This window comes from Peromyscus maniculatus, chromosome 7, assembly GCF_049852395.1.
Source record: "Peromyscus maniculatus bairdii isolate BWxNUB_F1_BW_parent chromosome 7, HU_Pman_BW_mat_3.1, whole genome shotgun sequence".
NCBI lineage: Eukaryota > Metazoa > Chordata > Mammalia > Rodentia > Cricetidae > Peromyscus > Peromyscus maniculatus.
In genome coordinates this window covers 92,932,479-93,076,657 of record NC_134858.1, presented here as the reverse complement: position 1 = coordinate 93,076,657, position 144,179 = coordinate 92,932,479, and the positions used below count along the sequence as shown (strand labels likewise).

Sequence of the window (144,179 nt, the reverse complement as noted above, 5' to 3'; positions counted from 1 at the left end):
TTAACGTAAGTGATCTCCAGCTGTATTATCTTCCTACAGATAGGGTGATTTCACTTTTCTTTAGGACTGAATACAATTCTGTTCTGTATATATATTCTATGTTCTTTATCCATTCATTTGTATGTAAGATTAATGTTCTTTAAAATGTCCTTTCTAGATAACTTGGTGTACCTACAACATTAATTCAGTTTGGGCGTGATAATGTATGCCTATAATCTCAGATACTCTGAAACCGAAGCAGGAGGATGCACACTCCTGCCCAATAACAGGGGTTATATAGAAAATTGAGGGCCAGCCTGGGCTACTTAGTGATACCCTGTCTTAGACTAAAAAGTGTTGGGCCAGGGGGGCTACAAAATGTCTCTCAGTGGCAGAGGGCGGACCTCACTACAAGTTTAATTCCAGGAACTGAAAAAAACAAAAACAAAAACAAAGCAAAAAAACCTCCCACAAACAGCAACAAAAAAACTAATACAGTTAGAAATTTAGAAATTAGACACAGAATTTTCTCTTGACTAAAATATACCTCTTCCAACACAAAGAAAATAAGGTATTAAATTATTTCATAATGATTTTATAATTTATCTCTGTTAAATTCTAATTGTGAGTTAATGAGTCAATTAAAATTCTTTATTTCGCAAGGTTTTAATGATTACCTGTGGTCATGTTTGAGGCTTTATTTCTTGCAGTGGTATCTTTTATTACTTGACTATAAATACACCATACTTCCTAACAGTCTACTCCTGAAAATTCTATCTCATACATTTATGGAAACAATTTGGTGACGTGGGTATACAGTATTTACTTTTGTGTTATTCAGAGTTATCTGTGTCCCTCCCACCCCAGGGGAGTGGGGACACTAATGACAGAATGTAGGAGGAAATAAATGTCGCCAACCATGGCCTCTGGGTGGCATTTCAGGAGCCTCAGTCTCCCTGTCACTAGAAACTTAAAAAGGTCATTTACCTTCTCCACAGCTGCTAACTCATCTGAGAAATGGGCTTCACCAGAGAGGGCTCCTGGGCATTGTAACCTGCCTTTGGGGAAAGGCTGGCCCGGTAACTAAGGTGTTGGATCAACAGACACTAAACATTTATTTACAAGGAAGGCGCATAGCTGTGATTACTGTGCACTGTTTCCTCACGGCCGTGTCCAGCTGCCTGGCGCTCCCTTCTCAGGGAGAGGATACATTTCAACATAATTAAAAGTCGAGAGCTGTTTCCAGGACTCTGAGTATATCCAGTTACCACATTGCTTTGTTTCAGCAAATCCAGTGGTTATCAGAAATTTATAGGAAAAAAAAAAAAAAGACGATTAGCAACAGAGGATTTTAATGTGGCATGTATGAAGTATCATGCATGTTAATTGCTCATAGAATTTTCTCATAAATAAAATTTGAGAAATGATAATAAATGGAAGAAAGAAAGATGCCTGTCTCAAAGAAAGCACAGTAAAGTCTACATAATTTTCATCTCATAAGAGACGTGAGAGCATAATCAATTTTACTGATTTACAGCAGAGCCCACAGCCTTGTCATGTAAATTTAATAGGTAGCTTGGACATTAAAATTTAAACTCAGAATCATCATCAATCTTTTATTTAAATCTGATAAGCTTCTGGGGTTACTCCATGGGTGGAATCCTACTATGTTTCTCCGCCATGGCTCACCTTCTGGGTATAATGTGCTCCTGTACAAGCTTAGAAATGCATGTATTACTTCTTATAAGGGTAACAGCAAATAACTCACGCTTTTCACAGCACTGGGATAAGGGTGTGTGACTGCCTAACGATGTATGTTCCCTTCACCGCATCTTTACTAACTCCAGCTAAGACGTTAACTTTCATAAATAGAACCGAAATTGTTGTTCTTTTAATTTTTTTCAAGTTGAATTCTGGGTCATGTAAAGATTAAGTGAAGTGACTCAAAACCCAAATCCTATAATTACAGAACGGTTGTTCAGATGAAATAAGTCTTCCTCTCCCCTCTGCTAGGTTGGAAGGCGACTTCCTGAACTGCAAATTAGGAAAGCCTGGCTGCTTGTCTGCGCTAAAACCAGCTCGTGAAGACACCGAGGTCGTGAAGACATCGGCTACTTAGCTGCCATGTGCTTTGTTTAATCTGAGATTAGGCCTCGGTTTATAAGGGAAACCTAAATGTGGAGCTGACAGGATTGTTTAAGGTGGCATTACTGACTGCAATTTCGTCCGGTAGTTCTTCTGAGTGGTCTGTGACTCGGGAAAGGAGTAGCCATTTTAAACTCAGGGGGGAAAAAAGATTAAAGCTGTGAAAGAAACAGAAATATCTACAAGCTGGCCAGTTGATTTACTGGATTTCCAAATGCAGCGTGTACCCCTCCGCCCCCATCCTCAGGGGGGGGGGCGGGGGGCGCTGTTTTCAAAGTGCTTGTGACAAGGAAGATCCACTAGCTGTTTTTGCCCCTGCCCATCACCTAAGGGGAGGTCACGTGACTCATTACTCTAATGGCCTGGGAAAAGAAACCCCCAGGGAGGGAGGGCTGAGAACAGCAACCACTTGCCTAATTGGACTGCGGTGAAAGATGCTGAACTGCCGGGACTGGACGCTGTCTGGAGCAGCCAGGACAGCAAAACTGTGTCCACACAGGAAGAGACGGCGTTGGCAGCTAATCTGGGGGCTTAATTCTGCAAAGTCTCAGAGCCACCGAATGGTGGACGGCTCCTAGATTCAAAATTAGAAACGCCGTTTTAAGAAAGTGGGCTCCTGCCTTAGAGACTATTGTTGATCTGTGAAGGGTCTTAGTTCAGTTTTACTTTGTAGCTCTGGTAAGCTTTCTTTTGGTGGCCCTTGAGAGCAGGAGAGCATAGTTATGATGCTGTGCTTCTCGGGTGGCTATTTTTCTGCTAGGGGAGCACTCCTGGAGCTGCATGGTGAGTTGGAAAGACAGACACAGACAGACAGACAGGCTTGCATTCACACCTTAGCATCTGCACGTTGAAATTCTGTAGCTCACCATCTCCCAGTTGCTGGCTGTGAATATGGAGCTTACATAATCTCCACAATTAAATGGATTCAGTGATTACTTTGAAGGAAAGTGGAGATAACCAAATAACGCGTGCAAAGTGCCTGACCCAGAGCAGCTGCTCGGAACACCACTTGCCACCCTGCTTCCCATCTGCCTTCTACATCGCTCGCTCGCTCGGTGTATGCTTCCCTTAGCCCCCAGCTCCTAAGTCTCTTCTACTGTGGAGGTGAGAGAGTTGGGGCTGGAGGTGTAGTTCAGTGACAGAGTACTTCCCTGGAGTGCCCTGGGTTTGAGCTCTAGCATCACAAGAAGGTATGAACAGGAAAAGGAGGGAAGGGAGGAGGGAGGGAGAAAGGAAGGAAAGTGGGAATGCTGGACTCTAACTGGGGTGTTCCCAGGTGATCTAGGAACATAGGAACTATGCTCATCCAAAGGACAGATCAGATCCCTGCCAAACAGCCAGCAGTGACAGCAGACTATGTGAACCTTCACAAAGGACCAGGCCCTGGAGTCGTGAAGGGCTGCCATTGATTTTGGCCAGTCCAAATATGAGCTCTGCTAAGTCAGCTGCAGAACAAAGCTTCCGCTTTTATCTTTGACCTCCTAACCCAGCCGTGGCCCCGCTGGCTGATCTTCCTACTTGGCTTGTCCCTTGGTCCAACTCTCCACCTGCTGTCTGCCCTATGGAGAAACTGCCCGGTCAGCAGTCACGCTCTCCAGCTGCCACGTTGCCTGCCTCTGTCAACTTTCCACCTTGAGCTTTTCAGAGGCCCCGGGCCTTCACCGTGGCCCTTGCCGCTCTGCAAACAATCTTGTCATATTTCTGTAAAGAGTGACAGCTAAGTCAATATTTTTAATCTGTCTGGTTGCCCAAATTCGATGACCTGTCACAATTCTTGCCCCATACAGCCAGTCATTCATGTTGCCATGTTTTTAATGTTGCTTATAGACCTGTTCTGACTGGTTTACTAACCCACCCTCAGAGTGCAACTTTGATATGTAGCCTTAGCAACACTTCATTATATTTTCCCTAGTTCGGAGAAATACTATTTTATGGTTAGTGGTGAATCTAATTGCATATGTCTTTTGCAACCGTTCTCCAAGATTTTCCCTATAATTCCACTTTGGAGGATTTTTACTTATGCCAATCCTGAATTAGTTTACTAACCTTCGTGGCTTCCAGTCTACGGACTAGACATGACTCAGTCCACCTGGTGCTCAATACACTGCTACAGTTCCATTAAGTCTTCGATGTTTGTACCTAAACTTAATGCTCATAAACTAAATTTCTCACTTCTGTACTAGGCAGTATTTGTAAGTTGTGTTAAATAATTCTTCTGTCAGGCTTTTTTACTATTGTTAAATAAAGCAATCCTTTCGAAACATTTTTTTCTGTTGTGTCTACGTTATGATTTGATTTTATGGGTCAGAGGCTCACAAACCTTTTCTGTAAAAGGCCAGATAGTAAGTATTTCAACCTTTACACGTCATACCATCTCCATTGCGGCTATTCAATCCTGCCACTGTGGCCCTACACCAACCACAGAAAAGACATACGTGAATGTGTGGAGCCCACACGACTTTATTTATGGACACCAAAATGTAAACTTCACGTGCCATAAAGTAGTAGTCTTCTTTTGATTTTTTCAACCATTTAAATATGTCAAAGCTATTCTTAGATTGTGGGCCATACAACAGCAGGCAGAAAGCTGGATTTACCCTGTGGCTATACTTTTCTAAGTTTAGTACAGTTTCTGGTTAGAGGCAGGTTTAAGTTTTATGGAAACTGAATCCTTTATAATTAGGGAACTTAAAAACATATACAAGGCTGAGAATCTTGTTCAGTGGCATAGTATTTGGCTAGCATATGTGAGGCCCTAGGTTTGAACCCCAGTACTTCCAAAGAAGATGGAGACAGGAGGAGGAAGAACAGGAGGGGGAGGAGGAGGGGGAGGAGAAGGAGAAGGAGAAGGAGAAGGAAGAAGGAAGAAGGAAGAAGGAAGAAGGAAGAAGGAAGAAGGAAGAAGGAAGAAGGAAGAAGGAAGAAGGAAGAAGGAAGAAGGAAGAAGGAAGAAGGAAGAAGGAAGAAGGAAGAAGGAAGAAGGAAGAAGAAGAAGAAGAAGAAGAAGAAGAAGAAGAAGAAGAAGAAGAAGAAGAAGAAGAAGAAAATCATAATTTCAAAATTAGTTACAGTGATTTGTAAGCAAGACATGCAAATAAGAAGCCCTGGACACTGAGCTTCTTTGGAATTTGGGTGACTCTGAACTCTGGTAACTAGGAAGACACTGGAAGAGTCTTCTTCAGAGGTTCCCAGACCTGGCTGGTGAGTGAAGTCACCAAGGGGACTTTTTAAACTTCAGGTTCCAAAGCTCTGAGAGATGGGGTGAGTTAGACTCTCTGAGGGCCAAGCCTGGGAACCAGTAGCCCCCAGGGGTCCCTGGGTCATGCTACGGTGCAACCAAGGCTGGAAACTTCTATCCTACTTATTTGTTTTGTTTTGTTTTTGAGACAGTTGTCCTGGAACTCGCTCTGTAGACCAGTCTGGCTTTGAACTCACAGAGATCGACCTGCTTCTGCCTCTGGAGTGCTGGGATCAAAGGCGTGTGCCACCATGCCCACCCCTCTATTCATATTTTACAGCTGAGTGAATCCATCAGAACTGGTGCCCCAAATATTCATTGCCTTAATCATGTTGCTTGCCCAGGTTTAATAATATTGTGACTGACTCATAGACCAAATATTTAACTTTATCGAGAGTGTAGTATTATTAAATGGTCTCAACTGAATACACACATACCATATTCCCACACACTTAACTCATCTGCTCTCACACTCTCTCTTTTTTCTTTAGCTAGCAGGGACTCACTCTAGCCCAGGCTGATCTGTGCCTTGCTCTGTAGCCCAGACTACAAACTCAGACTCACAGTGATTCTCCTACCACAGTCATCCAAGTGCTGGGATTATAGGCGTGAGGCACTGTGCCAGCCTGTTTTCTCTTGTCAGTGAGTTAACCCATGTGTAGTACATTGAGTCTTCTTGGACTCTGTCCAATTCAGCATTGATTACTGTTAAACGTCATATCCAACACTAAGCATTTTAAATATTTTTTCTGTTCCTTTTGTTTGTTTTTGAGACGGGCTTGTGCTTCCCAGGCTGGCCATAAACAGACTATTTAGCTGAGGATGACCTTGAACTTCTGATGCACATTTCTTCACTTCCCAAATGCTAGGTTTATAGACTTGTGCCACCATGCCAGACTCTTAAAAGAAATCTTTGAGTTGGCACAAGTTCCAGACAATCTATACAGCAAATAAATGGTTCTTAGGGAACATCTCGCAGCTCTGTCATCACGGCTGGGAGAGTTAAGCTAATAAGCCTTGGCATGAGGTTAGGAGCTGAGTCATTCGTTATTGCCTAGGATTAATCATCAAATTTATGGAAGCCTGTCTTTGGGTCCCTGTGAGCACTGGATTCCTTGGGGTTGTTCAATTATAGTATTATTCCATGATGCTAAGATGCCTTCTTGATTGGTATTGGGCTGTTTTATGTGCAGAACAAGTAGACATGCTGTTGAGCTTGTCTATTTTGGGCCATCTGGGAACTTACCTTGCTTTCAGTAAACAATACCGCATCACTGCCAGTAATTCAGCTTTTGTGTCAACCAGAAGCTTCATTTGAGGGTCTGTGAAGACCTGGCTTTGCTCTTTTACATTACCCTTCTCAGGAAACATGCAAACTCAAATGCCTCTAATTTTGTTCACTTCCAGAAAATGACTTACTTCGTTCATTTGGAAGCATGTAGAGAAAGCGGTGATTTTGGATGTTTCTGGGGCAGTAGGCTTTCCCCTGGTTAGAGGGTTTTGTTCTTGGAAGCTAAGACTCTATCATGTCAAACTGTTTCTTCCAACGAGGACTACCAAGTTAACCATTCGCTCATCTGTTCATATGATATATATCATATAACCATCACAACAAGGCACCAGGGACTGTGATGTGTGTTAAAGGCCCATATCACAGTCTCAGAGTTTAGGTTCCAATGGGAGAGCATTGGTTAGACCTTTTTTTGTCAACTTGACACAAGCCAGGGTCATCTGGGAAGAAAGAACTTCAACTGAGAAAATGCTTCATCAAACTGGCCTGTAGGCAAGTCTATGAGGGCATTTTTTTTGGTTAATGATCAATGTGGGAGGGTCCAGCCCACTATGGGTAGGGCCATCCTGGCAGGTGGGCCTGGGTTGTGTAACAAAGCAAGCTGAGCAATCTGGTAAGCAGCACTTCTCCATGGCCTTGGCTTCAGTTCCTGCCTCCAGGTTCCTGCTCTGAGTTTCCTGCATGATGGACTATAAGCTGGACACCGAAATAAGCCCTCTCCTCCTCACGTTGCCTTTGGTCATGGTGTTCATCACAGCAACTGAAAGCAAGCTAGAGCAGAGAAAGAAACAAGAAAGAATTTCACTGAGTGACAAACGGTGTGTAGGAAAGAAAAGGGTGACTGCCCAACGAAGGGGAGTGTGGGTAGAGGAGGAAGTAATGGTGACATTTGAGCATATATTCACACCATGGAAAGGACTCTGTCTATACAGACGCCAGAGAACAGCTACCATGAGCTTCCAGCACATAGGCACACTTTGAAATGGTAATACTTTGGTTATACGGGGTCAAATACAGCATATACTAACATTAACCCACTTGACTTTGTACCTTTAACATGCCTACTAGAATTGCAGATGTGTTTCCTATTGTATTTCAGCTTAACATCACTTATTGTCCTAGTTAGGTTTCTATTACTGTGATAAAATACCATGACCAAAGCAACTTGGGGGGGGGGTATTTGGATTAGAGTTTTTTTTATAATCTGTCATGAACGGAAGTCAGGGCGGGAGCCGATGCAGAGATCATGGAGGAGAGCTGCTTATTGGCTTGCTCCCATGGCTCTCTCAGTGTGCTATTTTTATACAACACAGGACCATCTGCCCAGAGGTGGTTCACCCACGGGGGCCCTGACCACATCAATCATTCATCAAGATAACGTCTCAAGGACAAGCCTACAGGCCAGTCTGGAGGAGGCATTTTCTCAGTTAACTTTCCTCTTCCCAGATGGTTCTAGTTTGTGTAGAGTTGACAAAAAACAACCAGCACACCAAAGTCTTACTTTGTTCTAGAATGTACAGAACCTTTGCCCTCCCCCACCCCCCGCAAGGATTGGGTGAGATAAGTATTCTTATTTTTAAATTTTCATTTATTTATTTGTTTATCTATCTATCTATCTATCTATCTATCTATCTATCTATCTATCTATCTATCTACCTACTTATTTATTTATTTATTTATTTATTTATTTATTTATTTATTTATTTATTTATTTATTATAGACGGGGATCTGTCTGTCCTGGAACTCGCTCTGTAGACCAGGCTGGCCTCAAACTCACAGAGATCCACCTGCCTCTGCCTCCCAAGTCCTAGGATTAAAAGGGTGCACCACCACCGCCCTGCTGTGATAAGCGCTCTTAAGAGTCTGAAGTAATATAATGTGTGTTTGCTAAAATGAACTGAAGAGCAGTGACGTGCTGACGTGCTGAACAAAACTCACTGAAGGAATTCACTGGCTCCTCACACTGCTCTGAAGTAAAATAGATTCCTCGCCCATTCTAGAGCTGAGGAGTGGAGGGCCAACCAGCCAAGGCAGCTCGTTTTCGGGAACAAGACAATGAAATAATAGCGCAAGAAGTTTTCATTGCAAAAGATGAAAACCTTGGAGCATAGCCCCAACTCCAGTCAGAAGCTGGCTACCACAGGTCCAAAGAAGACTGGAGCAGAGAAGGCTAGACCCTGCTCTAGAGGCTGCCTCCTAAGCAAGCAGGAGTCCCACTCCTGGCCACTGGGAAAACACCCCACAGGCTGCTGGCCGCTCACAGTGTATTCCCAGGCCATCCGGAGGGCCTGCAGGAATCCAGAGGGTCTAGAGCCTTCTCCTCCCCACCTGTGCCCCCTTCCCTGTCCTACCTGGTTCTGAAAGAGATCTTTCTAGAAACCTTATCATAAGCATGGTAACCCTGTGTCTCTGAGAGTGGTGTGGGGGGATGACAGGGGGGTAATGGAGCTTAAGAATGCCCCTACTCCCTATTTAGGGTACAGTTTTCCTCTCTCGTTGTAAAGAACTTCGCTCTGCCCCTACACAAGATTGTGGACAATTACAATACGGTGCCCCATACAGTGTACCCAACACAAGGATGAGTCAAGACCCTAACATGACCCAAACAACTAGGCAGTTACTCTATTATTTGACCCTTTCTCCAGAAGCCAAGATTGACCAAAATAAAATACCAAAATGAAGATTTAAAAAAAAAAACTTAAAGAATAGAATCAAAATAGTACTAACAATAAAAAGAAACTTGAATGAGTCTAGTCTTCCTATAGCTGATTTATTGTACCTCTGCAGAAACATCTGCTCTGTACATTTTTATTAATTTTAGTGTGTGTGGGGGGGGCACCCGTGTGCATGCCATGGTTTATGTGTGCAGATCAGAGGACAACTTGAAGGAGTCATTTCTCTCCTTCTGCTATGTGGGTCCCAGGGATTGGACTCAGGTCGTCAGGCCTGGCATCAAGAGTCTTTACCCACTGGGCCATCATAACCAGTCTCCTCTTGTACTTTATGTTTCTGTGAACTAAAATCAGAACCTGAAGAAACTTGAGGCTCACATGTATCGACTGCCATCAGAGCAGACCTGTAGCGAGGTGAAGACCCTCTAATACAGCCACCACCGAATTAAGAGGGGTTGGAGTAGAAACCCTCTCGGGGTTTTACTATCCCGAGCTGGCATAAACTCATAGCAATCCTCCTGCCTTAGCCCAAGCACTGTGATTATAGGTGTGAGCCGCTGTGTCTGGCAATAATGTGGAAGCGATAATTACATCTTGAAGAGAATTACATTTTATACTGATAAACATCCACATGATTCCCACCCTTCTGGACATTTCCTACAGGTGTTTCTATGTTGTGGAGGATCTGGGTGGGAGAGGAGGAGATTACGTGAGCAGGCGGGTGTGCGTTCTTTCTTGCTAGTACTACAGCTTTAAACATTACAATCTCATTACATTAAACATATTTTTAAAGGAATTATTTTACCTTGCAAGAAAAAAAATTGGAGAACAGAAACTGAGAGTGGATTTCTGAGACAGAAAGGAGAGAAAATCATTTGCAAGTGATGAAAAAATAATGAAAGTTCTGTGGGAACGATTTCCTTCCCCTGCAGGCTGCAGATGTCAAGCGCATGATGAATCCAGTGTTCTTTCTTAGCTCTTCTGTTATCCCCGCTGTACATGACATGCTACAAACGGTCCACAGCTTCAGATATTTTCTAGCATTTTCTTCTCAGTTCACTGTTTTCTCTGTGTGTTTGTGTTCGAATCTTTTTGCTCTAGGAATAAAGCTGGGATCTTTCCCCATGCTAGGAAAAGTGCTGTGCCCCTAAACTACATCCCTAACCATTAGCTTTTTTGAGCCAAATAATTTAGTCCTTAATAATAACCTTAAATGCTTATTGAGGGCAGGTATGCCACACCACACCTATCTTTGAATGTTTAATTCCCCGCTCTGTGTAGTTACTTACCTTTCTGGTATATTGATGGTTTCCATCATTGGAATCCTGTTTTGAGTCTACTGATATCAACATTCTTACCAAATCTGAACCTCATTCTGATGCATGCCTTGCATCTTCAAACTGTAGGTATCCCCCTCTTTTCAGTAAGCCTCATGGTTCTTTTGGTCGAAAAATAGACATGTCTTCCGGGTGGGGTGAATGAAAAACGAAGACAACCCAAACACTCTGTCCTACTTCCTGCTCTGTGGTTCTCTGTGTTCCCACGTCCATCTCCGATTCTAGGCAGCAGTTGCTCTGTGGCCTCGTTTGTCTGGTAGATCTGAGAAGTGCGGCTTTTCACTTCAGCTTCTTTGCTAGCTCTTTCCTCGCTACTTGGAGTCACAACCTCCAAGTTCCTTACTTGCCACTCAGGAAGCCAGAAGTTCTCAGCCTGTATTTTTTACTCAAAGGGGATACAAGCCACCAATGAAATATGGAAAAGAACAACAAAAAGAGAAAGACTGTTGGAAGGCTGTGTGTGGAACTGCATGAAGGTGTATGTGGAGGAGGAAGGGGCAAGCTCAGGTCATATGAACCCCTGGTGACACCGTCCCACCGAGGATCAGTGGGTTCAGTGGGAGGACCCTTTTTCAAGGAGGTTCAGGGAGCTGTTAGTAGAAACAGCAGATGCAGTACAGACATCCTAAACAAGAAGAAAGCAAGCGGCTCCTAAAAGCCCAGCTCACTTCTGGCTCCTCCCCCCCTTCCCTTCCAGAAAGGCTGGCAGGCCATGGTTAACTTTTCAGATCAAAGACTCAGAATTCTCACCCAGTGTTAGGACTGTACATGCTTCCTCTATGTCCTCGCTAGGTCTCTACTGCTGCGATAAAACACTATGGTCAAAAGCAACTCAAGGGAGGAAATTATTTTTGCTTACACTTCCATTCTGTAACCCGTCACTGAGAGAAGTGAGGGCAGGAACTTAAGGCAGGAACCTGGAAGCAGGAACTGAAGCAGAGGCCATGGAAGAGTGCCCATGGTGAGTGGGCCTTCCCACATCAACCATCAATCAAGAAAAGGCCCCACAGTCTTGCCTAGAGGTGATCTGACGGAGGCATTTTCTCAGTTGAGCTTCCCTCGTCCCAAATGAGTAGAGCTTGTCCCTAGTCAACAAAACCAACCAGGATATAACATGACTGACCTTTTGGTTCCTGAAGCATGAAATTGATGTGAACAGTGTATAAATTATCATTTTTATGAAAACACTACTTGTCATTTATGGAATTTATTTCAGATTTCTTTCATTTGGTACATACTGTGTTAAAAATTATGTGTGTGTGTGCACATACACATGGCACTGTGCACATGAACAGCTCAGAGGATAACTTGCAGGAGTCTGGTCTCTCCTTCCATAATGTGGGGCCAGGGATGGAGCACAGATCATCAGGCTTGGCAGCAGGCACCTCTACCCACGGAGCCATCTCATCAGCCCCTCATCTGATGAACATTCTAGGTATCCATGCTGCACCTCCTTTACTCATTTAAAATCCCCTTTAAAGGGGGGGGGCAGATTTCTAGGTGATTAACTTCCTAATGTTTATTATTTTGATTTTGTTTTGCTTTGAACAAAACTCCCCAAAGAGGCTGCCTGCTTCATCTTGCCAAGAAAATTAAAGATTTAAAAAAAAAATCAGAAGCCCAACAGTATACTTGGCCGTGGTCTGGAGAACACGGAGCTATGCCTCCCTGTTTCTAGAATCCCCTCCCACCCCATTTGTGACAGGGTCTCATGAAGCCCACACTGGCCTGAAACTCATCATATAGCCCAGGCAAGAATGGAATTCTCTATGTAGCTGAGAATTGCCTTGACTTCCCAGTCCTCCTGTCTCTATCTCCCTCATTTACCCTCCTGGCCAGCTTGTCCACAGTTTCTGATCATCTCTTTCTCTGCTTACCCGGGATATCAGTTTGGACTCAGCTGCAGACCACAGAACCCACTCAGGCAACTGAGGTGAAGGGGGGGCGGGCGGTGATTATCCCGAAATGGCTGCCTTACAGACTCACTGGATAGGAGTCTAGAGCCAAGGTCAAGTTTCCTGAGCAAGAACAGCAGTGCCCTGGTGGGGCAGAAATGCTGATGCCTAGCAGCTGAATCAGAAAGCTGCTGACAAGACCTCAAAATACAGTGAGGTCGATGGTTTCTGTTCAAACTTTGAACCTTTCTTCATGAAGGCATGGAGAAGATAAGCCAGCACAGGCGGTCATGTGAGAGTCACAGACGGTTACAGAGGTCACAGAGAGAGTCTTAGGGGAAAGTAATGGGAAAGAGGATCTCAGAAGTGGCTGGCTGGTTGGGGAGGTAGCTCATGGGCAAAATGCTTGCCGCACAAGCATGGGGACCTGAATTTGGATTCTTAGCACCCAAGTGAAAGCCCGGCATAGTGGCATGCATCTGTAACTACAGTACTGGAGGGCATGGCGGCATGCATCTGTAACCGCAGCACGGGAGGGCATGGCGGCATGCATCTGTAACCGCAGCACGGGAGGGCATGGCAGCATGCACAGATCCTAGTGCTCACTGATCAGCCAGTCTGAAACAGCAAGCTCCAGGTTCAGAGAGAGAGCCTGTCTTGAAAACTCAGGTGGAGAATAATAGATGAAGACACTGACCTGTGACTTCCATACATCTGTGCAGGGTCTAGTACACCCAGACATCCATTCATATGCCTCCCTTCCCTATGTATAGCGCGCGCGCGCGCACACACACACACACACACACACACACACACACACACACACACACACAAATAAATAAATACATAATTCTTTGTTAGTCAGCGAGGAAGTGGTTAATGATTGTAGGAACATTAATGGACCCAGAGCACCGTGGGTGGAGGAGTGGGAGGTAAAAAGGTGAGGACGACACCCACCACCTTTCCAGAAGCCTGCTGTAAAGCGGGTGGGGTGGAAGATGATCAGTGGATGGCATGGAGGCGGGCTTGGCGGACTTGAGCAAGGCAATGTTCTCAACTGGGAAATGGAAGCCACTAGCAGCCCATGTGTTAATGCCCTCATGACTAATTCAGTTGGGAGGAAATGGCTGGAAACCCACTGGCGAGCAATGCCTGATGGATACAGTGTGGTTTCTGAACAGGTGGGAAGTGGTGGGAGCTGAAATTTGAGGAGAGGTGGAGAGCAATGGGGTTAGAGACTTGAAATACCTGCGCGGGGGACAGGGTGGAGAAAGGAAATACTGCGGGGTGTCACAAGAGGATCACCGACTGAGTCCAGAGGCAGAACATCTGCACTTACAAATGAAGTATTCTAGGGCCGACAAAACGGTTTAGTGGGGATGCTGGGTGGGGTCTTGCCAGCCTGATACAAACCTAGACCTATCTGGGAAGAGGGACTCTCAACTGAGAAAACGCTTCCATCGTACTGGCCTGTAGGCAAGTCTGTGGGGCATTTTCGTGATTGATGTGGGAGGACCCAGTTCAGGGTGGGTGGGGTCACCCCCGGGCAGGTGGTCCTGGGCTGTTTAAGAAAGCAGGCTGAGCACGTCAGTAAGCAGAGCTCCTTCACGGCCTCTGCTTCCGCTCCTGCCTTCTGCCTGCAGGTCCCGTCCTGACTTCCCTCAGTGACGGTGTGACCCGAGAGCTGTAAGCCGACATAAACCCTCTCCTTCCCAAGTCGCTTTTGGCCCTGGTGTTGTCTCACAGCCATAGGAACCCTAAGATGGCAGGTAAATGTGCTTGCCACCATGTACGTGGGCCTGAGTTCAATGCCACTGTGTTGAGTGATAAAACTTTTCTTGGGGAGATAAAACACACACATCTACTCACCCCTGATAGGGAACCCATAACAAACCAAAGTACAGATAGCACCAAAGTCCAACTTTGTGGACCAATGAGTGTTACTGGGGTTAGTTACACTAATATGGACGAGGGGCTACTTACAGGTAAAGGAATGACTCAAAGACAGTGGCATCACCAAAGCCCATGCCAGCACGGGTGACAGCTTTGCTAGTCTGAAGTCTATTGCAGCTTGGCTTCCCTAGGGGAGAACGCTCAGCTCTTACTGCTTACTCTGTCTGTGAGGGGCGGAGTGACTCTGGTCAGTTTCAGGGACTTCCTGAAGCTGTTCTGAGTTGTTTACCTTCCTGTTGTTTAAGGAGCTTCCCTGCGGGATGGGATGTTTCTGTCTCAGAAACCCACACAACCATGCGCTGGAAGTAAAGAACGAGCTCCTTCGAGTTGCCCTCTGATCTCCACTCGTGTGCTCTGGCACAACTCCCACCCAATAAAGTCATTTTAAAGGTTTTACAAAGATTTAGTATGCAGATTCTAAAAAGTTGGCCTAGCTGAGCTTGGGGGTGGGCTGGGGTTGTGTGATCAGTGACTCACCTGGCAGACATGAAGATATTCCCCAGAAACACTTGCATCTATCTCTTCATATCTCAGACTATTGAGACAATGGACCCCAAGAGAGGGGAACGTCTCTAGGAATCCCATGCCGGCAGAAAAGGTCCCATTGGGGGTGGGGCCATCCAACTCGTCTCTAGAAGAGAGATTTCACAGTTCTAAAAGCTTGCCGGGTCACCTTGTATGGTGAGACTGAAGCCCAGACAATGATGGGTCATCGGAAGGTGAACTTGGTGGTGGCGGTGGGGGGGGGGACACACTGGTTTTCTTTGTCCCCCTTCCAAGGTGGCTGCAACGAATAAATCAATAAATCTCCTTGCCTTTTTTTTTCTTCTGTTTTAATTGGCATGACTGAGGCGAACAAATCTTACAGAGATATTGAGACACTTAGGATTCAGCAGTAAGTCCAACCTAAACTGAACCCTGGAATGAAGGGAGTTTATTGGCTCGTAAGAGAAAGTCCAAAGGTGCGGAGGCTTCAGGCACAGACTAAACAGTCTTCTTGTGACCGCTCTACTTGACCCCCTGCTAGAGTTGTTCTTATCTTGCCTTCTTCTCTCAGGGCTAGACAATGGCTGATAACAGCAACCAGGGTAGAGGTCTCAAGAAAACAAAACAAAACAGAAACACCCCCCCCCAAAAAAAAAAACCTAGAAGGCTGGGAAAGGGGAAAAACCCTCTGCCCCATTCCTGCAAACCCTGTTTTCTACCATTTCATCCCATTGGCAGGACCTTAAAAAAAAGGTCTCAGGAAGCCTAGAAGCAGCTCCCCCTGTGCAAGAATGGGTGAAGGGTAAGTGGTAAGTGAGTCAGAAAGCACCAGGAAAGGGTCTGGTGGGTCAGGAAACCATGGGCAACCAGATGGAGTAGCCCTCTTAGGAGTGGCCTGAGACCAAGTTGGGAGGTGGCCAAATGTCTTACCCAGTGCATGATTCTTAACCTGAATGAAGGTGGTTCTGAGGGCTGAAGTGCCGAATGAGGAGAATCAGGATTTGGTGTTGTCTTTGGGAAGGGGCTATAAGAGTTGGAGCATCCATGTAGTAGTTGTGTGTACTGCAAAGAATTCTTGTGTGGAAGGGAGGGTATGTGCTAGCCAGGGGAGGCTGGGCTATGGCTGCTATTATTTTGGTATGTTAGTCTTCCTTCTTTCCTTTCTCCCTCCCTCCCTCCTTCCTTTCTCCTTCCTTCCTTCCTTCCTTCCTTCCTTCCTTCCTTCCTTCCTTCCTTCCTTCCTTCCTTCCTTCCTTCCTTCCTTCCTTTCTCCCTCCCTCCCTCCCTCCCTCCCTCCCTCCCTCCTTTCTTCCTCCCTTCAATGGGAACCCCAAGGTAGTAGCACACTGGCTTACCTGGCACCCACAGACACACACTCTCACCTTCCCGTAAGGCAGCCATGACTTCATACTCCACAATGATGGGCATTTGTGGTTTGCCTCTACCATATAGCACAGAGGGGGGATGAGATGGCTAGCAGTTAGTTTGTCTGCCTATCAGCCTTCCTGTGGGAAACTGTCTCTACCTCTCTGGTCATTCTAAAAAAGGCTCAAATGACAGACACCCATACTTTGTCTTTTAAAAAGACCATGTGACCTAAGGGAGGCCGATCAGCTACCTTACCAGGAATGTGCCTTGGGGATAGACATAACCAGGCTGGACAGCAGCTGAGGTTGGCTGGTCTGGCAGCAGTGCCCTAGGGAGCAACTCTGGACGAAAGCAGGTGTTCTCAGCTGGAATCGCCAGTACTGTCTGCCTCACCAATCCGCTCTCGTAGTCTGTGAACTGCCCCTGCTCCTTCTATAAACCTTCTTCCTTTCACTGAAAGGAAAAAGTTTGTCCCTAATAACCAAAAGTCTCCAACGGAGTCAGTGAGGTTTAAAGGCTTAGTGCTAAAATGCTTCGAGCTAAAAGACTTAAGTTGGGTCTTTCTTCTTAGTAGATAAAAAATACTGTAAATTCCCAACATCATCAGAGTTCAAGGACAGTGTTCACTGCCCGGTACCCATGGACCATGCACACCCCTTAAAATCAATGAGCTTGTATCACAGGCGATATGACCTCAAAGCACCTTAGGCATTTTCCTTTTTCGTTTAACAAACGTAAAAATAATCTACTAAGTATTTTTCAGGGCAACAATATTCTTCTGTCTGATTGTCGTATTTCCTTGTATTTATCAGTATTTTACATACTTTGCTGCTTTTTATTTTATTTTATTTTTTTGAGACAGTGACTTGCTAGGTATCTTGGGCTGGTCTGGAACTCACTATGTAGCCCAGGTTAGCTTCAGCCTCCTGATTACCGAGAGTTTTTCCATCTATCTTACTGTTAGTTTGGGAATACTTAGCTGAAGAATATGGTCTGAACATTAGCAGACACACACAAACATTTTACTGTGCTTACAAATCATTTATTCTTATTTCGTACATTTGTTTTCAGCAAAAATGCATAGTTATATCATTTTCACAGATTTTTTTTCCATATTCAAGACAGGAGGAAACACATGTCTCAGAAACTAAAATCATATCAGACCATACAACAGAAATGAAAGGCAGTTTGTTACATGCACAGAACCAACGAGAACAATGTCTGTTTTCTATAGATGAGGTTGCTTCACTTTTCTGGAAATTTGCAATTATGATGCAGTAAAGCTCTTCTGTCAGAATGGACTTGAATGGACCATGGACTTGAAACCATCTTAGAGTCCAGGCTGGAAGCGCTTCCGTCCTGAGGATGCCTCTCTAGCCAGCTAAGTCAGCTCTTTGGGTGAGGACTGGAGTCAGGGTGGCCTAAGAAGAATTAATTTAGCAAGCAGTGGAAAAAAGTTCTTTATGCCTACATTATTCTTTACCCTCCATTGTCACCATTAAATGAGATTTAAAAACAACATATGAAACCTTTCTATTTGGTCTGTTAAATCCCCTCTCTGCCTCTGCCCTCAAGAACATGAAGACAGACAGCCCTTCAGGCAATGCTCTCATAAGGCAGATGGTTGAATGCCTAAGTACACAGGGAATCCTTTTAAGAATCTGCTGTCTTCAAGGCTGGATTTGTGGAAAGTAAAGGCTTCAAAGGTGGTTGGAATGGGTTGGGGAAGGCTGAAATGAAGATTCAAGTTCAGAGCTGGCATGCGCCTAAGCAAAAGGAAAAGCCACCACAGAATCCTCCCCACAGCCCCCCAGATGGAAAGCTTTCCTGTCGATGCAGCAATAAACACATGGGGCTTATGTTTCATATAGAAGAAACAAGGGCCCAGGCTGAGCATTCTGCTGCTCTATGATTCGCTATGGTGACACTCCATCCACGTGAAATGTACCTCACGTCCTTATCGCCTGGGTGCTCAGTTGCTGGGTTAAGGTAATTTCCCTCATGACCCCAGAAAAGTAAACCAACGTGGCAGAGACAGGCCTTTGTAACTGAATCTTCTCAAGAGAGGGAGTTTAGTGAAGTTTCTAACCAGAATTTTAGGAAAGACTTTTAAGTTTAGCCTTGTTACACACCTAGAATCTATCTGATGCATTTTTTCTTTAAAAAATGCTTATCTTTTTCTAAACTACACAATATTTACAGTTTGAAAGACCCAAGAGGCCTTGATCATTTGGGTAGGAGCTCAGAATGATTAAATGCCCAGACACAGATGAGGCTTTTGAAAAAGCCCTGGTTCTTATCCATGTGCTAAGGCCTGATTTTTTTTTTTATAAACAAAATCGCTATTACAAACCTTTGGAATATAAAATTAAAACACATCTTTAAAAAATTTTCCCGCTAATTCTTTTTTTTTTCATCCAGCAAGTTAAAAAAGACTATCTTTTCTAAACAGACACAGAACCGAAAGAAGTGAGAGAAGCCGGTCTTCAGAAAGGGTTTATTTACACGGTGTCCTATCGGTGTGGTGGTAAGCCATGAGAAGCAGGGTCTTCATGACATGGCAGAAGAGCCAGCTGAAGACTGCTCCCAACTCTGCCTGAGTGCAAGTGTTTGTTGCGTATTTTGGGTGGAGCTGTAAGGCGTGGGGAAGGTGGCCTGCCACGTTTCCACATTCAAGAATAAATCTGCACACTCCAGACACTTCCTTGAGAGATGTCATGTTCAGAACAAAAAGCATTAACGCTTCCGAGTTACATTCAGAAGCATGGCACAGGGTGGGAGCAGGTCTTTCCGAAAGGTCAAAGAACTTGCTATCATTCTGCACCAAGTAGGTACTGGGTATTGTTGCGCACAGGTGTGTGTTTGGAGCTTTCAAAAGTCACACCCTGCCACCATTAGTAGCTAGCTAAATGGGCATTTTGGGCCCTGACCTATAACTAAACTATCCAGTTCTGCAGCTTGCTCAGATTGTGTAAGATGCTAAAATAAAACAAGGCAAATTTAAAAAAAAAAAAAGCCTACAAATTAGTGATAAATTCACAAACCAGAAAAGCAACACATTTGTTCTTTGGGGAATGACAACAGAAATTTATGTTAGGTTTTCTTAATTATTAAAGACTGGTAATCGTTTTGTAATTAAGAAAAAACTATTGGCAGTATCAGAGACCCCAACACTTCCGTAGGAAGGCTCGTGGCCCCTCATAAAGGAATATCCTGTATGTCAGGTCTCAGCCATTCAATGCTTCCTTTCTCAGGGTGTCTGAGCTCGTCTGCTTTTGTCTGGCAATGCATTCAACAAATACTGGCAATCCTTCAAGAAAATGACTCAAAAATGTGGCTCACAATTAGGCCTGATATGCCTTTCTGACCTATGCCCTAATTTTATGGAAACAAATTAAGCCATGGGATAAACGTACTACTCAAAATATCCCATGGCATTCAGTGCTGTAGTCAAAAGCTACAGGATGTTGTTAATATGCCAAATGGGATCCCTTGCCACCTGTTTGAGCCCTGACACCCTCGGCGTCCACATCCTTTTCTAGGGACAACATTTAAAACCAGGTAACACTCTCCACAGTTGAGCAGCTGCGCCATACTGGCTGCCTGAATTCTATCCTGCTCGATCTTCCCTATACCTTCTGCCAACCGTGTGTGCGTGAGTGTGTGCATGTGCGTGTGTGTGTGTGTGTGTGTGTGTGTGTGTGTGTGTGTGTATGTGTGTGCATGTATTTGATCATATATATGTATGTATATATGCTCCTCTCTTTTGACAAATGATTTCTTTTTTTTTTAAGATACTCTCTGAAAGTTACAACTACAGGATCGTAGACGAGGAAGGAAAAGGCTAGGGACTTCTTGGAGGTTGAAGCATTTAAACTCACACCCAGGAGGGGTCTCACTTTGACTTTACCACCTTATCTACGGAAGTCACTCCGTTACACCTCATTTTAGGCACTTTGAATGGACCCCTCTTCAGAACGGCATGGATGCTATAAACCTTCTCCAGCTCTTCATTAGCTCTGTCATTACTGTGATAATAAACTCCAAATTCTGTTTGTACACACACTCTTCTTATACCTGTACCGTAAATTCAAGTTTCAAGTTTTTTTTTTTTAAACTTTAGGCTAAGGAACAGAGAAAAAAAAGTGAAAAGATGCAGATAAATCACTGTGTTAATTAAAATAAGATTCTAGAATACTGATCTTATACCACTGGGAGAAAAAACCCAAATTTCTAACTCTGGTAATGTCTGTAATAGCATGGATGGATGCATGGATCCTTGCTTAAAGTCTTACATACAGTAGATAGATGTTCAATAATCACTAGAGAGATTACACCAAGACTAGATGGACATCAGTCACAGGACCCTAACAGAGTCAGCAATGGCAAAGCTAACAGATGAAGAACAAGATGATGAAAACCATTCCAGTGGCTGGTAACATTTTAAGGTTTTATAATCTAATTTTAAAGGTAGCCATCTCTTCTTTTGTTCTATTTCAAAATTAAATATTCAATTAGTGGGCTATATTTATCCAAGATTATACATACTATATCCAATTAGCATCTGTATGTTTGACCATGTAACATAGTCCTGCTGACTACCAGACACAACTGAGTGCAAGACTATCCCTGCCTTCTAATATCAGTGTGAAGACTGAATTCTGTCACTGTCAGCCAATGACAAAATCCTTAGAAAGTAACTTCTACCATACCTGTCTACCATAGCTTCATGCAGGTTAATTAGCTGGGGGATTTGGAGATTAAAAACAAAACAAACAAACAAACAAAAACCCCTGGCTTATTGGTGTTAGCCCTCAGATTCATCACCAAATCAGAAACATTTACTGATTTGACATTCTTAGTAATGGTTCCCATGCACTTCCAGGCGGGTTTATGAATGGAAGCGGATACAGTCCACTCTGGACAGTTAGGCAGCCCCACACTTTCTCCCTGGGTTATTTAGGGAACGTGTATGGCCAGTGGAAAAAGATCATGTTTATTTTTACAAGCCAGTCATGACATGAAGGAGCTGCACTTCCCTCTCTCTGGGAAGGTCACCTTCTTCACCTGAGTGGCCAGGGGGGTGGGAAGAAAGGCTCTCCCCCTAACCAACTAAACCTTAGCCAGTCAGCCCTGGGACCAACCCACAGAGCAGCGGGCACAGAGTCAGATAATCATTTCCCAGGCAGGACTCCGAGGGACTGCTGCTGGAGATGCCACCTAGATTATGACTAACACATGACAAGAAAATGGATTTCATAATGTGCTTCAAAATTTTACCGCCAGATAGATGATTATATGAAGATAGCGGAGTGGATTCTCATTCATAATTTGTCATATATTTCGAACTGTTAAATGCAATACAACAAAACTGAATGTAATGGGTGCAGCCAAAATGGAGATCGTGGAAAATTATTTTTTGAAGAGTTTCATTCTGATGGCTTACCTTACTCCTGTAATGTGTAACAAGCCTGGTTAGCTCCATGCACATGGAGCCTGAATAAATATTTGCTCTAAAATGCATTATCTACCTTAACAGAAATAGTATAATTCAGCCGGCAGCATGTAGTTAAGCCTCCCTGGTCTTCATTGGTGTGTGTGGTTCCTATTCGCAAACAGGAAGGGAAGCTGACACCCTGTTTTCAACTAGAATGTCCCATTGCCAATGCTAGTGGCACATGAAGAGGGGGAAAGGAAGCCGGAGAAAGGAAAAGCCAGGAGGTGAATCCTCCTTCTCCCTGGAGTATAAGGGGTGAGGAGGCCTTCCCTGGGAAAGCAGGTCATCTCACTGGCTTATGCATCATAATCACTTGAAAATGATACGGGTATGATTTTATCCTCAAGTGGCCTCTGCTTAAAGACAAAGACACCTAGCAAGAGGGGACCCTGAAGATCTCCAACCACAGCCTAAAGTGACAGATTTGGGTTTTAGTGCCTGTCCTTACAGTCACAGTTTCTTTCAGATGTCTCTCTCTTGAGAGTTCTTTAAAAGTGTGAGTTTGGGAGGAGGAGTCCCATTCAACAAAAACCACAACAAACCACATTCTACAAAACATTCCTAACCTGTTTCTCTAGTTTATGAATGAACATTCTTTGAGACTCTACAAGAGGCAACAGTGACATGTAAGTAAGTGTGTGTGGCTGTAGCCTGGTCTCCACAGTTACCCTTGAACACAGGTGCTGAATTAAGTCTCGCTGAGGATCGGTATGCGTGTTAAGCACGCATCAAAGGATGAGACGTTGACATTCATCAGGGGTTGTGCAAAGTGTATTTTAAATCCCATTAAGAAGCCTTAAATTCAACACACACACACAGGAATTTAACTTCGGTGTGCAAGTGAACACACACAGGGCATTGGTTCCTCCAGGGAATTGTGCCAAGATTCTCTATTTACAAATACAGTAGCAATTAAGAACAAAAACAAAACAGCTATCTTTCCAGGAGCACCATCCTACCAGTACTGAGGTAACTGTCCACGTACCCTATGAGCTTGCCTTAAATTACACCATGAAACCAAGACTCTCCCTTTCACCAACGTGGCTGGCTCTTAGCCAGAAGGACTTACCAAGAAAGTGTGAGGTATATTTAAATACACTACCTTGGTGGTTTGTGATGAAGAGTTGCCGTTTTTAATGACAGGTTGACATTTATAAGAGACATCTAACAACTGGCCAATAGGGTCACTGAAAGAGTCTGGGAGCATGCTCCTAATCTTTCGAGGTGACTGCCAATTGTTTCCATAGTCTGGACTCAAATGAGACTTTGGTGTTAACAACTGTAGTCTTAACTCAGAAATGCCAGCAATAAGTAACATGCTCCTAATTTTCATAATAGAACCGCCTCACGTAATCCTGGTTGCCTTTTAAGTTTTCAGCAAGGATACATGCATCACCATCCTCTCCTCCCACCCCTTGAGGCTGCACTAGGAACCTCAGCCACGTCAGAGGGCTGACTCGGGCAGAAGCCATGTGCTCTGTACACCTCTAAACTATTTCTGCTCCCACTATCAACCTAAAACCAAGTCCATCTTCCTTCTGTCCAACCAGGATTTGCAGAAAAGCAGAGAAAGAAGACGCTCTTCTCCCAGTACAAGAGGCGGTGTCTGAGGACCAGTCATTTGGGCATTTGCTTCAAAAGGCACATTTATTTCAGTGGCAACTTAAACAAGTAGAGAGGAAAGAATCAGATTAAAAAGAAAACAAACAGCCGGGCGGTGGTGGCGCACGCCTTTAATCCCAGCACTTGGGAGGCAGAGGCAGGCGGATCTCTGTGAGTTCAAGGCCAGCCTGGGCTACCAAGTGAGTTCCAGGAAAGGCACAAAGCTACACAGAGAAACCCTGTCTCGAAAAACCAAAAAAAAAAAAAAAGAAAACAAACAAAAACCCAGGGTGGGTTTTGTGGAATACATGAAAGTAAGTAGGAATTGGAGACCTCTACGAACCACTGGAGTCTCACCAATAGTCTAATCAGGGTCCCTAAGTAGTCATTCAGTTTTATCATGACACTCACAGGCCTTCAGAAAACACTGTTTAAAAATGTAGTCGAGAACTCTCAAGCAGCTTGTCCTAACGTCCAGTTCACGAGCGCAATGCAGAAGGCAGCAAAATCAGAACTATGTGATAAAGAAGACTCAAGTGCATCTCCCGGGCTTTGATAAATTATGAAAAAAAAATCATTGTATATATATATGTATATATTATCATTTAAATAACATCTGATAAACATTTTGAAATAATTAACTTGTGTTCACATTCCATGCATTGTCTAGCGGGTTAAGCCCTGGGTTTGTGTCTTTGTGCCCATTTCCCAACAAAGAAAGGTCCATTCTTTTGACAAATCCAAGCATTTCTGGACCGCAGAGGCAGCAGCCAGGGATCTGTGTTTATCCTCTTTACTGCATACCTGCCTTCACTAAGGGACACAGAAGACTGTTAAAAAAAAAAAAAAAAAAGCCAACTGCTTGGGGTTCTATCTGTGATTTTTCTTCATTGTCCTTGCAAAATCCCTGGATATCATAGACAATACCTAATTTTTCTTTCCAGAGGCCCTCTCTTCCTTCGACTTCATCCCTATTTCCCTCTTCCAAAGGCCAGTGGACTGGGATCCCCAACTAGCAGCGGACCTTTTTTTCCTCGTGGTCTGCAGCACCCTCCTCTAGCCAAGAAGGAAACAACGAGACTTGAAAACAAACCCAACAGCGAACAACAGAAACTCCACGCGAACAGGTGGGCAAACCACGGCCTCCTCCTGGGGCGGAGGCTCACTTTTTACTGCAGAATTCGGAGTTGTTCAGGAACTTCCGGATGACCAGGCCCAGGCAAACCACCAGCAGCAGCATGTAGCCGACGGTGCCGGAGAAGGTGGGCGCTGCCGGGGACGCCTGCAGGAACTGGCGCAGGCCCTCTTCCACGTAGTACACCTGGTCGTAGATGCTGAGGAAGGTGAAGATGTGGAAGAGCTGGTGGCTGTGGCCGATGATGTCGAAGAGCCCCGGCTGGATGCGCTCGGGGATCTTGCTCACGTTGAAGAAGGCCGCCACCACCAGCCAGAAGTAGCGGCGGTAGAAGTGCACGAAGAGCGTGGGGTTCTCGCCGCGCAGGTCGAAGAGCCAGCTCTCCAGCATAATGGGGCAGGCCATGCTGAGCGGCATGACGAAGACGAAGGTGCGCAGGGCGAACGGGTAGGAGCACCAGTCAGTGCGGCTCTTGCAGCAGGCCACGGTGCAGGCCACGGCCAGCACGAAGGCCACGGGCAGCACGAGCGCGCGGTAGACCGCGATGAGGCGGGTGCAGTCCACGTGCCAGCCCAGGCGCTGCTGCACGTACGGCGTCATGACCCTGGCGTCCAGCAGGCTCAGGCTGGGCAGCAGGTAGTAGTAGTAGGCCACGGTGCTGCCAAAGCCATAGTAGCTGATGGAAGCGTAGTCCAGGTAGAAGAAGGCGGCGCGCAGGCGCAGCGACAGGCAGCTGAACACGTGCGCCGTGCAGCTCATGGCGAAGGTCAGCAGCACTCCCGACGCATAGCACCACAGCGGCAGCAGCCAGGGGTGGTGGAAGGGCACGTCGCTGCCGCCCAGGAAGAACAGGCGGCAGAACTTGCTGAGGAACAGCAGCAGCGGGATGAAGTGCGTCCAGAAGTTGAGCGTCTCGTTGGTGGGCTTCAGCACCGAGGCCAGGCACTCCTGCGCGGTGCACGGCAGCCGCCGGTAGCCGGACAGGATGAAGCACTCCACGAAGTCGTCGGGCACCTCGTCCCAGCGCAGCAGCGGCTTGGCGGCGCTGGCCGGCGGGCTCCGGGGCGCGGAGGCGGGGGGCGAGCGCCGGGAGGTCGGGGCCGGCGGCCCCTTGGCGCCCGCGCCCCGCTGCTGCAGGCGCCGCGGCATGGTGCCCCGGGGCTGTGCTAGGGCGCGCGCAAGGCCACCGCCGCGGGTGCCGGCCGCCGTCGGAGCCTTTGTGCGCGCGCGCGCGCGCGGGACCGCGGTCGCAGGTTGGCGACGCGACCTCGGCTAGGGGAGCCGGCTGCACCGGGAGCTCCGCGCACCGGGAGGCAGCTGCGCGCGGCTTCCCGGCGGCGCCCTCGCCGCGCTCGCGTCTGTCAGCGCGCGGCCGGCCGCGCTGCGGTGGCGGCGGTGGCGCGGCTGACTGCGGCGGCGGCGGCGCGGCGGTGACTGGGCATCGTGCGCGCGGGGCGGGCGGCGGGAGGCGGGATGAGCGCGAGGCGCTGGCGGGGGAGGGCGGCGCCGCGCAGGGCGGGGGCCCCCGGGGTTAGGGTGTCTGCGCCGCGGCGGGGGATGGAGGTGTCCCCTGTCTCGCGTCGCCTACCATCCCCACCCCCCACCCCCCTTGGGCGGCAGCCGCTCGGGCCGCCGCGTTAATGATTGATGCGGGGACCGGAGGCTGGCCAGAGACGCGGCCGCCGGCGCCCCAAGGCGAGAGTGGACCAGGGGGTTCGAAAGCGCGACAGCCACGCCGGCGTTCTAGAGGACACTGGGGACCCGAGTTCGCGGGGGGTGGGGAGCCGGGCGGGGCGGGAGGGATGCGCTAACTGTAACCTGCCGAGGGGGTAGGGAGGGCCCTGCGATACCCGCTCCGAGACGGCGTCCGGATCCGAGCCATGCGGTTGTCAGGCATCTTGTGCTGCCTCTCTGCCCTGCTCTCACCCGTGTGAGTGTGCGTGTATGCGTGTGTGTGTGTGTGTGTGTGTGTATGTGTGTGTATGCGTGTGTGTGTGTGTGTTCGCGCGCGTGCGCGAGTGTTGCCCTCCCACTCAATCCACGGCAAGCTTTAGTTTTATCTCCTTTGCTCTGGCGGACCTATTCAGGTGCGTCACTATCCTCCTGTCGCTCTGTCTTTGTGGTGTCCAAAGGGACAGTCCCCAAACTGGTCTCCAGTTCAGCTCACCAACGTGGGAGCCCCAGCTCGCCCTTTTGTGTCTTTAACTAGGAATCAGATGAGGAGCTCAGGGGCGCTGCTCGACAACCGATTTTGAAGAACAATTTAAGACGATGATATGGGACGTTCGTTCAGCAAGCCTCTAAGGAGCAGAGGAATTTATTAAAAAGGGATTCCCAGGCGGAGCTGTTCAGGAGTCTCGGGAGGGCGTGGATGAGGAAAGACTATAGGTGCCTTCTAGAGGGAACTTGAAAAGGGAGTTGAGCCCTTTCCTAGAGACAAAGAGGCTATGGCTTGGATAAACCTATGCATAATTAACCAGGAGTACCTGGCAGGCTAGTTTGGGTTTCTTCAGGCAAGGGACCTGAAGAAAAGGAAACTTGAAGAGTTCAAAGGTTTGTGATGGGCTTCTAAGATGGGGTTTCCCGGTGGCGTTTAAATGTTCACCACGTCCCATCTCCCTGGGACATGCCTTCTAGGCACTAGGCGCTTTATAGCTTTAAAATATCTTAGATACTCACTACCCCATTTTGCAGGTAAGGAAATGAAGGCACCGTGACCACGTGAGCATGCCTAGATGATGAATCCGAACCCAGACAGGCTAACGTTTAGATGTCATGTATGAAACTAGAACACCCAGGAACCTCCTTCAGTCAGGAAGCGGGCCGATAGGAAGGACCATCCCGCTTAGGAAAAGGCTTTCAGTTTTCCTTTTAAAATGCATTTCATATTCATTGTAACAATGAAAGGCCACCTTCATCATTAAAGCAAATCCTGTAAGGAGGTTAAAGAAGATTTTCGTAGAGTCACAACACCAGTCTAAGTCATTATAACTAAACTGTCATTTCCTATTGTAAATGCTCAGAATTATTCAAGTCTTTTTTTGAAGTTTCAATCTTCTCTCTGAAATAGTTGCCACTGATTGATTTAACAACGCTTGCACAACTCGGTCAAAGGCACACGTTGGTCGTGTTTCTTTCTGACCTATCACACATTTCTGGTGAGTGGGGACTGCAAGGAATTAGGTTTGGCTGAAGTTATTTAGCGGGTATTTTTCTTTATTTCCTTTTCCCTTTTAGTACTTTTTCTTTTCTTTTTTAATGAGCTCTGTTTTCCTTTAACACATGGAAAGAGACCTGTTGTGGGATATTCGTACACTGTGTGAAGATGTGTTTGCCGTGATTGGTGTGATAAAAAGCTGAATGGACGTTATCTAGGCAGGAGGTTCCCAGGGAGAGAAAAGAAGAGGAGACGAACTAGATTCAGGGAGATGCCAACCAGACTCAGAACAAGTCAGACACACAGAATGGGAAAGAAAGGTAAAGAGCCATGAGGCAAAACGTAGATGAATGTAAATGGGTTAATTTAAGTTATAAGAGCTAGTGGGACAAGCCTAAACTAAGGTCGAGCTTTCACAATAAGAAGTCTCCTTGTCGTTATTTGGGAGCTGATTGGTGGGATAGAGAAAGACTGGTTACAAACTGCATTTGGCCTCGTGGTTTTTTACCTTTCTTTCCCATTCTTTATATCCAACTCGTTCTGAGTCCCGTTGGCCTCTCCCTGCACCTCGATTATCCCCTCCTCTTCCTTTCTCTCCCTGGGAAATCCCAACTATACCTCCTGCCTAGCTATTGGCCGTTCAGCTTTTTATTACACCGATCACAACAAATACATCTTCACACAGTGTACAAATTATTTCACAACAGAGACCCATGCTAGTTTGTAAAACCGATTAAGAGTCAGGCATTCAGTTCAGGTGGAAGAATGCTAAATCCGAACCCCAGGCAAATCAGAAAAACAAATTATTCATATTTTTCTTTGTTTCCCCACGAACAACCTAAGCTGTGGCCTGGAAAAAGGTGTTTATCATATTATAATTCCCACATTTGCAACCCTTTGGTTGCATAAGAAGCTCACTTACACTATTGGAAGAAATATCACATTTATTTCACAGATTTTTCTTTCACATGCACAACATTTGAGTTTTTGTTGTTGGTTTTGTTTTTTGTTTTTTTTTTTTTGAGACAGGCTCTCACTATGTAGCTCTGTCTGGCCTTGAACTAGCTATGTAGACCAGACTGGCCTTGAAATCATAGAGATTGACCATCTCTGCCTCTGAGTGCTGAGATTAAAGAGGAGGGCTACCACACTTCGTCAGAACTAGATTTTTTATAGAAATAAATGCAATGCCATCAGAGCAGGTGGACTGGCTGGGAGAAGAAGCGGGGTGGCGGTGGGGGAGGAAGAGAGGAAGGCACTACCAAAAAGAGGAAATGGGGTGAACATGAGCTAAGCACAGTGGTACACATTTATGAAAAGGTCACAATGGAACATTATTCTGCACGTTAAAAAATGCTTTAAGCAAAATAATTAGATGACTATAAATGATTGAGCAAAATCTCTACGTAGGTTAATTGTATATATCTTTCTGATTAAGGCTGATAGAATTGGCCTGGCATGATGGCACATGCCTTTAATCCCAGCACTTCGAACCCAGAGGCAGGTGCATCTCTGAGTTCGAGGCCAGCTTGGTCTACAAAGCAAGTTCCAGGATAGCCAGGGCTACACAGAGAAAAACGCTGTCTCAACTCTCCCTCCCCCCCCCAAAAAAAAAGAAAATGATATAATTGACTCTAATGAAATATAGTCTTTTACAAAGTTAGTGTTTTGTAAAGTCAAACAATGTTTTGTGACTTTCTTTCAGAAAGTCTTGTGACCACTGCCCTCCTTCCTTTCTTTCCTGTTCCTAACCCCACAGGAGGCACAAAAACCAACTGATGTAATGAGCAGGGTGACTATGAGCAAGGAACGTGATACACACGTATGAAAATGTATACAAATCCCAAGAAGTGCCTTTAAAACTATCAAAACAAGAAGCAGCGGGGTGTGCTGCAGGAGGGAAGTGGCATTCGCGAACGTTCTCTGGTTCAGAGTCCAGACAGCTGTCCTTGCTGCCTGACGGAGCTGTATAGAGAGGAACTAACGGAATAGCAAAGCTTATAATAGATGGTTTCATCATCAAACAGCAGCCATGCAAGTTTTCCTCAACTACTAACAATCAGTAGAGGTTCTCTAATTCTTTTTTGGTTTGTGTGCTTGCGTTTTCAAAACAGAGTTTCTCTGTGTAGCCCTGGCTGTCCTGGAACTTGCTTTGTAGACCAGGCTGGCCTTGAACTCATAGAGATCCACCTCTCTGCCTCCCTAGTGCTGGGATTAAAGGCATGTGCCACCAAATTTCTTAAATTTGAAATATGAAACCATTTTCCCAAGTCCTGCACTAGCTGGGTTTGGTGTTTGGCCTCTGGTAATCTAACTGCTGCTTGTCAGTGAGAAGCATGCTCCTATCACTAGGCTTGGCAATGCAGATATAAGCAGCAGGCCAGCCACCCCGTTCCAAGGGGTGCACCATAGATTAGGGAACCAGGCTCTTTGCAATGTTCTTGATGGCCAGTAACCATCAGGAATGACACTGGAAAAACAATGCTGGCATTCAAAGACAGAAACCAACAAGGTCTCCCAAGACTGGAAAATCGGCTTTAGTTGGTGAAAATACAGAAACTGTAAATCGGGTTGCTCTAAGTCTTGGGAATGAAACTGTCTATAACAGCTGTAACAAACTAGATGAATTCCTCTCCCAATATGATTTTCTTTGGTCATGTGTCTTTCTGTTGAAATAAAATGAAACAACAAAAAATATTCTTCAACAATTTCAACCTGCAGAAAAGCAAGCCCTTTTGTGATATACCTGTTTTCAGAGAGATCTTTCTTCTGTTCTGGGGTTTAAACCTAGGGACCTGCACATGCTAGGCAAGTGCTCTATCACAGAACTACGTTTCCAGCCCTTTTAAAACTTTTTATGTTGAGACACAGTCTTAATTAACCAGCCTGTCTTTGATCTCACTCTGTAAGCTCAGGTATGCCTTGAACTATCTATCCTCCTTCAGCTTCTGGAATAGCTGTAATTTCAGGACTACACCACCAGGACTGGGAGAACCAATTTTGTTGTTTAGTGTCATTGTAGTCCCAAACCAACCCACTAAGCAAAAAGCCACAGTGGACATGCTACTTTCCTGCCCTCGAGTCTGTGTGGGAATCCTCTCCAACATTCAGGCTAAGCAGAGATGTCCCATTCTCTCCAAAATACAAATAGCTTTGGTGTGTTTTCAGCCACTCTCTTCCAGGCCAGAGTCACAATAGAATAAGTGTCTGAGCTCCCCAATGGTGTGGAGAGTACCTGTGACAGCCTTTGGAGACAGCTCGGTGGGGAAGGCTGGATGGGCTGCAATCTAGAGGATTCATTAGTGGGCTAGAGCTGTTGCTTCTAAGTTGGCAAGAGGGTTATCTCTTGGGGGAAAGAAAGAAAGAAAGAAAAGCTGAGGAAGACTTATCGAGAATATGCTCCCCTTTCAGGGTCAATGCCATTCTTCAAGTTCCTTCCCCCTTTCCCTACGGGTGGTCTCCAAAGCAGGTGCACACAACAACTAATTAAGATGAAGAGTGTCCTAACGTTTGCAGAAATGGATCTCTTTATTTTCAGAGTACTGTGAGGATCTCATGATACACTTAGTATGCCATGAATGTGTAAATATGGTAGGGCATGGGGGAGGGCCACAGTCTGGGGTGTTTCTCCCAATCCTGCCCTTTGTGTTGTCTGCCCAGAGCCTGTGTTATCTTTCTACAAAGCCCTCATATGTATTTGTCACATTGAACCCAGTTCCCAGTTCCCCTCTGGGGAGAAGCCTACCATCGCCTGCTTTTTTTTTTTTTTTTTTTTTTTTTGCTTTTGGTACAGCCTGTTGGGTGGTTGCCATTTACTTAACTTGAGAAGCAGTCAAGTGTGGACCATAGATTACCAAGTTCCTCACTATTTATCTACAGGTCTTCTTAAAACATACTGCCTTGCGTACGGTAAGCACCCCAGCACATCACAACTGGGGGATGTTTTCCATGTTGTGTAGGCACGAGTTTAAGGTTAAGACTTAGAATCTCAGAGTAGGGACACTATTTAATAGTTACAGCCATGGTGGCTGGCTTCCCATCCATGGCAATTGTTTGGTTTCCTGATCTACTATATTCAGCTGCTGTGATGGGAGCTTCTTTACCTCCAGCTCTGATTCTCAGAACACCCTCTGCAAGTTGAATTCATCATCCCCTTCTTGAGATAGAAAACGAGAGGCTCAGAGAGCTTCAGCCACGGGCAGCAGAGCTGGAGTGAATCCTTATTCACCCCCTGCTCCTCATTCATGCCTCTGCAAGGCAGTGCCTCCTGAGAAATTGCTGCATGGTTAGCCTTGAACATTTTTGGTGGAGTGGCTTAATCACGTCCATTTAAATTTTTTCATCATTGTTATTAGAAAGCCTCTTTAATAATTAAATGAGCGCAGCTGATGATGGTGCATCTGGGTCTGAAGGTCAGCCATAAAGGTTGTTGACTATGGGTACCCATTGGATTTGGCTAGAGAACCCCCAAAAGAATGGTGCCCAACAAGGCATGTGTGCGTATGTGATGTGAAGGCTGAATACTGACCTGGCACATTTAATATAAAGAACGTCCTCCAGATGAATGAACTGTTGATCTCAGGGGATGGCCAGACCCAGTACAGCTGAGAGAGACAAGCAAAAGATTGTGATTTCACAGACGATCATTACATTTAGCACAATATAATTGACTGTAGCAATTGGTGGATATAGGAAGCAAAATTCCTATTCAGCTGAAATACCGTTGTGTACCTAACATCAAAGGGGAGGCACCTCAGTTATCGGGCTGTTTGGCCTTGGAATTCACTATCAGTTCCATTCAGTTTTAAAAATGCAACAGTAATCATTGTTACGGCTTCAGGATCTGTTGGAAATGTTTACGGTTATAATTGCCTCGGTGCCATTCACTAAAGAAAAGGGTATCACACTCTATATGTATCGATTTTTTGATCATGTACCAATAATCTCACATTCAATTTGGGCCCCATGTACAAACCACAAACATTTGGGGTCACGCTTGAGGCTCCTCTGCACACTTGGCATTTTTACACAGGGAACAAGAAACATCTTTTTTCTTTCTTTCTAGTAACCTTTTTTTTTTTTCCCCATGATCACTCACTGGTCTATGTCCTTGGAGCCATGTGCTGTCTCTCTGGAAAGTCTATGATCAAATAAATGCTAGAGGGTTTTAGTGTGTGTATGTGTGCATGTTCATGTGTGTGTGTGTATGCGTGTGTGTGTGTGTGTGTGTGTGTGTGTGTGTGTGTGTATGTGTGCATGTGTGTTGCTGATTTCATCTTTCTTCCTACCTCTACCTCCCAACTGCTAGGATTACACGTGGGTACCCTTGCAACAACATATATATTTTGTTTTGTTATAGTCTTTTTTTTTTTAAGGCAGGATTTTATGTAGCCCAGGCGGATTTCTTTTTTTTTTTTTTTTTTTTTTGAGACTGTGTTTCTCTGTGTCACAGCCCTGGCTGTCCTGGAACTTGATAGATCAGGCTGGCCTCAAACTCACAGAGATCCACCAGCCTGTGCCTCCCAAGTGTTGGGATCACAGGTATGTGCCACCACAGCACAGGCATGTGCCACCACACCCAACTATTTCGTTGCATCCTCAGCCCCTGCCTCGTCCTTCCAGCATCTTCCCGTCCCTCCTTCCTACTTCTCATTCTCCCTCCACCAAGTCTCAAGGCTGACTGTCCCAATCTCAGGCACACTTAGTTCCCTGTCCAGAGACGCTTCTGAATGCTGAGATGGGGTTATTTGCTGGATCCATATTGAGCATTTTTAGCATCCCTTGGCACTAATAAGCATCACTGTGCCCAAAGCCGGTGGTAGGAAGTCAGGGTGTGGAAGAGCAGAGGAATGATATGCAGCGCAGAATCCATCTTGTTTTCAGCGGTAGGGGAAGGGCCCCACCATGTTTAACACAACCGTTCTCAGATGACTTTCCTCGGTCCGCTATTTTAAAGTCAGGAAAATTTCAGTACCAACCTAAGTACCATTAAGCTTTGGATGCTTTTCTAAATGATGCGCTGATGGGGCTGGAGAGACGGTTTAATGGGTACAGGCACTTTCTGACAAGCCTGATGGCCTGAGTCCAGTCCCTGAAACCCACAGGACAGAAGGAGAGAACTGGCTCCTGCGGTTGTCCTGGGACCTCCACATGTGGGTCCGCCACACAACCAAGCGCCAAAATAAATAAATCTGAAAAATAAATAAATAAATAAAAGCCTTCACTCACCTCTGACCCTAACCTTAAGGCTGGGGCGAGGGTCTGCACCATGTAAACCTCAGACACCTGAATTGTCCACACTCACTCAAGAGAACTGTCGGTTCTGGAGAATTGGCGTCCTTTTCCTAGTGTCTGTCCACCTGTGCTGGACACACAAGCACCAGGCTCACTCACGTGTAATTAACAAGTGGATCTGGAAGCTGGCGAGCGGGCCTGCCTGTCTTTCCTACTTGACCTAGCATGAATGGCCATCTGTGCATTTTTCAGACTTCCTGATCGCACTAACCTTGTTTACAGAGGATGCTTGGGAGGGAAGAGGAGCAGGAATAGAATGGTTCCATGGGTTCCTAGTCTATCCTGGATTCCCAGCTCTAAAGAGTACTGGGAACCTTGAACATTTCAGAAAAGATACTCGGCAATGAACACATTTTATAGCCACTTAGGGGGAGACACCGGGCTGCCGGGCTGGTGGATGTAAACAGCACAATGCATTATGTTCTCAAATTACTTTTCAGTTTTGGCTACCAAAAATTTAATGTGGAGATACCGAAGCTGCATATTAAGGTTTTTTTTTCTTTTAGATTTGTTTTACTTTATGTGTATGAGTATTTTGCTTGCATGTATGCCTGTGTACCACATGTGTGCCTGGTGCCGTAGGGGGTCAGAGAGGTCATCGGAATCCCTGGAACTGGAGTTATGGATGGCTGTGGGCTGCCATATAGGTGATGGGAACCAAACCCATGTTCTCCGTAAGAACAAGTGCTCTCAGCTGCTGAGTTCTCCCTCCAGTCCCATTTTAAGGTATTTGAAACAAATCAGAAATAAAGTCTCACACAAAGAAAGGAAATCTCATGAGAAAAGAGAGTGAGAAATATCTGGTTTACTTGTTTTTTGTAATTAAAAACGTTAAATATACTATTATTTTACACTTATCGTGACCCCGTGACCCATGTTGACTCTGCTGTGGGGAAGACGGGTATTGAGTCCAGATACTGACAAGGGAGGGCTAAGTCAGGGAGGAGGGCGTTTCTCTGTGTGAACCGGATATGGAAACGGCCAGCCACAGCTTCCATACCGGGTGTCACTGTCATCAATGCTGACAGGATTCTCAAATCCTGCTGCCGCCTCTTTGCTGATGGTGTCCTGTGAATGGTTCATGGAGAGGGGACTGGGGCTTGGGGGACTTTGAATTCTGTCCCGTGTAGTTGGTAGTGCTTGGATTGAGAGGGGGAAAAAGGGATTTTGAAAGACTGGGATGGCCAATTTCCACTCTCCCTCCTCCTCATCTTTCTGGCTGTATCAGCCTTCCTGTGGTTCCTCTAGGTCACCAATGTGTGTCACTAGGAAGGGCTCCCTGTGGCTGTGCCCAAGCTGTCCCCTGCCCAGTGGCGGTGATGGGGGGGGGCTCTGATCTACAGAGTCAGCCATGCCCTGCCCAGTGGCGGTGATGGCGGGGGTGGGGTGGGGGGTGGGGTGGGGGGTGGGGTGGGAGGGGAGCTCTGATCTACAGAGTCAGCCATGCCCTGCCCAGTGGCGGCGGCAGGGGTCTGATCTACAGAGTCAGCCATGCTCTGCCACTAGGTCCTGAGCCAGGCATGTGCTCTCTGCTCTGGAGAGGAGGGGCTTCTCCTTAGTCCTCTGGTAGACTGTGAGCTGCCTCAGGGCCCTTGCACTGGTCACCCTCTACCTCTCTGCCTCACAGGCTCTTCTTCCAGTTTCTCCCCATTCAGTCTCTGCTGGGCGTCACCCATGCTTTCGCTATGGGGTGTGATACGTTTTTACCCACTTTCTTTCTGGTCTGATGAAATATAAGATCTATAAAGGCAGGAGCTTTGCACAGTGCTCTTTCTCCAGTACCTGGTGCACAGCGGGCAACCGATGAGCATCCATGAGCCGGTGAGGTTGCTCCGGAGGTCAAGGTACTTGTCATCAAGCTTAACCAGCTGAGTTTGATTCCCAAATGCTCAAGTGCGAGCATGCACACACACACACACACACCCCACACTGAAATACAGTTATTTAAGGCTCTTCCAAATGCTTCCTAAACCCAGAGCCTAGGCTCAGCTCGGAGTATTTGTATCGACAGTGGTCTGGCATAGTCTCCACAACCCAGACCTGCTAACCCAAAAATAGAAAACACAAAAGCTGTTGGCTGTGAACCTCAGAGACTAGGGCAGTGGTTTCTGCTCTTCATCCATCACTTGGGGACCTAGGGGGGGGGGAGGAAAACCAGAAAGCAATGCATGCCACATCCTCCACCCCCACTCAGCTGAGCTTCTAGAACAAGGCGTGTGGATGTGCTAGACTGGTGATTTATCTGGAAAGAAGCGACATAGAACATAGAACATGTTGGTAGAAAGAGTCGCAGGGTTTTAATTTGAATTTTAAAGGTCAGTTCGAACAAAGTAGTTTGTATCAAAGGGAATTCTTGAAATCTCTTCTATTAATAGCATCATTTAGCATCCCCACTGTTCAGCCGAGTCTCACTGTGTTCTCACCTTTCCAGAAATACAATAAATGTGAGTGCAGATACAGTGTCATATGAAAAATCTACACTCTTTGCCTTTGGTCTGAGCTTTTAGCATCAGCATCCTCCTCAAGAAAAGCTGGCTTTAAACACTAGGAGTTTCAAATGTGGAATGGGCCTCTAAGATCACGGTGCAATGATGTTGGGCCCTGGTAAAGCACAGCCAAGCATGCAGACACAGAGGGAAACTTGGGCTTACGTGGAAGCCATGTGCGCCTCTTGCACTGACAGTTGGCGTGGCCTGCTGCGGGTATGCACACTTGGCCCAGTGGCAAAACCCTGTTTGGGAAAGGGTTCGAGGGAGCAGCCAGACCTCAGTTGCAAGCAGGTTTGCGGAGTGTGTTCTTCTCTGATGCTGATAGACATAGTGCTTTCTTCGGGGGCCAGGTGACCTGACAGCCTCCCCAGGAGCACCGATGCTGAAAGTGAGTCCCCAAGTTCCGTGCTGGAGCCCAGACGAGCTCAGGAAGAAAACAGGCTCTGAGAAATGAAACTCTGAAAGGTGGTGCGCGGAAGATCTGAGCTCTGCACCGACCACAGACAAGTAAGGGAGGATTAGGCTTCGTTGAGGCTGGATTCCCTCTCTCCTGGTGTGGCAGCAATAAATGTAGATAGTCTTGTATTTGTAAGAGCTTGCATCTGTGCGTTTTAGTGTGGTGACATGGAGAGGTCGCCGCTGGTGACAGCTCCTGGGCAAAGAACAGTTTATGCCTCGTGGCCTGACCTTTTCAGAAGCCTTGTTCCTAAGGTCATGGGTCCTCTCTGTGTTCTGCATGTTTACTGTTGTGGCAGAGCCCATGATGATAATATTTAGTCTTGATTGCAGAATGTATTCTCTCCTTTCATCTGTAAGTTCAACCTCCCAATGTAGGCGAGTCTAACTTCCTGTGGACCAGTCCTGCAGCTCGGTCATAAACATTTCACAGTACTTTCCCCAGCCCAGAGCTGCCTGGTGAACAGGTATGGCAGAGGAGAGAGGAGTCCTGTGCTTGCTTCTGCATGTGATGGCTGGGGAACCACACTTAATCCTTTCTTCTCTTCATAAATGACTGACAGCCTGCATGTGTGTCGAGCAGGGAACCAAGACAGCATGGCAGTGGTCCCTGGGTGCAGCTGAGGTAGCCTGCCTCCTCAGCCTCTTCCATTCCTTTCTGCTGGGCAGCTCCCTCACACAGTCTGGAGGTCTGAAGGGTGAACTCAAGCTGCACTTCTGGCCATCATCCTGGTTCTTGGAGACTTCCCTGGGTGCACAGGGAGTTGGGTTCAAAGAACCTTAGCTTTCAAGTCAGACTGGCCTGGGCTTGAAGCCTGGCTTTGTCGTGGACTAGACATAGAACATCGTGAAAGTCCTCTAACCTCTTTCACCTCGTGGCTTTTCTGTAGGGCTTCTCATGAAGACTGACATGTGAGGTATGCCAGCCACAGAAAGGTGCCAGTGAGAGGAAGACAGTTCTATTACTTCAGTGCCCCCCTTAAGCAACAAGAAGCCTGGGTACCGTATTGTGAAATAGGAGCTTGAGACGGTGCCCTTCCCAGGACATTCATCTTTTAATAGGTGTGCCTGAATGGGAAAAGTCATTGAGACGGAAAGGGATGAACCCCTGGAAGTGGACGGACATTGGTCAACCAGTTCACTGCAGGGGGAGAAATTAAGTGTTGGGGAAGCTCAACGGGAAGTTTCCGGGAGGAAGCCACTCCGGAGGAGAACTCAGAAAGGAGACGTCCTGCCTGGGTACCAACAGTCAACCTCCTCAGGAGAAACCCTGGCAGCATCTGTGGAAGAAAGACGGAGACAGCACCTGGAATGTGGGACAAGGAATCAGGGTTGATTTGAACAGCTCCCCTCAGTGAGATATGTGGAGGGTGTGTCTTAGTTAAGGTCACTATTGCTGTGATGAAACACCAGGACCAAAGAAACGGAGAGGAGAGGGTTTATTCGGCTTATACTTCCACTGCACTGTTCATACCTGAAGGAAGTCAAAACAGGAACTCAAACAGGGCAGGAACCTGGAGGCAGGAGCTGGTGCAGAAGCCACGGAGGGATGCTGCTTACTGGCCTGCTCCCATGCTTTGCTCCGCCTGCTTTCTTATAGAACCCAGGACCACCAGCCCGGGGTGGTACCACTGTCTCAGGGTTTCTATTGCTGTGAAGAGACACTGTGACCATGGCAACTCTTACAAAGGAGAAACATTTAATTGGGGTACTCTTTCAGAGGTTTAGTCCATTATTGTGGTGGTGAGACATGGTGGCGTGCAGGCAGACATGGTGCTGGAGAAGGAGCTGAGAGTTCTACATCTTGACTGATAGGCAACAGGAAGTGGTCTGAGACACTGGGTGTGGCTTGAACATACATGAGACCTCAGAGCCCACCCCCACAGTGACACACTTCCTCCAACAAGGCCATATCTACTCCAACAAAGCCACACCTCCTAATAGTGCCACTCCCCATGAGCTTATGGGGGCCAATACATTCAAACCACCGCAACCACCCACCATGTGCTGGGCCCTCCCCCATCAATCGCTAATTAAGAAAACGCCTTACAGCCGGGCCTTATGGAGTCATTTTCTCAACTGAGATTTCCTCCTTTTAGATGACTCTAGTTTGTGTCAAGTTGACACAGAACTGGCCGGGACAAGGTGGCAGGCCACAGAACCTGGAAAAACTGGAGCTAGGCACAGACTGACAACTCCATCATGAAGGAGTGGCTTCTGTTCTTCCGTTCATGTCTGGCAAGAAGAGCTCACCAAGATGTCAGTCATCGCTTGTTCTAGTTCACATAAAAGGGTGTCGGTTTTGTTCAAGGAAAGAATTTCGGGGGAAAGATGGCTAATTGCTTCCTAAACCATTGGCATTATTCAAAATTCTCTTTAAGTCGTTTTTAATCAAGCTAAAGCTGTTTCGTGCGTTTACTGGCCGTGTGTGAATTCCACCCCATGTTCTGTTTCTAATAGCACCATTGCCTCAAAGGAGCGGCACATGTTCTGCTCACTGTAGGTGTCTCTGCGACATGCCATCCCCACAATGGCTCACCCACTGGGAGTGCTTGATGGGCAAAGAATGTGGTGGGCCGTTTAAAATGTTTCATTGGTTTACTTCCTGTAAATCCCCAAGACTAGAATTAGAAAGTGAAGTATGTGGACAGTGGGTGGGTGGCTCCTGGTTTAACAGATTTCTTTTTAAGAAAATTAAAACCAAAACCAAACCCCTAGATGTTTCCCTTCACTCCTCTATCAATGTAAAGGTGGTGCCAGGCTTCCCCTGCTTATCCCAACAGGGATCCCCAGATGTGTGGGTGGGGACCTCTGCCCGGGACCCTGGGTTCACACCAGTGTGTGCATGCAGTCTGGGTCAGGGCCCACCTTAAAGGCAGCTAATGCGTGCTGGCCTCAGCCCTAGAGAAAGGGCAGAGAGGAAATACAGCTTCTCCCTGCTTAAGAAAAGAAAAACATGCAGGAAAGGTATCAGTGGGAACAGAGTTGGGCTGCATTAGTAGATATGGACTCTAACATAATAAAAATCTATGACTGACAAACAAAAACAAGACCAATTTCTGCAGTCAAGCGTTGAGATGGTTCTTCAGTTACCAACTGTACTTTGTGGCCGCAAAGGACTGTGGTGAGTTACTCACAATCTGTGCAGTACCATCCTTATGCAATTAGTCCCCAAGCTCCTGAGGGCGGGCTCCAGCCTAGCATACTGCCACTCTGGTCCTGTCACTGGTACCTCACATCACGGGAGCCCAATATTGGTCAAACTCATAAATGAATGAACGTGTTCCTAGAAACAAGAAAATTTCCACAAATGAGACAGCTCAGTTCTGCACTTCTACAAGGATTGCCAAGCAATATGTATAGCTTTAAAAAAATAAATTTTACAGCGACAATACAGAAGACTTTTGGGGTGACATCAGTCATGCCCCTTGATGCCAAGGCAAGAACCAAAGAAAATGAATCCTTAATTACAGGAATTCTTAAGAAACAAAGCTTGATCAGTAATTTCCTGAGAGCCCCAGGACTGTTTTGAATTCCACCGGTGCCCTTCTCTGGCTGAAGGGGAGAGGCGTAGTGAGTCAGCATGCATCCTGCTCTATCATGAATGGTTTACACGCATTAATCATCAGACAGCATGCAGGGCTCCACCCATTCTTTCTCTCCATTCTCAACACGGCATGTTACAAGTTCTCAAAGACTTCAGGAAAATGTTTTCAAAAACATGAATAGGATTTTCCCACTCCCAGTCCTAACTGGCTGTTGTTAGCATGTAGCTTCTGGTTTTCTTGAGATTTCATTTGTGTAGCTAGCCTTTTTCCCTTCTAAGTCTTTTAGTGCATGTTTTTTGGTTTACTTGTTCTGGCTTGGAGTTATGTCATTTGCTGCCGGTTTTTTAACACCACTGGATTGCATTCCCTTGTTTTATTTAGAATCATTTACATGTGTTTTCTCAACAGACAACATTCTGTAGTTTTTGTGCTGTGTATTTTGTAGTAGATTTTTGTGGCTTTAAGAACACGGTAGAATCACACAGTGTACTGAAAACAGGCTGTCAGAATGGCCGAGGTGCAGAGATGACCACACGGCGCATGCTCCACAACGGTGCACTCCACAGCATTGGAGATACAACAGTGTCCACAAGATTGTTACAAACGTAAAGGCAGAAGTTATGTGATTGTGACACTAGATTAAAATCAACAACAACTAATAACCGGCTGGGTGTGGTGGCACAGGCCTAGAACCCCAGCACTAGAAAGGCAAAGACAGGAGGATTGCAAGTTTGAGGCCAGCCTAGTCCACATAACATGTTCCAGACCAGCCAGACCTACACAGTGAGGCATTGTCTTAAAAGAACCCAAACCAGATAAAAACAAACAAACAAAGAACAACCAATAAGTAGTCACCCCTCTCCCCATTCGGGACATTGAACCTAGGGCATTCCGAACGCTAGGCTAGTGCTCTGTCATTGAGCTGCAAACCAAACCCATCAATAATAATAAATTCTAAGTACAATAGGAGCACCGGGACACTATCTGAAGCCACCAGTGACTGGTTTCCAGCCAGCCAGGTTGTTCTATGGAGTGAAAACTTAAGGCTGCTGTCAAGATGAACAGGGACACGGAGGGGAGCACTCTGTGCTGTTGGGCAGTTGTTTCAGGCGGCTTTTAAAGGAAGTGATGGCGTTCTCTGTCCAAAAATCTAACAGCTGAAGAGGGAGCAAGCCTTTGCAGTATGCTTTAAACAAGCAAGACTCCATTAAACATGTAGAAGCCAGTTCTGGTGGCACAGGCCTATGTCCCAGGGCTCAGGAGCTGAGACAGGAGAACTGTGATTTTTGAGGTCAACTTGGGCTATGCAGTGAGTTCCAGGCCAACCTGGGCTACACAGTGAAACCCTGTTTCCAAAACAAAAACAAAAACAGAGGTTAGGCTCATGGCAAGACACATGCACACAAATCATCAGCTTTCCTTCCGTGATTCTGTAACACATATGTGAACATATTCTATGCACAAAAATGATAACTTAGAAAATTCATATAAGAGTATGAAGAATTAGAGAAATGTCTAACATTTTATCAAAGAATCTAAATAAGTGGACATTGTACCATAAGACTGAAGAGAGAGATTGATAGATAAATGTCAATTCTTAACAAATTTAGGCATACTTAATGCAATCCAAATCAAAATGCACAGGCTTGTTTTCTTTGGAACTGGACCAATGATTTGAATGTTTGCATAGAATAAATATCCAAAATTTATTAATTTATTAGATGGTTTTGCCATGGCCTGCCTTATCAAAGAGGAAACAAAGCTTACCATGAAACGATAGAATGAAAACAGCATTGCCGTGGCCCAAACACAGTGGAATCCAGAGACAAAGTGACCACATTTGGGTGCTTGAAATTTGGTGGCTGGAAATTGTAGCTCCACACTTGTAGCATGTATGACACCCTATGATATCTCTCTCTCTCTCTCTCTCTCTCTCTCTCTCTCTCTCTCTCTCTCTCTCTCTCTCTCTCACACACACACACACACACACACACACACACACGATGGAATGAGTTAGTTAGCTCTTCATCTGAATATTGGAGGAGATAAAGCACAGAGTAAGATTGCTTGCTTAAGTCTCAATTTCTAGTCTTAGAAGATACATGAGCTTGAATGATCCCTTAAATTCTACAATACTCAATTTTCTTATCTATGTGAACTCTATACAGAATTTTTTCCACATGTAGAAATTTATCAGTAAATGTTAGCCATCATCATTCCATGTATTATTTCATACTCTAATAAAAAACAAATTCCAGGTAGATTATAAATATAAATAATAAAATAACAAAAAAAATTAGAAGAGTATGCTGTGGATATTGCTCTATATAAATAAAACACTGATGGCCAGTGACCAGACAGGAAGTATAGGCAAAACAAGGAGAGAGGAGAATTGGGGAAACAGGAAGAAGGAGGGAGAGACACTGCAGCCACTGCCAGGACAAGCAGCATGTAAAGATGCCGGTAAGCCACCAGCCACGTGGCAAGGTATAGATTTATAGAAATGGGTTAATTTAAGATATAAGAACAGTTAGCAAGAAGCCTGTCACGGCCATACAGTTTATAAGTAATATAAGCGTCTGAGTGATTATTTTATACGTGGATTGTGGGACTGTGGGGCTTGGTGGAACCTGGAGAGAAGCCCTCCAGCAACAAGAGTATTTGTAAAAAATCTCAGCATGGAGCCAGGTGGTGGTGGCACACGCCTTTAATCCCAGCACTTGGGAGGCAGGCGGATCTCTGTGAGTTCGAGGCCAGCCTGGGCTACAGAGTGAGTTCCAGGAAAGGCGCCAAAGCTACACAAAGAAACCCTGTCTTAAAAGAAAAGAAAAGAAAAGAAAAAAACTGGAACACTTGAAAGCCAGGAAGACAAGAAACCATCAGCCATAACAGAGAAGTACAATACAACAACATAAACATTGAGTGGAAAATGGAATATGAGTGATCCTCAGTATTGGTATGGGTGATCCTCAGTATTGGTATGGGTGAGCCTCAGTATTGGTATGGGTGATCTTCAGTATTGGTATGGGTGAGCCTCAGTATTGGTATGGGTGAGCCTCAGTACTGCTACTGTAGCTCCTGGAAATGCTACACCAGCTGGCAGGCAAATTAAAATGAAATTTATAACAGGCATTTTGACTCAGAAGTTTTACTTTTGAAAATGTAACTTATAAAAATAAAAATGTCAATATAGATGCCATAGATATATAAGAAATTTGTTGTGCCTTTTTTTTGGGGGGGGGCGGGGAATTATATCCTTGGAGGAAGGAACCCAAATGAAAATAATCTGAAAGCTTTTTAAACAAGAATGGGTGAACAAGTTATGGAATATTGTGTAGTTCTACAAAAGAATAAGTTACGTGTGTGTAATTTTAATGTGAAATAATAAAGCAGGGGTGATGATATGGTAGCTAACATGTGAGCTACTGTCTTGCGCTGTGGCTCAGAGAACATCTTGTGCTGAGCATCTTGTGCTGTGGTTTGGTCTCCAAACCAAAAAGACCCAGGGATGTGTCTTATGAATTGGAGGTTTAGCATTCGGTGTGGTAGAACTGAGAGGAAGTGGGCCTTTAAAAGAGGGGGGCTCATGGGAGGTGATTGGGCAATGGGGGGCATTGCCCTTAGAAGAGACTAAGGTAGTTCTGTGGGACCCCATTAGTTCCCATCCAAGCGAGTTGTCATGGCAGAGTGCTCCTGAGCCCCGAATTCTCTCTGGCTTCCTATCTTATAGTATGATTTCTCCTGTTTGCATACCATCCAGCCATGATCCTACCTGCTACGTGATGCTCACAGTCAAGGAAGGAAGCCCTTGCTGACCTGATGACACCTCCCAATTCCAGACCTTTAGCTTCCAAAATGTAAGCTAAATACTCTTTTCTCTATAAAACAGTCAGGTATTTATTGTGATAACAAAGCAGAGAGCTGCACTGTGTGAGTCTCTCTGGGTGTGAGGTCCTTGTCAACGCTGTTGCCAGGCAGCTCGTGGCCTTATCTGCCTTCTCTTCCCTATGTTCTGGGTTTTTGCTTTCTCCGCTCTGCTTATCTGTCTTCCAGCTTTATATTGTTCATTGCTGACTTCCTCTCCTATCCTCTTTGATGATTTAATTTTATCCCTCTCCTTTAAAAATAACAACACAGTGACAGTCTCTGGGACAGGAGTAGGCAAATGTGCATGCTTAGCTAGCTTCCTTGAGAGAGAAGCTTTTAATTTTATGTTGTCAACAAGGGATGGGGGTGGGGAGGATAGCCCTGCATACATACGCATTGATCTGTATAGATTTCTCTGGGGGCAGAAGACATTCAAGGTGTACATAGGAGTTAACATTTGACTTGGCACTTATTTGCCAAACATTGATTTGTCCTTGACTAGAAAGCCCCAATGATAGTTGCGAATAAAACTATCTCACCTTACACCTGTGGGATGACCTGAATCAACAAAGCAGGCTTTCATCATCATGTGGCTTCGTCCACTTGGAACTGCTGATCCCTAAAGAAGGCAAGACCCCCAAGCCGACTCAGCGAATGATTGTAATTAAGGTCTCCGAGCCCAGCACAGCCTCGCAACCACAGACAGCAAGGAGCATTGCTTTAGGATTTCCAAAGTCTGCTGCACTGTTGGTCACCTGCCCTGGCACCATCTCACAGACTTGGGTGGCTTCTCCTGAAATGCTATTTTCTCCACTCTTGATGTCTGAAGTTTCAGATCAAGGTCCAGTAGGGTCAGTTCCTAGCAAGAGCTTTTCCTGGCTTACAGACAGCTGCCTTCTCATATGGCAGGGGCAGAGAGAGAGGGGGGGAGGGGGAGGGGGAGGAAGAGAGGGAGAGAGAGGGAGAGAGAGGGAGAGAGAGAGGGAGGGAGGGAGAGAGAGAGGGAGGAAGGGAAAGACAGAGACAGAGACAGAGAGCGCCCCGCTCTGGCAGTGTTTCTTTATAGAAGGCCACCAGCTCAGGTGCATTAAGGACTCACCTTTATTATTTTTTTAAAAACCGCCATCACCTCCCTTAGGCCTCATATCCACACACAACCACATTGAGGATTAAGACTTCATTCTGGGAATATGGGGAGGGACACCATTCAGTCTTTAGCAACCATTTTTCAGGTTTCTCTGTTAAATTTTTAAAAGGCTGATGGAGAGCCTGTAAGAAAAGAAAACGATATTCAAGTGTACTTTTGTGCCATCATCTGAGAGCGTAAGGAGATTTGAAAACTATCTTAGTCCTCCTGCTGTATACACGTTTGTAAAATCATTTTCTTTGCTTTTCTGCTAGCCAGCAGGGAAGGCTCATTAAGAGTCAGTGGAACAGCATGTTCCATTATCAACACACTAAACCACAGGATTAACGAATATTCTAGCAAAAGCAATCACATTTATTAATGTCCCTACAGAAATGTGGTCTAGAACAATAAACTTAACCATAATAATTTGATATCCATTAATCAAATAAATGGATGCCTCCATCTACTCTCCCTAGTATATTAAGAATTCCCTGATAATCAAAGGATGGAGGAAATAAATGCTTTATCTTTTAAAGGGGTAACTTTTGAAAGAGGATAAATTAAAAATATGCAAGCAATTAATTTGCACTTCCTCCAAGCTTATGATTCAGGCAAACCACTGCACAGATTGAATGAGCCCAGTTTTCTCCATTGTTAATGACATTACAGAGCTGAAGAAGAACCCATGTGATTGGCAGGAAAAGTTGGCAGGGATTCCAGAAGACAAATGGGAAAGAGGTCTTTTCCCACCCATTCACCAAATGTAAGTCAATACTCCCTTTTAAAATCCAGTTGTGATGATTATGTTATCAACTAAACAGAATCACCTGGGAGATGGACCTCTGGTCCTGCTTGTGTGTAGAGGGTGTTATCTTGACGTATTAAACTGAAAAGACCACCATGATTGGTACCGTTCCCTGGGAACCTGGGCTGTGTAAGCGAAGAAAGAGAACTGAGTAGCAGCATGCATTCACTGCTATCTGCTTCTCAACTGTAGATCCAGTGTGACCGTCTCCCTAAATTTCTGTCTCGTCACTTCCCTGCCGTGGTGGATTGTAATCTGGAACCATGAGCCAAAGAAACTCTCACTGAGCTTGTTTTCGCTGGGGGTAGAAAAGGAACTAGGGGCCGGGGCCAAAGTTTTCCCTGGGGTAGAAAAGGAACTAGGGGCCAGGGCCAGAGTTTTTCAAAGTGATCTCATTGTAGCTCCTTGCTAACCTTTCCCAAAGAAGAAATTAGAGAGAGGACAAGGGTCAGAGGGAAAGGGAGGTTGGAGGGCCAAAGAGAAAAGAAAACACTTGACCCAGGTAACAAGGTAGTGTTTCGAGTGCAAAGCCTCCAGTCTTTACGACGCTACACAGGCTGCAATGACCCGTACCTGCACTTATTTGCTAAATCCCTGAAGGCAGAAGCTGCACCAGGCGCAATGATCCTTGTATCCCTCATCTCATGCTCCAGAGTGCCCCCTGGTGGCCACTGTAGGAAGCAGGGCATTTCCTGTTCTATTTACTTTCCCCTGCTTATAACCAGCTAAGAATTTGTTCTCCAGCTAGGCCTCCTTCTGATGCCAGGCGTCCCAGGTTTTTGCCTGATCTCTTGCTTCCCACAGCTCCCTCCCAACCACTTTCCAGGTGGCTACCTTTGAGAAGTAAATCATAAAATCTTGGTCTGGAATAAAACCTCAAACCTTGCTGTGGCTCTAAGTCCTATGACAATCCCTGCTCCACTGTCTTTTCTTAGGCACTAATTTCCCCCCCCCACCCCTACCTCCACCCCCCACCCCTCACCCTCCACCCCCCACCCCCCACCTCCACCCCCTACCCTCCCACTCCCACCTCCACCCCCATCCCCTCACCCCCACCCACCTCTTCCTACTTTTCACCCTCTCTCTTCACTCTGTCAGTGATTGTGGAAAAACACACACACACACACACACACACAAAGGATCTTATAAATCAATGCTTATGGTATCATTGCTTGTATACAACGATTTAGGGTAACCTCGTGTCCTGCCCCCGTAGGAGCGGTGTGTTAGTGTCTTAGTTATTTTTCTATTGCTGTGAAGAGACACCATAACGAAAGCAATTTCTAGAAGAAAAATTTTATTGGGGCTCACGGTTTCAGGGGGTGAGTCTGTGACCATCACAGCGGGAAGCATGGCAGCGGGCAGGCAGGCATGGCACTGGAGCAGCAGCTGAGAGCTTACATCCTGATCTGCAAGCACAAGGCTTCGAAACCTAAAAGCCCACCCCCAGTGACATACCTCCTACAATAAGGCCACGCTTCCTCACCCTTCCCAAACAGTCCCACCACATATCCCAAATATCGAGCCGATGGGGGCCCTTCTTATTTAAACCATCACAATTAGTTACCTGCTTCACTACTGTGATAAAACAAACAAAACCCCCAAGCCCTGATGAAAGCAACTTAAGGTAGAGAGCACTTATTTCAGTCCACAGTTCCAAGGTCTAGTCCATCATGGCTAGGAAGTCAGGCAGCAGGAGTTGAGGCAGCTGCTCACACTACATGTAGTCAGGAAACAAGGCTGTGTGTGCTTGTGATCAGCTGGTTTTCTTCTTGGTGTCTAGTCTGGGATTCCAGCCCAGGGAATGGCGCCATCCACAGTAGACAAGTATTTCCACCTCAACTAACTTCATCTAGATAATGCTTCCCAGGCATGCCAGAGCCTCCTCTCATAGGGGGTTCTAGATCTCATCTAGCTGACAATTTGACAAGTTGACAGTCAAGACTGACCATCGTAAGAGGCCCATCCACTATAGCATCGACCTTCTGAACTTCAGAATATCATACAACAATAAAAACCCCTAAAATGTAAGTTAATTGATAATGCCTAGTAATGTCTATCAAAATTAGCTGTTCATTTATACTTTTTGCAGGTTTCCTTTGAGAGATTTATCCTGAAGACATGCTTGCACACTTGCAAGTGGTTAAGTACAAGGTTTGTAGTCTTGCACTGGTTGTAACAGTGCACACTAAAGACAACTCAAGACTTAATTGACAAGGATCCGATTAAACTATGGGCTAGCAACACAGAATACCCTGCTTCCATGACGTCTTAGTTAGGGTTACTATTGTTATGGTGAAACACCACAACCAAAAGCAAGTTGGGGAAGAAAGGCTTTGTTTGGCTTACATTTCCACTTTATAATCTCTCACTGAAGGAAGTCAGAACAGGAACTCAAGCAGGAACCTGGAAGAGGCAGGAACTAAGCCAGAGGCCATGGAGGGTGCTGCTTACTGGCTTGTTCCCTGTGACTTGCTCAGCTTGCTTTTTTATAGATCCCAGGACCACCAGCCCAGGCATGGGCACCCTCCACAATGGGCTGGGCCCTCCCCCATCAATCTCTAATTAGGAAAAAATGCCCTACAGCTGGATCTTAGGGAGACATTTTCTTAATTGAGGGTCCCTCCTTTCCAGTGACTCTTGCTTGTGTCAAGTTGACATAAAACTAGCCAGCACACATGTGAACAAAGGTGCTCTAAGAGATGTTCAGACTGAAATGAAAAACACTTCAAGATGAAGATGAGGCAGTAAATGCATTTGATACAGTTTTAAACGAGAGGAAAAGGAATCTGGATTCTACTCACATTTGGTTCAAATGCACGTGGACACTCAGTTGTCATAGGAAATAATAGAGCTTACCTATAAACTGGTGTGGGATCTGTGGAGATGAGGGACAAGAATAAGAAGGATGTTTGGCTGAATATTCAGTATGTGGAACTACAGAATGGGTGCTTACAAGCAGGATCTGTTCCTGCTGGGTGAGACATGCATTATATATCAACTTTCTCATGGGAAGAGAGAAGAGATTTTTTGTGATCTTAACTTTTTTTATACAAGCTAGACAAGCTTCTTGTCATGGGACATTATACATAGACACACCTCTTTTTTATTCTGTCTTATGGGGGCAGGTAATATGTTCATGTGACTAAAATCCAAGAAGTATTAAAATACGGACAAAGAAGTTTTTCCCCACTCTTGTCTGTAGCCTACTATCTTAGTTAGAGTTCCTATTGCTGTGAAGAGAATCCATGACTATGGCAACTTTTTTTTTTAAAGATTTATTTATTTACTTACTTATTATGTATACAGTATTCTGCCTGCATGTGTCCCTACAGGCCAGAAGAGGGCACCAGATCTTGTGACAAGTGGTTGTGAGCCACCAGGTAGTTGCTGGGAATTGAACTCAGGACCTCTGGAAGAGCAGTCAGTGCTCTTAACCACTGAGCCATCCCTCTAGCCCTGGAAAACATTTAATTGGGGCTGGCTTATAGTTCAGACGTTTAGTCCATTATCATCATGGTGGGAAGCATGGTGGCATGCAGGCAGACATGTTGCTGGAGAGTCAGCTGAGAGTTCTACTTCTGGATCCACAGGCAGCAGAAAAAGACTGAGCCACCCAAGCCTGGCGGGGAGCTTCTGAGACCTCAAAGCCTACCCACAGTGACACACCTCTTCCAACAAAGCCACACCTCCTAACAGTGCCACTTCCTATGGGTCTATGGGGGGGGGGGCATTCTATTCAAACCACCACACCTACACAGAAGAAGGGCTGGATAAAGGGGTCTTGGACTTGCAGAGTGAGGGGAATGAGAAGGACCATCCATCCCTTTAACTGGGTGATTTAACTTTGTTTTCAGGAAGCCTGTAGGGGCTGGCGATATAGCTCAGTAGGGGAGCATGTGCCTTGCCTGATAACCAATAACCAGTTCGTTGTAAATGAGGGGATAAACAATGTTGCTGGGATGGTAATTAATGAGCAGTTCAAAGGTCAGGCTCTGAGACTATGAACGCTGCTAGTCCAGACACGTGCTGGCACCACGCCCTTGAAGTGTTGCTAGTCTGATTTGAGATGCAAGGAGTAGAAATAGACTCACTGGATTATGAGGATTCAGAAGAGAAAAAAAATTCACTGGTGACCTTTAATATTGACTATATTGAAATGATAATATTTGTATATATTGTGTTAAACCGATAAAAGTAATTAAATTGCTTCTTTATTTAGCAGACCGAATTTTACTAAGTTGCCTAGACTGGTTTTAAACTCACAAATGGCTGTTGTATCAGTCCTGGCTCTGCTTCTAATTTTTTAATATAGTAGCTACTAGACCAATTGAAGTTATATGTATACCTAGGATTTTATTTCTATTGGATGGAGTTGGTCTTAAAAATGAAGGTGAAAGCCAGGCGGTGGTGGCGCACGCCTTTAATCACAGCACTTGGGAGGCAGAGCCAGGTGGATCTCTGTGAGTTCGAGGCCAGCCTGGTCTACAGAGCAAGATCCAGGATAGACACCAAAACTACACGGAGAAACCCTGTCTTGAAAAACAAACAAAAAATGCAGGCGAAAAGTCCCAGGGAATCAGGTCTTCATGACTGAAGATCAGATGCTTAAGAAGCATTTTGGAAATGATAGCCTAACTTTGTACCTTTGAGTCCCAGGTGATATTTGGCTTTTTCTCAGCTTGCTGGAAAGAGTCGGGTTCCAGGATACAAGGCAGTAGGGAGTCTGGGCCTGCCCGGTGCCTGGGAGAAGAGGTGCCATTGAAAGTTTTGCCAGTGGGATAGTTCAGGAATCGCCTTCATCCCAATGTCTTAATTGGCTGATAATCCCTGGAAGTGTTCACTTAACATAGTACTACTCCATGATTGAAACAACCCTTTCTCTTGAACATAAAGAAGATATTCAGAGCTGGAGAGATAATCGCTTACCAATGAAAAGTAGAAACTACTCATGCAGAGGACCCAAGTTCGGTTCCCAGCATCCACATTCAGGGACTCATAACTGCCTATAGCTCCAGCTCCAGAGAACCCAACACTCTCTTGTAGTCTTGATTTTTACTCTTTGGCTCTCTGCGGGGGAGGTGCCAGCCAGCTCCCAAATAAATCACACAGAGGCTTATTCTTTTTTATGAATGCCCAGCCTTAGCTTGGCTTGTTTCTAGCCAGCTTTTCTTAATTTAAATTATCCCAGCTATCTTTTGCCTCTGGGCTTTTTACCTTTCTCTATTTCTGTATACTTTCTTTCCTTCTTAATATGTTTCTGGCTGGGTAGCTGGGTGGCTGGGTAGCTGGGTAGCTGGGTCCTTCTTTTCTTAATCCTTGATCTTGCCCCTTCTCCTCCCAGATCTCTCCTTCAATTTATTTTCTCTGCCTGCTAGCCCTGCCTATCCTTTCTTCTACTGCTGTGGGCTGCAGGAATATATCATAAGAACTCAGCAGGTTATGGCAAAGTCACTACCTGGAGGGATCAAGGATTTCCTCCAGAGGAAGCCAAATTCCAAGGAGCTTTTGGTGTTACTTGGCTTGTTATATATCAGCTGTCTTCTGTTATGAAAATCATGTGTGCCTTCATAGTTTTCCCAGTTGATTTTTCCCTAAGAAGGGCTAACAGCGTGGGCTGATCACTCTCTGGACATACACATTCCAGGTATTTGGAGAACAGCCTCAGGAAGGCTTTCTCTGGAATCAGATATCTCCCCTGGCCACTTTCAAGGACTAGCAGTAATAATAGTCCACATGCAAGTCTCCTGATTTAAGATAAATTCCACAAGGAGACACCGCCTAGGTCAGGTGGACGTTAAGTAATAGCTTTACACAATTTAGCTCGGACCCGCCTTTCTTACAGCCTTACTAACTTTATATACCTCTAACTCCTTACCTAAGCACTTCTAGGAATATTTAGATAACTTTCTGTGCTGACAGCTATGTAGCTAGAGTTTTCCTGCCTTGCCCACAGTCAGGACAAATCTTTGTCACCCGCCAGTCCCACAGCCGCTCAGACCCAACCAAGTAAACACAGACTTATATTGCATACAAACTGTATGGCCGTGGCAGGCTTCTTGCTAACTGTTCTTATAGCTTAAATTAATCCATTCCCATAAATCTATACCTTGCCACGTGGCTGGTGGCTTTACCAGTGTCTTCACATGCTGCTGGTCATGGCGGTGGCTGGCAGTGTCTCTCTGCCTCAGCCTTCAGCTTCCCAGAATTCTCCTCTCTCCTTGTCCCACCTACTTCCTGCCTGGCCACCTACTTCCTGTCTGGCCACTGGCCAATCAGTGTTTTATTTATTGACCAATCAGAACAATTTGACACACAGACCATCCCACAGCACAGCTATGCTCATCCAGAACCCCAGTTCAAGCTTCCCTGTAATTATCATCATTGGCAGCATCCGGCCAGGTCCATCCCCAGGTGGAGGAAAGTACCTTATCAGAGATACCTCTGTACTCTCTAAGAATAGACTTAAGCATCCAGACTACCTGTTTGAGAAGGCCTGGCAGATGGGCCAATTAAGCTTTACTTCCTCCTTTCCCAAACCTTACCTCTAGTTCCAGATCTCCCTTTAACTATCACCAGAGGCATCTAGCTGTACACAAGTTGCCTAGCAACTGAGCACACTTTCCCCCACCCTGCAGAAAAAACAGCAGATAGCTTGGACAGATATGAGTCACAGGAAAAAAGAAGACAGTTTTATTTTCTCCCATTGACCTAGCAACTTATAGATTCTTAACATTTTCTACTAATCACGTTTAAGACTATAGTTGAGCACATAAGATCCTTCTTCTTAGATATTACCCTAATTTAGCCTTTAGTTAATTAATTTCCCCATTGGTCACTTCCCTTTGGGGTTGCAAATGATAATTAATGGTTATTGCCTCTCTATGTGATTCTTATCACCCCTCCATTTGACTCTGGAAGCCTGGCTTTACACTGCCAAGGGAATATTGCTTGTAAGTGTATACATACCAGGACTTCCAGGGCACATGGAGGACAGAGAAGAGAAAAGGGAATGGAAGAACTAGATGGGTAAGAACTTGAGAGGAACAAACTGAGATGGGGAAGAACTAGATTGAAGGGCTAGAAGAGAGGACTAGAGGAATGAGATGGAAGATGAGGAAGAGCCAGATGGAGAAGAACAAGATGAGGAAGAACGAGATGAGAGAGAAGGAGATGGATGAGGAGCTGATATGGAAAAGAACTAGGTGGATGAGAACCTAGATGGGGCAGAACTAAGATGAAGGAATTTAGATAGAACCTAGAGGGGACAACAGATAAATGTATAGAGAAATTGGGCAAGAAAGCATAAAATGAGAGCAGAGTATAAGCTTGTAGAAAGAACTGACAAAATAATAAAGTATATGGACTAAGGAGTTTCGTGTACATAGATTCATTTCTTTTCTTCAAAAATTAATTATCAGCTGGTTGTAGATTCTTCTCGGACCCTGGGAGGGGACTATCGAGGGGCTGGGCCCCCATAGTCCCCAATATTCTACCTTGTTACTGGCTGTTCAGCTCAGACCAATCAGGCAAAGTAACAGAGCTTCACAGAGTTAAACAAATGCAACATAAGAGAATTAACACATCTTTGCATCATTAAAATAAATGTTCCACAGTATAAACAAATGTAACACATCTTAAAAAAAAATTCCACAACACTCTCTCCTGGCCCCAGTGGGTACTGCACTCATTTACACAAACCCATACACAAACACACATCTATACACATGATTAAAAGTAACAACAAAAAATCTTTAAAAAAACGTTGACCCTGGGTGTTGGCAGCTATCACTGCGCCGCCTCCGTGGCGCTGCCGCCACTCCCTAACTCCAGTGCCGCCTCTCGCTTGCAGAGCTCCAGCTGAAGGAGAAGCGGGGTAAGTAAAGAGGTGCCCACACCATGGCTCCTACAAAGCAGACTGCCTGCAAATCCCCCTGAGGTAAAGCTCCCAGGAAACAACTGGCTACTAAAGCCGCTCGCAATAGTGCGCCCTCTACTGGAGGGGTGAAGAAACCTCATCGTTACAGGCCTGGTACTGTGGCACTCCGTGAAATCAGACGTCCACTGAACTTCTGATTCTCAAGCTCCCCTTCCAGCGTCTGGTGCGAGAAATTGCTCAGGGCTTCAAAACAGATCTGCGCTTCCAGAGTGCAGCTATTGGTGCTTTGCAGGAGGCAAGTGAGGCCTATCTGGTTGGCCTATTTGAAGATACCAACCTGTGTGCTATCCATGCCAAATGTGTAACAATTATGCCAAAAGGTATCTGGCTAGCACGCCGCATACGTGGAGAACTTGCTTAAGAGTCCACTGTGGGGCTGAAGAGATGGCTCAGAGGTTAAGAGCACTGACTGCTCTTCAAAGGTCATGAGTTCAATTTCCAGCAACCACATGGTGGCTCACAACCATCTGTAATGAGATATGGTGCCCTCTTCTGGCCTGCAGTCATACATGCTGTATACATAATAAATAAATAAATCTTAAAAAAAAAAAAAAGAGTCCACTATGAGGGGAAACATTTCATTCTCAAAAAAATTTTTCCTCTTCTTCCTATAATCAGTAGTTCTGAATGTTAGATATTTTTTTCCATGGGGTCAAAAGGTACCTAAGTATATGATTGCAAGTGGAAAAATAGGGGACAGAAATCAGGTATTGGCAGTTTTTCCATTTTCATTTGTGTGTGAATTTTTAATATAAATGCAAGATGTAAAGCATTAATGCAAGCAAAATGTTTCAGTGAACACATTTCAACAGTTCAACTTTGTAACAATTATAAATAAACCTGTTAAAATTTTCTGGACAATGCCAGCATTTGGATTTTTTAAAAATAAGTAAATTTCTTATTGACAGCAACTAAAAGGTGTTTGTAGCATTTTTATTATACAGTAGATTCCATCCATTCACTATACTTTTCTAACTGAGTTATCCTACATGCAAGTACATGTTTTTAATGTTGTCTGTCTTTTGTGCTGTTCCTGTAAGTTTGCTATTAAAATACATTAAACCATTAAAAAAAAAAAAAGTGTTAACCCTTGCTGGGCGTTGGTGGCGCATGCCTTTAATCTCAGCACTTGGGAGGCAGAGCCAGGAGGATCAGGAGGATCTCTGTGAGTTCGAGGCCAGCTTGGTCTACAAATCAAGTTCCAGGAAAGGTGCAAAGCTACACAAAGAAACCCTGTCTCGAAAAAACAAAAAACAAAACAAAACAAACAAACAAGCAAAAAACCACCACCAACAACAAAATGTTGACCTTCTAATGAAAAACACAAAGTGAAATGCCAGGAGATGTTATTGCTCATGTAGTGTGTTGGCCAAGTCAAAAACAAAACAAAACAAAACATAAATAAATCAGGTATAAACCCTGCAAACAAACCATAGAAAAATAGGAGGGGCCAGTTGAGGAAGACGAATCGGCAGCAGCTGCAGGAACTTCAGTGGTGTGCATCTTTGGATTCAATCAGTATTTATCCTGCGGGTACAGGCAAAGCAAAGCGGGCATACGTAAAGGGGTGTTCACTGCAGCACTGCTTTTAGAGACAACTTGAGTGGAGACTGAGTGATTTAATCACGAGCATAACTGTAACAGAACTGTGAGACAGCATCACTTCATTGATGTTGGGGGTGAGTTGAATGGCTGGAGCTCGCTGACAGGAAGCAACCCCACCCACGGCCAGCTGCAGGAGGATCACTGAGAGTTAAGCTGGGAAAGGAGAAGGTGGTGGAGAAGGGGCCAAAGGACCGAGGCATTCTGTGGAGGAGAAACCGCCACAGACCTGCTGAGCTAAAGGCCAATGAATACATGGTTTTGTTAATGAGATATAGGAAATCAGTGCGTGTTGTCTTCCAAGCTGTCGTGGGCAGAGCAGGGGAGAGGGAGAGTTGGGCTCTCAATGTCTACTGACTTGTATTTTCAAAGTTTTTATAATATAAATATTTTGCCAATAAGACAATCTAATTAAAAAATGTGAATGCTTCTGTGTAAGCATGGGATTCCCTTTGTGTAACTCCCTCAAGCTTGCTTTGCCTCCAATCTGACATGGTGCAGCTCTTGCATGGGACTGCACTTCCTGTTACTTAAGCGCAAACCCCAGTTCTTTCCTCCAATCTGTGCTGACAAAAAGGTTTGTGCATCTATTTGATTGCATAAGGCAGGGTCCAGACGAGATTTCAAGAATTCCCCTTCTCTTCATCCCTTTCTTCCAATTTAAACATTTACCACACAGCCAGTCTTGCTGGTACATGCCTATAATCCCAGCACCTGGGAGGTCGAGGCTGGAGGACCAGGAGTTCAAGGCCAGTCTCATGAGTACTGGAGTTTGAAGCCAGTGTGGACACAAGAACCTGCCTCATAAACAAAACAAAGGAACATCATCATCATCATCATCATCATCATCATCATCATCATCATCATCTCATCATCTTCTCCTCCTCCTCCTGCTCCTCCTGCTCCTTTTCCTGAATCATTTATATGAAGACCACTCATCTCACATTCTTTTTCTTATCTTCTAATACACTTTGAAATCTACAATTTGATTATGTAAAATGGAGGTTGGGGGAGGGTAAACCCAGTCCCAAACACCACGTGTGATATGCCCTCTAGTGGTTAAATACTCAAACTGTTCATTTACTAGCCTCTAGTTTTCCAAAAACACAAGGACTGTTATTTTGAAAATCTAAGTAAAAACTCTTACTTCAGGTCTCACAGCATGGCTCAGCAGATAAAGGCGCCTGCTGCACAGGCCTAGAGAACCCCAGAACCCCCATAAAAGAGGAAGGAGAGAAACAACTCCACAAAGCTGGCCTCTTTGTGGCCTAATCACCCCACATACAACACATCCTGCATGCATAATATATATACATATAAACATACATATGCATATATACACATTATATATAGGCTTTTGGAGCCAGGATTTCTCTGTATAGCCCCGGCTGTCCTAGAAGTCTTTACACCAGGCTGGCCTCGAACTCAAGGACCCACCTGTCTCTACCTCCAGAGTGCAGAGATTAGAAGCATGAGCCACCACACCTAGCTTAAATGAATTAATTATTAAACTCTATACATTTTTTTTTTTAAAAAAAAGCTGGGGGACACACAACTATGTATGTCAAGAATATGCCCTAACTGTGGAAGACAATAATTAAAATGTGTTTAGTTACCACTCATCTTCCCCAAGCCAAATATTCAGGTCGTGTGGTCTTCAGTTTAGACCCAGATGTGTGGACACCTTCCCTCACTTGGAGGTGAAAACCCAAACTAACTACAATCTAATTTGCTCATGAAGGCAACAAGGGAATCAGCATAAAATACACACCCACTGGGGTGGGTGAGGAAGAAGCCTCATTTCGGTGGATGATCTAAGAACAGGGAGGAGTCAGAGAAAAATTTCATTTGCGGAGAGTCCTTGTGCCTGACTGTGGTAAATCGGGGTCTCTGCACAAGCCTAAGGAGAATCAGGGTGCCATTTTCTGAGAGCGCTTTTGTCCTGTAGACAGGGAGGCCAGCTCGGTTAGGAATGAGAAGAGGGCGTCTTGATGAAGTGCTGGATGCTTGTCCTGGGGCCAGTGGTGGGAGGTTGCCCTGCAGAGCGCTGTATACTACTGCTAACGAGGAGCATCTCATTTCTGTGCTGTCATCCTTGGGTTCTTGCAGAAGCTCACAGATGCTCAACAGGCCATGTGTTCTTGGATTTTCCTGGGAAAGTGGCTCTAACGAAGAGTGACCATAAGTGGGTTAGCCCTTCCTCTCTCTTGGCCTTTTTCTTCCTATAGCTGACCATGCTTTAATATTTGATGGGACATTGTACTGGAAGGGACGGACGAAATGAAGGAACAATGATCATGCTTTGTCTCCCTGGACCTCAAGTAAAGGGCTTTCAGATAATTACACTTCTGAGTTCAGTAAATCATAGTTGGTCTGGCTGAATTTCTTTGTGATTGATTGATTGATTCATTCATTCATTCAAATCTTTATCTCTTTTTCTCCTATTCACTTCCTATTAAGACATTACCTAATGGCAGTAATTGTAATATGTTTAATGTGTATCTTTTTGTTTGTTTCTTATTTGTACAATTTATTGTTTTGTGTGCATCTTATATATTTTTCATTTATTCAGTCTATTTGTTTGTTTGTTTTTTGAGACCTCGGGCCAGCTTAGGATGCCTTCCATAGTCAAGGATGACTTTGACCTCCTAATCTATCTCTACCTCCAGAGTGCTGGAACATTAACACCTTGCCTTGTGCTGAGGATTGAACCCAGGGCTTCATGTATGCTTGGTAAGCATCCTACCAAATAAGCTATATCCTGAGCCCTATTTTTTTTTTTTTGTTCTTTTGAGATAGGGTCTTGTCCAGGAAAAATCACAAGGTCAAGAATCACATACAAAAGAAATTGGAGAAGGGGAATAAATTCTCCTCCCACCCCAGGGGAATTGAACCCAGTGCCCTTTTCTCTATCTTAAATTGGGGGTTGCTATAATGAATTTATGAACCATGGACCTGTATTATGAGCAGCATGGATAGGTGCCATCCATTCTCAGAACATGGTATTACAATCAAATAAATGTAGTCCTGGCTGCCCTGGAATTAATTACTATGTAGACCAAGCTGGCTTCAAATTTGCAATGATTCTCCTGCCTCCACTTCCGAAGTGCTGGGACTATAGGTGTGTGCCACCACACCTAGCTCTTATACAAAACAGTCCTTGGTGTGTCCTTACTTTCTGATAATCCTCTCACCAAATCTCAGCTATCCAATTGTCTCTTAAATTCTTAGTACCAAAGTCATAGTTTCTCTTTATGAGCCTAAAAAGGAATATTGTTGGGATGTCTATTGCAGGGAAGGGAATTTCTGAGCCATAGAATTGAATATATTTATTTTTAAGTGAAGTACAAGATTGTGCTTAGAATGGATGAACCAAGACCTATAGGAAGGTCACTGAAAGGTCTGTAAGTTCTTTGTAGCAGCTCCCATCAGAAGGTCCAATTACAGCCCTGGGTTCAGTCTCTAAGGGAGGAAAGAGTGCCACTCATTTTCCATCCTCCCTTTCCCTGGCACTGAATTTAATCTTGTACACTTTTTGAGCAGCAACAGCATTTTCTAACTCTATTGTGTGAGGTCTGCACCAGACCTCAGGAGCCATTACAGTTCCTATTGTTGAGCTTGGAGCCCTCCCAACATCATGCAGAAGCCCAAGATAACCTCACAGGGCTGAGAGATGTGTGGAAAGGAACTCCAGGCAGGCCGTCATCCTCAGCTGAGATGCCAAACACTTCAGTGAGTCGTGAGATACCAGAGCAGTAGATGGCTGTCAAGCAGAGCCCAGTCCTAATTCCCTACCTACAGAATTATTTGCTAGTTAAATGGTTGTTGTAAGTCAGTAAGTTTTGGGGTGCTTTTCTCTGTACCTATAGATATGTGATAAACTCCCACCAGAAGAACTGATAGTTCCCATATCCCCACGGCCACCTGGCATTGACCAGCTTTCTAATATTTACGTCTCTTATAGGGATAACCTGTTTAATAGCAATTTCTCCAAAATTGCTAATGAAGTTGCAGATTTCTTTATACTTTTAGTAGACTTTGGGCCTTTCCCTCTTAAATTGTCCATTTATCCTTTGTTTAGCTTTCTTATGGAGTCCTATCGTTCCTTCATGGTCTGCTGGAGTGCCTGTATATTCCAGGTGTTTCCAGGTTCTCGGCATAGGCTTCAAACTGAAGAAGCTCTTCACACAAGAGGCTGACTAACAAAGGATTTTATTCAAAAGCAAGGCAGTGCAGGGAAGATACACTAGAGAGCAGCTGGCTCTGAGAGACAGGTGCAGCTCAAGATTGGTGCCTAATCACTGCCCAGGGGCTTCCTTTCCTGGGTCCAGGAGGACTTGCTTACCAGGGGCAAAGGCGGGTGGTTTTCGGTTTTGATTGACAGGCTTGGGTTATGCAAACACTTCCCATATCCTTTCCACAGTGTATCTGATTTTGATCACATGCATTTAATCATGTGCATAGGCACAAGCATAAGATGACAAGTAAAGGATTTTCCCTGAAAGTTCACTCACAGGATGTAGTTTGCATTCCAGCACGTGCACCCATAAAGAGTCCAGGCTGGACCAGCCCACTCATTGCCCTAGTTCCAAGATATATTCCAAGATGTACTTGACCATAAAAGGGAGGGGGTTAATATGGGTTTCTAGAGAGCTGCAGGTCAGAGTGACCAGCAGCTTTTTTGGAGAAGGGTTTGTGTACAGTCCGGTGTAGCTGGGGGTCCTGTTGCTGAGTGCTTTGGTAGAAAAAGAGTGTGTATGTAGCCCAACCCAAACAGGTTGCCAAGATATCCCTTGCTTATTTCCCTCAACACCTTTTCATTTTTTAATCTCTTCTATTCTGTACTATCTCTGTGTCTATTGTTCCCTGTCTTAGTCAGGGGTTCTATTGCTTCGACAAAACACCATGACCAAAAAGCAAGTCGAGGAGGAAAGGGTTTATTAGGCTTACACTTCAGCATTGCTGTTCATCACTGAAGAAGTCAGGACGGGAACTCAAACAAGGCAGGATCCTGGATGCAAGAACTGATGCAGAGGCAGTGGAGGGGAGTTGCTTCCTGGTGGCTTGATCTGTCCACCATCTTATATAACCCAGGACCAATAGTCCAGGGATGGCACCACCCACCATGGGCTAGACCCTACCCCATTGATCACCAAATGAGAAAATGCCTTACAGCTGATCTCAAGGAGGCCTTTCCTCAGCTGAGGCTCTTTCCTCTGATGACTCTATAGCTTGTGTCAAGTTGACACTAAAAACCACCCAGTACACCCATTGAGACAGGGCCTGTCTTTGTGGGTCAGCTCAATTCATAAGGGTCATACTCCCTTTCCAATGCTGGCATTGCAGGTATGCACCATTATGTCCTGTTCTGTAATCTCTATTTTTAGTCTATGATGGCTTCTAAAAGTAAAGTTCTTTAATTTTTAATGTGATCAAATGCATCTACTTCTTGCTCTACAGTTTATATTTGTGAGGTTTCGTTTGAGATGTTTGTATTAGTTAGGGTTTCTATTACTGTGACAGAACACCATGAGGCAACCTATAAAAAAAAAGTACTTAATTGGGTTTACAGTTTCAGAAGGTTAGAGTCCATGCTGGCAGAGTAGACATGGTAGCAGGCAGCTGGAACAGGAGCTGAGTGATCACATCTCACAAGCAGGAAGCAGAGAGCACACTGGCAATGACTGTGAGTCTTCTAAAACCTTAAAGCCAGCCCTCAGTGACACACCTTTTCCAGCAAGGCCACACCTCCCAATCCTTCCCAAACATTTCTGCCAACTGGGGATCAGTATTTATTTATTTATTTATTTATTTATTTATTTATTTATTTATTTATTTATAAATATATATATGTATATATAAATATATATATGTATATATAAATATACATATATACTTGTATGCCAGAAGAGAGCACCAGATCTCATTATAGATGGTTGTGAGCCACCATGTGGTTGCTGGGAATTGAACTCAGGACCTCTGGAAGAATAGCCAGTGCTCTTAACCTCTGAGCCATCTCTCCAGCCCCAGGATCAGTATTTAAAGGTGAGCCTATGGGGCTATTTGAATTCAAACTTTCCTGCTGAGTGTGTGGAACACACCTGTAATTCCAGTATTCACGAGTAGAGACACAAGAATCTGGAGTTCAAGGTCAACCTGAGCTATGGAACAATACTCTGTGTCAAAAGAGGCTTTCCAACTCTGGAAATGCAGCCAGTGCTCTTAAGCACTGGACCATCTCTCCAGCCCCTTATCTGGACCATCTCTCCAGCCCCTTATCTTGGTCTCCTGCCTCAGTGTCACTAGTTCTGGGATTATGACCAATAAGGTCAGTATATTTGTCTTGGGGTTTCTATGGCTTAGATAAAACACGTGACCAAAAAGCAAGTTGGAGAGGAAAGGGTTTATTTGGCTTACACTTCCACATCACTGTTCATCATCAAAGGAAGTCAGGACAGGAACTCAAACAGGGCAGGAACCTGGAGGCAGGAGCTGATGCAGAGGCCATGGAAAGATGCTGTTTACTGGCTTGTATAGCCTGCTTTTTTACAGAACCCAGGACTGCCAGCCCAGGGATGGCAACACCCACATTGGGCTGGGCCCTCCTCATCAATCACTAATTATGAAAATGCCCTACAGGCTTGCCCACACCCTGATTTTATGGTGGCGTTTTCTTAATTGAGGTTCCTTCCTCTCAGATGACTTTAGCTTATGTCAAGTTGACATAAAACTATCTGGCACAGTATTATCTCAATTTTACAGATAAGAAAATATAGATTCCGAAAACTGACATTCACTATGCTAGGTTCATGTGCCCATTCCATGGCCTCTCATCCCACACAGCACGCTTGGCTTTTCAACTCATGGTCTGTTTATCCTCCAAGTTCACTGAAGGGACTGGGCAGTGGGGCAAGGTGAAACTCCATCATTCCTATCTCTCAGGGAACACCAGCCTGGATGCAGAGATAGTTATTTGCTCTTCCAATTCAGATCTCATAATATTCTGTTTAAACAGGTAAGCCTAGTGTCAGCAATGGTTAGAAATTCTAAAACCAATGTTCTGTACTGGATTTAAGTCACACGGGTAATAATTTACAGAATAGATCCGTGGGTGGTAGGAAAGCTGTAGAATCTATAATTATAACATACTCAGTTCAGCTAAATGATTAAGAAGCCAGTGAGCCTAGGTCCTCACAATATAAAAAGAAGCAGGGTGGTAGTGGTGTACCCCTTTACTTCCAGCACTCGGGAGGCAGAGGCAGGTGGATCTTGAGTTCAAGGACAGCCAGGGCTACACAGAGAAATGAAAACAACAACAACAAACCAATATAAAAGAGTGTAGGTTATTTCCTTTCCTTTTCCTCCCTTCAGCAGAGCCTAGATTTTGTTTGGATAATGAATTTTCAGGTCAGCCATGTGTTCTGTACGTATGATTCAGTCCTCGCGCCAATTCATTTCATCTTATTCCCCTGACCATCAATTGGTTTAAACATGGGCATTTACACATCTCTGGCCGCACGGGGAGAAAATTTGCCGGGATGGTTTCTAGGAAGTGCCCTCCCTCCATGTCCCAGTCTTAAAGAGATATGTAAGCTTAATGCATGGAAACCTATCTGAAACCAAGTATCGAATACAGATATAGCCCCAAATAGTGAGGGGCCCAGATGCTATGGTCCAAAGGTGAGGGGGCTAGGCTATGGGAAGAGAGGATACAGCAGATTCACATAGGCATTAAACACGGGGGGGGGGGGGGGGGTGCGGGGGCGGGGGGGCAGGCAGGAAGCAGGGTCCAGTGGGGGAGCTGGGACTCAAGGTGTGGCTGGAGCACAGGGGACAGCCAAGAAACAGAGAGATGAAAGGAAGGCGCTTTCCCGTGTTCCCTAAGAAAAGAGAAAGGAGGGAATCTTTTCCAGGTGGGAAAGGTACCCAAGTTACAGCCTGAGAAAACTTCTTTGTGGACAGTCAACTTAAGCATTATATATATATATAATGGGTCTTTGGAATTTTTGTTTATTGAAGAATGTTAACAATATTATGAAGAACTATGCAGGATGGAGAGGCTGCTCAGTGGTTAGAGCACCTGCTGCTCTTGTGGAGGACCTGGATTCTGTTCACAGCTTACAACTGTCTGTAACTCCAGTTCAAGAGAATTCAGTGCTCTCTTCTGGCCTCCTAGGGCCCCAGGCATACACATGGTGCACATACATATGCGCAGACAAAATACACACATAAAATTTTGTAAAAAATTTAAAAATTGGTATCCTAAAACTCTCATGCAGAAATAAGCGTTTAAAATGAAAATACTATCCTTCAGTTGGCAGCCATTCCCCAGCAGTATTCCCAGTGGGCCTGTTTGAGGGTTTCTTCCTTCCAGCATTACCTGCTGCTGGTGATGGGGGATGGAGATGCGGTTTAGTCACTGGGCTTGCTCAGGCTGTACAGGAGCTAGGGTTGGAATAATACAGGAACATGAGCGTGGTTCCTGCGCAAGGATGACGTACAAAGGAATGAAACATTTTCATTAAAGAAAAAAAAAATTGTCTCTATAGGACAAGTGACTCAACTTCTTTAATACATTTTTTTCTTAAGAGGAAAAATAAAAAAGAATTGTGAGCAGTGATCCAGGCACAGTAGTATATGCCTGCAATCCTAGCACTCTAGAGCCTGAGACATCAGGGTGGTGAGTTCAAGGCCAATGTGGGCCACTTAGTACGACATCATCTCAAAAACAAAACAAAATGAAACACTAGAATTATGAACCGTGAGGGTAAAACACACACACACACACACACACACACACACACACACACACACACACACACACACACACACACACCAGTTCAGGAATATCCCTGAGAATCCATGAATGCGTATCAACACATAGGAAACAGTAATCATTTCCCATTGTCTAGTTATTTAAATGTGGCTTTTGTCTCCATTCGAAACAATGACCTATTCCAAAATAAACAGTGAAAAGGATCTAGAATGAAAGAGTGTATGTCCCACTACCCCGAGCCCCAGAATCTTGTTCTCTTTCCTAATGACAAGTAGAGTTTCCAGTTTTGAAAAAGGAATATACTACGTGAATGCCTTCACAGATATACTTGTTACATTACATCAGGTAATCTGTTATGTAACAGATTACCCAGAATTTTATTAGTGCCAAACAACAAGCATTTTTGTTTGTTTGTTTGTTTGTTTGTTTTTAACCTCCTATTCCCCCCACTTCAGACCTGAGCTGGCTCTAGTGAGGACTTCCTGAGGCTGGCTGGCAGGTTGCCAGCTGGTGCAAATCCTCTCTCTGTAGGTCTGCTGAGACCCCTGCTGGCCGGGCAAAGCTCCTCACTGGCTATTGGACAGGCAGTTTTGTTTGGTCTCTGGCTTTTAGCCGGAGCCTTCCTTCGGGTTTTTGCTACATGGGCCTCTCAATAGGAGCACAGGACATGGCTTTAATAGAGCAAACAGAGAGCGGGGGGGGGGGGGGGGGGGGGGGGGAGGGGGAGGGGGGGGCGGCGGGGGGGGGGCGGGGAGCAGGACAAGCCAAGGGTTTTTTTTTTTTTTTAACCTGATCTTGGATGGACAGCCTGTCACTGTTGTTAGGGTCAGTTTGTTAGAGGCAAGTCATCAGGCTGAAGCACCAGTCAAGGGAAGGGAATCCAACGAGGGGCTGATCTAGGTTGGAGGCCATCAGGGGCTGCCTGCCACACGTGTACTGTATTTTTATCTACAAGTGCATTTCAGATGCACGTCCACGTCCACACTTTTCCTCACGCAGCTGCAGTTTCCATGTCGCTCGTTCAGGAAGACCTCTCACTGTAAGGCTGTCACGGCATCTCAAGCCCGTTCCACACAGCGTTCTTCGGATGCGTGGCCATAACGGAAAGTCCCATATTGGCAGGCTCTGGGTTGTTGGCCACACAGTGGCTTCTCAGCGTGTGTTACATGTTGATAGCTGTGGCCAAATTGCCAGTAGGGGAGGTTGAACCAAACTGGCAAACCTAAAGCAAGGATTCAGGTCTGCTTTATCCACAGCATCTCTCTACAAATTCCAACGACAGGGGAAAAGTGAAAACCTAAAATTCAAAGCTCCTAGACTGGACAAACTGGGGCACTTAATTTTTATTAGCTAAACGAGGAGCAAGACTCTGCTGTTTGTTTAATTGGATCTGGGTTTACCCAGGGATTCTTTTCCTATTATTCAAGTAAGAGCTGCAAGTGGTGCTCACGCCTGCAATCTCAGCAGGTAGGAGGCCTGTAGCTTGATTTTTTCGCCTTGCCCACAGTCAGGACAAATCTTTGTCACCCGCCAGTCCCACAGCCGCTCAGACCCAACCAAGTAAAAACAGAGACTTATTTTGCTTACAAACTGCATGGCCGTGGCAGGCTTCCTGCTAACTGTCCTTATCTTGCTAACTGTGCTTTTATCTTAAATTGATCCATTTCCATACATCTATACCTTGCCATGTGGCTGGTGGCTTACTGGCGTCTTCACATGCTGCTGGTCATGGCAGCGGCTGCAGCCTCTCTGGTCATTGCGGCGGCTGCAGCGTCTCCTTCTGCCTTTCTGTCCTTTTATATCTCCTCTCTGTTAGTCCCACGTATCTTTCCTGCCTAGCCACGGCCGATCAGGTTTTATTTATTAACCAATCAGAGCAACTTGACATACAGACCATCCCCCCAGCACAGCCAAGTGCAGACCATCTCAAACACCTGCACTCAGGCCCATGGTCCTAATCATCCTCTATACGGACCTGCTGGGTAACACCACAAAGAACCCAAGAAGGGCTCCCACAGGACATACAGAACATCCCACAGCACCTCCCCTTTTCTTTTTTTTTAAAAAGGAAGGTTTTAACTTTTACACATCTCCAAAGTCAGCTTGGTATATTTGGGAATTTGGGCGTAGCTTCTCTTAACTACTTCCTGCTGGAGGGGGGCGCTGTATCTTATGGGGATGCAAAGAAAATTTTAGGATCATGGAGTAGTCCGTGAGACCGTATCGTCTGAGCCAGTTGCCTTGAAACGATTCTGGATGTTGAATCATCTGGGCCATGGTGTCATCGGAGACCTTTCAGGGGGTCTTGGCTGGTCAAACCTGATGTATCTTAATCTGGAACAAATCCATAGCCTCTGGCTTTCTGTAGAGACAAAAGCAGAGTCTCCTTTCCAAAGTAACACATCCTTATATCCAAATTTTAAAGTCAAGATATCTTTAATATATACATATTGGTTTAACTCAACATCTTTTACGATCAAATGTTTTTCTGCAGTTAAAAATCCCAAAGACAATATAATCCAAACTCTCTGTGTGATATCCATCTTTACATGGCTTATTTTTTATATTACTTTTACTTTCTCTTTAACGACTTTATTTTTTTAAACTTTCTATTTCTTTATATAACTGTCTATGTTCCTTTTCCTCTCTCTTCCAAGCCCCAGGAACCCGCCAGTAACTCAAACCGGCGGCTGCCGCTCATTTGAGAGAGAGAATTAGGAACTGTGGGGCGTTTACCGACGTCACCATTCCTGGAGAACTTACCGACGTCACCGCTCCGTGTGTTGAGTTCTGAATCCTCTTTACCACCACGCGAGGATTCTTCTCAGATCACACTTTATTGGAGCGCCTCTTGGTTAAGGGACTTTGTCTTTAGTATTTTTTTTTTTTTTCATGACACCGGCCTTTATCCCTGTTCATTTGTCCTTTTTCTTTAGTCCCTTTTTTTTTTCTTCAGCCCTTTTTTTCTTTAGCCCCACGTTGGGCGCCAGAGGCCGGCTATGCTGGCGGGGAGGTGGCTATCAGGAGTTTAAGGCCACACAGTGAGATGCTGTCTCAAAATGATGATGATGATGCTAGAAAATAAAGAACACACGCAGATAATAACAGTAAGGATCCTTCAGTGCAGGCCTTGGTGTACCTGGTGATCCCTCTGGTTCCAGTAACCATAACCTGAAATAACATTTCTTACTGAGGTTGCTGGGTTTCTTAGGGGTACTCTTATTTCTTAGGGGTCAGCTTATTAGATTCAAACTTTATGGGATGTGGCGCTAGATGCTGTCAAACCGAGTTGATACTGAATATTTACTTTGGAAATGTTGCACCTTTGGCCATTTTTGTTTTTCCTCCTAATCTTTAAGGCATGGGAAAGACAGAGGCTGCCGGGTGGAGGCTGCAGGTGGACGCCTCCGATCCTCCAACTGTCCTTCACGCAGAAGGGCTTTTTCTACAACCCGTCCGCGTCTCTGTGTGTGTCACAGGGAGAAGTGTTGGCTAACCGGTCCATCGCTGAACTCTCCTCCAGGTTAAAAAAGCGTGTTGCACCTCGAATGAGGATGGAGTTGGCTGTTCTGTGCCTTCAGGGACACGGAGGGGACGTTGACTCTTTGTGGGCTGTTCCTGAGGCCTCCTGTGTTGTGCTTTTCTTCCACAGGGTGACTTTGATTCCTCACTCTTTCTTCACAGGAGTCACTTTTCAAGTGCCTGGTCGCACTGATTCCGCTCCTCTAAACATGCGTCCAAGACCCAGAAAGGTGTGGAGTGCAAGCTAGCAGGCTTTCCGTGGGGCCCCATGCCATAGTAGGACTTAGTTACTGTGATTAGAAACAGTTGACTGGGGGCTCACAGTTTCAGAGGGTGAGTCCATGGCCGTCATGGCCGGGAGCGTGGCTACAGCCTGTCAGCCATGATGCCGAAGCAGTAGCTGAGACCTTACCTCTTGAGACAACAACTACCCCAGGCAGAGATGGGAGTGGAGGATGGGGGAGGGGAGCGACGGGAGCGGGGAGTGGGAACACAGAGAGGAGAGAGATTCTGCCATTTATGTAGTGCAACATGGATGGACCTTGAGGACATTCTGGAAAGTAAAATAAGCCAATCATCGCCAAAGAACAGATACTGCCACACCTGTAGTTTTTACAAAAGGAGTTGAGACAGGAGGATTGTTCAAAGTTGTTCAAAGTTTGAGGCCAGCTTAGGCTAAAGAGTAAGAGTCTGTCTCAAAAAAAAAAAAAAAAAAAGGACAGATATTGTAAGAATCCACTTACATTGGTGTCTACAGTGATTGTCGTGTAGACAGCAAGGCTGATGGGAAGAGGGAATGGGAACTTGGCTTTAATTGGCTAATTTTTATTATTATGTGCTTGCATGCCATGGTGCATGTGTAGAGGTCAGAGAGAAGCTCTCAGGAGCTGACCCAGGGATCCACCTCAGATCACTGATGCTTCTACCCACTGAGCTACCTTGCCGGCTTATTATTTTTTTAAACATGGTATCTTGCTACGCTGCCAGGCTGCTCTCAGGCCCCTTGGTGTAGACATGCCTCCTGGCTTAGGTCCCCAAGTAGCTGGGCCTCCAGGCGTACACCATAGCACCTCACCATGGTTATCACTGAGTGGATAAAGAGAAGGAGAAAAAGGTCTAGAGATGAGTAGTAGTGATGGCTACAGAACAACATGGATGTGCTCATGGCCACTTAGTTAAAATGAGGGGCTGGAGGGGCGGCTCAGTGGTTAAGAGCACTGGATGCTCTTCCAGAGGACCTGGGGTTAATCCCCAGAATCCATATCAGGCAGCTCATGGGAGAATGAACATCTCCACAGACACTTACACTAGCACGCACCTGTACACACATATACATGAAATTGAAAATTTTTAAAAAATTTAGAAAAGCAAAGTTAAAATGATAAATTCTATTATGTGTTTCCACCACAATCCCGTTAAACCTTACCGCTCCCAATAACATCTCAACACATAGGAAAAATGTCTGCCGTTTGTCTGACCCCTGTTTTCCATCCAGTCTATGGTTAATTTGGGCTCACCACCTCTTCCCATCCTTAAGTCTTTGTTTATTCCACAGAGAACCTTTTGGATCCATTTATACAACCGAGGACTGCTTCCCCGGACATACTCCGACCAAAAGTGGGCACCTAACGTGATTTCAGAAACCTACTTTGTGTAGGGGTGAAAATGAGAAGATGAGGTTGGCAGCTCTAAGGCTGTCTTCTCCCCCATAGCCACTGCTGGTAAACACGAGGCTACCCTGCTGGAGTAGCCAGTGGAGACTTAGAACAGGCCCCACTGCTGGGAGACCCCTGGTGTTCTCTCACATAACTTTGCTACCCTGACTATTTTATAGACTTTTTGAAATGGACACCTATCATATTGTGGTTTTTGTTCTCTCTTTCTTTGAAAATCACATCTAACCTCCCCTCTGAGTTATTTTCCATTAAGCACAATTTTCAGCCTCAGAACAGGCCCAGTTACTCAATGACAGCTTGGCCAACAAGGATAGGATATTAGAAAGATTCAGACTTTGGCTGGAGAGATGGCTCAGAGGTTAAGAGCACTGGCTGTTCTACCAGAGGTCCTGAGTTCAATTGCCAGTAACCACATGGTTCACAACTATCTATAATGAGATCTGGCGTCCTCTTCTGGCATACCGGCATACATGCAGACAGAACACTATATGTAATAAATAAATAAATCGTAAAAAAATAAAATAAAATAAAAAACTGTTAAAAAAAAAAAAAAGAAAGAAAGATTCAGACTTATAATGATGAGCACGTCAAGAACATCAGTCTCTCTCCCAGAGGTTCCTGGTGTCTTCACAGAAAACTTGGTGGGGTGCTGAATGTGGTGGTGCATGCCTTTAATCCCAGTGCTCAGGAGATAGTCAGGCAGATCTCTGTGAGTTCAAGGCCATCCTGGTCTATAGAGTGAGCCTCCATTTTATGGATGAAAGAAAGCCAGGCGGTGGTGGTGCACACCTTTAATCCCAGCACTTGGGAGGCAGAGGCAGGCAGATCTGTGAGTTCAAGGCCAGCCTGGTCTACAGAGTGTCTTCCAGAACAGCCAGGGCTACACAGAGAGACCTTGTCTTGAAAAAGAAAAAGAAAGAAAGTCAGTTTGGTGAGTGATTTTGTTTTCTTTGCCCTTAGCAGCGACACCATGTGGCAAGGCAGTGCTCAAAGCCCATGGAGCCTGTTTATGTAGAAATCCCACCATTCTCAGAGTGCAGCCTATCTATGCAGAAATCCCACCATTCTCAGAGTGCAGCCTGTCTATGCAGAAATCCCACCATTCTCAGAGTGCAGCCTGTCTATGCAGAAATCCCACCATTCTCAGAGTGAAAAAGGTCTCCATCTTTCTCTGGGAGGCTTGTAGCAAGTCCTGCGAGTCAGTCCTTACATACACTATCCCTTTGTTGTTTGTTTTGAGAGGGTCTTGTATAGACAGCCTAGTCTTGAACTCTTTATGTAGCTGAGCATGACCTTGAACTTCTTATCTTCCTGCTTTCACCTCCCAAGTGATAGGATTTTAGGCATGTGCCAAAGTGCCTGGTTTCTGTGGGGCTGGGGATTGAACTTAGGACTTCGTGCATGCTAGGCAAGCACTCTCCCAGCTCAGACACACCCCCAGCTCCCAGAGATGCAAACAATTTTGTTTGTTTGTTTGTTTATTTACATGTGTACATGTACATGCCACAGCTTGAAGGAGTTGGTTTTCTTCTACCAGTTGGGTTTCAGGGTTCAGCCCAGGTCAGCAGGTTCAGCAGCAAGTGCCTTTACCTGCTGAGCTTTCTCCTTAGAGATGCAATCTTTAACAGATTTATTTTATGTGTATGAATGAATATTTTTGCCTGTACGATGTCTGTGAACCATGTGCATGCCTGGTGCCCACAGAGGCCAGAAGAGGGCATTAGATCCCCTAGAACTGGAGTTACAGATGGTTGTGAGCTGCCATGTGGATGCTAGAAATTAAACCCATGTCCTCTGGAAGAGCAGCCACTGTTCTTAACTTCGAGGTATCTCTCCAGCTCCCAGAGCTGCAAACTTAAGAGCTGGCCCAACATTCCCTGAGATTCAGCAGTGCCCATCATCACATTTCTCCCCAGTTCTACCTGTACTTCCTCAAGCCCTTCTTTGGTATTGATTTAATTTGATAAAAGATGCTTATTGCTTGTTGTGTGGTACTTAGCCTGGTCCAGGCCCTTTAGATACAGCAGTGGGTGTACCTCAGCCTACAACTCCAAGTCCTACACTCTTATTGTGTCCTCTTGATCCTAGGAGGCCCTTTGATGACACCAACCAGTCTCTTCTCATCTTCCCTGGAACACGTCTTTGACCCACTGAGATTTCTAGTAATGATTATAGAACCTTGCTGGTTAGAGAAGACTGTTATTGATTAGGACCATTCCATGTCAGTTCTCTGGTTAGGGTTCAAATGCCATGCCTGCCAGGGACAAAATATAGATATGGAGATTTCATTATAGCTGCTGTGGACTGAAGTATGGCTCTTCAAGTGGTCCTAATCCTCTGATTTTCAAATATTCTAGTGTATATGCTAAGAGGACTTTGTGGCAGTGACAAGTCCCTTTTAGATGATCCTGGATTGTCACAGTGGCCCTGGGTTCACAAGAGTACTTACAATGTGTGATCCTAATTAGTCTTAACAATAAAAACCCGGAGTCAAATATCAAGGGTGAAAGTTGAAAGGTCAGAGAAGCAGATCGGCTAGCCACTAGAGACTTCTTACTTCTACGAATCTTCAGACTGAATGGGCTCAAGATCCTGTCTCCACCTCCCTAGTGCTGGGATTAAAGGCATGAGCCTCCCAAGTGCTGGGATCAAAGGCTTGAGCCTCCTATATGCTGGGATCAAAGGCATGTGCTACCATTGTCTGGCTTCAATGGTTAACTAGTGGCTAGCTCTGCCCTCTGATCTCCAGGCAAGCTTTATTTGTCAGAATACAAACAAAATATCATACAACGTTCTTATAAGAGAGAGACAGTTTGGCTGGAGAGATGGCTCAATGGTTAAGAACACTGGCTGACTGAGAGCAGATTGGAGGCACCCAAAAAGACCAGGGGGAGATGCTGTCTCAGCCAGGAATGGCTATGTAACTACAGCCCAGTGCAAAATGAAAAGGTGGGTCCCTGTTCACAAGATATAAAACAAAATCTCATAAAATATTATGATGGTGACAGCCAAGTATATGTGTAGGTCACATGGCTCTGATTAAAATGGACAGCTTGGCTCTACAACAGCTTTCTGAAAAATAAAGTCCCAGGCAGAAGGATTAAAAAAAACAAAAACAAAACAACAAACAAACAAACAAAAAACCCACTGGCTGTTCTTCCAGAGGACCTGGGTTCAATTCCCAGCACTCACATGACAGCTCACATCTGTCTGTAACTCCAGTTCCTGGGGATCTGACACCTTCACACCAATGCACATAAAATAAAGTTATGAGAGAGAGAGAGAGAGGGGGAGGGGGAGAGAGAGAGAGAGAGAGAGAGAGAGAGAGAGAGAGAGAGAGAGAGTTTAAGGATAAGGTACATGTTAGAAAATGCTGTACTGCTGGCTTTGAAGCTGGAGGACTGGGCCACTAGCTGAGGAGTGTAGGTGAACTTCATTCAGAAGTTGGAAAAGGGAAGGAATAGATTCTCCTCCAGAACAGGGCTTTTTAGACTTCTGACTGGTAAGATGGTGAATTTGTGTTGCTAATAAACCACAGACTTGGTGCTTACTTGTTACAGCAGCAATAGGAAACCCTACCTGCTTCTACCTGTCTTCCTGCTCTGCCTTCCACACTGCCGCTTCTTACAGGTCCAGAGTAGGAGCCTCTACATTTGTTCCTCTGGCTCCAGAGCCATCTTCACACAGCCTGTCGCCCTGCTTAGCAGGGTCATCTGATCACTGGCACTCTTTAGCACCTTCTCACAGTCCCTACGTTGTCTGTGTTTGTTTTAAATCATCAGGTTTTTTTTTTTTTTTTTTTTTTTGTTGTTGTTCCATAGTTTGACAAAACAAATCAATGTATAGTCAGTTGTATTAGTTACTTTTCCTTCTCACTGCTGTGACAGGATTCCAGACAAAAGCTGCTTAGGGAAGAATGGCTCCATTCTGGCTCACAGTTGGAAGGGATCCAATCCATTCTGGCAGGGAAGCATGGCGGTGGGAGTGTGCGGTGGCTGGTTAACACTGTTAGGAAGCAGAGAGAGATAGGAATGCCAGTGCTCAGCCCACCTCCTCTTTTCCCCCTTTTTATTCCGTTCAGGACCCCAGCTCATGGCGAGGGACTAGGAGTTTGACAGTGTATGGGATACGCAGGTAGATGGGGAGAGGGGCCATGAATATATAACAAAGATGGTAAACTTCCACCCTCCTGACCTGGCAGCTTAGAACAGAGGCCTGGTAGGCTCTTCTATCTGTGGACAAGTTCAAGGCCAGATCAGGAAGTTGTCCATCCCCCAACCCTCCCACCCCCGAGACAGGGTTTCTCCATGTAGTTTTGGTGCCTGTCCTGGATCTCGCTCTGTAGACCAGGCTGGCCTTGAACTCACAGAGATCCACCTGGCTCTGTCTCCCAAGTGCTGGAAATAAAGGCGTGTGCCACCACCGCCCAGCCCAGATCAGGGAGTTTTACTCCAAACTTGACCTGTTAGTTTCCCCAACTTTGCTCTAAATGGGGTGAGGAAGTCCCCCTCAAAGACCCTAAAATCCTCAGCCTCAAGGAGAGAGGAGGCTTCCTGAGCCTCTTTGCTATCTGATGTGGTTGTGTCTGAGACACCCCCTCTCCCGCCCCGCACCCCGGTTTCTCTGTGTAGCCTTGACTGTCCTGGAACTCACTCTGTAGACGAGGCTGGCCTGGAATGCAGAGATCCGCCTGCCTCTGACTCCTGAGTGCTGGGATTAAAGGTGTGCGGTACTTGCCTGGCTCCCTCCTCTTAATTATTTAACTGGCATAGAAAATAAATCCGATCAAGACCTCTAGACAGTGACAATGGGACGGTGCCACCCACAGTCAGGATGTGGAATTCTGGAAACAGCCCTGTAGACACATGCAGAGGTGTGTTTCCATGGTAACTCTAAATCCAGTCAACTCGACAATGAAGATGAACCACAATTCAATACACAACCCCAAAGTCATCCTCATCCTCATCAAACCACTGAAGGCATTCTTGTTAAAGTCAGGAACAAAACAAGGCTGTCCACTAACACCATCTGATCCCATTACTCTCCATGAGCGACACAAGAAGGCGGAAAGGTTTCAAAAAAGAGGGACAAGAGAGCCGGGGGGGGGGGGGGGGGGGGGGCGGCGGCAGCGGGAGGCAGAGCCAGATCTCTGTGAGTTTGAGGCCAGCCTGGTCTACAGAGTGAGTTCCAGGACAGGCACCAAAAAACTACGCAGAGAAACCCTGTCTCGAGAAAAAAAAAAAAAAAAGAAGAAAAAGAAAAAAACAGGGACAAGAGGAAGTGAACTAGTTATGACTTGAAAGTGTTACCACTGTATTTCTGGAAGCTTGAGAAAAGAAACTGATGAACTGCACAAATAAAGGAATTTGGGGAGCTGGTTCAGTGGTTAAAGTGCTTGCTGTGTCCAAGTTTGGATTTCTAAGCACCCCCACAAAAAGCCAGCTGAAGCGGTATGTATGCAGAGTCTGGCAGAAGGGATGACATTTGCCCGCCCGACTCTCAAGGTAGCTGCAGGATCGTGAGAACTGAGAACACGGTTCAGTGGTGGAGCACTTGCTTGCCTGCACAAGGTCTTGTGTTCAATTCTTACCAAGGAAGGAAAGCCTCTTGAATTAAAGTATTATCAGCTGAGCACTACTGTAGGTTTTAACTTTGAGGGCTTTTTTGGGGGGGTCCCAGGAATCAATTCAGGATCTTGTGTGTGGCAAGCAAGGGCTCTACTACTGAGCTACCCTGTTAGCCTGGAACAATTGTACTCAAGATCACTTTCAAACTATAGATTCCACAATCATTTTTTAAAATTTATTTTTATTTATGTGTTTGTCTGCCTTGTGTGTGCTGGTGGCTTGAGAGGCCCGAAGAGCACATCAAATCTTCTGCAGTTGGTGTTACAGGTGGTTGTGAGCCATGTTGTCATGGACGCTGGGATTCAAATCACAGTTCTCTGGATAGCAGAAAGTGCTCTTAACCACTGAGTCATCTCTCCAGCCCTGTACCATTTATATTGTTAAATATAGTCTATATCCTCTTTCCCATTTTAAGAAACAAAATATAAGGGCTGGGTGGTGGTGGTGGCGGCGGCGGCGGCGGCGGCGGCGGCTCACGCCTTTAATCCCAGCTCTCAGGAGGCAGAGCCAGGTAGACCTCTGTGAGTTCAAGGCCAGCCTGGTCTATAGAGTAAGTTCCAGGACAGGCTCCAAAGCTACCCAGAGAAACCCTGTCTCAAAAAAACCAAAAAAAAAAAAAAAAAAAAAAAAAAACACCAAAAAGATGGGGTTGGAGATTTAGCTCAGTGAGAGAGCGCTTGCCTAGCAAGCGCAAGGCCCTGGGTTCGGTCCTCAGCTCTGAAAACAAACAAACAAACAAATATTTGGGGGCTCCTAAAATTGTGGAACCAAGGCACTGGGCCCTCTGTTCTGCCTCTCTGATTTCAGCTCTGGCCATTGCCTGGAGACTTGAATATGACTTAGACTGTCCCACATTGTCCACAGGCAGGCTTCATGAGGAAAATCTGTCTACCATATACATGGTGGGGTCCTGGTCAACTGAGGTGTACAGCTCCTGTCTCGAAGTTGCAGTAGCTCATCTTAACTAGACTGTCCCCTAGAATTGCCAGTCTTTCCCATTTTAAAAGAAAAGCTGAGTTTTATATAACATCTCCCAATTTTAAAATGTTAGATCAAATTTCAAAGAAAAAAATTATTAAGCTAGACAAAACGCCGGGCGGTGGTGGCACATGCTTTTAATCCCAGCACTTGGGGAAACAGAGGCAGGTGGATCTCTGTAAGTTCAAGGCCAGCCTGGGCTACAGAGTGAGTTCCAGGACAGGTTCCAAAGCTACACAGAAAAACCCTGTCTCGAAAAACCAAAAAAAAAAAAAAAGCTAGACCATTTTGATATTTTGATGGATTGTCTTTGGTACTACTTTGTAACTTCTGACGAAAAGAACCATCGCAGGGGGAACTGAACAAGTGGCAGCTGTGAGAACCAGAGAGTTGACATTCAAGGAAAAGTGGTGTCTGGTGTCATGGCAGAGCAGCAAGGCCAGGAGCAGTGAATTGTGCGGTGCTTTTCACTTACATGCAGCTCTGGTTAGCAGTAACTGTGAGTCAAATTCTGTGTTTGAGGCTCTGCAAAAGTCTACTTGGGTTAATTAATGCGCCATCCTCCTTAGTTTGCAGTGGAATAACCAGCCAAGGTGACATGGTTTAAATGCACTAAGGATAACGGTTTAGAACTGTGATTTGGAAGTCTTCAGAGTAGACTTAACTGGTCTTAATGAAGACCTATGTCTTACTTCCATCAGGACCCATTTTTACAAGTTGCTCTGGGCCTTACTCTGCATTCTTTTATTTTATTTTTTTAAATATGTAGGGGTAAACATTCAGTACAAATTATTGGTGTGTTCTTCTCTGGGAAAACCCACCTCTCCCATCCCCGGCTTTCCCTGACCACCTACAGTTCTCTGTGCAGCATTCAGATCTCGTGAGCGTTTCTCTGTCCAGTTTGGCCCAGTCACTGGTGTCATCCTTGGTCGGGGCAGTCCCACCGGGGAGACTGTGGGGTAGCTTCTGATATTACAGCCTCACAGCAAACTCCAGACCCTCCGGCTCTTAGCCTCTCTTCCTGCTCCTTGCCGTGTGCCCGCAGCCTTAGGTGGAGAGTGTTTTGTATGTATACATTGGGACTGGGCTCCACAACCCTGCAGTCTGGTTGCTTGTGATTTTCTGAAGTAAAAATTATTTTCAAAAGTAGGGGTGTGGGGGTTTGACTGAGGAGCGGCATATATCCACACATTCCAGGCAGCTGGTGGGCCTGCCGGAACATCCCTTCCCAAACCTTCCTCTCCTCAGGGGATGATTTCACTTTCTTTTTTCCCTCAGAGACAGGGCTTCTCAGTGTAGTCCTGGCTGTCTTAGAACTGACTCTGCAGACCAGGCTGGCCTCAACTCAGAGATCCACCTGCCACCATGCTTAGAGATGATTTCACTTTCTAATCCTAAACAATTAAGATCTAATGTGACAAACTCTAGTTGGAAAATTACGGGTTCCCATGGAAACAGAAACAGGTTTCCAACAGGCTTGGCTGGGGAGGGAAGTCTGTCAACCTTCCCAAAGGAAGTGATATCTTTGGTGAGTGTAAAAAATTAACTAGATTTCAATTACAGGCAAAGGTCAGATTGAGAGAAGAGGCTCAGCACTGAAGATATGTGACAGGCTCTGAGAATGGAGATCACTCAGCTGGGCTGCAAGGTACAGAAGAGCAGTCTACTGTCATTTCATGGATAGCAACCGTTACTTTCTAATCATCGGCTCACTGTTATTATGGCTTCCACCCTTACTGCCTCGCTCGCTTATTCCTCAGGGCCTGGCACCAGATTCTACTGACCTCTTTAGAGGGTCTGACAAATAGCCTCCTAGTCTAAGTGTTTCCCTGACCCCCTTCACCATACCCCCATCAATCAAAAGATAAAATTCAGCTTCTGCGTGGCAAATGTTCTGGCTTCTGTGAATCTGTCATCTCCTCACCCTATTCCCACTCTCAGAGTTAATCATTTCTTGCAGTCCCTCCCCTCCTGGTCCTCTCTTCAGCATCAACTGTGCACAGGGTTACTTTGCTGTCTCCTTGTTTGCCGTCCTTGTCCCCAAGTTTTGCACTGTACAGTGTTCAATTTATCTGTTTTGGTAAGTCACAACACTGTGCAGGCTTTCATATATTAAAAACAGCAGGGCTTGTGGGGCGGCGGTGGTGCACGTCTTTAATCCCAGCACTCAGGAGGCAGAGCAGGCGGATCTCTGAGTTTGAGGCCAGCCTGGGCTACAGAGCAAGTCCCAAGACAGCCAAGGCTACAGAGGAACTCTTGTCTTGAAAAATCAAAAACCAAACCAAACCAAGTCAACCAACCAACCAAACAAACAAAAAAAATGCAAGGCTCAAATAATGAATTAGGAACAAGTCAGGAAGCCTACACTGCAGCATTCACATCACATCTCTCCTTAAACCTGCTGCATCCTGAGAATACGATTCTAACTTACAACCACACGAGTGACCTGGGAGTGTCCCATGTGAACTTGTTCCTATCCCCTCCCTACACCTGGTCAACTTGACCTTCATGGTGACCTGTACAATGGATTGTACTAACACATTCCATAAGGCTTTTACTTTAACTACTTCTATCCGGGATGCCTTTCCATTTTCTCTTCTCCTTAGGATGCTTTTCCATTTTCCCACTTGATTCCAGACTGACCTTCTCAAGCAAGCTTTCCTTTGAATCCTGAGCCTGACTAAGAACTCTCAAAGAGCTGGGCGGTGGTGGCACACACCTTTGATCCAAACACTCAGGAGGCAGAGGCAGGGGAGTTCCAGGCCAGCCTGGTCTACAAAGCAAGTTCCAGGACAGCCAGGATTGTTACACACAGAAATCCTGTCTTGGAAAACAAAACAAAACAAACGAGAAAACAAACAAAAACCAAAAAACAACTCTCAAAGAATGACATGCTCAAACACACACCTTTAATCCCAGCATTCGGGAGGCAGAGGCAGGTGGATCTCTGAGCTCGAGGCCAGTAAGGTCTACAAAGCAAGTTCCAGGATGGACAGGGCTATAAAGAAACCTTGTCTCGGGAACTCCTACAGCTGATAAACTCCTTCAGTAAAGTGGCAGGATACAAGATCAACTCAAAAAAATCATTAGCCCTCCTATACACAAATGATAAAAGGGCTGAGAAAGAAGTCAGAGAAACATCACCCTTTACAATAGCCACAAATAATATAAAATACCTCGAGATAACACTAACTAAACAAGTGAAGGATCTTTTTGATAAGAACTTTAAATCTCTAAAGAAAGAAATTGAAGAAGATATCAGAAAAGGGAAGGATCTCCCATACTCATGGATAGGTAGGATTAACGTGGTAAAAAATGGCAATCTTACCAAAAGCAATCTACAGATTCTATGCAATCCCCATCAAAATCTCAACACAATTCTTCACAGACTTGGAAAGAAAAATACTCAACTTCATATGGAAAAACAAAAGACCAAGGATAGCTAAAAGAATCCTGTATAATAAATCCTGTATAATAAATAATATGATGCCTGGAGGCATCACCATCCCTGACATCAGGCTCTACTATAGAGCTATAGTAATAAAATACTATATTTTTTTGTGCTTGGTACTGGTATAAAAACTGACATACAGACCAATGGAATCGGATTGAAGACCTGACATTAATCCACGCACATATGAACACCTGTTTTTTGACAAAGAAGCCAAAACTATACAATGGAAAAAAGAAAGTATCTTCAACAAATGGTGCTGGCATAACTGGATGTCAATATGTAAAAGATTACAAATAGATGCATATCTGTCACCATGCACAAAACTCAAGTCCAAGTGGATCAAAGACCTCAACATAAATCCAGTTACACTAAACTTAATAGAAGAGAAAGTAGAAAGTACTCTTGAATGCATCGGCACAGGAGATCACTTCCTAAATATAACACCAGCAGCAGAGACACTGAGCACAACGATTAATAAATGGGACCTCTTGAAACTGAGCTTTCGTAGGGCAAAAGACACAGTCAATAAGACAAAAAGCCTACAGAATGGGAAAAGACCTTCACCAACCCCACATCTGATAGAGGACTGATCTCCAAAGTATATAAAGAACTCAAGAAACTAGACATCAAAATAATGAACAATCCAATTAAAAACTGGGCTAAAGAGCTAAACAGAGAATTCTCAAAAGAAGAATCACAAATGGCTGAAAGACATTTAAAGAAATGCTCAACATCCTTAATCATCAGAGAAATGCAAATCAAAATGACTCTGAGATACCACCTTACACCTGTCAGAATGGCTATGATCAAAAACACCAATGACAGCCAATGTTGGAGAGGATGTGGAGCAAAGGGAACACTCCTCCACTGTTGGTGGGAATGCAAACTTGTACAACCACTGTGGAAATCAGTATGGCGATTTCTCAGAAAATTGGGAATTGATCTACCTCAAGACTCAGCCATACCACTCTTGGGCATATACCCAAGAAATGCTCAATCATATCACAAAGATACATGCTCAACTATGTTCATAGCAGCACTATTTGTAATAGCCAGAACCTGGAAACAACTGAAGAATGGATTAAGAAAACTGAAGAATGGATTATGAAAATGTGGTACATATACACAATGGAGTACTACTCAGCAGAGAAAAACAATGACAGCATGAAATCTGCAGGCAAATGGATGGAACTAGAAAAAATCATCCTGAGTGAGGTAACCCAAACCCAGAAAGACAAACATGGTATGTACTCATATAAGTAGATTCTAGATGTAAAGCAAAGAACAATTAGACTGCAACCCACAGAACCAGGGAGGGTATATAGCAGGGGGGACCCTAGGATGACTGTGGCTTATAATAATTTTTGGTTTTACTCAATTACTGGGCAAGCCTCAATGAAACATTTCATTCACTATTAGGGTAAGAATTTATGCCTTATTAAGCTGATAATAGATAAATAAATAAATAAATGAATAAATAAATAAACCCTGTCTTGCCGGGCAGTGGTGGTGCACGCCTTTAATCCCAGCACTAGGGAGGCAGAGGCAGGAGGATCTCTGTGAGTTCCAGGGCAGCCTGGTCTACAGAGTGAGTTTCGGGACAGGCTCCAAACCTACACAGAGAAACTCTGTCTCAAAAAAAAAAAAAAAAAAAGAGAAAACAAAACAAAACACAACCCAAAAAACAAAAAAGCCCCCGTCCCGAGAAACAAAAACCAACTAAGCAACAAACCCCAAACAAACAAAAACCAGGAGCATGGTGGCCCAAGACGGTAACCCCAGGACCCAAGGCTGAGAGACAAGAGAATCAGCAGTTCAAAGCCATCTTCTGCTACACCGCTTTAGTGACTATGCTCTACAAAAGCAGACGCTGGCTGCAGATGGCTCAGAGGGTAAAAGGCGCTTGCTGAGGAAACCCGCCCACCTGAGTTCGATGCCGGGAACGTGGTGAAAAGGTGAGCAACAACCGCACATTATCCCTCTAACCGCCACTCGGTTGCTACGGCGTGCCTGCACTACCAAGTAAAAATAAATAATTTACACATATGCTCGATTTATAACACCGTCTCTACGATTTTTTTTAAAAAATTATTTCAGTCTCTGCAGGGGTACCATGCCCAGACGTCCTGAACAGTTTTTATCCGATCATCCTCAGGTTGGGCCAAATGCTTTTTCTCAACTCTGCAGTCACCACCACTAGCTCACTGGCCAGCATTTTAACGTGAGCGGATTGCCAATCTGCCTTCCCACCAAGGTCTGAGAGCTCCCCAGGGGCCGTGGCGCAAACAAGTGTCTCGCCCGTCAGATCTATTTTCTGCGCGGAGCCGCGCGGCCCACGTGGCTTCTGCAGTTCTTTTAAGCAGCAGCTTCCTTCCCGCCCCAGGAAGTAGAACCCGCTCGCATCTAACACCCGTTGGCTCGAGAAAGAAAATGACTGAGTTATCACTTGGCCTTGAAACTCGGGTCAAGGAGATTCCCTAAATTCCGCGGCGCCTGTAACGTGACTTGGACGCCGCCGCAATTCACCGGAAGACGAGCGGAGTGGGCGGGGCGCGCGAAGCGCCGGGACACGGAAGTCACCCGGGACGGCGCGCCGGAGAGTTCTGTATTTCGGCAGTCGCTTATTTCAGCCTGGCTGGAGTCTGGCGCGCTAGGCGGCGATCTGCTCCCTCGGTGCTCGACTCACCCGCGCTGCTGCCTCCGCCGAAGGAGGAGCAAAGCTCAAGATGGCCGACAAAACGCCAGGCGGATCGCAGAAGGCCAGTTCAAAGGTAGTTTCTTAGGGATCTCCGTCAGTCAGCGGGTCTTCCGCTGTGGTCTGGGGCCCCCAGAAACCTGTGGCCCTCGAGAGCTTACTGGGGTGAGGGCCGGAGGCCTGTTGGCCACCGTGGGCCTGGCACCGCTGCACCAAGGTGCGCAGGTGGAGAGGCCTGAGAGCGCGCGTCCGTCCCGGCCGGGATTCAGCCCCACACTAACGTGCCTGGGGGCGGTGGCCAGCGGGGCTCGCCCCTCTTTTGACTTTGGGGTCAGACCGGTGGTGAGACACTGCTTCGGCGTCCTCGGGTCGCATCTTGCTGCGCTCGGAGGCCGCGGGGCCAGCGTCTGGGAGAGGCGGGAAGGTTCCCGGTCTGTTTCTCCCCCTCACCCCCCACCTTCTTTATTTCGGGTCTCACTAGCTCCTAGCTTTTACTCGGTTTCTCTCATCCCTTCCGGGAGATTAGCCTGGACGGTCGCAAGTGTGGGAGAGGCCCGCCGGTGGAGGGGCCTCGGGGCGGGACGTGTGGAGGGAGCAGCTCTCTGTGCCTCGGGGTTCCACATGTGGCTTTCCCATCACTTCTCAGGAAGTGAAGAGTGAACGCCACTTTGGAGGGCCGCAGACTTGGGGGGTCTCCATCACTGTGTGGGGTTTCTACTGGAGAGGAAAACGACTGTAGACCTGGAAAGTGCCCAAAGAAGAGAGCCTTGGATTAGAGTTCACCGGGAACCCAGTGCACTGCTGGGGAAACCGTTGGCCTCTGAAAGTTTGTTAGTAAGGTTGTGTTAACATCTGGTGTTAGTTGCCATCTTGGCCAGGGCGTTTAATCGTGTGCGTTTTTGTTTTTTTGTATTATTTTGCTTTGAGGTTCTCATCCCTCAACTTGGTATGGAAGGTGATAAGTACTGCCATAAACTAGTTGTGAGGCTTTAGATGCAGAGACAAGAAGTTGGGTAACACTTAAAAGAGCCTAGGGACTTAAAAGTGTATGGTTATCAGTCCATTATTAGGTAATTAAGTTTAAGAAAAGGGAGTCTTGTATTTGCCGTTATTGAAAAACAACACATTGAATACTTGCTCTCTGTTTCTAATAAGACTTGAGTTTTTCTGTCATTTTGCTGAATGATTGCCCCATATTTTCTTTGCAAATAGTAATGCCTTTACTAAACATTCTTTAGTTAGGTGAAACTATGGTAGGGGGTAGTTTGGGTGTGCTTACACCGGACCTTTGCTGTAAGTTAGTTTCCTTTCTCTCTAGTAGATTTCCCCTCCTAACCTTTCTTGGGGAGAAGGTGAATAAAGGGGTACCTCATGCTGCCAGCCTTCATTTCAGACCCACGACAAAAACAGCTTCTCACTGTGTAAGGAGGCTGTTACATCCATAAAGCTAGCCACATCCATAAATATTCTGTTTTTCTTCTCAAGTATTAACTGTCCTCTACTTGAGGCCGGATACATTGAAAACTTTTCAAAGTGTGTGTTCAGATTTCCTTCTAAAAGAATATTTCTCATGGCTGTGAATGTGTAGTTGCTTCCTTGAGTGTTAAGTAACTTGTTGGATTTTTCTATTAATACTCTTTTCAGTTTATAGTCCTTTAGATGTTACTAACAGGTTTCTTACTGGTGTCTGCAAAACTCAGTTTTGGCATGATTTCTTCATTAGTATGGAAGTGCTGTGATTGAGTGGCAAGGTTATAGGTTTGAAAACAAGACACTTTTGGATTCAAATCTTGACTCGATAATAAATATATTTGTGATAATATTATCTCTTGAGCCTCAACTTTTCTCATTTTATTACAGATAAAATCTTAATCTTTGTATAGGTCTGGCTGTCCTGGAACTCACTTTGTAGACCAGCCTGGCCTCTGCCTCTGCCTCCCGCGTGCTGGGATCAAAGGCCTGCACCACCACCGCCAGGCCTATGAAGTAAATCTTATGCATGTTCACCCATCCTGCTTACTAGGGTTTTTGTTTTTGTTTTTTTCAAGACAGGGTTTCTGTGTGTAACAGCCCTAGCTGTCCTGGAACTCGCATTGTAGACCAGGCTGGCCTTGAAATCACAGAGATCCGCCTGCTTCTGCTTCCGGAGTGCTGAGGCTAAAAAGGCGTGCACCACCACATCTGGCTGCTAGCTAGGTTTTTGAGACAGGGCCTCATGTAGCCCAGGCTGATTTGAGCTTGCACTGTAACTTTCAGCATCCTGATGCTCCTTCCCTCTATCTCCCCAGAGTTGGGATTATTGGTATGTGTTAACCATTTCCAGCTCCCTTTACTTTTAAAAGGAAATAGAAAGCTCTTGGTTTTCAAAATGTCAGGATACACTTTGATCCTGTGATTCTTAAATCATCAGCTATCATAATGACTGCTCAAATTGATGTTTTATTTTGAATATAAGTTCAGACATGAGATTATAAGATCATTTTGGCTAGTACTATAGTATTTGGAATTTCCAGCCTTTCATATGACTTGATTTCTTTCTCTGGAAATAACAGGTATTTACAGGATAGAGGTACTTACTAAGTCATTTCTAGACATTGAAGAAAATGTTAACTTTGTACAAGATACAGGGCTTTTGCCATTGACAATGGCGAAATCTTTCTTTTTTCAAAAAGTGTGTGTGTGTGTGGACTCTCATGCCACAGTTGCATATATGAAAGTCAGAGGACACTGGGTTCTGAGAATCAAACTCAGGTCTCCAGGCTGTGTGGCAACTGCCTATATTCTCTGAGTCATGTCCCTGGCCCCCTTAGTGTCTCTTAATTACAAAATACACAAACCACTAGAGTTCTTTTTAGCTTTAAAATTAACTTTATGTATTTATTGTCAAATGATGTACACAGTGTATGTAGTTGTCCCTGATAAGGGAACTTGATTCCCTTTCATTTTCATGTAATTGTTTTATGCTTTTCATTTTAATATCTCCTGTTAGACATTAAATACATATTTTAGAAACGAACAGAAATTTCCTATTGCTTTTTTTTTTTTTTTAAATTTTACTAAAGTATTTCTTGGCTTCAGGAGGGGTTTTGGAGCCGTGTTACAGCTTTGATTCGGAGGGGAGAGACAAGAACCTATGGTTGTTAACCTAAGATATTGCTAAACATTAAAATAGTTTATTAAAAATTTGTTATTTTGTTGGGCAGTGGTGGTCCATGCCTTTAATTTCCAACACTTAGGAGGCAGAGGTAGGTGGATCTCTGTGAATTTGAGGCCAGCCTGGTCTACAGAGCAAGTTCCAGAATAGCCAGGGCTACACAAAGAAACCCTGTCCAAAAAATAATGTTATTTTGACTTTATTTTGTTATGCATGTTCATACAAATGAGGATGTGAAGAGAATGATAATTATAGGCTACACAGAGAAACCCTGTCCAAAAAAAATGTTATTTTGACTTTATTTTGTTATGCATGTTCATACAAATGAGGATGTGAAGAGAATGACAATTATACTCTGTGGCAGTGACAGTGCCCATTTCCTTTCCTTTTTTTTTTTTAAATGCATTTATTGTGTGTGTTTGTGTATGGGCATGGGGTAAGGTCAGAGGACAGCTTGAACGAGTTGGTTCTTTTCCTTTATTATTTGGGTCCTGGAGATCACACTTAGGATTGTCAGGCTTGGCAGCAAATACCTTTACCAGGTAAACCATTTTGCCTGCCCCAGTACCTTTTTTAATTTTAATTTTATTTTTTGCTTTTAAATAATCTCTTGTGTAATACTTTCTGGGAGATGTGAACCAAAGTCTACTTAACTCCAGATAGGGAACTGATAGGCAGACTGAAGACCAAAGTAAGGATACCAGCACCATCCAACTTGGTGAACCAGTATATTTTATGGGGCATACTTTCAGGAATATGGATGAGATGTTATTTACAGAAGAAGAAATGACTCAAAAAAAAGCTATTTGCAATTGGTCTGAGCTTTTTCCAGGTAACTTTGCTTGTCTGAGTGTCTTCTGGGCCTCTTAGCTGGTCTCTTTAGGGTGTCTTTGGTCTGAGAATGTCTCTCAGGAGTCTTCAGTACTTAATTCCCTTGAAAAGGTAGCAGTCTAGGATACCTGGTTAGTTTCAGGAACTTCCTGAAGCTTTTGGATTATTTTCTGAGCTTCCCTGCAGGATGGAATGTTTCACCTCCCTTTAGAATATTGTGTCTTAAGATCTTCTCTCCAACATGGAGGTTTAGTTTGGAGGAAGTTGTTGCACACTACCATCAAAAATTATCTTATAGAGGTGAATGAATAAAACAGGAACTACTGAATAGTTGAGCATGTAGTACTGAATTGAAAGACTGCTTACTAGCAAAAAAGTAATGCTTAAAAAATAGTAAAATTAGAATCTAAGGCTTGAGATTCCCATTTATCCCCCCCCCCCCCCGTGTGTGTGTGTGTGTGTGTGTGTGTGTGTGTGTGTGTGTGTGTGTGAGAGAGAGAGAGAGAGAGAGAGAGAGGTGAAGATTTAAGTATGAAAAATTTCAAGCAGAACACAAACTTTGAAAATTCAGCTCTTCATAGTTTGCCAGCTTGAAACTGAACCTTTAATATGTCATGATTGTAACTTTATCTTAAAATATAAAATGGTTTATGTTTTTGGTGGTTGGTTGTGTTTTTGAGTGGAAGTAGGAAATATGACACCTCCTCCCCATTTCTTTGAGACAGGATCTTATTCTAGCCTAGGCTAGCTTTGAACTCATTATATAGCCTAGACTGGCCTTGGACTCTGTAATCCTAGCACCCTGGATAATAAATATTCAGTATCCAGGGTGTTAGGATTACAGGCCTGATCATATGTCCAGCTTGAACTTAGTCCCTCCCTCCCTCCCTCCCTGCATCCTTTATTCCCTCCCTCCCTCCCTCCCTCCCCCCTCCCTCCCTCCCTCCCTCCCTTCCTCCCTCCCTTCCTCCCTCCTTCCTTTTTTCCTAGACATGGTCTAATGAGCTTGCTTCAAACTCTCTATGTAGCTTTGGATGACTTCGAACTCTTCATCTTTCTCTCTCTACCTCCTGAGTGCTGGGAATATAGGCATGTGCCACTTCCTCTGGTGTATAAAGTATTGGGATCAAACCCAGGGCCTTGTACATGCTGGGCAAGCACTCTCCTAATGGAGTTACATCTCTGGTCTCTGAACTCCCATTTTCTTCCTTCCTTCCTTCCTTCCTTCCTTCCTTCCTTCCTTCCTTCCTTCCTTCCTTCCTTTCTCTTCTCTCTCTCTTTCTTTCTCTTTTTCGTTTTTTGAGACAGGGTTTCTCTGTGTAGTTTTGGTGACTGTCCTGGAACTCACTCTGTAGACCAGGCTGGCTTCGGACTCACAGAGATCTGCCTGCCTCTGCCTCCTGAGTGCTGGGGTTAAAGGTGTGCGCCACTGCCGTCCGGCTGAACTCCCATTTTCTTGATGAGTGTGTTTTAGACTTGGTGTTAGTTATATGTTTAGTTTATCTTATGTGTATGAGTGTTTGCCTGAATGTAATAATGTATGTACATCATGTTTGTGCCTGATGTCCAAGGAGGTCAGAAGAAGGCATCAGTTCCCTGGAACTGGAATTGCTGTAAAAGGGCTGTTTGACCTGGAAGGGATCATGAGCCACAGGTTGAGAACTGCTTAGATCCTGTGTTTTAGACAAGCTTTCAGCACTATTTTGCTAGATTATGGCTGCTGGTGTTAAACAGTATTATCTTACTGGACTGATTTGTTTTCTAAAAGCCTTTGTTTTAATTCTTTTGGCTTTTATTTTGGATACTTTCTTCTTGGAAAGTAAACCTTAGAAAACATAGTCATTTACCATAGTGGCAAATGAATGAAGAGATCATTTGGTGTACATGTTGAAGACTTTGTTTCTCTCACCCTTTTTACAAAGAGCATCACTTTTTTAAAAAAAAATTTATTTCATGCACATTCATCTTTAGCGTGCATGTTTGTCTGTGAAAGTGTTAACAGACAGTTGTGAGTTGCCATGTAGGTGCTGGGAATTGAAACCAGATCCTCTGGAAGAGCAGCCAGTGCTCGTAACCACTGAGCCATCTCTCCAGCACTGAGTATCAATTTTGAAATAAATAATAAAAATTTTGTTATGGAATTTTAGAATAAAAAATTAATCTTGCATATTTCCTCTTAAACTGTATTGTCACTGGGAATTGATTCTAGGACCTTGTACATACCGAGTGTACACTCTGTTACTGAGGTGCACCCTCAGTTCTGGAAATAAGTTTTGAAAGCCAATAACACTTGAGACTATTAAGAGCTATAGGTTTGTTCCTCAACTTTTAAGAAGATTTAGACATTAAAAAATGTATTTAAGTGTTTCCTATATTGATAGTATTTATGAGTATGAGTAAATAATTATTATACAGAATGTTTTAATGTTCTTAAAGTTTTAAAAAGTACTACTTTGTGTGTATGGGTGTTTTGTCTACGTGTATATCTGTGGACCATGTATGTGCCTGGTACCCATAGAGACCAGAAAAAGGCATTGGATTCCTTGGGACTTGTGAGCGGCTATGTGGGTGCTTAGAATTGAACCCAGGTCCTCTGTAAGAGTAGCCAGTGCTCTTTTACCACTGAGCCATCTCCCCAACCCCCAAATTTAAGTGGAAACCTTGGTTTGGCTTGAATAGCCACTTGTAATGAGCGGTCAGTGTGTAGTCTAGAGTGCAGCTTTTTTGGTAGACACTTGTGTAGACTGGGTATAAGTCAACAGTTATATTGAAATTCTTTCTCTTGCATGATCATGAGTGTAATGCTGAGATACAACATTTCAAACAAGAAATTTCCAGAGTTTGGGGGGGCACGCTGTGTAGCCCGAGAGAGTCAGTATACAGAACAAGGCAGACCTGTCAGAAGTATCTGAAAGTAAGGAAATGATAGGCTTGAGTGGAGATTGGGAGCTATCCAGAGCTTAGTGGAATTTGATTGATTGCTTTGAACAGTGAGCAGAGCTTTGAAGGTTGTATTTTGGGGTATTAGAAAGAACTGGGGAAGATGAAGACAGAAAATGAATGGGAAATGAATTAATTGTTGAATGACTAGTCCAGGTAGTGTTCAGTGCACTTTCATGGGGAGAATAAGGATTGGACAGATAGTGATTGGGCTGAATTGTGAGGAGGTTTGAATGTGGGGAATGAAACAAGAGCTGGAAAGTCCTTTAGGAGAGTTGTTCCAAAATATAGATTAGAAAGAATTTGAAGGTTGGAGGGCCAGAGGTTAGAGGTTATTGAATTGCTGGCTTTACTTCAGATATCTTCATACCCTTTCCTAGAAGCTTTTCCTGGCAATCTTCCTTTCCCTGCCAGGTTAAGATTTGCCTGGCCAGATGTGCTCTTGTGGTATAACCATATTGTTTCAGCAGTCTTTTTTTCTTTAAATTAGTGTCTAGGCCAGGGAAAGGGTCACAGGGAAAGGTGCTTGCTGTCGAGCCTGACCACCTGAGTGCAATCCCTGGAGACTCAGGTGGTAGAGGGAGAGAACTGACTTCTACACACACACACACACACACACACACACACACACACACACACACACACACTCACCCTCACCCATGCACATAAAGTAAAAGTCTTAGGAACCTCAGTTTGCATCTCTTTGTTAATCATAAGTCTAAAATTATTCTGATCTGAATGCTGGGTAGCTAAGCAGCATATCATTGGTAAAAGGTTTGCAGAAAGTATTGACATCTTACCTTAGTTGAAATCAGCTGATTCATCTTCTCAGGTCCTGCTGTTAGTGCTTTATTTACAAGTTTATCACATTGTAGCTGACTTTTGAACTGGTTACCTTTGATTTTGAGATTGTTTGCCAACTTGGTGAACAGTTATTTAAGTGATAGCATTTTTTTTTTTTATTTTTGGTTTTACATTTTGTTATTTTACTTATTGTGGTGACAGGATGGACCGCTGTGGGAGCTGGCCCTATCTCACCAGGTGGATTGCAGGGATTGAACTCAAGTCATCAGGCTTGGCAAGCACCTTCACCTGCTGTCTCAGTGGTCCTAAGTGACGATAGTCTTGATGATTAGATTACAAATGTCTGGCGTCTGAAGAGACTTAACTTTGGGGAAAGAGTATCTGGTGGCTTTTATTTTGAAATCCTAGAAATGAAAACAAAAAGATAAATCCTAGAAAAGGCCATTTGGTTATGACGACGATACACAGATTAAGGAGATGCTGTCTTCTTAAGCTGCTGTCTTGCAAGCTCCTGCTTCTATGTAAACTTCAGGGTTATCTTGACAATTCCTTTGCTACTTGCAAAGAGTTCTCTTTGGGATTTTGAGCTGTTGAATAAAGTTGTATTACATACATAAATAATTTTGGATAATTTTAATATGGTTTTAATATTGAATTTTCCTGTCCAGGAATGAGTCTTCAAAAAGTGATTTGGATGAATGGATTTTTTCATAAAGTTTGTGTTTTTCCTTTTAAAAAAATCTTTAAAGTTAGTTCTGAGTATTTTCTGTTTCTTGTTAACTGTTACATTATTTTTGTTTCCTAGTGGGTTAGTACTAGTGTATTGGAAAGTAGTTGTTTTCCTTTAGCCTCTTGACTGAATTCATCCTTTGTAAAAGTAGGTATTTGTTATTATGGATTTTCTAAGTTCCAGATGACTAAAGATATCAAGATGTGTTTTACAGAGTTTACATGGTAGCTACCCCTGCACCCCACATCCTCTTTACTTTTGAGAAAGGCTAGCTGGGAGAACATTTACGGGGAGGGCACTTTAAAGATGAGGACAAACCATACAGAGAAAGATGAAGGTGGTAGGGGCCGCAGTGCCTGCTGCCTCTTACTAATTTTTCTTAAGGCTTGGCTCACTGGGTTTCAGAGAAGTAAATGTTGTAGATGAGGTAATTAAAACAATACTCAGCACCTTGTGTACTCTGAAATGTGTCATTTAAGAAAAAAGTAATGTGACATTTTAACAGTTGACATCCCCCAAAATGGCAGTATTTAAAGACAGTTCTTTTCTGTGCCAGAAGTTAGCCTGTGGCATGCTTCATTAGAAATAGTTAGCCAGCTCGCTTACTTGCTCTTTCCCTGAGACACGGTCTCACTGTGTAGCCTTGACTGGCCCAGAGCTTTCTATTAGAGAGGTCCTCCTGCCTCTGCCTTCTTGAGTGCTGAGACTAAGGATGCCCTATACCAGCCTGGCAGAAGCAGATCTCTTACAGCCAGTTGAGCATGAAGATTTGATAAAATTTTCCTTTCCTTGAACTAGTTCTGCAGTGAATTTTGAGCCTTCTCCTAAGCAATGAAGGTTAAGATGTGTGTTTTCTTGCTGTTAGAACCCATTATTTATGTTTGTTGTGAGTGACTAGAAAAACAGAGATTTCTGTGTCCTAAGAAGTGCTGCTCTGGCAATGTTAACGTTGGGACTTGGGAGAAGCCTTTGTATACATGTTTTGTTAGGAATAGTGTTAGGTTTGCAGCTTGTACTATGAAAAGGTAGTTACAGTTCAGATTTTTCATTTGCATTTATGTCATATTTGGAAATATGCAGTTAATTTTAAAGAATTTACTTAGCAGGTTTTTTTTTTTTTTTTGTGAGCCAGAGAATGCCATTGTATTGTTCATTTTCATTAGCTGAAAAACAGTTGCTGAAAGCTAGGGAAGATTAAACCTCTGCAGCATAAGAAACAATGTAGAAAGAATTTCTGATCCTTTAAATACTTGCTTTTGTTATTTTGATACTTGTAGAGCCGATCATCGGAAGTACATTCATCTGGGTCTTCAGATGCGCATGTAAGTATAAAAGATACCTTTTTTCTTTAAAATACAATTTCTCTTTATATGTCTATATGTATGAATTACATGGTAAATGAATACAGTTATATTGTGTGAACATTTAAGTGTATCTGGCTTTGTGTTTTGTTTATATAAACTTCCTCAAATTGTATATAAACTCCCTCAAATTGCACTAGAAACTTGACATGTATATCTTATTTTTTATTGTGCTCATAAAAAATTCTGTGTACATGAATGTGTTTGTTTATATATTGATTACATTTACATACACCCCTTTCTTGCTGCACATTGTATTTGCCTATTGAGATTCCTGAAAATAAGCTGGCATAGAGAGTGCTGATCAGTTCTTTATCATGATATAATGTTCCACTATAGAAAGTTAGATGTGCCGGGCGGTGGTGGTGCACGCCTTTAATCCCAGCACTCGGGAGGCAGAGCCAGGCGGATCTCTGTGAGTTCGAGGCCAGCCTGGGCTACCAAGTGAGTCCCAGGAAAGGCGCAAAGCTACACAGAGAAACCCTGTCTCGAAAAACCAAAAAAAAAAAAAAGAAAAAGAAAGTTACATGTATTTGTTTTCTTAGTGGTTATATACCTTTTTCATTTAAAGCTTTTTGGCATTTGAATGTTGCAATGAATACTTTTTTCCTGTGTTATAACAGTATTCAAAGTATGGTGTGCAGACTCCTCCTACAAGCTGTTGAGAACCTTTTAGAAGTGTATGAACTCAGCTATTTCGTAATAGGGGCTTGGGAGATGGCTCAGTAGGTAAAATGCTCACCACACTACCTGTGTGAAAGCTGGGCATGGTGGTTTATGTTTCATTTACTCTTTGTCCTGGGGAGACAGACAGGTGGATGGATCCCTGGAGCACTCTGGTGGCTAGCCAGCTTCTGTTCAGGTTCAGTGAAAGACCTTGCCTCAAATAATAATGTGGCAAGTGACTAGGGAAAATACTTGACAACAACCTCTGGCTTCCAGACTCCTGCACAAACAAGTGCACATGTGCTCTCCTCCCATGCTTCATGTAGGCCAAAATATAAAAACCCTTTTGTAAAAATGCCAAGGCATTATTTGCCTTTCTCATTGTGTTGACATTTTCCCTGATAGTACAGAAGCTGGTAGGCAAAATATTGGCACATTAGCATGAATCAAGGAAGTGACTCCAAAATAAACTGTTTCATTCATTCCCATCTTCTACAGTAAAGTATGCTAGTTTAAGGATATTTTAGTGGATGAGCAGGGTGGGGCTATGCCTGTAGCCCCAACATTTGGGAGGATAAAGCAGGAAGGAAGATCATGGGATCATGAAATTGAAGCTGACCCACTATTTTAACAGACCTTGACTCAAAGGAAAAAAAAATGAGTATTGTTAAAACAAAAAAAAGTAAAGTTGTAAAATTGTTAAGACTCCACTCGTGTATGAGTCTTTGGTTTTCATATCCTGTGATGAAACAAGTACATAGAAGGTCTGCTACTTACTAAAGTGTGTTTGTAGTAGTTCATAACTGCTTTATGAACTAATAAACCCATTATCTGACTTGGGTATTTGACAGATGATTTTCTTGAAAGAGAAGGGAAGAGTAACAGATGTTTCCAGTGTAATATTTTGAGCTTTCAAGGGTAAGTCAGGGTTAGAAAATCGCTTAAGGAATTTACTTATGAACTTGGTGTTGCTAATAATGTGTTTTTTAGATAACCTAGTGAAAACTGTCAATATGTAGACACTTTGGATTAATTCTAGTTTTTAATACCATTGATGTCATTTTTGAAACCATTTTTAAAACTTTATCTGAAGATGGATGCATCTGGACCCTCAGATAGTGATATGCCAAGTCGAACGCGACCTAAAAGCCCAAGAAAACACAATTATAGGAATGAAAGTGCCCGTGAAAGCCTTTGTGATTCTCCTCATCAGAATCTCTCAAGAGTGAGTATTGCTAAAGATGACAAAGGATGGCTAACGGTTTACTCTGTCCTTGATTGAGTATGGTGGTTTTGTACTTGTTTCATTTTCAGTTATCTGAAATTAATATTTTTTATTAGCAATAAACTCCATTTATTTAAAGAAACAGTTGTAGCTTATATTAGACATTTTGTTGAAGATGTTTGTTTAATTTTATTTGAAACTTAAACATTTGAATGTAAAGTGATTATTGTCATGTTTATTGAATTACTAGACATATTCAGGCAATTAGTACAGTCCTTGGATCTGGTGAAATTGTTCAGGAGGTAAAGGTGCTGGCTGTGCACGCCTAGAAACAAGTTGGATCCCTAGAACCTGTGTGTAGGTGGATGGAGAGAAATGACTTCACAGAGTTGTTCTATGACCTCCACAGACATGCCTTGGTGTGCACACTGCCTACCCACAACATGAACACATACACAATATGAAAAAGGATGCAGTCCTTGTTTCTAAGACCGTATATTCTCTCTGAAAACAACAGGACTAGATTTTAGTCACTTGGGTAAGTGGAGTCCTGGGACAATCAGGAACACAGAAAGAGGTTCTCTTCTCTGTTTGTACATGTATAAATGTGTGTGTGTGTGTGTGTGTGTGTGTGTAGGTGCAAGTAGAGGCCAGTGGTCAACATTGGGCATCTTTCTTAGTCACTCCACGTAGTTTATTGTGAACCAAGGCCCCTCACTTACCCTAGAGCTCCTCTTGCATTCTGCAAGCCCAGCTAGCCATTGGGCCTCAGATCCACATGCTGGGGTCACAGACACATACCTCCCTACCACTGGCTTTTTGCATAGGTGCTGGGGATCCGTACACAGGTTCTCGTTGGTGTAGACATTTCACTGACTGAGTTATCTAACCTGCCCTCGAGAAATGGGTTCTTTACTACAAAGCATCACTGGGTCTTTTAGTGTGTAAAAATCTATTTACAGTCATTTTTCTTGAGGTAGGTATATAAGTTAGTGGTAGCATACTTGTCTGACATGTATAAGGCCCTCCATTCACTCCCTAGCACTAGTTTAAAAAAGTGTACAACTTAAATAATTTTTCTTGTGAAAAAGTTCAGAAAATATTAAGTCATCAGCCAGCATTAAACACTGATCATACTTTTTTTATTTCTATTTTTTTAAAAAAGACAGGATCTCACTGGGTGGTGGTGGCACACAACTTTAATCCCAGAACTCAGGAGGCAGAGGAAGGAGGATCTCTGAGTTTTAGGCCATCCTGGTCTACAGATCGAGTTCCAGGACAGGTTCTAAAGCTACACAGAGAAAACCCTGTCTCCAACCCCTCCCCCCCAAAAAACCCCCCAAACCTCCCAAAAGCTAACTTACAAAAATGATTATATTGCTTCTTTGAGAAACATTCTGTAATTTTCTTTGCCGTTTTCTCTTCTGGATATCTAAATCTAGGTGTTAGGATACTAATAAAATTTGAGCACATGAATTTTGTTTTTTTTTTTTTCTTTCCTCCTCCTCCTCCTCCTCCTCCTCCTCCTCCTCCTCCTCCTCTTCCTCCTCTTCCTTCTTCTCACACCCTCCCCCCCTTTTGCTTTTTGAGACAGGGTGTCTTTGTGTAGCCCTGAGAGTTCTGGAACTTGCTCTGTAGACCAAGCTGGCCTCGAACTCAGATCTGCCTGCCTCTGACTCCTGAATCCTGGAATTAAAAACATGTGCCAACCATTCCAAGCCACAAATTTTGTTTCTTAAAATTGTGTTTTTTCTTGAATTTCTATGTAATTTTCATTTGTTTAAACTTTGAAGCTAACTCCAATGACAGTGAATGATGGCAAGACATTTTTCTTTCTTTTTTGAGGAAAAGGTGTTTTTGAATTTGTTTTAAAAAAATTGACTTTTGAGGCTGGAGAGATGGTTCAGTGGATAAGAGCACTTGCTATTTTTTGCCCAGGGCCAAGGTTTAGTTCCCAGTACCCCACAGGTGACTCACAATTATCTGTAACTCCAGTTCCAGGGGAATCTGACACTTCTGATCTCATTGTGCATCACATGCATATATGCAAGCGAAACACTCATAAAATAAGTAAAAATCTGAGAGAGAGAGAGAGACTGCTTGATTGATTGCCTTTTGTATTTTTAACTGCTTTTCTTTCCCAGAGGGTTTTTAATGTAACTTCAAAGTAGGTGGCCTCAATGTTTCTCTTCCATACTACACTTCCAAAGTAATTTAGTTCTTTGTTAACTTCTCATTTTAGTAAGGAAGAGAAAAACTTCAAATTTCAGGGTTTTAGATTATATTTAATTAATAATCCTACCTTTAAAGTTTATGAATCAAACGAGTAACATGAAGCAACTGAAAACCTATAGACTATTTAGATCAAATTACAGAAGGAAACTACTTCTAAATTGTACATATGAAGGCTTCATAAAAATACTGTTTTCTTGGACCAGCTAGGTGGCTCAGGTTGTGAGGGCACTTGCCACCAAACCTGACCCACCCAAGTTTGCTCCTAGGGACCTACATTGTGGATGAAGAGAACCAGCTCGCTCTCTCTCTCTCTCTCTCTCTCTCTCTCTCTCTCTCTCTCTCTCTCCCTCCCTCCCTCCCTCCCTCCCTCCCTCCCTCTCTCCCTCTCTCCCTCTCTCCCTCTCTCCCTCTCTCCCTCTCTCCTGGTTTTTCGAGATGTAGCTTTGCGCCTTTCCTGGAACTCGCTCTGTAGCCCAGGCTGGCCTCAAACTCACAGAGATCCGCCTGCCTCTGCCTCCCGAGTGCTGGGATTAAAGGTGTGTGCCACCACTGCCCGGCTGAGAACCAGCTCTCTTAAGTTGTGTTTTGGCCTTCACACATATGCCTTGGTACATGTGCTCTGTCTCTCACATGCAGACACACAAAAAATAAATAAAATTAAAATGTACTAAATTCTTTAAAAATGTTTTCTCTTAAAAAAATTGAGAATTTCGCCGGGCGGTGGTGGCGCACGCCTTTAATCCCAGCACTCGGGAGGCAGAGCCAGGCGGATCTCTGTGAGTTTGAGGCCAGCCTGGGCTACCAAGTGAGCTCCAGGAAAGGCGCAAAGCTACACAGAGAAACACTGTCTCGAAAAACAAGAAAAAAAGGAAAAAAAAAAAAAACGGAAAAAAAAAATTGAGAATTTCATATGTATATAATCCACTATTCATCCATTCTTCCTTTTTCAACTCCTCTTATATCCCCCCTCCCAACTTTTTGCACTTTTTCTTAATTTTTAAAAATTTAGTTAAAATAAAATTACATCATTTCCCCCTTCCTTTTCCTCCCTCTGACTCCTTCTCAAATTCATGTCCTCTTTTTCTTTGATTATTTACACACACACACACACACACACACACACACACACACACACACACACATACACACACACACACACACACCCTGCTGAGTTGGTTTTAGTGTTGCTTATGTGTATATGATTTTAGGGCTGACCTCTTGGTATTGTATAACCAGTTGTGGGCCTCATCCCTGGGGAAGACTAATTCTCCCTCTCAGCAGTCTTTAGTGGCCTCTCTTCTGTCTAGAGGTAGGGCCACTGGAGATTTCCCTCTTCCACTTAAGATGTCTGTTGGTGGTGTTATTCAGGTCTGTTTATGCAGCCAAATTGTCAGGGTGTGGCTTCATTTTCATTTTTAGGAGACACAGTCTCAAAGCAGACTTGCTGGTCTCTGGCTCTTAAGTCTCTTTCTCCAGCTGTGTTTTTGAGCAATTCCTTGGGTTTGGGCACCTCACAGTCAGTTGTTCCTATATTTTGAACAGTTGTAGTTTTCTGTAATGGTCTTCTACTGCTACAAAGAGAAGCTTCTTTGAGGGCTGAGAGCTGCATTTATCAGGCAGAGGCAACCCCCAACCCCATTCCACATCTGGAGCTAGGCCTGTGGGTGTGGAGATGGCAGTGGGCAAAGGAAAGGATGGAGGATGGAAGGAGGACTTCCACTTTGTATTTTTTAAACCAACTGGGTTTACTTAGTGCTGCCAGATACAGTGTTCTTATGTAAGTTGAGTATCTGAACTGCTTGGCATGAGAAGTGTTTTGGATTTTGGATTTTTTTTTCAAGATTTTGATTTTTTGGAATATTTTCATATACCTGAGGGCATGGGACTCAAGTCTAAACATAATATTCATCTGTTTTGCATATATCTTCTTAAAAATTATTCATTTATTTATTTATTTATTTATTTATTTATTTATTTATTTATTTATTTATTTATTTATTTTTTGAGACAGAGTTTCTCTGTGTAGCTTTGAAGCCTGTCTTAGAACTAGCTCTGTAGACCAGGCTGGCCTCGAACTCAGAGGTCCACCTGCCTCTGCCTCCCGCGTACTGGGATTAAAGGTGTGCGCCACCACTGCCTGGCATGTTTTATATATATCTTATACATACAGCCCAAAGGTAATTTGTTACATGGTATTTTGCACCTGGATTTTGACTGCAACCTGTTCTTTAAGATCAGTTGTGGGACTTTCTACTTGTGGTATGGAGTGTTTCAAATTTTGGATTTTCAGATTGAGGATGCTCATTTGTGTGTTCAAAAATTATTGATAAAGTTTTATAGATGCTGAAAGCTGAAATTTGCAGTAGATGGTACATTCCCAGCAAAGAAAATGAAATGTTAAATATCAGTATTTTTGATAAGTGAGGTACTTAATCAAGTTATAAAAGGGTGTGATGTGGTTTTTAATACCTGAAATGGAAATTACAGATGCTTCCTGAGAGTGGAAACATATGCCCCTCCCACTTGATGATCTGTTTTCTGTCATTGTTACTTTTGCCCATCAATGTCTATATTTTCCCTCCTCTATGCTTTTGTTTTTGTTCTAAGCCTTGGTTTTGTGGAATATTAGTTTTAAGATGTGTTACATTACTTTATGCTGTGGAATATTTGTTTAATGATACAAAGATGTGTTGCATTCTGTTATGTTACATTTTAAACAAATGTTACAGTTAAACACTGTAAAGGTTACTTTGCCTGCTTAAAACACCTGATTGGTCCAATAAAGAGCTGAATGGTCAATAGCTAGGCAGAAGAAAGAAATAGGCAGGGCTGGTGGACAGAGAGAATAAATAGGAGGAGAGATCTAGGGAAGAAAAGTCAGGATTGAGAGAAGGAGAAGAAGAGGGCACCAGGGACCAGCCATGGAGTAAGAAGGAAAGAAAGATATAAAGAAAAAGAAAGGTTAAAAAGCCCATAGGAAAAACGTAGTTAAAGATAAACAGGATAATTTAAGTTAGAAAAGCTGGCTAGAAACAAGCCAAGCTAAGGCCGGGCATTGATAAGTAAGAATAAGTCTCTGTGTATTTATTTGGGAGCTGATGGTGGGCCCAAGTTTAAATAGTCCTCAATGAATGAGTATTTATAAGAACCAGCCTGAGGTCGGCATCTGCTTGGAGTAACCCCAGCTTTTTTTTTGCATTGGTACTTTTAAAACAGTAACTCTTCTAAAGACTTGGTTATCAATTAAAGTATGTTAGAATTCAGAGGTAACATTAAAATATGTATGTAAAGACAAAATAATCTTTCTGTTTCTTTTCACAGCCTCTTCTAGAAAACAAGCTTAAAGCATTCAGTATTGGAAAAATGAGCACAGCAAAGCGAACTCTAAGTAAAAAAGAACAAGAGGAGCTGAAGAAAAAGGTAACGTTTGAAGTGTATTTTAGGTTATACTTGGAAATGAGTGGGCAAGGGGACTAGAAGCGGTGTTTCCTGAAGGGCTTACTGCTTAGATGTTTGCAGCTCCACACGAGTCAGGTCTCTAACATAAGGGAGTTTAGATGAGTTCAGCTGCTCTGCCTTCCTCTGAGTTATAGCTCTGTGTGATGATGAGTTATTTTTTGACCAAGTGTGAGTGTGTGTTTGTATGTGCGTGTACTGTATTGTACCCATTTCCCTTAGATGGATGATAACCTATAGAGTGAGAGTACTTTCCTCCATTTATCTTTTTTAACCAAATGTTACATCTTTGTGATTACTTGTAGGATAGAAAAAATTTTACATTTTTATAGCTTTGTGTTCATTTAAAATCCTATTGAGGGATTTGTGGTTTTACTCTTTGGACATTATATTACAAATGCTTTTTATGAATAGGTGCATTTAATTTTTTTTCTTGTTTTCCTTTTGGGACATATTCCTGAAAGGGGAGATTGTTGGAGTGAATGGTATATTAATAAAAGTGATGACCCCACCTTCATATGCTTTCATGTAGTGAATCTTACTGAAGGACTCTTTGCCACTCTGTAGTGTGAAAAATAATACCTCAGTGTAGTTTTGAATTTGAATTTCTTTCAGTGGGATACAGTTGAGTAGCCCCTTCCCCCTGTTTTATTTTATTTTTTTTTTAATTTTTTCTTCTGATTTTATTCTTATATAAACTATTGTTATAATCACTTGGGAAGTCTTTCCCATGATTTGTTGTTTTAACCAAAGTTTTTTTCCTTTCTTTTTCATTTCTGGCGTATAGAAGAATTTCCCTGTATTTTCTTCTAGGATTTGCATTCTTAAGAGAATCCCAACGAATCCCTAGGATTGTTTCCATTTTTAAGAAAATTTGATCTTCATGCAGTTTTTCTTGGCATATAATACAAAGTATTGATTTCATTTTATCTCTTTTCAAATAGTTTTTATGCCAGTTTTATTTATGGGGAAGTCTGTGCATCTTTCTCTGACACTAGACACTCCTTTTATTGATATACTTACCCCTCTATTGAGCAACACTTTTCTCCTTGTTATTGGATGTGTTTCTTTCCTGGTGCTCCATTCTTCTGTTTGATTTGGGTTTTTGAGGCAGAGTCTCATTAGTAACTCAGGCTGGTCTGGAACTCGGTCTTCCTGCCCTCACCTAGGAAGTGACAGGCACGTGCCACCGTTCTCAGCTTGGTGTTCTTATTCATATATATTGAGGACGTTAGATGATGTATAGTTGAGAATGTCAGTTCCTCTAGTTTCTTCTTTAATGCCATGTTAGAAATAGGTGCTGTGGCTTTGCTTGTATTGTATCTTTGGTTATTTGAGAATGAAATTTTTATGTTTGATGAATTAAGTCATTGTGCTTTGGAGAACTTCTCAGATAGTAATAGGCTAATATGTTTTCATACAGTCATTTGTCTTGTGCTCTTAGTTGCTGAGCTGTCTCTGTACATAGTGTGTCTTTAATACCAGCATTTGGTAGGCAGAAGCAGGCAGATCTCTGTTTAAGACTAGTCCGGTCTATATAGTGAATTCAGGTCTGCCTGGGCTACATCGTGAAATCCCTCAAAAGCCAAAAACTAGTCAAGCCACACCCAAACAGCAATTCTTATGTCACTAATATTTCATTATGTCTTTAGGAGGATGAAAAGGCAGCTGCTGAAATTTATGAGGAATTTCTTGCTGCTTTTGAAGGAAGTGATGGTAATAAAGTGAAGACATTTGTTCGAGGCGGGGTTGTTAATGCAGCTAAAGGTAAGAGCAGAGATCTGGATTTGAACAAACCTTGGGTGACGCAGCAATATAGTTATGGAAGACTTTTGACTTTTGAGTTTCACATTTCTTTCCTATTAGCACCCTCTAGTGCTTAGATTAAGTAGCAACTAAATGACCAAATATGGAATAATGAATTCATAATAAAAAAACAAAAAACTTAGTGCCAAGCTTAAAAAAAAGCAGATTATGTTGCAGAAATTTTAATGTTTCATAGTTTTGCTATAATGTGATTAAATTGTGACTTTTCAGGGTAGAGTGATAATAATGTAAATTTAATTTCATATTCAAATCTTTTTTTTGTTTTGTTTTGTTTTGTTTTTCGAGACAGGGTTTCTCTGTGTAGCTTTGTGCCTTTCCTGGAGCTCACTTGGTAGCCCAGGCTGGCCTCGAACTCACAGAGATCCACCTGGCTCTGCCTCCCGAGTGCTGGGATTAAAGGCGTGCGCCACCAACGCCCGGCTTCAAATCTTAATACTACAAGCATCTTAATTTTCTTCTTAAATAAAAATAACAAAAACCAAAATTATATGAAGTTAGTTTTACAACTTAGTATTTTAAATTTCAGATGAACATGAAACAGATGAAAAAAGAGGTAAAATTTATAAGCCATCTTCAAGATTTGCAGATCAGAAAAATCCTCCAAATCAGTCATCTAATGAAAGGCCGCCATCTCTTCTTGTGATTGAAACGAAAAAACCCGTAAGTAATTATTAAATAATTGAGCATTTATTTTAGAAGCTGGTATTGTTACTGGTACTTTGAGTGCATCCCCTGCAAGAAACTTTTTATGGTTTACAAGTCTGGAGTAGGTGTTGGGTTTTGATGTTGCCTAACTCGGTAATTCATGTGGATGAGTGATGTCAGGTTAGGTTAGGACATGGCAGTAACACCCTTGAACATTTGTTACTGTATTCATATTATATGTTGTAAGTCAGAAGCTTTGTAGATGTAGGGTAATACTGTTCTTTTCAACCGTTCTGAAACTAAGATCCTAAAATTATTAGCAATATGTACATGTTTCTCAGGATGGTTTTAGAACTTCTTAGTGATTACTGTCAGAGCTGATGTTATCTGTCTTTTAATTTCTCATTATAGAGTTTTTATTCATCAGAAATAGGAGTTTTATAAGGGATAATAGGTTGATAAATGAGGGATCAGGCTACTTGGAGCCACATTTGGTTAATTAAATATGATTACATTAAATAGTGAGATTGATTTTTCTTGTGTGGCTGTTAAGATAGCTCTGAAAGCAATTAAAATATAACAGCTTTATTGCTATGTAATTCACACACCTTAAAATTTGCTCTTCAAAGTCTGTATAATTAGGGTGGACTCTTAGTATATTCAGTTATTCAAAAATTGCCATTTTGCAATCCCAGAAGATTTTTATCACTGTCAAACCATAAATCTTGTTCAATCTTTGTTTTCAACTGTAACTTATCATATTCTTTATAGCCACTGAAGAAAGGGGAGAAAGAAAAGAAAAAAAGCAATTTGGAACTTTTCAAAGAGGAACTAAAACAGTAAGTTTTATAGGGAGAATTCTCTATCATAGGCATCCTGGACTGATAATTATATCAGATGTTGGTATGTATACTAGTTATCAGCTGGCTTACAAGTGAGCTTGCTGTAGCTACAATAGATGGTAGTATGTGCTTGAGAGTCAACTAGCATGTAATCAGTGTCCATTGCTGCTTGTCATGTGTAGATTTAATTCAATTGGTTTATTTCCTATCTGGAATCCTATTTATTCACTAGGGTAGAGGTCATCAGATCTATTAAGAGCAAAAATGTAAGCAGTAGTTTCATGTTGAATTTTCTTTTCACCCCCAAAGAGACATTATTTTCAGTGTGGACTTGTAGAGATAGGGTTGTTCCTGTCTTGTAACTTGAGGGGCTCACTAATCTTGGTTATAATTACTGGTAATGCAAATACGTTACATTATTTGAAGATGTTACTTCGATAAGCTCTGTTTCTAAGTATGAATTTGGCTTACTCTAAGTCTGCTAAATATTTTCAACAGAATTCAGGAAGAACGTGATGAGAGACATAAAACAAAAGGCAGGTTAAGTCGATTTGAGCCTCCTCAGTCAGATTCTGATGGTCAGCGACGTTCTAGTAAGTGACGTTTATTTTAATGTATGTATTTATGATTTATTATCTTAAAAACTAAGAGTTGTTCTCTTTTTTTCCCTTTAAGTGGATGTGCCTTCAAGAAGAAATCGATCATCTGGTGGTAATACAGTTTTTTGCTCTTTGAATTAATAGAAATTTCAGCTTTGTATTTCACAGAGTGTAATTCGTTTTTTTCTCCTTGTTTTAGTTCTTGATGACTATGCACCTGGCTCACATGATGTAGGAGATCCAAGTACCACTAATTTATACCTTGGAAACATTAATCCACAGGTAATCTCAGTAAAATAAAATGAGTGTTGACTTCCGGTTATTTTTGTTGTCGGACAGTTAGAAAAGTAAAATTTAGATTCTGAAGTTAACGAATCTGATGGAATGAGATAGTAGTTAGTAATTGTTTTGTAAACTTGGGACTTACTGGTTAGATCTAAATTGTTTCCTGTACATTCCTGAAGCTGTGTCTTCCCTTTAGTGACTGAATTGTGCTTTTTGAGGCACCTCTTCGGGAGGTGTAGCTCTCTTAGAGCTCCGTTTCCTCCTCCTCACGCTTTCCCTGCTGAACTGTGTTCCTGTTTTAGCTGGAGCGCGGCTTCAGTGTTTCAGCTCCTTTGCTTCAGGTTGATTAGTATGTTTTGGGGGATACAGTAGTTAGATGGAATATTTTGTTGAAAAAAATTGTACTTCTGACTGTGCTGTGTATGTATAGTTTTCTGACTTTTTTTGATCACCCTGATAGATGAGGACTAGAGAGAAGAAAGAATAGAGTCTGATTTTCTTTCCACCATCCACAGATACACTCCCCACTCTTGCCTGAAATGCCGTTCAGTTTATAGCTAAGCCACTGCTGTCAGACAGGAAGAGAACTCAGATTCACCTTTGGTTCCAGTAGCTCTAGGACCTAAACCCTAGCTGCTTATTTCAATAACATAGAAGGCTTCTAATAGGAAAATACTGCAAATGCCCCAGTGTTGAGTTCCTAATATTAGGATGTAATACTATAGCATTAATATGTTGCTTTTTACTTTGTGAAAATGATTTTGCTTTCTGGGCTGCATAGACTTCTTTGTGCCCCTCCCCCTTTGTGTATAACTGAACACTCTCATTTTTTAATAGATGAATGAAGAAATGCTGTGTCAAGAATTTGGAAGATTTGGACCATTAGCTAGTGTAAAAATTATGTGGCCTAGAACTGATGAAGAACGAGCAAGAGAAAGAAATTGTGGCTTTGTGGCTTTTATGAATAGAAGAGATGCTGAAAGAGCTCTGAAAAATTTAAATGGTAAAGTTCTTATGGTCCATTTATAGAATTTAGATCTTTCTTTGGTATAGAAGATTATTCATAAAAACTGTACTGAGACTTTAAATCAAATTCGAAAGGCTGTAAAGGAAATTTAATTCAAGTTGCCAGAAATACTTTTTTCTCTGGAGGCTTGTCAAAGTAACCTTTCCCTTTTCTTTTTTCTTTTGTAGGAAAAATGATTATGTCTTTTGAAATGAAGTTAGGTTGGGGTAAAGCTGTACCTATTCCTCCACATCCAATATACATTCCGCCTTCTATGATGGAACACACACTCCCCCCACCTCCATCCGGACTGCCTTTTAATGCGCAGCCTAGAGAGCGGTTAAAAAACCCCAATGCTCCCATGTTACCACCACCTAAAAACAAGGAGGATTTTGAGAAGGTAATTTAAACAATGTACATAGGGCTGAATCTAATATGTAAATACTAAATCTGTGGTAGTATTTCTTTTCAACAATTTTATAAAATTATGTGTGTTACTCTGGCAACTCATAAAGAAATAAGTAGATATGTTCCCTGCCTTAGCCCATGGAAACCCTATATTGAAGTAATTTAGGTCCTATTTTTATTTGTGGCTACCATTCCCTTTTGACCCCTCGGTAAGCTCCCCTCCCCTTGTTCAGTGTTGTATTCAGGTTTGCTTGAATTCAGTGTTTGAATTTACTTTGTTCTAAGAACATGATAGTTTTTATTTGGTTAAGAGACTTTTCAATTAGAAAGACCACCTAAATAGTTAAATTGTTTGGATGGCAGCAAACTAACTTAGCTTTCGAGGTCTTGAGGTGTATTAGACTATATAACAGCATATATGGTACTTCAAAAATAGTTAATTAATGTAGTAAAGGCAAAGGGTGAGTATTTTTCTTTATTAAACATAAAACCAACTTAATTTCAAGTTTAAGAATTTGTTGGTTCTGTTACAAGTTAATTACACTTGAAGTTGCAGGGCTGTTTTTAAAGGCTTGGGAACAAAGTAGCAAACTGTATAATCAGAGGCAAACAGTTAATTACTTCACGAATTAAAATCTTTATCTGATAATTCTCAGTGTAGTACCTATTTCAGTGCATTGATGTGCATTCTAGCAGGAATGTTCTGATTCTTTGCATTTGGTGAACATTAATTGTTCACTGTGAACACATCCATTTGCATTTATGTAATTTCATAGTGTATAATTACTTCCAATGCAGTGATTGCCTGCAGAACTTGTGATTAGATGTGTAGTGTTTTCAATGCATTATGTATATTTTTGCTTGTTACTTGTTAACAATACTCACATATTCTATGTTTATTATCTGATGTGACTTCATATACAGACTCTGTCGCAAGCCATAGTCAAAGTGGTTATCCCAACAGAAAGGTACATGTTTTTCTTTATTATTACTGATCTAAATATAGACAATATCCCCTTCTGAATTGAAAAGAAATGGTGTTGAGGAAAAGGTAATATCTTGACTGAGCAATGGCTCCTTCCCAGTGCTTTTGGGGGATGTATAAAAATTAATAAGTTATTACACTTTGGAATTTTATGTTATGTTTTCTTTTGTTTTTATTGTTACCGTTTTAGATAGTTTTTAATAGCTTTAGAAATTAGAATGGTTAAGTAGATTAATGTAGAGTTGTTGGTCTAGTAATTTGAAACTATTGTGAAGGGAAAATAGGTATTTTAAATAAAACATGTCTTAAATTTTAGATAATATTGCAATTTGAGCCAATCTATTGCTTTTCTCTTGGTTTCTGGATTATCTACATTTAATATACAATCTTGGTTTTAGATGTTACTGGAGGTGCAGTTTTTTTTTTTTTATTTTCCATAATTGATTTTGAGAAGAAATTCCAATTGTTTTTGTGGACATAAGACATAATAGGAATTTTTAGTCATGATAACAAAGATATTTGGATCTTTTTATTTTTCTTTCTTCCCTTTTTTTTCTTTTTTAAATACATTGCTAATGAAGAACAATCATGCTGTAGGTATGCTCTTGCTCAGTCAAGCTCAGCCTTTTCCCAAACACAGGAACACAACACTGGTTGAATAATAAATGAACACAAAAGAATTCCAAATTCTCTTTGACATTGGCCTTGGTGAGCAACACCAGCTGAACTGTCTGCGGCAGCGGGGGACCAGGAAAACATCATGGGATGGATTGGGAAAGTATACAGTTTTTGACCAGACATTGGTACGATCGACTCCAATAAATGTGGTTTTATTATAACTGAGAGACTTTTTTTTTGTTGTGGTTGCCCAGAATAAGATAATTACTGTTTAAAAATAAAATAATGCACTTTAAAATATAACATTTTTGTACTACACTGTTTTGTTTTGATCGAAAAGTCATTTTTTAAATAAGAAAATTATATAATCCTTAATGGAAGAATATGATTGCAATGCTTTACTCTTGATTCCAAGACAGCAGCAACTAATTGTCAGATTTTGATTTTAAATAGTCATATGAAACATTTTAACCTCCTTTAAGTTTGTAATTTTTTTATAGATAGATTTTTATTAGTACAAGCCTATTTAAAACTATAGTGGGTTATTTTTCCACTATTAAAACGTTCACAGGGAGAGTATTTTTTGTAGCATTAAAAAAAAAAATCCAGTAATTTTATGTGTGACTCAGATTATTTCTAAATAAAATTTTATGTATATATTTTGCTGAAAAATCTTGACTTACCATTAGAATGAATCCTTTGCTATGATAAACCATTTTTCATGTTCCTTAAATGACTGAAGTCAAATTGTTTTTGACTGTATTGATAAAAGTCTCTGGGTCAATAACATTTGTCTACTTGGTAAATGGTCATGTATTATGATTTGCACATGAAACTTCCCTGAGCTTTAATTTGCCTTGTATCAGTGGGGATTTTAGAACTGACTAATAACTGCATGGCCCTTTCTAAACAGTGCTACAGACTATGAGGGTGCTGAGTTCCTTCTCACTAGGGAGCAGCACTGTGTATCTGCCCAGTTAATATATTTGTGAAGGAGAATAATTTTTAAGTTAAAATTAACTGATATTTTTTTTAACAATTTGAAGTTGAATTGATAGTTCTAAAGGATAATTTCCCCTTTGTAAAGATTTAAACTTCCATGTAATTTTTTTGATCTTTAGAATTATTTTTTCTACTATGTAGAAATATTAGTGTCCATTTGAGTAGGCTTGTTTAAAAACTGTAGAAAATATAGTCAGTATAAGAGATGATTTCATGATCAGGTATTTTGAAGCAGAGTATTATAGACCTCCCTCAAAAAAAAAATCTGTCTTGTATAACTATATTTATATTCTAGCAGTTACATGGACTTAATTGAGCCAAGAATGCTCAGGCTGTAATTTATATGTGTCTTCTACCAAGAGTCAATATCCTTTTGCTTTTCCCAGTTGTAACTTGCCAGCTTTGTACTACTTGGGGACTGGTGGAAGTGAAGTCAAGAGCAGCTTAGGAATAAGGAAGCTGAGTCATTTCTGCCTGACACATTACTCAATATCTGAAATTAGTTTGGAATCTTTTAATAAAGATTTTATTTTCTGATTTAAAAAATTAAATTCTTCCTATGAGTTCAACTGTTTATTAACAGTAGCTCCTATCTTTTTGGCTCAAACATTGGAAGATAAGTATTACATAGAGTGGACACCTCACCATGTCCCCTGTTTTGTAAAGTGTAGGAGGACTTCCTTTACTCATGGCTTTACAATATAGTTTTTTCATTGGTTGGTAATATGCAGGCAGGATTACACGTTAGGAATTCTAAACTAATTTTGAAGTGCTTCAAAGGGATGTTGCCTCATTAAAGGTCAGATTTAATAAAAACTACATCTGGTATGTGTGTACTAGAACACAGTAATTTGGATGGGTCTTTTATTAAATCAGGCCTTATATTTGTTAAATAGTTTTACATTTTTGTAAATTAAAGTTATGGTCATAACATTTCAATATCATTATGAAAGTATCTGTATTAGGACTAATTTCTTTAAAAAAGACAGTGTATACATTTTTAGATGGCTGTAACATGCAAATTGCAAGTTGCTGATATCCAATTAGTTGTGATTTATAATTTAATTTTTTTGCATTTTGGAAGTAATGTTAAGTGGCATTTAGGAAATGCAGTCTGTTACTGTGAGGCTGTTTTGTGGCTTCCCACACTCCTTCACCTCTCCTTGCTCCCTGTTCCTCCACCCTCACTGGCCCTTTCCCTCTTAACGCACAAGGCCTTGAATGTGTGCTCCAGGTTACTTTTTTGATATGAAATTCTGTTAGTCAGCAGAATGTTTTTTTTTTTTTTTTTAACTGCACCGTTATAGTAACTTAGGTCAAGTGTAGTTTGATATAGGGGTGTGTCTGAATCCATTTTCTTTAACTGTGTTGTTGTTGTAGGAATTTGCTCGCCCTGATACACCGAATGATAGAATTTGTTGTGCGTGAAGGGCCAATGTTTGAAGCTATGATTATGAACAGAGAAATCAACAATCCTATGTTCAGGTGTGCTTCTTTTATTATGTAATAAATCTATAACAAAATTTAGCATTAACTATTTTCAAGTGGCGTTAAATACATTCACATTATTTTACAACATACCACTTATCAATTCATTTCCAGACATCTTTTCACTTTCCAGAACTGAAACTCTATACTTATTAAATAAGAATAACTCTTCATCTCTTCTCATAGCCCCTTGCAAACACCATTCTTTGTATTTCTGTGAATTTGACTACCTTACATATTTTTCTAAGTGTAGAATCATACAATGTTTGTCTTTTGGGACTGACTTGACTTCAATACTTTCTTTTGGAGTCAGATGAGGTGTAGAGTGAGATGATCTCATTCTGTAGCCTAGACTGGCCGTGTGCTTGCCCTACGTTATTACTGAGATTTACAGGCAAAATCCATCCCAGCTCCTTTTAAAGTCTGTGTCTATATTCTATACTTTAATTATCCTCATATAGGTATTTGAAAGCCTTTTAACTCTGTTTCTTTCTCTTTTGATACTGAAAATATTTCCAAGAGTAGGCTAGTGAGACAGCTCACTGGGTTCAGGGCTCTTGCTGCCAAGCTGACAACCTGAGTTCAGAGTCCAGAACCCATGTGGTGGAAAGAGAGAACTGTTTGTTCTGTGCTGTGCATGAGCATGTGCACACATGCAAACAAATACATCGTATATAGATGTATTTTCCCAAGAATAAAATTCTAAAAGTAGTAAAATTTAGCTCTTAGCATTGTCTAGGAGGAAAATAACTTCCATTATGCTTTCCCGTGAAAGTCATAAGCAAGCTAGAATTGAGCAAAGTAGTTTGAAAGGAAATTGTTTATCATCTGAATTGCTTTATTTAAGACATTGATTCAATATTCTATTAAATAGGGTAAAAAGCTTTTCAAATTACCTGTTGAGAAAATCTCTCTAGTATTCTAGTTTATCTTCTGCCCTGTGCTTTATAATGTCAGTTATGGTATGGTGGTGCACACCTTTAATCCTAGCACTTGGGAGGCAGAGGCAGGTGAATTTCTGTGAGTTGGAGGGTAACTTGTTGGTATATATAGTGAGTTCCAGGACAGCCATGGCTACATAGAGAGATCCTGTCTCAAAACCAAACAAAAATTTTAAAATTATAAAAGCAGTCATTCTGAGTGTTCATATTAGTTTTTAAGGCAGTCTCGGGCATGGGAAGGGTGCATATTATGAAAATGAAAGGACTCCTTTCCTACCCCCATGCCACAGGGTCTTTGCTTTTGGTCTTCTTTAGAAGTAAAAGGGCAAATAATATTTCTCATTTGTTTTATTTAATTGATAGTAGTGTGCTCTCTCTCTTTTTAATTGAATAGGCACAAGGAGCTGGTTTCATGTAGACACTAAAGTAGATAGCTTTCTCCTAAAGACTATGGTATTTATTGTTTTTGTTTGTCTTGTTTAGGTTCTTATTTGAAAACCAGACACCAGCCCATGTCTACTACAGGTGGAAGCTTTATTCTATTCTGCAGGCAAGTAGGATCAGTTACTTTGTTGACTTTACCTCTGAGGTTGGAACTTTCTAATAACTTTTTGGGTATTATTAGGGAGATTCTCCAACTAAATGGCGGACAGAAGATTTTCGTATGTTCAAAAATGGATCTTTTTGGAGGCCACCACCATTAAATCCATACCTTCATGGGATGTCAGAAGAGCAAGAGGCGGAGGCCTTTGTGGAAGAGCCCAGTAAAAAGGGAGCACTCAAGGAAGAGTAAGAGCTTTTCTGTTGTATGTTCGGGAAAGTTGTCCTAATGCTTGCTGCCTTTAGTTGTCTGCTCTAACTCTTTCAAGCCATAAGAGAAAGCGAGATTCCCACTTGCCAGTGTGGAGCATGTTTTATTTCATATTTTAGGATTTTAGACATCTTGGATAAATGTAATGGTAAATAACAAGAGTGTATCCTGTTGAATTTAACCACCTCCTGATGAAATTAGTGATCATCTCTTAAATATAGTTGAGCTCTTTCTCTAGCATTACAATACTTAAAGTTCTTAGAGAAATTACCTAGAGATTATTAGAATTTTTGCCAGAGTCCAAGATAAGAGAAGAAAAATTACCGTGTATTGGGGTCAGGTAAAGCCTTTCTGTAGTTTTATATAGAACTATAGAACTACTACTATTGTGTGTAGTAGTTCTGAGATGGCAGCTAGGAAAACATTAATATTGGTGCACACCTAATATGGCTCACCTAATAAAAGCACTTGTTGCTCTTGCTGAGGACTTGGATTCAGATCTCAGCACCTACATGGTGGCCCACAACCATCTCTATCTCCAGTTCTAGGGTTCCTGTGTCCTCTTCTGGCCTCTGTATGCACCAGATGTGCATGTTGTGTATGTATATATACACATGGAAATAAAACATTCAAACACATAAGATAAAAATTAAATCTTACAAAGAGTGTTCGTTCAGAACTGGTATAATGAGTTAGCTCTATTTTAAAAAGCAGACATATTAAATAAGTGTTTAGAGGTTCTTTATACCTCGTGGAAAATGTTGGCTAAAAGATTTTAGCATGTAATGCTACATACTTCATTGCACAGTGTGGAAAGCCTAATACCCATTGCCTCAGTGCTTTGCTGGTGAGGTGGTTTTTGCTAGTGGGGTCCTTCAGTTGTTGAATGTATTTGTTCCTTTAGGTTTATGTTCATTACATTAGCTATAGATCCAGTCCTTAGTCTAAATCTAGCTATCTTCTGGTTTTAGAAATGAAGGTTAAAGTTCTTACTACATTTACTTATTATATTTGTATATGTGTGTGTGTATGCATACTCATGGTATGCATGTGGAGGCTAGGGGACAGTTTGCAGGACACTATTCTTTCATCTGTGGGTCCTAGGGATGAAACTGGTTATCAGGTTTGGAGGCAAGTGTTTTTACCTGCTTTGCCATCTTGCTTTCCAACTAAATAAAGTTTAATTGAAAAACAATGGTTCTCATTGCTTTGCATATATGTAAGGCTTCCTTGGAATAATAGCAGTAGAGGAACTGTTATAGGGACCATGTGATCTTCAGGACCTAAAATATTTATGTTTTTCTTAAAGAAAAAGCTTGTCCAACTTAATTCCTTGTAATGTTAATAAAGTAATACTTCCTCCAAAGAAAGGATATGGAGAACTGGGAGGTTTTTTATTTTAATGGGCATAGTAAGAGTGGAATACTTTTGGAGACTTTAAAATAAATGACCATAAAGTCACTAGAATATTTTGTTATTTTTAGAAAAAGTATTCTGCTCTATATAAGTTTTTAAAAAAATTGTAGATGGGCAGTGGTGGCACATGCCTTTGATCCCAGCACTCAGGAGGCAGAGGCAGGTGGATTTCTGTGAGTTCGAGGCCAGCCTTGTCTACAAAATTAGTTCTAGGACAGTCAGGACTGTTACACAGAGAAACTCTGTCTCTACCCCCCTCAAAAAAAAATTATACCAAATTTGGAGAGAACCTAACAAAACTCAATCTTGAAAACCATTTTATCTGAGTGGGTTTTAAACAAACTAGTTTTTGTGAGGTGAACACAGTAATTGGTAAATTTACTGAGAAACACCCACAAGAAGCTAGTCTGTGAGCAGTAGTTATTGGTACGTTTGGAATATTATGTTTAAATATTTATAAGTGAAAACTTATATTCAGACAGCGGGATAAATTAGAAGAAATCTTGCGAGGATTAACGCCAAGGAAAAATGATATTGGAGATGCCATGGTTTTCTGTCTTAATAACGCTGAAGCTGCTGAAGAAATAGTGGATTGCATTACTGAGTCGTTGTCTATCTTAAAGACACCTCTTCCCAAGAAGGTATTGAAATGATTTACTTTCTGAACTTTAGATAAGGGGGTAATAGTTGACTTTTTTTTTTTTTTAATTGGAATTAGCTTCTTTTTTACATGAAGAGCTTGACGAATGAAATATTTTCTATGTAGTCTTTTCTTTTGTCTGAGAAACTAGTTGAAATGTAAATAACAGATTGTATTCCTGCAAAAGTTGTGTTTGTAATGATGATGGATCTCATAGAGATTAATTATTATTTGCTATTAAATTATAGCCAAACTCAAGGAATGAGTGTACAGGTTACTTTCTAGATATGCTGTTGGCTCTTGTTTTCCTTTTGTCTCATTTTGCATTACAGATTGCCAGATTATATTTGGTGTCTGATGTTTTGTACAACTCTTCAGCCAAAGTTGCCAATGCTTCATATTACAGGAAATTGTAAGTATGAGCTGATACTCTTAAGGTGATGAATTTAAGGATGAGGAGTTCAAAAGGATTGTTCTGTTAGTATTGTTCATTAACAAGAAATAATTTTCAGAGCCATCTGTGAGATGGCTCAGTGGGTTAAGATGTTTGCCGTGCAAGCCTGATGACTAAGTTTGAGTCTAGGAACTCGGGTAAAGGTGGAAGGAAAGAAATGACTCCACAGAGTTGTCCTCTGACCTGACTTCAGCCCTCACTCCCACAATAATAATAATAAATCAGAAAATTTAAAAGCAATTTAGTAGAATTTTTAAAGAAATGGACTTAATGTTTATTGAACGAAACCACTGTAAGGTACAGTAGTAGTTTTTTGAAAACTTCTTTCAGTTTTTCGTATTAATGACATTTATTTGTGTCGATGTATGTGTGAACATGGAACATCTATAAGTAGTCAGACAACACCCTGTAGGAGTTGATGTTCTTCCACCATGTGGGTCTCTGGGATAGATTGCAAGTTGTCTTTCCTAACAACAGTGTTTTTATCCACTGAGACATGTAGCTCGCCCTTGTTTGTTTTTTTATTGAAGTGGGGTCTCACTCTAGCCCAGATTGCCTAGAATTTACTGTGTAGCCTAGACTGACCTTAAACTTGTGGCAATACTCTTGCCTTAACCTTCCAGGTGCTGAGATTATAGTATGAACCACCATGCGTTATATTTTATTTCTTAAATATTGACAGGACAAATAAGTGGCATTTAAAAAATTAAAATTAGCCGGGCGGTGGTGGCGCACGCCTTTAATCCCAGCACTTGGGAGGCAGAGCCAGGCGGATCTCTGTGAGTTCGAGGCCAGCCTAGGCTACCAAGTGAGCTCCAGGAAAGGCGCAAAGCTACGCAGAGAAACCCTGTCTCGAAAAACCAAAAAAAAAAAAAAAAAAATTAAAATTATATATTTTGCCTATTTAGCTACTTTATAATAAACATAAATAGCATAATAAATGGCATATGTAAAAGAAGAAACCAAAGTTTTAACATCATTGTTTTCTTTTGGTAATCATTGTATTGATTTATTTTTTTTAAAAGATTTTTTTTTTAATTTTTATTTTTTCCATATGAGTGCTTTGCCTGCATGTATTATGTGCATCACATGTGTGCCTGGTGCATGTAGGCCAGAAGGAGTCAAATCCCCTGGAATCATAGTTATGATCTGCCATGTCCATGAATGAACCTGGTGCTTTTAGGAGCTAGCTTGCCAGCCCTGTTGGTTGGTTTTCCTTGTTCTTATTTTCTAAAGCACAAGGGAGTTGTAGTGGGCATTATAATTCATATGTAAATCTTCAGTTCCACAGAGCTCCCCTTCTGTCTGTATTTATTAAATGGTTAGGCTCAGGGAAAGGAATTGATTGTAAAAGGAAATTGAGAATTATGGCCTGGACTGGGAATTGTAACTCAGTCGGTTGAGTGCTTGCCTGGCATGAAGAAGCCCTGAGTTTGATCTTCAGTACCACTTAAAACCAGGTGTGGTAATACACACTGTGATCCTGGCAGTCCAGAGGTAGAGGCAGGAGGATCAGCAGCTCAAGGTCATCTTAACTAAGCTATATAGTGAGGAAGAAACTGGGGACTGATTTGCATATTAGTCTCTTTAGCTCTTTGAAGTTTCTTGGGCTCCCCTCTTTCTCTTTAACCCACTAGCACTTTTTATTGATAAAAATAGATTTTATAATCTATCCAGAAGTTGATTGACACCACTTTCCTGGCTGCCGGCCTAAGTTGCCATTGTCTCACCTGAATTACAGCAGTAGTCTCCTAACTTGTTTCTCTTCTGTACCCCCTGATCAGTACAGCGTCCAGGTCATCCTTTGAAATGAGTGGAGTTCAGTTTGTAGAGTGCTTGCCTAGTGTGCCCAAAACTCTTGGGTTTGATCCTCAGCACTTTATAATATCAGACGTAGTGGTATGTGCCCAGCACTTGGAAGGTGGAGGTAGGAGGATGAGAAGTTCATGGATATCCTTGGCTGCATAGCAAGTCCTAGGTTAGTCTATGCTACATATGTATGTGTATGTGACTGAGTGCTTGTGCAGGTGAGAAAAGGAGAATGGGATCGGGAGAGCCCTACTCTTAGTTCTGCTACTAATTCTTTTTCCCTTCTCTTATGTCACTTACCTTTTAAGTTTGCTATTATATGACAAAGAAGGAGGGCCAGATGGCTGAATTCATCATAAATATAAAATTGCTTGCTAAAGGACACTGGTATTTTAAGTTTCTTAATTTGCTTTGTGTGTAAGACAAGGAGTGGTTTTTCATTGGCTAGCAGGCTGAAGAGAATGTGAGTTGTTAAACAAATTCTATTTTAAAGAATGTATTGTTTGAATTTCAGTTTTGAAACAAAGCTATGTCAGATATTTTCAGACCTCAATGCTACTTACCGTACAATTCAAGGCCATTTACAATCTGAAAATTTTAAGGTATGTATATTTTATTGTTTTTGCCCTGATGTGTCAAATAGAGGAGGAGGGCTATAAAAGAATGTCAGACAAATATAATATTCAAGACTTGGATCTTTTAGAAATTACTCTTAAAATTCTTTAAATATTGTGTTGTCAGATAGTTTTTAGTTTTATGTTAATTATTTAGATACTTTTATTTTAAAATTTTTCTTTCATGATTTATTAGTTTTAATTATGTGTATCTGTCTCTGTGTGGGTATATGCACATGTGTGTGGGTTCTTAGCTAGGCCAGAAGTGTAGGATCCCCCTGGACTCAGAGTTACAGGGAATTGTAAACCAACTGATGTAGGTGCTGGGAGCTGAACTCAGGTCCTCAGAACACATTCAGAAGGCCATTTGTTTTATAATGGTATATGCAATTTGTCTGGATTAGGAACATGCATTTTGATTATTCATGGTTGTTTAGAAAGTATCTTCAGGGCATTGATAGCTCAGTTGATACAGTAGGTGGTTGTGATGTGAGGCCTACTGTGGCTTGGGGCCTGGAGTGCCGCCTGACCCTGTGTTTGCTGAGGTACCATGCTTGAGCTGGAGGGCAGCAGCCAGCCACATCCTCCGGAGTCTTGGGGTGACCAAAGTTTTGGCCTGTATCCCCTCCCCAGAAAATGGGAAGATTGAGTAGATTTAGTGGCCGCCTTCCATAGAATGCCACAGAGGAGAAAGGCCCCACTGTACCCTAGTGTGAAGTGGGTCATTACGAAAGCAGAGGGTCATCTGAGACAGTTCTTCACAGCTGGGTCCAGGTGCAGAACTTGATAGAAATAGAGTTGACATCACTGGTTTCCTAGTTTGCAGATGGGTGCTTGAAGGTGACCACTGCTAGCTTAATAATAGTGGGAGCACGAAGGTGGCTTAAAAATGTCCTTGATAATGGTTTGAAAATTTGGTCTTCAGAAGTTGTGTGGAAAATTTAAAATTTCTTGGAATATGGGGAGTGCTGGACACTGTTATTGTTTAAATCATGAATGCACATTTAAGACAGGCAGCTGGAAATAATTTTAATGAACTGCTTTGAAGGAAAAAAAACCTCAGTTTTTTAAAATAACTGTATTTACTATTTTATAATATATTATATAATAATATCTTATAAAAATAAGTGTATATATATTTTATATATAATACTATATTTTTAAAATCACTGCTATTTTATAATACAATATACTATATAATAATAAATATCTTATATATAATATAAAATAAAAAATCTGATAAGATTTACTATTTATAGGCTGGGCGGTGGTGGTGCAAGTTTTTAATCCCAGCACTCGGGAGGCAGAGGCAGGCAGATCTCTGTGAGTTCGAGGCCAGCCTGGTCTACAGAGCGAGTTCCAGGACAGGCACCAAAACTACACAGAGAAACCCTGTCTCAAAAAACCAAAAAAAAAAAAAAAAGAAAAAAGAAAAAACAAAAAAAAAAAACCAATAACATTAAGCTGTAGGCTATTGTTAAGAAAAAGCCAGTCAATCTCCCCTGTTCCTGAGATAGTAATTGAATAAGTGAATATACTATTGCGAGAAGAAGACTTTGTTGAGAAATTTCTTTAGCTTGGGAAGCTGTCCCATGACCCCATTATATAGATATTTGTCTTAGTTAGGGTTTTATTTCTGTGAAGAGACACCCTGACCACAGCAGCTCTTATAAAGGAAAGTATTTAATTGGTGCTGGCTTATAGTTTCAGAGGTTTAGTTCATTATTGTCATGGCTGGAAGCATGGTGACATGCAGGCAGACTTGGTGCTGGAGAAGGAGCTGAGAGTTCTATATCTGGATCTATAGGCAGCTGAAGGAGACTGTGTGCCACACTGGGTGTAGCTTGAGCATAGACGATCTCACAGTAACATGCTTTCTCCAACAAAGCCACACCTCCTAATAGCGCCACTCCCTGTGTGCCAAGCATTCAAACACATGAGTCTTATGGGGGCCATGCTTATTTAAATCACTACAATATTCAAACAAATCCATTAAAATTTTTTCTAGTCATAAGTTTTGATTGTAAGTTATACTTTATAGAAAAGTATAGGAAATGTGCAAAGGAAAGTTGTTTGCCAAGACTTCATTGGGTCATAATTGATTCAGGGTTAAGCTTGATTGCTTTGGTTTCTAGTGGTCAGAAGGTACTGTGAGGTTGTTTTTCAGAATGTGGCTCACATACATTATGGACAACATGAGAGTTGACCTTAATTAAAAAACAAGTGGTCTTCCTCCCCCCACCCTCCCACCCCCTGTATTTTTAGGCCTTTATTCTTTTTACTTGGAAGATAACATTGCTTTAAAAAATTTGGAAATGACATATATATTCTCTTTAATTTGGGAAAAAAAAAAGATCTAGCAACTTAAAGGAAAATTCAGCAAATCACAGTTGTTATCCTCATGAACTGAAGTTTGAGACATACTGCCTCAACTAGTCATTCACTTCCTATTTTCTATTTATTTAGCAACGGGTAATGACCTGCTTCAGAGCATGGGAAGACTGGGCAATCTATCCAGAACCATTTCTGATCAAACTTCAAAATATTTTCTTAGGACTTGTAAATATCATTGAAGAAAAGGAAACAGAGGTAGGTATTCTGTACTTAAAAATTGGTCTGAGGAGAGGGATGTTACAAGTATATATATATATAAATAATTATAAATATAAATAATTTCTTTGTGAGAAGTGCCTCTGTTTACCATTAAATAACCCAGGAGTCAATGTTAGATATGTCAGGGATTTTCATTGTTGTCTTCTTATTTGATAGTGGCTGTTTATGTTTTTTTCTTTTTCTTTCTTTTAATAACATGAAAAGATTTATGATATATTAATAGAAAACATAATACACAGAAGTCCCTCAACAAGGAGTTCTTCATAAACTTACTGTAAATAAATTATCATTAAGTTGAAGATACATTGAATACTTGTATCTATATGAATGAATCTGAGAGCTTAGCCTAGCCTACCTTGAATATCTCAAGCAATTAACCTATAGCTAGGCAAAAATGATCCAACAGGAAACCTAGTTTTAAAGAAAGTATTGAGTATCTCAGTTAACTTATTGCAAAGCTGCCATCAAAAATGATGGCAACGAAACACTGTAGATAGATAGTATTTGTCCACGTGATCAGATGGTTGACTGGTGCCCATAACTAAGTGCCACTGCCCAGCATCATGGAAACACCACACTGTATGTCGCTATCTGAAGAAAAGATCATAATTGAAGTTATTACTAAGTGTGTATTGTGTTGCACCATTGCAAATTTTCAAAAAGTCAAACCATCAAGAGTTGGGGATTGTTTCTGTATAAAAACTTCGATTATGTTAAAGTTAGCTCAAAAGTAAACATAGACTTGGAAGATGTAGCATTATGGTACCGAATTGTGTTCATCATCATTCTCTTGCTTTTTCCCTCCTAAATGGTTTGTGTATCTTTCATCTTCATTTTTGGTAGTAATGCATGAATCTCTTTGTTGGTGAATTGAGGCTATTCATGTTTAAGGTTATTATTGAGAATGGTTTCCTAATTGTTATAATCCTAATTGTTCATTGTTTGTTTGTTTGTTTTCCTGTTTGTTCTTGGGTTTCTCCCCTCTTAGGATCAGAGTTTGCTGGTTTATGAGGTTGGATATGATGGATTCTTTCCTATTTTTTTCTTTGTTTAGATAGTCCTGTCCTGAAATTTTTTTCATTCCTGGCTCTTGTGATTGAGACTGTCTTCCTCTTCTTGTATATAGTATTTAAATACCTTTTGCAGTATGGCTTGGTGCTTGTGAACTGCCTTAGTTTATGCTTGTCTTGAAATGTTCTATTTCTCAGTATTTAAAATAAGACAGATTTGCTGGCTATAGCACTTTTGGTTGGCAGTTATTTACTTTCAGGGCTTGATTTGTATCATTCATTGCTCTCCTGCTTTGGGGTTGCTGAGAGATTTATTACTCTGATGCTTCTGCCTTTGTGGGCGAGTTAACATTTTTCCTTTACACCTTTTACTGTTGCTGCTTTGCTTTGTATTTTAATGTCTTGACCATGTGTACCACAGAGAGGTTTATCTGGTCATATCTGTTGGGGTCCTAGTGCCTTGTGTGTTTAAAAATCTGGATTTATGAAATTTTCCACTCCTAAATGTCATTGATTCATTAATTCACTGTGCTTTTAGCGCTTATCTCAACTTGTACTGTATCTTGGGGATGGTTAGGTTTGGGCTCTTGGCCATATCCTAGAGTTCTTAGATGTTTGTGGTCTTGGTCATTGATTCCTTTGTTATTCTTACTGATATTTGAGTGCAATATTTCATCCACGTTGTCCTCTACACCTGATATTCTTTGTTCTGCTTCGTAGAGTCTATTGGTGATGCTTCCTCCTGTTTTGTTTTGCTTTAGATTTATTTTATGTATATGGGTATTTTGCCTGCATATGCACATGTGTACCACATGTATGCTTGGTGCCCACAGAGATCAGACAAAAGGATCAGATCCCCTGGAACTGAAGTTAGTGATGTTTAGGAGCCACCATGCGGGTGCTGAGAATTGAACTTAGATTTTCTTTCCAAGAGCAAGTGTTCTTCACCATTGAGCCAGCTCCCCAGTCTGCCCCTATAAACACACACAGACAACTAAATAAAAAAAAAAAAAAAACGTAAAGCAAAAAAACTAACCCCTTTTTAAAACTATTTAACTTTATAATGTGAGCAGGCATGGGGGCATGTACTTGACACAGCTCATGAGGAGAGTGTAGAGGACAGTCTGAACGTTTGTCAGTCTCTCTCGCTCACCTTACTTAGTTTAGTCCACGGGTTGAACTCAGATTGTGAAGCTTATGTGCAAGTAAGTGTCTCACTTGCCATATCATCCTGATGACTCACTGCTATCAGTTTTATTTGATTCATTGAGGCTTCCATTTCTAACTTTTTAAATCCAGATTGTTAACTTTCTTAACAATTTTCCTCTCTATTGCTCTCATTTACGGCCTGGTTTGTATTGTTATGTTTACAAGAAAACCTTGTCTTCTGACTTTTAACTTATATCAATATCTGAGTTTCCTAGTGGAGAACTTAGGATCTTTGGGAGGCCCTTGACTTTTACCTTTTTCATGTTGCTGTGTTGTAGCCTATGCATGTAGGTGTGACTGTCCTTTCGGGTCCTTGTAGTAGGGAGTCTTACTGAGCAGGCCTCTTTTGGAGGGCTTAGTCTCCAATACTCTTTGGTGAGGTTGAGGTAAATTGCTTTTGGAAGCTAGACATGTATTTGCTTCTGTTCTTCTCCAGAATGTTTTCACCTCTATGGATTTTCCTGACCCTCCTTTACCTATTATTGATGGGGAGACAGCTACTCTTCTGCCACTTTCTTAAACTTGTTTCAGTGTCTTCAGTGTACAGTGTTTTCCTGCCACTGCTCTTTGTACATGTTCTTCTGTCTGGACCTTGTGTGTCACCAAGAGTAACTTCAGGCTACCTTACGACGTCTTTATACAAAATTTAATTATTCAGTAGTATAATAAGTACCCTTTTAATGTACCCTTTTAATTTATTGTTCTATTAGATTTCTTTTTTAAACAACAAAAACCTTTACTGAGTTCTTTGACAGAAGAACCAAGCCTGATTTTGTTCATCCTTGGGTCACAGGCTAGCTGGCCCCAATAATCAGCACCTAGCACATGTTAGGTAAATAAATGTATAGATAATTGCTGCCTTGGCAGGCTGGATGATAAAGCATGTGTTTACATTGTGTCTGGAAATACGGATCTCCAGCCGCATTAATCTAATAGTGAGAGATTTAAGAAGTCGAGAAAATACTACAGTAGTGCATGTTTCTGTAGGATGTGCCAGATGATCTTGATGGTGCTCCCATTGAGGAAGAGCTTGATGGTGCACCTCTGGAAGATGTGGATGGAATTCCCATTGACGCCACTCCCATTGACGATCTCGATGGAGTCCCTATAAAAAGTCTTGATGATGATCTGGATGGAGTGCCTTGTAAGTTCAGATTTCAAACATTAAAGCTAACAGGTTTGATTGCCAAAATGCTTTATTTTCTCACATGATGTTCTGGAGAAATGTGGAGAAATGTTTTAATTTTTGACTATGTCAAGTTTCTCACCTTTTCTGATATTTTAAAATTTTAAAAGGAAAGGGCTCTCTTATGGTCATCTTTCTCTTTTGGACTGCTACTCTCCTGTAGTAGTAGCAGATTTCCTTTTTGTGTCAGTTGTCTGAAAACTAGCGGCAATATCTTGTGTTTGTTTGTAGCCATAATGTCAGATGCCCTGTGTCATCTGTTCTCTGGCCTAAAATTATATTAAACCATTGCATAAAGTATAAACTTTGCAGCCCCGAAAACATTTATTTGTTTGTTTGTTTGTTTGTTTATCTCCCTCTCAGCTCCATATGTTTAAAGTGTTACCTGAATTTTCTGGGTAGTAGTTTCTTTATGCCCATTTTCTGTCTTCCTGTTCATGCTTAAAGTCACCCACTGCCAACTTCAGTCTGCAAATATTAAATGGAAAGTTCCAAAAAATTGACAAGTTTTAGGTATCATAGTACATTCTAACAGTTATTCTCTTTCATGATTGTTTTTATTACATTTTTACTGTGCCTAATTTATAATTATGTGTGGACAAGAAAACATAGTCAATGTATAGTTCAGAGCTGTTTCTCAGACATTTACTAGAGGTCTTGGAATATGTCTGCTATGGGAAAGGGGCTTACTTTGCACTGCTTAGAAATTGGGTCTGAAGCAAAAAAGTGAGTTCATTATAATCCTTGTTCTTGATACTGTCAATGTTTTCTCTACATGTGGACTTACTTCTACTAGATTTTTGGTAAGGCCATTAGTTTGAGTCATCCCCTAATATATTTAATAGCTCATCTTTTCTTCAATAGTGGATGCAACTGAAGACTCAAAGAAGAATGAACCCATATTTAAAGTAGCCCCGTCAAAATGGGAGGCTGTAGATGAATCTGAATTGGAAGCACAAGGTGAGTAAATTACAAATATTGAGCTTTTAAACAGTTGTGTACTGGGATAGTGGTATCATTCAGTGGTGTAGTACTTGCTTAGCATATGTATGGCACTGGGTTGAATCCCCAGCAATTAGTGAGGGGAAAATTAAGTTCTTATAATAATTATTGGTGCCTTTGTATTTGCATGTGTATGTTTTCTTTTTGTGTAAAGTCTTTGTTTTCAGCTTTCACACTCAATGCTGCCATGTTTTAGGTCTATCATAATCATTCATTGATTGTTGGTGTTCCTATAGTAATTGTTTTAGATCCTTCCGTTTGGAAGCTTTGAGAGTACAGTCAGAAATCATGAAAACCTTTCAGGCTAAGGTGTTTCAATAGAGTCTAGTTGGGAAGCAGCATCCATTTGGAAAGCTACTTAGGGGTCAGTTTCAGAGAAACTGAGCTTTGACCTCCTATAATGTTTATTAGATCCAGTTTACATTTGCCTTTCTCTTTACTCTTACTTGGTATCTGTTAATATTTGTTGGTCTGATCAAATAAATCTTGCCATTCACCATAGAAATAAATATGAGTGTTTTTTAATCATTTCTGAGTTTGCATAGATATCATGTAGGTATGAGACAAGAACGTGTAGTGTATAGTACATGAAGAAGAGATAAGCTTAAGATTAGTTTCTGTAATATAAACTTTCAGATCTAAAGCTGGGCTTCTACTGTGCTGTAGCAAAAAAATGCTAACCTCCCTTTTCCTCTGCAGCTGTAACAACTTCTAAGTGGGAGCTATTTGACCAGCACGATGAATCAGAAGAAGAAGAAAACCAAAAGTAAGAATCTTAAGTTTCACATATACCCAGTTCCCTGCACATGTATACTCCCTTTTTCACCGACAGGTATGGTTGAAATAATAGTGAAGAGGAAAACTTCACCTTCAAATCCTTGGGAGAGAATCATCTTTAGCTTGCATCGTTTTTTTCCAGTGAATGAAGAGCTTTGCTCTCTGGTCTTTGCACCAGGCTTCACCTTGCTGAGTTTTCTTCCTGAGGCTATACATTTCTGCCTTGTAGCTACTAATGCAGTAGTTGTATTTGTTTTAAATTTTTGTCATCAAATATTGTTTTAGAGCCACAAAAAAGTGATTTTTAAAATGTTAAGTGGGAAAATTATATTCCTTTCCTTTTGGATAGTGCATTGCTAAGTACTATTTTATTATTTTAAATGTTTAAATGTTTAAACATGTCAGAAGAACTAAGAATGAAGGGGGAGGGCCTTTGTGAGTACAAAGAAATTATGATTTTGATAGTTTTCTTTTTTGTAATCACCATAGAAGTATTTTTGCCTTTGGCATAATGGTGGTAAGAACTTAAAGTTTGTATTGATAAGTTTTAGGACGCTTCATACTTTTTAAAGTCATTGCGTGAATATTGGTGTCAAGATTATTCTAGGGAGAGCTTTTTGTTTTGTAAAAACTATAGTCTTTCATCCTCAGATGGAAGAAGGAAAACGGGCAAGCCCTTCTGCTGGCCCAGCACATTTGTGTGCACTTGGTCAAGGGGCCGATGGGTTGCAAGGCAGTGTGCTCAGGCAGTAGCTTGTCGACAGTTGGATGGCCTGAGGAAACCGGCAGTGATCTTGGTGTGACTGAAACAAGTTGGTAGTGGTGAGATACTTAGAAAGTCAAAGTGTGGCTTATCAATGGCGGTGGCTCTCTGCAACTGCAGAGTACTAGAGTTGAATGCTTTGAAACTGTTTTCATTGACGTTTTATGTCGGTGACTCTGTCATTAGCAACATCTCAAAATGTTAGCGTAAACATATACTGTACTGGTCAAATAATTCTTTAATTTACACTGAAGGGTAGAAAGTTCATCAGATAACTCCAGATACGTAATTAGGTTCATTTTCTGAAAGCATTAGGGGGTTTTGGGTATAAAATTGATTTTTGTGTTACTGTATGAGAGTGTTTTAATATTGATGTGGAAGTAATCATTGGTAGAAGCATGGGTCAGAAGTAGAATTCATATTTTTAATTTTTCTTAAACCTCCGAGTAAATGATGTTAGTATAAAAATGTAGTTTATGAAACTGCAGTGCAAGAAACACTAATTTGCACATAGCTTTCTGGTCCTTCAGAATTTTTTTACAGCCCACTACTGCTCTCTAGTGGCTGGATCAGAAATGCCTTTTGGCTGAGGGCTGCTTCATATGATAAACTGTTGCATTTTCAGTAGAGATGGAATTTAAAGTTAATACTTGTAACAGATGGAAAAAAACGCTAAAAACAATAGCATTTGTAATGAGTTTATTACAGATTTAGAATTTTGAAATTCCTTTTTTTTTTTTTTTTTTTTTTTGTTTTTCGAGACAGGGTTTCTCTGTGTAGCTTTGCGCCTTTTCTGGAACTCACTTGGTAGCCAAGGCTAGCCTTGAACTCACAGAGATCTGCCTGGCTCTGCCTCCCCAGTGCTGGGATTAAAGGCGTGCGCCACCACCGCCCGGCTGAAATTCCATTTTTCATAAAATTATAGCAGGAAGCTGTGGCTCAGAGGTTACTAGCACTTGTTGCTTTTGAAGAGGACCTTGATTTGATTCCTAGTACCTGCATTGAGGTTCACACATATCCTTAACTCAGTTCCAGGGGCTCCAAAACCCTCTCCTGATGTTCATGGGCAACAGGGCATGTACATGGTACACATACATGCATTCAGGCAAAATACTCATACACATAAAATAAAACTAAAACAAAAGGAAGTACAGACTTCATAAACTGTGGGAGACCAATCCCCACATTTATTTACCCCAGGGACTCTTGAGGAATGAGGAATAAGAGACTTTGTTGGAAATAAAGAGGGGAGAGAGACGCAGGATAGCCTTAGGTGGGTCTGGATCCTTATCCACCAGTCAAGAGCTTTATTCCAAAGGGCTATTTATAATAATCCCAAGGGGCGGGGCAAAGGACCTCCCCCTAGCTAGGTACAGCCAAGTGTTGACCCTTACAAACACCTGATACTCAGGCCTGTGGTCTAATCAACCGCTTATGTAGTCCTACTGGGTACAGCCACTAGGAAACCTAGTGGGCTCCAACAATAAACGTATATAAAACAAGAACTGAATGAAGAGCTATCTTTCAGGATCAGCTCTAACATAATAGTTCAAGTTTTCTAATACTCAAGCTTTATATGGTGCTTTAGTTAATGTGCTAATCAGTTGAGGTCCTTATGTTTTGAATTGATTGTTGTATGGTGAGTGTGACAAATTCATTTATTTTCCAGAGTATAGCCTTTGTGGAAGGAAGGTAAACATTTGGCTTTTTAAAAACAAACCTTTAATGGCCGGGCGGTGATGGCGCATGCCTTTAATCCCAGTACTCAGGAGGCAGAGTCAGGCGGATCTCTGTGAGTTCGAGGCCAGCCTGGTCTACAGAGCGAGATCCAGAAAAGGTGCAAAGCTGCACAGAGAAACCCTGTCTGGAAAAACCAACCAACCAACCAACCAGCCAACCAACCAACCAACCAAAAACCCAAAAAAACCCAAACCTTTATGAGTTCACTGAACTGAGTAATATGTAGCATGCATTGGCTATTCATTTTATTTCCTTACTTGACAGTGTTACAGAATAAAAAGCACACTGATAACATTAACACAGAATTTATTAAAAGCATGATTATATTATTATATTGAAACTCAACTTTTTCGGTAGAAGGAAATGTTTTTCAGAACAGTCTAAAATATTATTTGATCAAATATTTACAGAAAATGTTTTAGATGTTCTTCAGTATCATTTAAGTTCCAAGACAGTGAGAAACAAATACGCAAACTGTAAAATAGAGTATTTTGTTTTCCTATTGTGACATGCAGTATGTTCTCTATTTCACAGTCAAGAGGAAGACAGTGAAGATGAAGAGGACACTCAGAGTTCCAAGTCGGAAGAACATCATTTATACTCTAACCCAGTCAGAGAAGAGATGACCGAGTCTAAGTTCTCCAAGTACTCGGAAATGAGTGAAGAGAAGCGGGCTAAGCTTCGTGAGATTGAGGTTTGTGTTGCAGTCAAGTTAAAACTACTTTCATGGCCTTTAACGGTCAACACCGAGTTGACTTCCCCTTGGCATGGCATTCTCTGCTCGGAAACCTCCAGACGGGTTAACATTGCCTCTTAGTTCAAGGATCCCTTTTTCTGAACACTAGCCTTGTTTTTCTCTCTAGATTTGTTTCCTGTCCGATTATCCCTGTGATTTTACTTAGGGTGTGTGTATGTGTGTATTTTGTCCTCTGTTTGAATGCATGGCATATAGGAGAGCCTCTGAGGAAATGGATTCCAAGGAATAGGAAAAAACGTTCAATTTTAAATGCTTACCATATATAACTAGGAAAAAGTAAAATGTTTTCTGACACATTCAATTTAGGTTTACATTTTCTTAATTATAGTGGTTTATTTGAAAAGTTTCTTGACAGGGTGTGAGTAGACATTGTCTGAGTCTTAACATTAAGAAGAAAAAAAAAATAGATGGGCAAGCCCAAACTCTCTCATGGAAATTTTCCCTCCTCCCTTAGTCCTTTCTTTTTACAATGCTCTTTGTTTTGTGTCTCAGGCTGCTTGGACTTTTTGGAGAGAAGCATTTGGTGAACTTTAAAATAAATGGTTTCTATTAGTATATATTAACTATATATAATGAGTTTCATAACATTTTCATACATGGATTTAATGTATTTTAATCATATTCAACTTCCATTACCCTCTTGTGTCCCACCCCACCCCACCCCACCCCCACTCCCGTTGAGCCTCTTCCTGTTTCCAACCAATCTTACACTTTGATGATTGGTGATTGTGTGTGTGTGTGTGTGTGTGTGTGTGTGTGTGTGTGTGCGTGCACCTGCGTGTGTGCGCGTCTCCCAATGAATTTTCATTAGGTTTGCTTTGGGATCTTGAGTGGTAAGAGCTTATTTATAGGGAAGTCTCTCCTTTACATGACAACCTTTAACTGTTACAGATGCTCAGGGAGGGACAGGACCTCATGAGGAGAGAAACATTATTGAGTGCTCAGGGTGGTAAACTTTCCCAGCAAAATAACCAGTTAGTCTAGAACTTGGAAAGATGTGTGAGAGTCCTCAATCCATAGTACACATTAATAGTAACACCGAATGCCTGCTGTGTGCCAGCACCTTTCTTCTTCTGATACATACTGTACTGATGGTCTCCTTTCTGCTTCTCTCCATAATCACTGGAGGCATATTCTTCCCTATTACCTCTTTCCCCAACATCACCAAACCAAAGAAAGCATTTTGTTTTAACCCTATGCAGAATCAGCATGATTCCAATTTGTCGGTATAGACAAGAAGCTTTTAGTTAGTAATTTAATTCATTTCCCCTATAGGACATACCTTTGTTGCATAGTGGTGAACACACTCACTGTTGGATCTTTTTCATCCTGTGAAATCTTTTGTAACTCACTAACTCCTCTGTCTTCCTGAGCAGCTCTTCCTATTTCGACAAACTACTAAGAATAGACATGAGCTATACATGCTTATAACCTCAGACACTTGGGACCCTGAGCTGGAAGGGTATAAGTTCGAGACTTACCTGGGCTACCTAGTGTAGCTGAAGCTTTCCTGTGTCCCATCCAGTCCACAGCTGCTCAGACCCAAGTAAACACACAGAGGCTTATATTAATTAAAATGGTTTGGCCATTAGCTGAGGCCTACCACTGACTAGTTCTTATGCTTAAACTCAGCCCATTTCTGTTAATCTATATGTTGCTATGTGTTCCGTGGCTTTACCTGTGTGCCATTACATGCTGCTCCCTGGACGGCGGGTTGGAGTCTCCTCACTCAGCCTTCCTCTTCCCAGAATTTTCCTTGTCAGTTTATCCCGCCTATACTTCCTGCCTGGCTACTGGCCAATCAGCGTTTATTAAACCAGTGTACAAAAACATTATTCCACAGCAACCTAGAGTTCAAGAACAGCCTGAGCAGATTGTCTCAAACTAAAAAGAAAGTAACAGAGTGTGTTTGGAGTGGGTGGGTGGGGGTGGTTCTTGGGGGGGTGGTTATCTACTAGAGTAGTTGTTTTAGCACGTAAAAGACTGGTGCTTCAGTCCTCAGAGCTGGGGAGGACAGTGTAGAAATAAAGACTGCATTCAGTAAAAATACATTTTCTTGACCTTTGGAATGTCAGTATAGGGCTGGGGATGACTCCGTGGGCAAAGGTGCCTGATGGCACACAGGGTGGAGAGCCAGGCCCTAGTTAGACCCCTACTTGGTTTGCTGTGGCTGTCTGTGTGCACACCCAGAAAGAAGGGTCTTTAAAGATACCAGTACAGATTGCCTAATTCTTCTTTTCAAATGCTTTGTTTCCTTATTAATATAAAGAGAAGAAAACCACATAGTGTAGCTTTGTTAGCTGTTTTTTTTTTTTTTTTTTTTTTTTTTGAGGGGGCGATTTCGAGACAGGGTTTCTCTGTGTAGTTTTGGTGCCTGTCCTGGATCTCACTCTGTAGCCCAGGCTGGCCTCAAACTCAGAGATCCACCTGGCTCTGCCTCCCAAGCGCTGGGATTAAGGGCGTGTGCATTTATTATTTCCAAATTCTGTATGTATGTATGTATGTGGTATATATATTGTGTGTGCACTGTATGTGATCTTTTGTAGTCAGCTTCCTATCCGTATATCTCCAGCTCTCATAGTACCTACCTGTCTTATAATTCGGAAGATAAACCAAATCCTAGGTTTAAAAATGCAGGTCTTAGCTTCATCTTGGCAGTACCTAAATTCTCCATTGTCACTCTGAGACATTTAAGTCATGGTACAGAGTTTCACAGCTGGCAGCAGATTTGAATGAGAACTCTAGTCTCATGAACTTTGTTTCCATGCTTTCTTACCTTGCTTCCCTGTGCGTCAGTTTTTTGGTCTTAAAATCCAGTGCCTTTATTAGAGAACTGTTAAGTAAAGAATAAAGTTCTACATTAGTTTCCCTAGGTAGTTTTATTATATACTATATTTTATACTACAGTTTTTCTTCCTTTCCTTAAATGCGTCTTAATAAAGCTGCCTAAACAGCTAAACATACTTTAAACCTGGCACTAATAAACACCAATGGATTTGTCTTTCACAGTACTAATATTCTCTACAAAAACACTTGAAATCCTACAGCCATGTATTGTGCTGACTGGATGCCACTTACAGTGGCACTTGGGCTGGTGCTGTCTTTCCTGTACTGCATTCCCTGGTTCTTCCAGCAGGGGTAGGGGAGTAGAATGCTGGGAGCCAAGTGGAAGGAAGGTCTTTGATGGTGGTGGGGAATTTTTTTTTTCTGCCTGTCCCTAACGAAGGACTGTTGAAGTGAGAATGTGAGCCTGGTTGTTGTCTCAAGGCAGCAGGAATATTTCTTAAGCCTTTGCATTGACTATTTCCTTTTGTGTTGAGAAGTGTGGTCACTCTTTTTATGGGTATCTTAACTTGCATTTGGGCCTTAGTTAGGCCCTATTATCAGAAACTCTTTAAGGTAGGATTTTATAATGTTTTCAAAAAATATTTTTAGCCATATTTGGTGGCTGATGCCAATAATCCTTGTACTGGAGAGTCAGAGATGAGGAATTAGAAGTTTGATTCTAGCTTGACCACATAGTGAGACTGTCTCAAAATAAAGCAGGCTGGGAGACAATGCAGTCTGTACAGTGCTCACCATGCAAATCTGAAGACGACCTGAGTTAGAGTCCTAGAACACATGTAAATACTGGGCTTGCTGTTGTACACCTGATGTTGCAGCACTACACTGAAGAGGATGAGGCAGAAGTTGCAAAGTTCCCTGGCCACCCAGCCTGTTCTAATTGCTGAGCTCCAGGTCCCAGTAAGAGACTATCTCAAAAAACAACCAAACAACAACAACAAAAAAACCCAACAAGGTTGATGGCCATCCTAAGGAATAATGTCTACACACACATACATAATTATAAATATATTCCCTCCTCTAACATTCAGTTTGTTGTTTGATTCATAGATTCATGGCTTAGTTTTCAAACCAATTTCCCAGTGTTAAAGTCTAAGCGACAGAATTTGGTTAGAGGAGGATTCATACAGTGGCAAACTCAGGGATTTTGCATCATCTTGCTTTTTCTCTCAGTTTAGTGTCTTTTAAAATGTGTAATTCATCAAAACATGAAAAGTACGAAGGCTAATTTTAAGATTTTTTTGAAGGAATAAATGGAGAGAACCTTAAGTCTCTGGTTTATAGAACCCTGCTATGGAAATGAGATGGGTAAAAAAAAGGTCAAAATCAAAGAACTTACAAGATACAGTCATGAATTCAGACAGTGTGACAATACTTCTGTTTGTTTGTGGGGCAGGAGAGGATTAGAATCTTTCTCCAGCGCACAGGCTTTATTTCCTAAATGCCTCAGTAGCATATAGTCTGTTTGAATGGCGTATAGCAGAGTGAGATGGTAGTGTGCTAAGATGTTCTCTTCATCTCTTCAGTAAAACAGGGTTGAACAGGTTTGGAATGTCTGCGTGCTTCTCTCCTCATCACTCTCCTTCCCTTAGTTGAAGAGGAGACTACTGTCATCTTTTAAGATTTCGTGAGACATTTAAACTCCTGGATGCTTCAAACAGTTTTTATTTTAATAGTGTGTGTGTGTGTGTGTGTGTGTGTGTGTGTGTGTAGGGTGTGGTGAGAGGAGAAAGCAGATGCATTTTGTGGAAGTTGGAGGACAAGTGTCAGGGGTCAGCTCCCTCATACCTTGCTGAGACAGGGTCTGTCTTGCTATTTCTGCCATTCTGTATACTCCAGGATGAAACAGCAGCAGACATTTTATCTTCTGAGCCATCATTCCAACCCTAATGTCTTTCTTTAAGCTTGAACTATACCATGAATTTATTCTCTTCAAAAAGTTTTAAAATTACATTTATTATTTTGTATATGTGTCACATGTGCCTATCACAGCCGTCAAATGGAAGTCAAAACAACTCTGGAGCTCTCTTTCTACCATGTAGTTCCGTGGGATAGAACAGGTCATCGTCAGGCTTGGCAGCAGGCACCGTACCCACTGAGCCATCTCGCTGGCCCACATTATCTTTTTTAGTAGTCTTGACAGAATTGTAAACATCTTTACTCTGGCATGGTGATGCACACCTGTAATCACAGCACCCAGGAGGCTGAGGCAGAGGGTCGGTCACAAGTTTGAGGCCAACCTGGGATACATTGTAAGACATTGTCTCCAGGAGTAGGGGGTGGTCAAAGTATTTCAATCTCCAGAATAAAATGTGAAATTAGTCTCACCTTTTCTTACATTTTCTTTTTCTGTTACTGATTATATATATTATATATATATATATTTTTTTTTTTGTTGTTGTTGTTGAGGGGAACTGTGGGGGTGGGTACAGGCTTTCAGATTGTTATCTATTGCAAATGTGTGTGTTTCTGATTTTTGCATATAATTAGCCAGAAATCTTAGGATGACTATGTAAGTGGTCTACTAGCATGCTACAGGGAATATTCATCATATGCATAGCTTAGGGCATTCTAAGGGATCCATTTTAAGAACTGGCACAAGAAAGTCTGATCTTTTGTAAGTCAGCCTTTACTCTTCTTGTCTTAACCGGTCTGAACAGTCTGAATGTGGTTTGACTCAGTGCTCTGAGGGTCAGTGGTGCCCTGCTGTCAGAAGAGTGCAGCTTCGGACCATGCCGCTGGGGGTTCGTTCGTCCGCTCTAAGGAGCGGTAACTAGAACGCCGCCGTTGTTTCCTTGCGGCTTTCAACTGTTTTCTGTTGATGTCCTGTGACTCTTCAGTCTTGCTCCACGTATGCTTGCCTGCACTCACTTTGTCCTTCTCATTTGGAGAACTAGGTAACAAATTCATTGTCCGTAAGGATGTGAAACAGTCTATGGTTTTAGTCCTCGCCTGCCTGAGGATGTGTGTTGGTGTTTGATGGCCTGGATTTTGTGTGGTGGGTGGGCTTGTCTGGCAGACTTTCTGTTGGTTGTATTTTGATCCTAACCCAGTCCTAACCAGTCACTGCTTTGCTGTAGGAGAAAAGCAATGCTTGAGAAATTGTGATAGAAAATTCTTATTAAAAATGTCCTATTTCACAGCTCAAAGTTATGAAGTTTCAAGATGAATTGGAATCTGGAAAGAGACCTAAAAAACCAGGCCAAAGCTTCCAGGAACAAGTGGAGCACTACAGAGATAAACTGCTACAACGAGTAAGATTCGAATATGTTCTTCAGTAACAGCATTCCCACAGTCACCTACTGTGGAGTTGGGGTAATAGCATTCTAAAGGGAAGTGCATTGCACATGGTAGCCTTTAATGTAGAAATATTGAATGATGAGTGGAAATATTTGATTCTGGGTACTACCCGTGGACTAGACAGTCTTGCTAAGAATATGCTTTCAGAACTGGAAAACCCTATGAGAAGACATTACATTGATGGTAGTAAGAAACCGGTAATGCTAGGAAGTAACGTGAATGAAGATGGAGATGAGGTTTGGGAAGTGCTGCTGCTGCTGGAAAGTTCATGTCCAAGAAGGTGTGCTAAGAGGGGAATTCCTGTGCATCAGGGGGTGCTGCTTAGGTACAATGAATTAGGAGCGCATAGAGCACCAGAGCTCGTACCCCATATGGTGACTGTTGGAATGCCCAGGCCTTCCGTTGGAATTGCTGTTTTATCTTGTACCTTGGCCGTCATTACAGTGATAGCAATAGAAGAAAAAGGCGTGCCTGGGAGCTTACGGATACAGAATTGGTGCCAGGGAGCTGCCCAGTCAAGTGACTGTATAGATGTGCTGACCTGTGGAATCCTGTGTTCTTCTCAGCTGTGCGCCACTGGAGTTCTCTCTGATGGATCATAGTTAGAATTGCTATCATTGTTACTCTGGTGTTAAGTCAGAATGTTTAAAATAGATTAATTGTAGTATAGTCTCTACAATGTGTAGACAATCAAGAATTAATTTTTTATCATCATTCCAGAAAGTATATACTGTGCATCATTAAGAGAAGTTGGTCTCTCTTGTACCTCTTTAGATTTATATTCTGTGATGTATTTGGGCAAAAGACAAATGAGGTTATTTTTAAAATGGTACTAGTTGTTTGTTTGTACGCTTTGAGTCCCTTTGTTGATGGTATCAGGTTATTAGTTTGCATGGAAGATTACATGTTGAAAGGCTCCCTGCATCTCAGTGGCAACAAACGAAAAACTATGTCAGTTACTAGTTTAGTTTCCTATATTCCATGAGTGTTAATTGGAGACAAGATTGTGTTTTTAGAAGGCATATGCTGAAGGTCAGCTAACTGTGATCTTTGTTTGTAAATAAAGTTTACTAGAACACAGCTATGCCTCTTCACCTAGGTATTGTCTGTGTGGTTTTCTTGTTGTGATGGTGCAGTTAAGCAGCTGTTAAAAGGATTGTATAAAACCCCCAAGACAAAGTGTTTTTGGTCTGGCTCTGTAAAAACATTTGCCAGTGTCCAGTTATAAGATTTTCTCACTTTTTAAAAATGAGAAGCAGAAGTTAGATAACATTTTTGATGCATGCCAATCATAAATAAATTCCATTTCTGTTATTAAAGGACTAAGTTGGTTCAGTATCTTTAGCCACTACTTCAATTATTCTACTATTAATAGAAATTAGAGTTTTATTGAGAAATGACAGTAAGGACAAATAGGGATAAACGAGCAGTTATTTTTTCTGGTTTATATAATTGTATTAGTATATAATCAGTTTATAAGTTAGGATTACATTTCCTTTTACAATTACAATAAATCTTTGGTGAGAACTCTTTATGAAGTGAACCTTCTGTATACAGGCAGAATCGCTTTGACAACTAGATTTTTGCAATCTGTGTTGGAAAGGTCATTGTGTTGCTTGTTAGCTTTTCCTGATTCATTTCTTCCCTCCTTCCCCACCCCTCCCTCCCCCCATTTTGAGGTGGCAGGGATGGAGGGATAGGAGCTCTTAGACTGATGTCCTGGCTTTCTCTGGTGTGACCGTCATCATTGTGCCTAGACTTTTTGAGTCTGGTTTTCCATATCTAGATTGAGGAGTGATGGTGTTTTAAAGGATCACAGGATGACTTGGTGTGTGGAAAATTGTTACTCTGTTGTTTGGGCTATGATGAGTACTCAGTAAATATTTTGCTGCTGTACAAGGATGATGATGATGATGATGATGATGATGATGATGATGATGATGATGATGATGATGATGATTTAGTATATAAGAGATGGCTAGTTGCCAAAATGAAAATGATATCATACTTTAATTAGTACTTGAAAAACTCCTAAAATAGAAAATATGGTTAGATACATAGGATAGTCTAGATTGACATTTTTTTTTTTTTTTTTTGGTTTTTCGAGACAGGGTTTCTCTGTGTAGCTTTGCGCCTTTCCTGGGACTCACTTGGTAGTCCAGGCTGACCTCGAACTCACAGAGATCCGCCTGGCTCTGCCTCCCGAGTGCTGGGATTAAAGGCGTGCGCCACCACCGCCCGGCTTAGATTGACATTTTTTAAAACAATTAAATATTTTCTTTTAAAAAACAAAACAGGAGAAGGAGAAAGAATTAGAAAGAGAACGAGAAAGAGACAAAAAAGATAAAGAAAAATTGGAATCCCGATCCAAAGACAAGAAGGAGAAAGATGAATGTACTCCAACAAGAAAAGAAAGGTATGGCATGTCATTGTTAATCTGCTTTGTTTCAAGATTTGGAGTGCTGCTGGTTTTAAAGTATTTCTATCATCAGAAGCAACAAACCAGAAGTGTTTTTTCACAATAAACATGTTTCGCTTCTGCCTGTAGGAGGCAGAGTTAGCTGAGTGGGACAGAGTTGCCACTTGGCTTAACTAATTAGGGCATCATCTCTTTACTTGGTTCATATGGTATCCTTAGCCTTAATTCACTGCAGGAATTCAATTACACTATTGGGTATCAGCCCCTTGGCTTGAATAACAGCTTGTTCTATCCACCTGTTGACTCCACTGTAAGCATCTTTTTCCATCTTGAAAGGAGATTATATATAGAAGCCACAGTGACTTCTTCATCATGTTAAGTCCTTGGTTCCAGCTTTTCTCTTTCAGTTTTTATTTAATTTATATTTTTTTAACTTGGTTCCGATTGTGTGTGTGTGTGTATTTTGTGGGGGGATAGATATACTGCCATTGTGCTCTTGTGGAGGTCAGAAGAAAACTGTGGGGCTTGGTTCTCTCTACAGGATCAAACTCAGGTTAAGTGTTCTGACTTGCTGAACCGCCTCACTGGACTGTGTTTCTCCTGTCATAGTTTTTAAATGTCTACTGTAGTGAAGCAGTCGCTTCAGTCAACAGAATCAGAGTTTACACATTAGAAAAAACCAAGTGGTTGCAAATGAGTAACCTGACTTAATCACTCTGTGTATACTTCTAAAAAGCAAAATTATACAGATTGGCTAACAAAGAACAGATAAATGCCACTTTTCTTGTCTTTTATTACTTTTATGTAATTTCAGTTTTACAGAAGTTATAAGAATAGTATAAATAACCCGCATGTACCTTTCACCCAATTGCTCTACCTACTAAAATGCGTCTACTTCTCTTTTCAATTCTTCCCTTTGTACCTCTCCTCCAACCAGTTCGTTATAATTGGCCAGTACAGAGTCCAGTTCTCTGAATAGTAATCATTTAACTTCAGTAAAAGTACCACATTAAGAAGTTAGCATTGAAAAAATAAACCTTCATTGTTAGTCAGTCCAGAACATCAGATTTTCTTCATCTTCCTAGTAATCTCTTACAGCAAAAGAAAATTGAATTTAATTGAATTCACTTGTTTTTTGGGCACACTGTCTTAAGATTTACTTGTTCATGAAATAAAGGACATTGAATGTCTTCGGGAAAATAGCACTGTTATGGATAGTGAGAGTTAAGTTACTGTAAGCTGGAAGGGATTTGTAGCTAGGTCAGTGAAAATTGAAAAAGAATACTTGTCCTTTTTTTTGTCCCTTATGGAGTTTTATGTGCTTTGCTTTGTAGGAAAAGACGACACAGTACTTCTCCCAGCCCATCTCGAAGTAGCAGTGGTAGGCGAGTGAAATCCCCATCACCAAAATCAGAACGTTCAGAACGGTCAGAAAGATCTCATAAAGAAAGCTCACGGTCCAGGTCATCTCACAAGGATTCTCCTAGAGATGCTAGTAAGAAAGCCAAAAGGTAAATACAAGTCACTGCTGGTTACAGCTCAGTCCCCGGCTAACTATTCTATGGGCTTCGGAAATCATGGGGTTGGCATTTTCTTTTTTCTCTTTTCTTTCTTTCTTTCTTTTTTTTTTTTTTTTAATTATTATTTTTTTTTTTTAAGATTTCAGAAAACCAGAGAAATAAACTTTTATTTTGGGTTATCTCTCTCGTTCCTACTCTGGTTTTTGTCATGATTCAAGTATAGAAGAATTCTAGCAAGTTAAAGATTAGCCAAGGATTTTTCCACATGTCCACTGTTGGAAATAGGGTGTTACTTTTCATTCTGATTTTTGTTTCTATATAATAAATAGCCTTAGATTTTGTCAAAGCTGAAGAAAAGGAATACCCCTTCCCCACAGAAGTAAGTGTGTGGGTAAGGAAATAGAATGCTATTTAGATCATCTCTTCAATATATACTTTTATATTTTGTTTTATTTAAGCCTTTTAATTTCACAAAAGTAGTTCATGAATGTATTTGATGTTAATAGAGAGAAATTTTCTTGAACTGCACCTGGATTTATATGCTAATACTTTATTATCATAACCATTTTCTGTGATGTCTTTATATAATAGGTGGCTTTCTCCTGTTAAGATCACACATACTCTTGTGTATATGTAGGTGTATATGTATGTGTATTTGTTTGGGAAATCATCATGAACAGAATTTAGCCAAATTACTGGGGCCAGATGTGGTGGTAGATGCCATTAATCCCACTACCTGGGAGGCAGAGGCCAGCTTGGGCTACATAGTGAGACCCTGTCTCAAAAACATCAAATTATGTTGTTTTAAGTGATGGCCTTGAGTAGGAATCCCCCCCCCCCCTCAAAATTACAGAGTGCACAGCTTCTGTGCTTTTACAATTGTGTGAATGTCTTAGTTGCCACCTTGACCTTGATCTTATGGATTCAAATTTTGGAGTATTAGTTCAGTTACCTGGGGAGCTTATTAAAATGCACATTCTCAGTAGAGCAGCAGTAAGGCTCAGAAATCTGTCTTTTTAAACAAATACTCAACTAATCATACATGAATGGTAAGTATAGAATAAATCTGTGTGTGTATACAATAAAGAATCAATTTGAGTTTGCTGTTTTATCATTGACTTCTGGGCCCACTTGAAGCTCCTTTTAAGCCTTGTAAGAACGTAAGCAGTGTTGTAGATGAGAGCTTAGACACTGTGCTTGTTTGTTTCTTCAGGTCGCCTTCTGGTTCAAGGACGCCTAAAAGGTCTAGGCGGTCTAGGTCTAGGTCGCCTAAGAAATCAGGGAAGAAATCCAGATCCCAGTCCCGGTCTCCACACAGGTCTCATAAAAAGTCAAAGAAAAACAAACATTGACATATATTTTTAAGATGCTGTCACTTATTGGAAATGCAAGTTTGTTTTTGTGCCTGAATGGTCTGTTTGGTTTTTTTTGTTTGTTTGTTTGTTTTTGTTTTTTGTTTTTTTTTTTTAAATAAAAACACACACACACAAACATAATTCTAATGAAAGAGCATTCCTGGGGTTTTTGTTTGTTTGTTTGTTTGTTTGTGAATGCATGTGTAAACTCATGAGTAACTGCATCTGTAGACCTGTCATTGTTTTATATTGTATAAATTACTTTTGTTGTGGCTGTTTCTCAAGATGAAATTTTTATTGTGCTAATGAATTTCATCAGAAATGTGTACAATGGATCTGCTGGCAGTAGTAGTATTTTGTTTTAGGATGTTGTGACTTAGACACATAATACAGATGTCTTCCCCTCTTTTGTAGCTTTGACAATTTGAATTAGATTTCAAATAAAATCTGAACAGAAAACTATAATGTTGTTTTTTTGCCCAGTTGGTGACACCAAGTCCCTTAAAGACCTACTGAGTGAATTTGGCACTACTGCTGTTTTATACCGAGTGCACTTTACGAGCTCCAGTGTTCACGCAGCTAGTGTTTTATAGTTACTCAGATGACTACCAAAAGTAAGGGACCGGTAAGAAGACGTCCATACCCAGAGATCAGAAGGCTTAAGTGAGTGGGTATGATGTGGTATTTGTTAGTGTAATGCCCAGTTAAAAGTTCGTTTTCAAAGAAGCAACATGATTTCAAAGCACTCAACCCATCTTCTGAGCAATTACATAGTTTAGGGTAAATTTAATTTTTACCTTCTATCATGAAACAAGTTTATTTATAAAAGATTTTATAAAAAAGATTTGCCATAGAATTCTTTTGTATAATAGTTGCCTTTTTATAATTGTAGGTTATCTTTAAAACACTGGTATCATGATATTTGTACAAATTTGTTTGAAACAGCTTTTCTATTTTGAAGGATTTGGTTTGAAGTACAGCTTTAAATAAAAATTGAAAATTAAATGGTTTCCAGGCAATTTAAACACCCAGTGGTTTGTAAATTCAAGGTGCAAAAAGTTGACTTAAACCATTTGCAGAGTTAAATTATGTTATAAACAGGAAAGAACTTGCTGTAGTCTGAGGGAGAAATAGGAAAACTTGTGAATGTTGATCAAAACACTGCCGTGAATATAATGTAATAAAGGGTTACATAGACTTGGACTAACACTGTTGTTTGTCAATCTTGCTTTCAATTTTTCAGTTAGGTACTTTATGTAGTTAGTTATGTTTCTCTCTAATAATGGATTGTTTGGACTTAACTTACTTTTTAAAATCCTTTCACCTTGTTTACTTAATCTTGCCTAATCACAAAATAAGGCGCCTGACCCGTGATTTGGGGGGTAGTCCTGTCAGCTGTACAGTAAGGCATGTTTTGCTTACCCAGCACATCTACAGCAGCTGTAGAAATGAGCCAGTCATATTGTCTGACATAGTGGTTCTTAGCATGAAAACATTGTTCAGTCCTTTGTTTACCTGCTTTATTAGGAAATATTAGTTCCTTAAAGTTGCTTAGAATAATTTATGTGAACATTTGGTGCTGATAAATACAGCTGTTACAAAAGGAACACGTTTTTCTTTGGTGTTCATTGTCTGGGAGAGTGGCATTTTATATCATCTTTCTTTTCAGGAAGATAGTGTTGAATTGCTGGTAGTTGTGGCATTCTTCATTCTTTGGGTCTTTAGATAGGCCAAGAAATAATTGGTCAGAAAGTGATTTTCTTTCTTTCTTTCTTTCTTTCTTTCTTTCTTTCTTTCTTTCTTTCTTTCTTTCTTTCTTTCTTTCTTTCTTTCTTTCTTTCTTTCTTTCTTTTCAGTCAAGTCATGAGGGATAGTTACTTTTCTCTCAAGTACAAAAACCTTAGCTTGGTTTAGGGTGTTTATTTGTGGTGTTTTCTACTGCGGTGGATCCATATGTAACTATTATAGTTAAATCTTGCAACAGATAGATTTGGCTTCCTTCTGGGTAGGTGGGAAATTACTTTGACCCGATAGAATATTTTCTGGAGTTTTCTAATGTATATATTATTAGGTTGTGTTGAATTTTGGTTTTTTTGAATTGTAAATAGCATTAACTAGGTTATTTCCAATTTTACTTTATGAGGAAACATCTAGAATAAGCTGTTAAAATTCACAATGGATTCAGGTGGCACTCACCTGTTAATCCCAGCATAGAGATGTGATGACTGTAAACTAGGGAGTTGAGACCAGCTTGGGCAATAGAGTGAGATCCTGTTCAAAAACATGTTCCCTGTAAGTGTCATGGGGTTAGGAACTGGTGTGATTCTTACAAGAAGGGAGCTGTTCTGCATATTTTTTCTAATAGCTTAGTTTTCCTATCTAAAGAGCACATAGCATAATTTCTGTGAGTTGACTTAAGTGTTCCTAAATGATCTGAGAATTACAGGAAAGATGGTTCCAGCTGTGTGACTCCAAGCTGTTGTCTTCTACTAAGTTGTACGTGTGAGGAAATCCTCTGGTTGTCCATCCTTACAAAGGACCTAACACAGGAGTCCCTTACCAAGACGATGCTGTTTGACATATTTCTGCACACAGGTAGAAAGTAACATGTTGGCCGGTTTCTTGCTAGTGAGACCTGTGACTGAAAAGGATTGTGTTGGTGGTTTTCCTTGGCCTTGTATTTCCGTATAGCTGTGAGTCAGCATGTTGGGGTTTCTGGCTGTAGTGAGTTGGAGATTAAAGAACTAGAGGAGACAGAAAGCCTCGATCCCAAAGGATCCTTTTATTTGGCTCACAATATTTTTGGCTTCTTTTGCTAAATTTTGTAGAAATTGTTCTATGCTGACCTAATTTTCTTTATTGCAGACCATTCCTGTGGGCTTCACCTGAGAATTCTGTTCCAATTAAAGAGTGTTGGAGGGAATGCTTCCATTGACCTATGTATTTTCCCTGGTCTTTAATATTCTTGAGCACTTGAAAATACTTTAAAGAAATTTTGTTTATGATCAAATTTAGGCTTATTAGAAATATCCTATATACTTTGCCATGATGGTGGTATAAGTTCTGAAAAATTACATGACTATGATAATAGTTTATGATGGTTAAAAATGAGGGCAGATAAACCTCTGTTGCCAATGTGGCCTAGCCTGTTCTGATGGCCACAACAGTGTGATTTCTTTAGTAGAGAAAGTTGTTTTTACAAATAAACAGTACCACTTTTCTAAAACTATATTTTGAAAAATAAGCTTTTTGTTTATTATTGCCCTCTTCAGATTTTTTAGTGGACAGCTTAACTACAAAGAATTCAGTGCAGATATTTGTGAAGACAGTGTAAGTTTAAAGGGTCTTGTGATTAAAAACTCACATTAACAAAATGTTTGGTGTTTTCACATTTCAAATACATGCATGTAGATTTTAGGGAGCATTTATTATCCTTTTGGCTTTTTCTTGTTTTTCTTATCATCTTCCTAAGATTTAGCTAATACATGAATATAAATCCCAGAGAAGTGTAATGAGAGACAAGAGGTGGGAATGTGCTGCTGTTGCAAGTGAGCCTTGTTCCATTGTTAAATTTCAATGCCTCTCTTCATTCAGTACCACCTCATGGAGCTCCAGTGTAAATGGATTATATGTATAACTGGTCATTTGTATAGTTTTGTAGATAAAGTGTCCTCACTCACTCCCTTTCTCATGTAACTGTGCCTAGTGTATTGGTGTTTCATTCTTCTGACTTCAGCAGGGTCTTGTATGTTGTGTCTCTGGTAATTTGAAAGAGCAGAAAAGACAGATTTTTTTAGAACTGGAATGACATAGTTGGAAGTGGCTCAGCTGATGTGCCCAGAGTGGGACAGACTCCATGGAAGGCCAGTGGGGCTGCTTTCCAGACTAGACGTAAAGATTAGTTGCAAACAAAGCTCGTGGAATTCACTTTTATTGCCTTTAAAGAAAAAATTTTAATTACTTAAATAAAATATATTGTTTTCATAGTAAATTTAGACTGTTCATGTAATTTTCTGCATACAGTTTTCTACTGGGAGCCCTATAGGGTAATCTAGCTTTCAGCAACTTTCTCCCATGCAGAACGGTGATGTGAAGAGCTGCGTCTCTCCATTGTAGCTACAGAGATGGGACATTTTATGCTCTCATCAGATAGTTTTATGACAGCTGATTCCCTGTTAACTAGGAAATTTCATACCCTTATTTTCTCTTTAAAGAAAGTTCTTCTGTTTGTTTCATTGAGGAAAGCTTCAGAGTCCAGCATACAATAACAGCCATCTATCCACCAACCTATAAATATCAGCTCGTTAGTTCGTGTGTCTGTTTTGATTTTAACCCCCATCATGGTATCATCACACTAAAAACTCACTGGTTCCTTTTTCAGGTTTTGTTTATTTTTAGTTATGATAAAATGCTCTTGGCAATATTTATCATCTTAAGCATTTTTAACTGTACAGTTTGCTGATGTTGGGTATATTCACATTGTTGTGCAACCAACCTATATAAATAACTCTTTCATTGCAAAACTGAAACTCTGTACCCACTGAGTTCCCCTCCCCTCCTTATAGCCACATTCTGCTTTGTTACTGTTTGACTAATCTAGAAAGTATAAAACATTTAATTAAAATTCTTTACCATTTGTACAACATGGTGTGCTCTGTGGTCTCTCTAATGATTTGTATGATGTAATTTCACACAAACACGTCATAGCCTGGCATATTAAAATACTTAGGAAGCAAACTGTTTTTGAAACTGCAATGGATTAATATTAATGACCATGCTCAGATGCTTTTCTGGTTCTATTTATTGGCTTGTGAAAAGGAATGGAACTTGTCAGTACTTGCTAAACTTAGAGCTTGCTTTGATACTCATTTTGCTACAAAGGGAGGGGAAGATAAATTGCTGATTTTGGTTTTGAATGTTGTTTTCCTCATTTTAGATAACAGTATTATCAAATTGTTTTAGAATAAAGAACCTTCTTTGAGGGCTTTAAAATTTGGTGTGACACACTAGTAGTGGAGAGGTGGAAGGACCTGGGCTGTGGGTCAGGTTAGGGTGTTTGTGATGCCTTCTTTCTTCTCACCTGGGAGCGGAGAGTGCAGCCACATATACACTGCCCGCATAGGGCTGTCTTTAGTGGTCTTTCAGTAAAGAGTCAGTATTCCTGGGAACGGATGGTGGAAGCATCCTGTACTTCAATAAAAAAACACATTACAAAACACTCAAATATTGTTTAACAATTTAAAAAAATTACTACATTTGCTTAACAGATAACCTGTGAT

The 144,179-nt window shown here is 42.1% G+C and overlaps 2 protein-coding genes across 5 annotated transcripts; one reads left to right on the top strand and one right to left on the bottom strand.

Moving 5' to 3' along the window:
- Positions 1-17,385: 17,385 nt before the first annotated feature.
- On the bottom strand, positions 17,386-25,884 carry Paqr9 (progestin and adipoQ receptor family member 9). The gene has a single exon (XM_015994041.3). It carries the CDS (start codon positions 25,746-25,748, stop codon positions 24,627-24,629), a length of 1,122 nt encoding a protein of 373 aa, XP_015849527.2. The 5' UTR covers positions 25,749-25,884; the 3' UTR covers positions 17,386-24,626.
- Positions 25,885-82,545: 56,661 nt separating this feature from the next.
- Positions 82,546-143,543, top strand: U2surp (U2 snRNP associated SURP domain containing). Of its 4 annotated transcripts, none has more exons than XM_006975181.4 (28): positions 82,546-82,689; positions 92,350-92,394; positions 94,193-94,324; positions 99,881-99,979; positions 101,668-101,782; positions 102,369-102,502; positions 103,259-103,326; positions 103,828-103,922; positions 104,005-104,037; positions 104,128-104,210; positions 105,051-105,216; positions 105,408-105,619; positions 106,552-106,595; positions 109,613-109,717; positions 111,145-111,211; positions 111,287-111,450; positions 113,367-113,529; positions 113,861-113,940; positions 116,306-116,393; positions 118,872-118,994; positions 122,225-122,381; positions 123,288-123,383; positions 124,125-124,191; positions 127,240-127,399; positions 133,450-133,560; positions 135,904-136,022; positions 137,360-137,536; positions 138,759-143,543. In XM_006975181.4, the coding sequence occupies exons 1-28, from the start codon at positions 82,645-82,647 to the stop codon at positions 138,895-138,897; spliced, it is 3,087 nt and encodes a 1,028-aa protein (XP_006975243.1). In that variant the 5' UTR covers positions 82,546-82,644; the 3' UTR covers positions 138,898-143,543. The 4 variants fall into 4 exon arrangements, with proteins under 4 accessions (XP_006975243.1, XP_006975242.1, XP_076432945.1 ...); XM_006975180.4 differs by having other exon boundaries at positions 104,005-104,040; XM_076576830.1 differs by lacking the exon at positions 106,552-106,595 and having other exon boundaries at positions 82,621-82,689.
- Positions 143,544-144,179: the final 636 nt, after the last annotated feature.

Excerpts from the sequence above, each read along its gene's own strand:
- Paqr9 (XM_015994041.3), bottom strand. The coding sequence starts at position 25,748 with ATGCCGCGGCGCCTGCAGCAGCGGGGCGCGGGCGCCAAGGGGCCGCCG.
- U2surp (XM_006975180.4), top strand. The coding sequence starts at position 82,645 with ATGGCCGACAAAACGCCAGGCGGATCGCAGAAGGCCAGTTCAAAG. Across the intron at positions 104,041-104,127 it reads AAGAAATCGATCATCTGGTG|TTCTTGATGACTATGCACCT; the intron begins GTAATACAGTTT and ends TCCTTGTTTTAG. Across the intron at positions 105,217-105,407 it reads AGCTCTGAAAAATTTAAATG|GAAAAATGATTATGTCTTTT; the intron begins GTAAAGTTCTTA and ends TTTCTTTTGTAG.